This window comes from Pinus tabuliformis, chromosome 5_1, assembly GCF_031772625.1.
Source record: "Pinus tabuliformis cultivar Carrire ecotype Pingquan chromosome 5_1, CPIR1, whole genome shotgun sequence".
NCBI classification, from domain to species: Eukaryota; Viridiplantae; Streptophyta; class Pinopsida; order Pinales; family Pinaceae; genus Pinus; species Pinus tabuliformis.
This window is the reverse complement of record NC_142305.1, coordinates 565,861,526-566,005,704: the sequence shown is the minus strand read 5'-3', so window position 1 is coordinate 566,005,704 and position 144,179 is coordinate 565,861,526. Positions and strand designations below refer to the sequence as shown.

Below are 144,179 nucleotides of genomic sequence, written 5' to 3'. Positions count from 1 at the left end.
CCAGCAAAGGAATCCCTTCCTCTCCTCCAACAAAGCATAAATCACCCAATGTACTAATCTCAATCTCAAACCAACATCAATTCTCTGCAAAGTACAAAATTCCAGCCTCCTCAACCTCTAGGTGAGAGATCCATATATAGATGTAAGCAGAGAGGATGAGTCAGCTTATGTTTTGACTTGTGGCTTCTCTCTGTCAGTTCTTGCTTCCACTTGGAGGTTGAGAGCCTCTTACTCATCACTAGTCGAATTCATTAAGGCAAGTGTCATTGGAGAAGATTCTGGAAGCTTCCAGGGTCTTTCGACCTCGTTGAATGAGCTTGCCATTTGTCCCTTCCCGCTCAGCGCACCCTGGTAGTGCTTCCACCTGCGTTGCAGTGCACTTAGCCAGTGTAGACTCTGCATTTCAACGCAGGCAGCTAGAAGAGCTTCTGAATTGATCCTGAATTGACTGTTTTTGAGTGGTTTTTGGTGGAGAACTTCTGGGAGAAGCTGTCATTGGTTGACCTTGTTCCTTTAGGAGCTGTAACAACATCTTTAGGGACTTTGGATCCCTTGAATTATGGACATTTCATGCTTATAGCTGTAAGGCACGAAAATGTCTATAACAGTTGCCCCCTAAAGTGTGAGGCCGTTTATCGGGTGAAATGCTTTATTAGGAGGATCCGAAGTTCTTCCAATGCTGGGAGGAGACCTGTAATAAGATACAATACAATACATTATTTTTCATACTGTTTCCATGATCTAGCTGAGGTGGGCATTCCCATGCTCAGCTTTATAAATTCATTTTTCTGTACATCGAACAGACAATCGTCTGATGGTAGACTGATGATTTTGATGAAATCATCATTCTTTTGGTAGTATGATTATCTGCTGCAATGCTGTACATGTCAATGTATTTATTTTTCTTGAATATATATCGCAGCCCGGATGGATGAAACTAGATCCGGGGTCTTCAATCTCATTCGATATTCACTCTAAGTACAAGTTGATCCATGTGAGAAATGTTCTGAAGTCGAACATGGAAAGACATCGCTTGATTACCGGTCAATGATGTAAACCGTTAACAAGCACGAGAGGAATCACCGATAATGATAATGACCCTCAAGGTACTGCAGTACAATTCACGTGGTGTGAATAAAGGACTTGGCGTTGAAAACCACTCGAAATCTTTCGGTCGAAGGTCATTGATGTATACCTGTCGCCGGAAGTGAGAAACTTGCCATTGAGGCATGCAAGCTTCAAAGCACTGAGGAGGTTGTTCCTAGATCAACTTCTTGGATAATGAGCTGATGTCGACAAAAAGCGATCCGTCAAAGGAGGGCCTTGATGTATCCCACATCAATGACACGGAACGGAGCAAATGATTTTGATGGAGGTGAAAACGATCTGATGATATATGGTTCAGGGTGGCAGTCATGAAAGAATCAAGGATAATGTATGGTAGTGGATGGGACACGGTTGACTTCTCTGGATGACTTCTCTTGAACATATCGGTGACACTTATGTGATGGATTGGTAGCATTTACCCCAAAGATGGATGGTATGGTGAGACCATGGCAATGTGACTGGTGAATGAAACAACCCAACCCGACTCAGGCACAGAGTGGAAGTGTCATGTTCAAGAACGACTTGCTACCAATAAAGTTCTTTGAGTTTCTTCCCAATTTTTCCCCAGTCATTGCTGACCAGTACCTCTTTATTTTTGTCAAGCTTGAGGAGGATAACATATGCTTGTTCTATAATTTTCCCTTCGGGCAAACCCATCACTATGTTTTAACGAGCCTAGCGATAGTGAAACTCGTTCTCGTCTAAAGACAAGTTTGTCGCTATTTAATGTTTTTAACGAGTCTAACGACAAAGATAACTCGGTCCTTTTCATTTTTAGAGAGTCTGAAAAGGTACGTAAAGTTAACTCCGAAAGTCCTTTTTCGTCATCTAATCCCTTAAGTCCGAAAAAGTATAAAACAATACAGAAGGGATGAATTTTCAATAGTTTTTACGAGCCGAACAAAACAAGCGCTCGATCTTTTTGTGCAATAATCCCTCAGGTCCAAAAAGATTAAAATCTAGAGGAGGGATAGCACTTCCAGTCGCTTTAACGAGCTGGAAGGCCAAAACTCGGCAATCTTTTCATATTTTATGAGTCAGATGAAAAGAGCTTAAAGAAGACTCGTCTTTTGAGGAACGAGTGATAAAACGGGTTAGCAGCTGATTCCAGGTAAGGGTTGGAATTTTCCAATCACGGCAGTGTCACAAGGATGGCTAGTGAAATCACTCTTCGCAGCTGTTCCTCAAAATGGGTAAACAATCATATGGAGGTGAACGATCGGCCAATGGAAAAGTGGAGGTGACGGTGCAAACACGACCAAGGCTTTAATGGCTGATAATGTTACATTCACGGTGGTTATTTACCGGAGGGTAGTTCATTTTTTAACGAGCTTAAACGCGGAAAAACACTGCTCGGTCTTATGTTTATTTTTTAATGAGCATGAACTATGCACTAAAACTGCTCGATAAATCCAGTCATATGATAAGAATGTCTCATGTAAGATGCCATTTTTTATGGAGCTTGCGCCTTACCAAAGCTATGCCCCGCATCCTTTCTTTATGAAAGTTAGGAAATGACTAACCCAAAAAACAGATAAATAATCGCTCTTTGCTTGCACTCCAAAAGGTTTGCATGCCCCCAGGTATAAAGTACGATTTCAAGGTTACCTCTCAATTTGCAGATAAAACATTTGTTCTACCAGGAAAGGCCTACCTCTTTTAGGTTACCAAAGATTGTCTCATTTGCGCAGCAAACAAAACACTTCCTCGATGATGTCTACCGAGACAGACAAAGGTGAGTGACAACGAGCGCCAAACACGTAACTTTGACAAGAGAATCTTATTCTAGAATAACCCCTCTTCCAAGACGGACGAGGTACAGACTAGTCATATTCTCCCGCGGAAACCTACCCTATACCCAAAGTTTTCCTGCCGAAGCAGACCAAGACGCATGCCCCCTGGGTTCCAGTCATATCCTTCTAAATCACTCGCGCTCATTGGGAGGATGAACTGTGGGTTGAGACATTTCTTGCATGAAGAGACCATTTAGGGAAGGTATATGACTATTTGCGATGCGTGATCCGGGAAATGAAAGCTGGTCCACGAGCTTGAGCACTCTTCCTTCATGCGGAAAACACATTACTCTAAAGAGTGAGGAGACGATGGCTCCCATGCAATATATATAGTCTTGTCCAAGGAGTAGGTTATAATCCAAGGGTCCTTGAACGACCATCACGTTCATTTGAACGATCTTCCCTTTCAATGTTATGGGCACATTGGGGAGGATCCCTAAAGGTCGACTGGTTCCTTTATCAAAGCCTGTCAGATTTCTCATTTCAGGCAAAAGCGCTGGCGAACCAAGCGCTTTCCAAGCAATAGAGGAAAGGATACTCACAGATGCCCCCTCATCAATGATGGTGCTAGCCATGACCATTCTGTATATTTGGACGATAATTCTGAACGGTATGCTTGCTGGCAAACGGGGTCTGCCTAGTTGGTTCCAGTCGAAGGAGACAACTAGGTTGCTTGGTGGTGGGACCGAGTAGACGGCCGGGTATCGCTCTGACAAACTTCCTTCCTGCGATAAAGGAATGGGGGGATTGCCCCCGTGTTTGTCGGAGTCTGTGTTGATGAAGAGAATTTGGATGGTGTCATCTTTATCCTCTTCAGTGACTGTATCATTCGGAGATAAATCCTCTGAAGGCAAGACCGGGTCAATTTCCGCCTCGACCTTTTGACTTTCGTCGGGTATGGATTCAGCTGGTTCATCTTCAATGACCGGCGCTTCAGCTGACCGCTTGAGCAGGCCAGCTGGATTTTCAACTAACGAAGGACTCAGCAAGAGTTTTTTATATCCAGGAGGAAGTCGTAACGGTGAAACCGGACGATCATCCAAAACTATTTCCGCTTCGTCTAAGAAGGGACAATGGTGGATGGCGTGATCGCCTTCACACAGTCTACAGGGAGATCTAGCTCTCCCTTTTTGTCCAAGGACTTCACTTTCGCTAGTTGACGGTATGCATTCAACATGGCTATCAGAGGTTGATGCCACCGGATTGTGCAAACGGGGAGACCAGTCCCTTAGTATCTGAGGGATGCAGGGATAATCTCTGTGGAAGTGGTCTCCCTTGCATATGACACATGGCGATTTAGGCCTAGTCAGTGTTGTGTGTGGATTTTTGTCAGACGACACTTGTTTGCCCCTAGTCGCTTTTGGCTCCTTCTTCTTCTTCTCTTTCTTCTTCTTTTCCTTCTTCTCCTTAGGAACTTGGTTTTTTGTTTTACCAGTTCCGTCAAGCGAAGAGGAAGGAGGAGAGGAAGAATTAGAGGAAGTAGAAGGCTAGTGGGCAACTCTGGACTGGCCTAACTGTTGATTTGACTGTTCAGGAATAGTGGTGTTCTGAATGACATTGGTTGAGAAGAGCCAAATCGGCAAGCCAATTGTCAGTCCTGGAAGCAACAATGTGGCCATATGGGGCACACCAACATCTCCCCAAGAGGAGAAGGGACTAGGATTTCCACCAAGGGGAATTCCTTGGTTGGTGGGTTCCATTTTCTCAACCTAAAGATCAACGCAGGAAAAAGGGGTGATTGTTCCGTTTAAAATAAATTTTAACGATGCTTAGACACAACTTGCTTTTTCAATTTTAAAGAGTCGAGAAAAAGCTAAAGATGACTCTAGTCTCCTTCGATGTTTTAACGAGCTCGAAGTGACAAATGCTCGGATGGACTTTTTCCGTTATAGAGTCTGAAAAAGGCCAAAAGGAATTGCTCTGGAGTTCTAGGTAGAGGGTGTGCCAAACTTTTCGCAAAACCGCAGAATACTTTTTAAGGTACGGGCGGTCAATCTTCTCGAATGCTGTGTTCAGTGCATTGCGATCAGTAGGGCGGCCGACACGGCTTCCTAAGGATAAAGGTTTTATGCCTATAGGGGTCTCCCAATATATACACGACGGTACGTGGGAGCACAATCCATACTGGCGCTATCGTCCCTCAGGAGGAATCACCCAACCATCAGCAAGATCGACAGTCACCAGGTTTTACGACGCCGGAACACGTCTCTAGCCTAGACCTCTATGTTGTGCGTTAAGTTACAAAGCGTTGTTAAGTTCATTCAATTTATTTTAGGTTGATCTTTCTTAGAAGTTTGCCTTTTTGGATCACCACGATATGTATGATACAATTCCTAAATGCAGTCTAAAGATGATAAGCAAGCTTTTATATCTTTTCAACAATGAAAATCCTAGCTACAAGGGGAAAAGAAAGACACAATCTTTTCTCAAAGAGCATAGAGCACACTGTAATACACTTTTCCTAAATCAAATCATGCAAACTATCAATATGCAAATGCACAAATGCATGTATTTGTTTTCGCTTTCTTAATATTGATGCCTAAAAAGAAAGCTGTTGTACAAATTTGAATTCGATTTCAAGTGAAAACACAAACAAGTTCCTTTTTCGAAATCAAAAAGACAATTACGACACTTTATGATTTACTTGTTTCGACACTAGAAATGCACAAATTCAAACCAAATGACAAAAGTAAAAGCTCAATCAACTGTGAACAGCAAACAAACTCACTCCTAAGATCAAAACGACACTTATGACAGGTCTAGATCTAAGGGCGACAGTATGACTAGTTTACTTTTGTAATGGGAAACTGCAAATGATGTAACAAATACACAAAGAAAAAATACAGTTTCTTTATACAACCGAGGCGGAATTGAGGCAAAGAAAAGGGGTTTCAGATCGGTACACTGACTGATAACAGGCTGCAAAAAACAGAGATAAAACTGAGCAAAAGGAAGCAGGGAACCACAGCTGCACAAGGCAAGGGCTGATCAGCGCACCCTCAGCACAAAGAAATTGAACTTCAACGTAGGTATCCTTCACGGGACCTGCGTTGAAATGCAGAACCTCTTCACAGAGTTTGCGCTGAAGCAGAAACGAGAGTTGTTTCTGGGTTCTGGGTCACGGTTTGCAGTTAAATCTACAGTTTTTTGGTCGGATCAAAGCTATCAATTAGGTACAATTAGGAGGATGATTTAAAGGAGGACTAAGATCTATCACAAAGGGCTGTTAGAGAACTTGTGGATCAGTTTGTTCAGATCATAAAAACAGGCCCAGTGAGTGGACTAGAGTGGCAGATCTCTACTTTGCATTTGAAAATGGCAAATGCATTTCGATTCGGCACTCCTGATTTTATGAGAAGAACAACAATAGAAACACAAATAAACTAACAAGATACTCTCCCCAGTGGAGTCGCCAATTTGTTGTTGGGAAAAGTATCCAATTCGGAATGCCCCTATCCCACTCTAAGAGGTGATAGTGCCTTAGCAACAAACAAGACAAACTAATTGAGTATTCTTCTTTATGAAATGTAAATGAGGAGAAAGGATCTAACTAACCTGTGTCTTTCGCTAGTTTGTTGATCCAACTGCTCCTCTCTTCAGTAGCTCCCAGCTCCCAGCTCCCTCACCGGCCCAGCTTCACCGAATTCCTGCAAGATCACAAGAGAGAGAAACTACAAGAAGATACAGATATACATTCATAAAAAGCTCAAGATCAGATTAAGCTAAACATGTAAGCATAACAAAACATCATTGATACACAGCATGTAGGAGAAACTCAAATAGTTTATTGATAGAGTAATAAAGTCCAAGAGGAGATACAACCAAGTGAGGCCCGATCCAGCATCTACCTCCCAGCAAAGGAATCCCTTCCTCTCCTCCAACAAAGCATAAATCACCCAATGTACTAATCTCAATCTCAAACCAACAGCAATTCTCTGCAAAGTACAAAATTGCAGCCTCCTGAACCTCTGGGTGAGAGATCCATATATAGATGTAAGCAGAGAGGATGAGTCAGCTTATGTTTTGACTTGTGGCTTCTCTCTGTCAGTTCTTGCTTCCACTTGGAGGTTGAGAGCCTCTTACTCATCACTAGTCGAATTCATTGAGGCAAGTGTCATTGGAGAAGATTCTGGAAGCTTCCAGGGTCTTTCCACCTCGTTGAATGAGCTTTCCATTTGTCACTTCCCGCTCAGCGCACCCTGGTAGTGCTTCCACCTACGTTGCAGTGCACTTAGCCAGTGTAGACTCTGCATTTCAACGCAGGCAGCTAGAAGAGCTTCTGAATTGATCCTAAATTGACTGTTTTTGAGTGGTTTTTGGTGGAGAACTTCTGGGAGAAGCTGTCATTGGTTGACCTTGTTCCTTTAGGAGCTGTAACAACATCTTTAGGGACTTTGGATCCCTTGAATTATGGACATTTCATGCTTATAACTGTAAGGCACAAAAATGTCTATAACATTATGAAATGAGGAAAGGAGGTCCATCAGACAGGAGAGAAGCTACCTTCAAGGCTTCAGGCAAAGGAGAGTACTATGAGTAAGGACACATGTCAGAAGAAGAAGAAGAATCAAATTTTGTCAGAAATCTCCAACGGGGTACTGGTCGTTTCTGAGGTAAGTTACCTTTCAAATGCTTTGCTTGTGGAAGAGTCGGTCACTATGCTGCCAAATGTCCTCACAGGGATAAGACTGACAAAGGGAAGGAACCCGTTAGATGGAACAAGAAACAGAATGCAACTAAGAAAAGTTACTACACTCATGAAGAGAGTGATGGCCTATTAAATAGTGACGAAGATGAACGAGGTAATGATTATAAACTTTTAATGGCCTTTGAAGATGATGATTACATGGACGCTATAGATGTAGATGGTTGTTATGAAGAGATTTCTTGACACAAAATATGTTTAGAAGAAAAAGATATGATCATTGATACTTTACAATTCCAACTTGATGAAAAAGAAAAATCCCTTGAGAAGTTAGAATGTGAAATTGTTGGCCTTAGAAAAGAAATTGGGAAAACAAAGGCTCTTAATCTTAAATTTGTTAAAGGATCTGAAACTCTGGATGAGATTATCAATGTACAGCATTCTCCACTAATCAAGACAGGTCTGGGTTATAATGGAGAAACATATCAAGCATCCACCTCAAAGAGTTATCTTGATACAGCAAGGAGGAATGAGCAAAAGCCTAATGGAGATCACCAGGTAAGGCAGGGATGAATTAAATCAAGAACAAACAAAGACTACCAGGTAAACTAGGGGCAATCCATCTTAAGGGTGAACAAAAGCTACAGCTAGCCACAAGTAAAAGCTTCTCAATTTGCTTCAAGAATGGATGACAATAGAAATTACAATCATTTGGCTAGTAGATTTGATAATCGTAGAAGTTTCTTCAATGGCCAATGTTTCTCTTGACATAACTTTGGTCACAAAGCAGCTCAATGTGTTGCTTATAAGAGAATCATGACTAGAGAAGCTCAAAAACAAAGATGTATGATTGGGATTACGAAAAGGACCTATAACAACTATTCTGCCCTTGAAAATGAAATTGAATGTTCTATTTGTAATAACTTCGGTCATGAAGATTCTGAATGCAGGAGCAGGTTTCGGCAGACAAAGGAACAAGCCTCAAGCACTAGAACATGGAGAATAAAGGAACCACAAACAGAAAGATGTGGGATAGCATTTTATGCAGAAGGACAAGAAAATCTATGGTACATCGACAACGGATGTTTGAAGCATATGACAGGTGATAAAGAAAAACTTGAATCATATACTGCTTTGGAAAAGGGAAAGAAAGTTTCTTTTGGAAATGATACCCCTGCAGCCATAAAAGGAAAAGGCACTGCTCAGTTGAAAGAAAAGGTCAAAGCTAGAAATGTTTTGTATGTTGATGGCGTGAAGCATAATCTACTAAGTGTCAGTCAGATGGGCGATCAAGGAACAGAGGTAATATTTTGATTAAATGGATGTAGTGTTCATGATCTTGATACAGGAAAAACGGTGATCAAAGGCAGAAGAACTCCAAATAATCTATACATATTTGAAGAAGGACAACAACAATGGTATTTGAGAAAATATGATGAACATTGGTTATGGCACCGGAGGTTGGGGCATCTAAGCTTTTCACAAATAAGGAAAGCATGCAAATACCAAGCAGTTCGTGGTCTTCCAAATATCAAAATTCCAGACAACACCATATGCAAATCATGTCAGTTTGGTAAGAAAACCAGAACTAACTTCCCTGAGAAGGAAGGATCAACCAGCAGGCCTCTTGAACTAGTCCATACTGATGTATGTGGTCCATTTAGGGCAAGGTCACCTCGAGGAGAAGAATACTTTATATTATTCATTGACGACTTCTCCAGGATGGTTTGGTTGGGACTTATGAAACACAAGGACGAAGCATTCGAAAAATTCAAATCTTTCAAAGCCTTGGCTGAAAATGAATCAGATCAAAAAATTAAGTGCCTCAGGTCCGATAGAGGTGGGGAGTTTACCTCAAATGAATTTTTCGATTTCTGTGAAGAACATGGAATAAGAAGGGAATTCTCTATAGCTAGGACTCCTCAGCAAAATGGAGTGGTGGAAAGGATGAATAGAACGGTCCAACAAATGGCTTGTGCTATGCTTGATGAGTCTGGGACTCCCGCAACCTTCTGGGGTGAAGCTGCTTTTTCTGTGGTTGTTATTCTCAACAAAACAAATGTCCGAGTGAACAACACTCAAACTCCTCATGAGCTCTGGTATGGTGAGTCTCCTTTGGTAAAGAATTTCAAAATTTTTGGAAGCAAATGCTATATTAAGAATAATGATGAACAGCTTGGCAAACTTGAACCTAGAGCAGATGAAGGAATTCTCCTTGGTTATTCTCCCCACAGCAAAGCATATAAGTGTTACAATAAAAAACTTGGAAGAATTGTTGACAGCATTGATGTAGTGGTTGATGAAAAAGGATACATTCCTAGGCAAGTGAATTATGAAAATATCGAAGAGGATGAAGACTACTCTCCAAATTAGATTGATGATGAAGAAGAACCTCAAGAGGCACCAGAGGAACAGATAAGGATAGAAGAGAAGACTCCATCCAGGTACGTTCAAAAGAATCATCCAGAATCTCAGATTTTGGGGTAGAAAGAGGCAGGTGTACAAACAAGAGGAACAATTGCAGAAGCCTCAAGCTATTTGGCATTACTCTCCTCCACTGAACCGCAAAATGTAAGAGAGGCATGCAAAGATGAATGTTGGGTCAAGGCAATGGATGAAGAACTTGAGCAGATCGAAAAGAACAACACTTGGGAGTTGATTCCTAGACCAAAAGATAAGAATGTCATAGGGACAAAATGGATTTTCAAAAATAAGTTGAATGAAAATGGGGAAGTAATTAGAAACAAGGCCAGATTTGTTTGTAAAGGGTATGCTCAACAAGAAGGAATAGACTTTGAAGAAACTTTTGCTCCCATTACTAGACTTGAGGCCATCCGAATGTTCCTTGCTCTCTCAAGCTTTCAGAAGTTCAAAGTATTTCAAATGGACGTAAAATCAGCCTTTCTGAATGGAGACTTAGAAGAAGAAGTGTACACTGAGCAACCAGATGGGTTCATCCTTGGGAATGATCCAAATCTTGTATGCAGACTAAAAAAGGCTCTCTATGTCTTAAACAGGCTCTAAGGGCTTGGTACTACCGCTTGGACAAATATCTTCATCAATAAGGTTTTTCAAAGGGATCAGCAGATAGCAATCTTTATATAAAAATTGAAAATGACAAATTACTAATACTTGTTTTGTATGTAGATGATATTATCTTTGGTAGTAATGAAGAAGCTATGAGTCAAAGCTTTGCCTTGGTGATGCAGAAAGAATTCGAAATGTCATTGCTTGGAGAACTGACATATTTTCTTGGACTGCAAATCCAACAAAATGAAGGCGGGATCTTCTTGTCTCAAACCAAGTATCTCAAGCAGATTTTGAAGAAATATGGCATGGAAGATGCAAAACCAGTATGTACCCCCATGGTCACAGGATGTAGACTCAGTGCAAATGATGAATCAGTGGCAGTGCATCAACCAACCTACAGATCTATGATTGGAAGTCTTCTTTATTTGACAGGTACCCGACCAGACATCATGCATGCAGTGGGAATAGTTGGAAGATTTCAGGCAAATCCAAAGGAAACTCATCTTCAGGCAGTGAAGAGAATTTTCAAGTACTTTCAAGGAACTCAAAACTATGGTTTATGGTATCCTAGAGATACAGATCTCACACTTCATGCTTATACAGATGCAGATTGGGCCGGAAGCATGGATGACAGGAAGAGCACAAGTGGTGGTGCATTCTTTATGGGTTCTAGATTAGTATCTTGGTTCAGCAAGAAATAGAGTTCGATTGCTTTATCTACAGCTTAAGTGGAATATGTGGTTGCTGCATCTTGCTGCACTCAACTCCTTTGGATGGTGCAGACCTTGCAGGATTTTCAGATCACTTATACTCCACCTATCTCCATCTTATGTGATAATACAAGTGCAATCAACATTTCAAAGAACCCAGTCATGCATTCAAAGACCAAGCACATACCGATCAAGTATCACTTTCTCAGGGAACAAGTGCTTGAACAAAAGGTCAAGTTGGAGTATGTTATTTCTAAGGAACAAGTTGCTAATATACTCACCAAACCATTGCCCAGGGAGACCTTTGAATACCTCAAGAAAAAGCTGGGGGTTGTTGATGCATCATCTTGTTGTTGAATCTCATCTGTTTCAGAGATTGTTGGTTATACGCAAGTTTCATATGGGGTATACACGTACATTTGCTGGGTTGCGGATTGGTCGAAGATCGAATGGCACAGGTTCAGGGGGAGCATATAATGCATTGTTGGCATTATGGTAGAAGATCTTGCAGGAAGTACAGAAGGAGATCATGGATGTTGATCTAAATAGTGCTGCAATAAGTCTCTATCTCTTTCATGGTCATTTATGGTGTATGGTGGATTATGGTTCTTCTTGAAGAAATTTCTCTTTTGCAGATCTGATCTTTAGTCAGGGGGAACATGATCAGCAAATCAAAGGCCTAAGCATGTTCTTAGGGGGAGCATAACCCTTTGCCCTTGATGTCAAAGGGGGAGAATGACGTTGAGGATCTTGAGATTGCCATCAAGTCCAAAGGGGGAGATTGTTGGCATTATGATTCTGGTTTGGCTCTCTGGTACAGGTGTTGTACTTGATGGCAACTCACTCAAGTAGTAAAATTCTATTCAGGCTTTCATAATGATGGAAAATAAAAGGTTCGCAGGTGCATCGTTCAGAAGGTGTGGACCCGCAGGTTCGCCATCCAGGAAATGCAGACATACCCGCAAGTTATCCGTTCATAAGGTGCGGTCCCCCAATTCACTCACTCCAATGCAGAGAAGCATGCTCACGTGGGGTTTCTTATGTTTGGCCCTTGGTATTTAGCCCATCGTTCATGATCCTATGGTTTTCGCCCATGGTTTAGGATCTAAATTATTTGAACCCCTGTTTGGATCCCTTGTATTGGTTTTCGATGGTTTTGTCCCATGGTTTGAATAAGGAGTTGCCTATAAAAAGGAAAAGAGATCTCTTGGCTAGACACTTGTGAATTTTGAATATCTTAAGATCTGAAAGTTTGGGTGATTGGTTTTAAAATCTAGATCTAAGTCAAGGAGAAAATTTAAGGTGAATCTATTGATAAATTGTAATCTCTCGGGCGCATGATCAGATCTGTGGATCTGACTGAATGTGGCACATTGGAGGACTGTTAATTTGGCCCTAATCAGAGGTTCGCAGGCGATCCACGGCATGAGTGCGGGGGTACGCAGCGCAGGAGAAGGCGCAGTGCGGGGGTACGCAGTGCAGCAGAAGGCGCAGTGCGAGGTACACAGTGCAGGAGAAGGCGCAGTGCGGAGGTATGCAGGGAAACTGAAGAACAAGTCGCGGAGGTACGCTATCAGGCGGGTAGTGCAGATGCGGATCTGAGCAGAGGTACACAGGGCAGCTAAACGAGTGGTGCAGAGATACGTAGAGCAGTAGACCGACCAAGTGCGGATCTGTGCAGTTTAGATACAGAAGAGCTGCGGGTATTCGCAGGTCACTATTGGTGAAGTTGCAGACCTATCTTGAAACATTTGTTGGCTATATTTTATCTATTGCTACAGAGTTCTGGGTTTAGATTTCTGGTATTACTTTTCTGTTTACAGCATTCTGAGAAGTTGGGTGATTCATTGGTTGATTGTAAAAGGAGATTGGGTGATTTGCATGTACTTGATGATTATTTGATCTTCTTGGATCCAGTTTGAAAATTAATGAAATGTGGTCCTTAAAGAAGTAAAAGAGAAAAGGGGGTTGTAGCTCCCTTCCAGGAGAGACTGGAAAACGAGAGAGAGTTGTAGCTCTCTGCAGGTTGCTGCCTGCGTACTAGTAAAGGACTGCACCAGTACAAAATCCTTGTAAAAGAAGTTTCTAATTGAAAGAAGATAGAGACATATTGCAGCAGGTGGTTTTCACCCACATTGGGTTTCCACCTTATATCTGGTGTTCTTTGGTGTGCCTATCTATTTTTCTTGTTCTTCTTTATTATTATATGGCACTGACATACAAATTAATGATCAATATCTGAAGAATAAATTAAAGTATAAATCTGGAAGTTATATTGAAAAGAGTTTGATAATATTGATTCACCCACCCTCTTAGTATTATTTCCAACAATTGTTACATGCCCTAAAGAAGTCAACCATCAGAATGCCTAGCTTCGCAAGAAGTTCCATCACTGAAATCATCCAAAAACTACCTCTAAGAAGATCAGCGTAGGTGGGCCTTCATTAGAGAGCGCTACAGTGCAGCCAATACACTGTGAGTGTGCATTGCAGCACACTTGGTCGCTCTTTGGCCTACACTTGGTGAATTTGAGCGAATTTTGGTGAGGGTTTGAAAGATTCCTTATCCACTGGGTGCCTCTAGAAGTTTCTCAAGGCTATCCACTCCTTTGAGTTAATATTTGGATGAGGAAGAGAGTTAAGGAACATCAATCCCTTTATCCCTTCCTCCATGGAACTAAATTTTAAATTGCGGAGGGCATTCATTATCACCATTTATGGCATAACTTCCTTCACTCAACTATAAGAAGACCACTCGTCTAAGTGATTAGGGGCTGGAAATTATTGAATTATGGGGAGATGCTGTTAGTATGAGACTTTAGTTGATTTCAAGTATTGTAATGATGTCAAAGTCTCTTGCTTGTTATTAGGAGAGGATGGCATTGAACTGGAGGAGTGATGTTGAATTAGGCAAATTGGGTTGTAACTCTTCCTTTTACAAATAAAGTGTTCAAAGCTTTTTCCATATGCTTGTATTTTCCATTGTTTCTTTCATATGTTTATCATGTACTTGATTCCATGCTATGTTTAATCAATAGATCATTATCATATGCTTCGATGGGTTCTATCTTTTGTCTGTGTGTAGGTACTTCTTAAGTGGCTTAAGTATGGAAAGGAGTGATAGAATAGATTAAGGGAGATAAGGAGCAAGCAAAAGCTACAAGTATGTTTCGTTGTTCTCTTATTGATTATAGAAAAGGTAGAGAATACTTTGAATTGTTGTTCTAAACTTATCTACGAGTCTAGGGGTTTAAGTGTTTATCCGTAGACACTAAAACTTCCCAAAACAAATTGGCAATTCTTCTATGGAGCAATCATACATCTTAGTAGCTTATCAGCCTCTTAATACATTTCTACATACTGTACTTGTGGTCGTTGATTGAATTTCAGTCTTATTTCATTGAAATTTGAGCCAAAACTGTGTCAAATTTGCCTTTAGAATGGATTAATATCACCAGTGCACTCCAATGAAGGACACAGTGCACTGCAGTGCACTTCCCGCATCGATCCAATGCACTTCAACACACTGTCTCTCACTATTGCCTGCGCTAATCCCTTGAGGGTCAATTTCCAACCTAGGAACTGAAAGTTTTTGCCAATTTTCTCTTGGCTGAATGATTTGCTGAATGTCAATGATGTTTTGTCTCTGAAAATAGTTTTTCATCTCCCTAATTTGGCACTACTTAGAATAGTATTGATAAATGTTTCTTATGTATTTACTTTATCATTTTCAATCTGTAGTCAAAAGTAGCAAAAGAAAGTGTCATAAAATCATCTTTTCCTTCGAAAGTTGAATTGTCGTAAAATCTTCATTCATGGAAAATCTATTGATTGATATGTGCATATGATTAGTCTTTTCATTGAAAGTGTTGTAATTCATCATTTCTTTGAAAATGAAAACATCATAGAGTCTTCCTTTACTTGAAAAGAAATTATCGCAAAATCGTCATTTTTATGAAAAGAGTTTATTGATCGATTGTGCATTAGTTTTCCTTTTTGATCATTCACATTAAGGGAAATTGAAAATAAATACATTCTCATTGCATTGAAAAGATTTTGTGTGTGCTAAAAGGAATAGTGTAGAGAATTTTCATTTAGATTGTGCTCTTTTCTCTTTGATCAAAAGAAATTTGATTGCTCTATCCCTAAGTAGCTAGGATTTTCATTGTTAAAATGAATGGAAATAATGCTTATCATGATAGTTGCATTCCTAGAAATTTTAGAATACATCACGTGGTGAACTTTAAAGGAAAATTCCTAAGCAAGATAAACTTAAAATAAACATCAATTTACCTAATGGAGCATTGTCATTAACGAGAACATTTAGTGGTTCTAGGCTAGAGATGTGTTCCGACGTCGTTAAGCAAAGAAGTTGTCGCTAACTTGTCTACAATATATCCCGAGTGCAATACGTCATTCCACATACATGAGTATATCCTAGCTCATCCATGTACCTTCAGGTATATAGGGTGGTGTTAGAGTATGTAAAGTATATGGGAATTCTCTCACTGTGCGGTTTTTCATTAGACAACGCTTATGCAGACTAGGCCTTCATGTACCTTCGGGTATATATGGGAGGACAATTTTAGGTTGCTATCCATCCTTAAGTAACCGAGTTGGCTACCTTATAAATGTGATACACCAAACACAGCATTCGAGGAGATTTCTTGCTCGTACTTCTTAGTTTGCTAGGAGGTATTCTGCAGTTCACAGTTGCCTAGTAAACCTTTTGCCTAGTATACCTCTTTTTGTTTATTTCTTTTTTGATAATAAAATTAATCAGCAATCATGGAGGAACATCAACCCATACCCTGCTGTTCGCAGAGAACAACAAGCAAACCACCTTTGCCTCTCGAAGCAACACCAATTCAGACAAAGCAGTCTTTCTTAACTGAGTCTAGTACATCAAGAACTCCTAGTTCTTCATCTAAGTTACCTGAATAATCTATTTCGGTAAGTACAGAGACTCCAGTTACTCCAACTATTTCTGGTATCCGTTCTTGAAGAAGAAGTTTCACAATTACCTGAGGACATTAGTATTGATCCTAGTGAAACAGTAACCAAGGTTGTCCAACAACAAGTTGATCCTCAACTTGAAGCTGCTCAACAAGAAATTACTTCTGAACTTGAATCAGTTCAACCAGAAGTTAATCTAGAATCTATCCCATTTCAAATAGAAGTTACATCTGAACCTGAAGTTGTTCAGGAACCTCTCTCTAACATTGTTGTTCATTTAACTGAACATCTGGACTTTGAGTTTGAACATTCAGAAGTTGTTACTTTACTGGGAGACGATCAATCGATCACCCCTCACACATCAGTAACTACTGAAACTACACCTTCATCAACACCAGAAATCTTTTACAAACCTGACAATGAAGTTCTTCCACCAGGTCTGATTGCCATAGAGGATGAAGTTGTTAGGGAACCTCTCTCTAACACTATTGTTCATTTACCTGAACATATGGACTTCGAATTTGAACATTCAGAAGTTGTTACTTTGCTGGGAGACGATCAACCGGTCACCCCTCACACATCAGTAACTATTGAAACGACACCTTTATCAACATCAGAAATATTTTACGAACCTAACAATGAAGTTCTTCCACCAGGTCTAATTTCAATAGAGGAGGAATTAGTAGAAGATTCCACGCCGGGAACCCCATTTCACTTTGGAACTGGGCTTTCTCTTTATCCTAATACTCCTAATTCCTTTGCTTCATTTGATCTTGCTTCATTTCAAGTACTTGTCGAATCTTTAGGACAACTTTTGGGTCAATTAACTATGGCTGAACAACCGTTAACATCCCAGACTATATCATCTGATGCAGCTACATTAGAATCTTCTGTTGTGAGTTCTTCAATATTTTCTACCACACCTGAGTCGCACCTGTATGGTGAATCGTCTGTCCTGATTGGTTACCAATCATTGTCTGGAACCCACTCAAGGGTTGCTTCTACACCATGGTCATCACCCATGTCCTCAACCAGAATTTTACCTGGTTCTTCTCTAATGGGAACTCAACAGTTTGATCTTGCATATCAATATCAGGCTGGGAAATCTGGTCAACAAAGACCTATTTATCCGTTAAATACTAGATTGCCACCATATGGAGAGCAATTTTCTTATTCACCGTATCCTCCTTATTCCAGAGAACAACCATATGGTAATATCCCACAATATTCAAGTCAACATGGAATTAGAGTTTTTCAATGGCAACGAATAATGCCAGTTCAACCAAGGCTTGTGTATCCAACACAACCAATGCAAACTGTTTCAACTATTCCTACTACACCTGTTCTTACTACTGTACCACAGTCACAAGTTCAAATTGTTGTATCTCAAACGGTACAAACTAATCCTTCTACCTTGCAATCACAAGTTTCAAGTCAAGAAGTTCAAGTTTCTCAAGTTGTTGTACAGCAACCACATGTTTCTGGAGTTCGGCAACAACCTCAGGTTATTATACCTTTATTTGGACTAACCCGAGCTTACACTGGTATAGTTTATTCACAACCTGGTCAACCTTTCATTGTTGGGAAACAAACATTAAGTCCACAACAGTTGTACCAACAACAACAACAATAGTTGATTCAACAACCATGGCAGCCGCAATTTCAACAACCCGAATTCCAGCAGGTCCAACCCCAGTTTGGACTTGGTTCACAAGCTCAACCTGGTTTTGGTCAATCCCAAGCTTACCAAGGTTTTGGTCAACAAGGCTTTACAGGTTATGGACAACCACAAATTCAACCTGGTTATCAACAACCACCTTATACTGGTGTTTTTCAACAACCATACCAAGGTTACTAAATGTAGAAGCCCTATGTCGGTATGCAAAGACCTATCGCATTGGCAATTCTATCATATCCTAGGTATGCTCAACCTGACTTGAATCAACGGTTTCCATTTGTAGCAACTTTAGAATTACCAGATTTGAACCAGCACACTAATGATCCAATCTTATATGCACCTTGGTGGCCAGTAATTCCGCATAAGTTACCATCTGTCATTCCGAAATTTAACAAAAATCTTGGAGAAGACCCATCAAATCATGTTATGACCTTTCATTTATGGTGCTTATCAAACACTTTGAATGATGATTTGGTCAGACTTCGTCTTTTCCAAAGAACACTTATTGGTCTAGCTGCTAAATGGTACATTCAATTACCAAGAGCTTCTTTCGATAACTTCACCACTTTAGCCACTACCTTTTTGACCCACTTCCAGTTACCTATCAGATATGAGACTGGAATGGAACTCCTAACCAACTTTAAACAGATTACTGCTACCCATATATCAGATCATATTCATGAGTGGCCGCGTCGTTGTCAAATGGTTAAGACATATGTTCCCGATTAGCTTTTAGCTGAGTGGTTCATAAAATCCTTGTTTCATCAATCACTGAGGATGTGGCAAAAGGTGGGGTTGTCACAGAAGAGCAAGTAATTGCTTATGCCCAATACTTGGATTTTATCTACGCATAATCTGGCACGCTTTATGATAAAATTCCCAATGCACCTAGACCAGCTTTCACTCTTCCACCACCTCCACAATCGAGTAAGGACTCTCATGTTGATGATGGTGTGATTGGTTCTTCAACCAGACAAGAAGTAGAAACACCATCTGGTCAAACTCTTGATGTTTCCAATCAAACTACCAATGCATTAGAAAACACTCTTGCCTCTGAGATTAATGTTGTCTCATCTGACAAAGGCAAAAATCCAAAGCAACCAGGAAGTAAGAAAAAGGGGAAAAACAAAAAGCAACAAGAAAATTCCCCTCCAGAGAAATCATCTGATTCCTCTACCACAGCTAGGAAACTTCGTTATCCATGTCTTACATGTAATGATGAGCATTATACAGGATATTATCCACATCACTCTGAGGTCTCTAAACTTTTAAAGACTTCAAACACATCAGCATTGTTGACAGATCTGTTTCCAACCCTGGAGACACATTTGGTTGCAACAAACCATGCTTCCACATCCCAAGTACTCATGTTATCCATCACAAAGCAATAAAACAATGTTTTGTTGTCAACAAGAAACAAAGATTATGGAAATCCATCGTCGTCTAATAATCAGGCCACTGATCAACCTAATTCTTCAACCTCGAGTTCATCTAAGGTTATTCCATCATTTGTACCTAAATTGACAATAAAACCACTAAAGGAAGTTGTGCACAAATTGACATTCAACCCTCGGACTCAAGCAAGCTCAAAAATATAACATAGTGGAAGATCTTGCTCAATGAGCTTTCCTAATCCAAGTAAAATCTCTCAATAAGAATGTTCACCAAACTATTATTGATGAGGGTGCATCTACTTTCATTATGTCCATGAGCTGTAGGAAAACACTTGGTTCACCACCATTGTCACAATCACCAACTACGTTAAAATCCTTTGATGGAAGAACATATACTCCATGTGGGATTTTAAGTAACCTACAAATTGAACTAGGGGGAAAAACAGTTACTGTTGAAGTTGAGGTCGTTTACGAAACCCTTGATTACAACATTTTTCTTGGAAGGCCTTAGGTATATGCTATGGCTGTTGTGGTTTCCACATACTTTTGTGATATTACAATCCCTTTTAAGGGTGGAATCATAGTCATTGATCATCTAGCCTTCTTTTCCAATAGTTCACAGGATACAGGAATAATTCCATTGGTACACGGACCCCCACTATCACTTCAAAGTGTTGGAGTAGGTCTCTTTAAAGATCCTTCTCTAATGGCCACTTTTACTGTCCCATCACCATCTAATTTGGCAAAAGTGGCAAGAATACAGACTTGCAACATGATTTCCTCTACCTCATCTGATTTCACAAGGATTTCCAACCAATTTGATGTTGATGGTAATAGTTAGCGGTTGTCGTTAAGCCCCATTGAATCGTCATAGAAACTAATCTTTTGGGCTTGTGTGGAAAACCCAAATCCACACTCAACAATTGTATGGGTAGATAGATCGTTAGAATATGGTACCTCTTCGAATCCTTTTTCACGTATAGATTCTATGGATGAAGGAATCATCCAATCAATGATGATAGGAGAGGAACCATGGGAAGATTATCATCATCATTCCCACCTTCCAGATGGCATTGAAGATTATTCAAATGAAATAAACCACCCATCGATTGTTGATCTCTTGTTGAATTCTATTAGAGTAAATGTTGTAGATTCTGAACATAATTTGTCAAACATAGAAGAAACAATTCCTGTAAACATTTAGTCCAAGCCTAACATTATAGAGAACATTCATGTCGGCAAATATTGTTCTCCATTCGAACTTGATAATTACCATGCTTTGTTTCATGAATTTAGAGATATCTTTGCATGGTCTTATGAGGAGATGTCGAGAACTGACTCAAGAATTGTTGAACATGAGAATAAAATGTACCCTAATGTCAAACCAGTACGACAACGGCTTCAACCTGTTCATCCTAAAAAAGCCTTTGCCATTAAAGCAGAGGTTGAAAAAATTTTGCGTGCCGGCTTCATTTTCCCCGTACCTCTTACTGATTGGGTATCTAACATTGTTCCAGTGATGAAAAAACAAGGGACAATTTGAGTGTGCGTCACTTATAGGGATGTAAATCAAGCATGTCCAAAAGAAAATTATCCTACACCTTTTATCGACCAGATTATTGATGAATGTGTCGCTTGTGAAATATTCTCATGCATGGATGGATTTTCTGGCTAGAATCAAATCAATATCCGCCCACAAGACCAATAGAAAACCGATTTTATTTGTCCTTGGGGCATATTCGCCTATCAAAAGTTACCTTTTGGTTTGAAGAATGCAGGATCTACATTTCGGAGGGCAATGATGTTGGCATTATGATGCAGATTTGGCACTATGACACATGTATTGTCCTTGATGGAAACTCACTCAGATGGAAGATCACAGTTCAAATTCACAGAATGAAGAAAGAGAGGTATACGCAGGTTCCTCATTGACCAAGCCGCGTGTACATGCAGGTTCACAGACCAAAAGGCGCGTATGGTGTACACACATGCTTTCACAAAAGGAAAGGTGCGTACATGTTGGAAAACTTAGTTTTGGTCCCTGGTATTTGGTCCATGATATTTTGATCCATGGTATTGGTCCAAGGTATCTTGTCCGAAGTGTTAACAACAGGTATTTGGTCCAAGGTATTGGTTCTAAGTGGTTTTGGTCCATGGTATTCAGTAAGGCCTAAGACTATAAAAGGAGGACAAGATCATTAAGCAGAGGCACTTATGCATTGAATATCTAATGAAGAGCAAGATCTAAAATATAGGTTATTGGGTTATGGTGGACAACTGTATCTGAATCAAGGATGAACCTTAGCACATGATGGGTCAAGATCTTAAGGCTTAAAGTGAAGTATCTTTGTGTGTTTTGATCTTTTATCTGAATAATTGGCGCATGTTGTAAACTATAAATATGATGATCTGGGTATAACTGAATTTTGGAATTGTTGTAAAGATTAAATCATCATTTATAGATCTGTATGTAGGTTCACCTTACAAAAGGCGCATATTCTCGTTGGTTTTTCATATCAAAGTAGCATATACATCTTAAATTTGATTTGCAGATCTGTACGCAGGTTCACCTTAAGAAAAGTGCATATGCACGTAGGTTCAACACATTGAAGTAGCGTATACCTCATAAAATATGCTTTAGTTACTTCTAGTTGTTGTTACAGTGTTCTAGGTTCTAGTTATTGTTTCTGGTTACTATATTCTGGTTACAACATTATGAAAAGTGATTGATTGATTTAGTTGTGGTTGGTGCAAAGGAGATTGGTTGATGTAGATGTATTTGATGTTTGAATGATGTTATTGATGGATCCTACCTGAAAATTTATGAGACGTGGTCCCTGGAAGAAAAGAGAAGGTTGTAGCCTTCTATAGGCCAACACTACATACTAGTAAACATATGAGATAGTATAAGAGTTAGGGGGTTGTAGCTTCCTTCCAAGAGAAGTTGGAGAACGAGAGAAGGTTGTAGCCTTCTGCAGGTAGAGGCCTGCATACTAGTATAAGTTTGCACTAGTACAAAAATTGTAAAAAGAAGTTTCTTATTAAAAAGAAGATAGAGACGCTTGCAGCAGGTGGTTTTCACCCACATTGGGTTTCCACCTTATATCTTGTGTTCATGTGTGTGTAATTGTATGTTCTATTTTACTGCACCTGTTTACTGTTTATATTGTTCTTATGCACTGATTAAAGATCAACATATGAAAAATTAATTGAATCATAAGTTTTCAAGATATACACTAGTTGCTTTAAATACAGTTGTGTATACATGCAAGTTCCATTAACTGAAGTAGTGTATATGAATCTAAGTATGGAAATGAAACCCCCCCCTCTCAGTATTATTTCCAACATTTGGTATCAGAGCATGTCCTTCAGAAGAAGCTTGATCGCTTGAAGGAAGATCTATCATCATGAGTAACTATGAGAGAGAGGGATCCATTAGACCACCAATATTTGATGGGAACAACTTCGTTTATTGGAAGGTAAGAACTACAGCCTATCTTCAATCTCTTTGAACAGATGTCTGGGAAATCGTGGAAGGAGGATATACATTTCAATCAACAATTCCTATAGATACGACAAGTAAAAAGCAATATGAAACCAATGCCAAGGCTGTCAATAAATTATTGGAGAGTCCGTCACCTTCATAATTTGTAAAGTTATGTAGCTCAAAACCACCAATGAAATATGGGACAAGATCGTTCTAAGCTCTGAAGGTTACAATCAAGTAAAATGCGCAAAACTGCAATCTCTCAGAATTCAATATGAAACTCTCAAAATGCACAATGATGAAAGTATTGCTAGTTACTTCTTATGTATAGATGAGACTGTTAATTGTAGGAAGAACTTGGGTGAAGAGATAAAAGAAGTTACTTTAGTTGAAAAGGTTTTAAGATCCTTGTCTACTAAGCTTGAATCAAAAGTATCTGCAATAGAAGAAAAGCAGGATCTTCAGACTATTACTATGACACAGTTGCACGGAATCTTAACTGCTTTTGAAATGAGAAAAGGAGGTCCATCAGATATGAGAGAAGCCACATTCAAAGCTTCAGGAAGAGAAGAAATCAATGAATTAGGACATATGTCAGACGGAGAGGAAGAAGCAAAGTTTGTCAAGAACCTTCAACGGGGTTCCGAGAGATTCCGAGGTGAACTACCTTTCAAATGTTTTGGTTGTGGAAGAATCGGTCATTATGCTACCAAATGTCCTCATACAGATAAGCTTGATAAAGGTAAGGAATCAGCAGAATGGAATAGAAAACAAAGTGTAAGTAAGAATAGCTACTATACCCATGAAGATAGCGATGGTTTATCAAATAGTGATGAAGATGAAAATAGTAATGACTATAGACTTCTAATGGCTTTTGAAGATGATGATTTCTAGGATGCTTTAGATGAAGATGACCTTTATGAAGAAATCTCTAAACTCAAAATATGTTCAAAAAAAAATAATATGAATATAGATATTCTGACATTCCAACTTGCTGAAAGAGAAAAACACAATGAAAAACTAGAATGTGAAATTGTGGGTCTAAGAAAGGATATTGAGAAAACAAAAGCTCTCAATCTTAGATTTACTAAAGGATCAGAAACCTTAAATGAAATTATCAAATTGCAACATTCTCCTCTGATAAATATAGGTCTTGGATATACTGAAGAAGCATCCCAAGCATAGAAGCCGTCAACCTCCACTAAAAGCTACCTTGATGCAGCAAAGAGTAGTGAACAGTTTGACAATCAACAACAAAGGCATAAAGCATATCACCAGGTAACTCAGGCTCAATTTACTTCAAGGATGAGCAGAAGCTACAAATCTCAGGTAAATCATACTCAGTCTGCTTCAAGAATGAATATCAATAGCAACTACAATCACCAGGTCAGTAGATTTGATAATTGCAGGAACTTCTTTAATGGCCAATGTTTTTCATGTCATAATTTTGGAGAGAAAACTGCTCAATGTGTTTCTTATAAGACCAACATGACTAGAGAATCACGAAATCAAAGGAATGTGATGGGGATCATGAAACGAACCTACAATAACTTTTCTCTTCTTGAAAATGAAATAGAATGCCCTATCTGCAACAACTTTGGTCACGAAGAATTTGAATGTAGGAGTAACTTTTGGAAAACATTTCAAAAGGAGCAAACTTCATTAAATCCCAAAATATGGAGAAATAAAGAACCACAAACAGAAATATGTGGTATAGACCTGTATGCAAAAGGACAAGAAAATCAGTGGTACATCAACAGTGGATGCTTGAAACACATGACAGGTGATAAAGAAAAACTTCAGTCATATAATGCCTTATTAAAGGAAAAGAAGGTCTCATTTGGAAATGACACTCCTACTGTCATAAAAGGTAAAGGTTTTGTTCTTTTAAAAGAAAAAGTTAAATCTAGGATTGGTCTAAAGGATAACCTGTTGAGTGTCAGTCAAATGTGTGATCAAGGAAATGAGGTAGTATTTCGATCCAATGGATGTGTTGTTCGTGAGCTTGATATAGGAGAAACTGTGATCAAAGGTATAAGAACTCCAAACAACTTATATATACTCAAGGGAGGACAACAACAGTGCTATCTAAGCAAAAATGATGAACATTGTCTATGGCACAGTAGATTGGGGCATCTAAGCTTCTCTCAAATAATAAAAGCAATCAAAATTGAGGTTGTTCGTGATCTTCCTGATATTAGCATTCCAGAGAATACAATATGCAAATCATGTCAATTTGGTGAGCAAACCAGGTCGCAATTCCCTGAAAAGGAAGGATCAACTAGTAATCCTCTTGAACTTGTTCATACTGATTTATGTGGTCCATCAAGGAAAAAGTCACCTCGTGGAGAGGAATATTTTATATTTTTCATTGATGATTTTTCTAGAATTTGTTCAATAGGGCTTATAAAGCATAAAGATGAAGCATTTGAAAACTTCAAAGCCTTCAAAGCCCTGGTTGAAAATGAATCAGATTGCAAAATCAAATGTCTCAGATCAGATGAATTCTTTAACTTTTGTGAAGAACATGGAATAAAAAGGCAATTCTCCACTGCAAGGACTCATCAACAAAATGGAGTGGTAGAAACGATGAACAGAATTGTTCAACAAATGGCTCGTGTTATGCTAAATGGCTCTGGAAATCTTTCAACCTTCTAAGGTGAAGTTGCATTCGCTGCCATCACTATTCTCAACAAAGAAAATGTTCGGGTAAACAACACTCAAACTCCACATGAACTTTGGTATGGTAGGAATCCTACCATAAAATACTTCAAGGTTTTTGGAAGCAAATGATACATCAAAAGGGCTGATGAAAAACTTGGCAAGTTTGAACCCAAAGAAGATGAAGGCATTCTCCTTGGTTACTCTTCTCGAAGTAAAGGATATAAGTGTTATAATAAAATACTTGGGAAAATTATTGAAAGTATTGATGTTGTGGTTGATGAAGCATGCAAAAATCCAAAGTAGGTAAAAACCAAAGATTGTGGAGAAGATGAGGATTATCCTTCCACATCAAATCAGACTAATTCTCAAGAAGAAACCAATGAAGCACCAGAAGAATAGATAACAACAGAAGAAAAGACTCCATCCAAGTATGTTCAGAAAAATCATCCACAAACTCAAATTTTGGGAGAGAAAGAGGCAGGTGTTCAGACAAGAAGAACTATTACAGAAGCTTCAAGCTATCTAGCATTGCTTTCCTCCATTGAAGCTCAAAATGTAAATGACGCATGCAAAGATGAATGTCGGGTCAAGGTCATGAATGAAGAGCTTGAGCAGATTGAAAAGAATAATACTTGGGAATTAGTTCCTAGACCTCACGACAAGAATATCATAGGAACCAAATGGATATTCAAAAACAAGTTGAATGAAAATGGTGAAGTTATGAGAAACAAGGCCAGACTTGTTTGTAAAGGATATGCTCAACAAGAAGGTATAGATTTTAAAGAAACTTTTTCACCTATTGCTAGACTTGAAGCCATAAGAATGTTCCTTGCTCTTTCTAGTTTTCAGAAATTCAAAGTATACCAAATGGATGTAAAATCTACTTTTCTTAATGGGGAGCAACCAGACATATTCATCCTTGGAAATGATCCAAAACATGTATGTAGACTCAGAAAGGCTCTCTATGGTCTAAAACAAGCTTCAAGGGCCTGGTATTATCATCTTGACAAATATCTCCATCAATAAGGTTTTCCAAAAGGATCAGCTGATAGAAATCTATATACAAAGATTGACAATAATAAATTGCTAATACTTGTTGTGTATGTTGATGATATCATTTTTGGTAGCAATGAAGAATCCATGAGTCAAAACTTTTCTTTGGTAATGTAGCAAGAATTTGAAATGTCCCTGCTTAGTGAGCTCACATATTTTCTTGGTCTACAAGTTCAACAAAAGAAAAATGGTATTTTTCTGTCACAAACCAAGTATCTCAAGCAGATCTTGAAAAAATACAGCATGGAAGATTCTAAACCACTATGTACCCCTATGGTAACAGGATGCAGTCTCAACTCAAATGATGAATCAACAACAGCACATCAACCAACCTACAGATTCATGATTAGCAGTCTGCTTTATCTAACAAGTACCTGACTAGACATCATGCATGCAATGGGAATAGTTGGAAGATTCCAAGCCAATCCAAAGGAATCACACCTTCAAGCAGTCGAAAGGATTTTCAAATATCTTCAAGGAACACAGAATTTTGGTTTATGGTATCCTAGAGATACAGATCTTACACTTCATGCATATACAGATGCAGATTGGGTAGGAAGTGTTGATGACAGAAAAAGCACTAGTGGTGGTGCATTCCATATGGGTTCCAGATTAGTATCTTGGTTTAGCAAGAAGCAAAGTTCAATTGCATTATCTACAACTGAAGCAGAATATGTGGCTGCTGCATCATGTTGCACACAACTCCTTTGGATGATGCAAACATTCCAAGACATTCAGATCACATGTATTCCATCGATCTCCATTCTATGTGATAATACAAGTGCAATCAGTATTTCAAAGAATCCAGTCATGCGTTCCAAGACCAAGCACATACCCATCAAATATCATTTTCTACGTGAACAAGCGTTTAAACAAAAGGTCAAATTGGAGTATGTTCCCTCTAAAGAACAGGTGGCTGATATATTCACCAAACCACTACCCAAAGAGACATTTGAATATCTTAGACATATGCTGAGAGTAGTTGATGCATCATCTTGAGGTTAAACCTTATCTATTTCAGAGAAAAGTGGTTATGTGCGAGTTCCATGAAGCGTAACCATGTACATATGCCGGTATCTATGGATACAGTCGTGTATATGTTGGTTTGAAGGAGAAACAGTGGGCCAGACTCAAGATGGAAGGAGTCTGATATGGGTCTTACAGTGATCATCTGGCACAAGGGGAGCATATACTTCTAATAATGCATTGTTGGCATTATATTAGAAGATCTAGTTACAAATTCATAGTTGTCTTTTCAGGTGGAACATATTCAAGGGGAGATCATGGTTGCCAGTCTAGATGGTGATCGACAGATGCTACTGATGATAGTTGCTAATAGCTATCATGGTCTTGTTTAAGATATTTGGTCTCTATGTCATGTATATATTTTAATGTCAAGTTCATGAAATGACCTATTTTGTTTCCCCACTATGCATGGGATGGATGATGTAATGTTCTTGTTTTGACATGTATAAACATTTGGTATATCCCCACTTGGTTGGGAGATGGATGTATGTATGAGTCATTGGTGATAGGAAGGTCATTTATGTATGTATAGAGTCATGTTCTTCTTTTAGAACATCTTTTTGTAGACCTTGCTTATATTCAGGCGAAGCATGGACTCAAGCATGGAGATCAATTAGCACATTTTAGCATATCAGAGAATTTAGCATCTACTCAGGGGGAGCATAACCCTTTCCCCTTGATGAAAAAGGGGGAGAGTGACTTGGGGTTGACATCAAGTCCAAAGGGGGAGATTGTTGGCATTATGAGATAGATTTGGCACTATGACACAGGTGTTGTCCTTGATGGAAACTCACTCAAATGACAGATCATAGTTTAGACTCACAGAATGAAGAAAGAGAGGTATACACAAGTTCCTCATTGACCAAGCCGCGTGTACATGTGGGTTCACAGACCAAAAGGTGCATATGGCATACACACACACTTTCATGGAAGGAAAGGTGCGTACATGTTGGAAAACTTAGTTTTGGTTTGTGTTATTTGGTCCATGATATTTTGATCCATGGTATTAGTCCAAGTTATCTTATCTAAAGTGTTGATCCCAGGCATTTGGTCCATGGTATTGAGTAAGGCCTAAGACTATAAAAGGAGGAGAAGATGATTAGGCAAAGGCACTCATGCATTGAATATCTAATGAAAAGCAAGATCTAGAATACAGGTTATTGGGTTATGGTGCACAACTAGATCTGAATCAAGGATGAAACTTAGTGCATGATGGGTCAAGATCTTAAGGCTTGAAGTGAAGTATCTTTGGGTGTTTTAATATTTTATCTGAATAAATCGTGGATGTTGTAGACTATAAATATGATGATCTGGGTATAACTGAATTCTGGAATTGTTGTAAAGATTAAATCATCATTTATAGATATGTACACAGGTTCACCTTAGAAAATGCACGTATACATGTTGGTTCTGCATATCAAAGTAGCGTATACACCTTAAATTCGATTTGCAGATCTGTATGTAGGTTCGCCTTAAGAAAAGTGCATATGCATGCAAGTTCAACACATTGAAGTAACATGTACCTCATAAAATCTGCTTTAGCTACTTCTGGTTGCTGTTATAGTGTTCTGGGTTCTGGTTATTGTTTCTGGTTACTGTATTCTCGTTACAACATTCTAAAAAGTGATTGATTGATTCAGTTGTGGTTGGTGCAAAGGAGATTGATCGATGCAGATGTATTTGATGTTTGAATGATGTTATTGATGGATCCAGTCTAAAAATTTATGAAACGTTGTCCTTGGAAGAAAAGAGAAGGTTGTAGCCTTCTATAGGCCAGCACCTATGTACTAGTAAACATATCAGCTAGTACAAGAGCTAGGGGGTTGTAGCTCCCTTCCAGGAGAAGCTCGAGAATGAGAGAAGGTTGTAGCATTCTTTAGGTAGAAGCCTGCATACTGGTATAACACTGCACTAGTACAAAAATTGTAAAACGAAGTTTCTTATTAAAAACAAGATAAAGACGATTGCAGTAGGTGGTTTTCACCCACAGTGGGTTTCCACCTTATATCTTGTGTTCATGTGTGTGTAACGGTCTGTTCTATCTTACTACACCTGGTTATTGTTTATATGGTTCTGATGCACTGATTAAATATCAACATATGAAAAATTAACTAAATCATAATTTTGCAGGATATACGCTAGTTGCCTTAAATACAATTGTGTATACACGCAAGTTCCATTAATTGAAGTAGCGTATATGAATCTAAGTATCGAAATGAAATATTATTGACTTGTTAATACTGATTAACCCCCCCCTCTCAGTCTTATTTCCAACAAGTGAATTATGCCTTACATGACATCAAGAACATTGTTCAACCTTATCTTGGTGATTTTCTTGCTCATTCATAAAAGTATATTGATCACCCGCAACATTTGAGAGCAATATTTTTACGATGCCGACACTACAAGATAAGACTCAATCCACACAAGTGTGTGTTTTGTGTTGGCTCTAGTCGATTGCTTGGATTCGTGGTCTCAAAATATGGAATTCGACTTGATCCAATTAAGGTTCAAGCAATCCTTGACTTGCCTCCACCTTCAAACTTGTTATAGTTATAGAGACTTCAAGGGAAGGCAAACTTGCTGAGGAGGTCTATTCCAAAATATGCTGAGTTGGCTAAAGGTTTTATGCATCTATTGAAGAAAAGGGTACCCTTCCATTGGGACCAAGTTGCGCAAGCTTCTTTTTATGCTCTTAAAGATTCCTGATTATAGCATCATTAATGTATGCCCCAAACTATCAAAAATACTATTACCTGTATCTCGTTGCTACAGATATAACCATTGGTATGGTTTTAGTCCAAGAAGAAAATGGAATTGAACATCCTATTTATTACTTGAGTCGTAATCTCAATGATACAGAAAGTAAGTATTCATATGTTGAAAAGTTAGCTTTGGCAGTCATTCAAACTACCATTATATTGGATTGCAACCCCATGACATACATTTTATCACGTCAATTTGTTGGGGGAAAATATTCTAAATGGATAGTTATCTTGTAGGAGTTTTATTTGGAATTCATCAAGTCTAAATCAAAGAAATCTCTTGTCTTTGTTGAGTTACTTTGCGATCTTCTCTCATCCTCCAATGGTTTAACATCAGAAGCATTAATCTTGGATGAAGCTATGTTTCTTATCTTGTTAAGTGATCCATGGTATGGAGATATACTAATCTATCTCCAGACCCAAGCTTTTCTGCCTAATACCTCTAGCTCTGAATAATGACGTACTCGATAATAAGCCAAAGATTATCTGATAATTGGTGATACAATTTGTCGTCATGGTGTCGATATGATTTTACGTAGGTGCCTCACTCATGAGGAAGCTGAACAAGCTTTGAATGAATGTCATTCAGGTGCTTGTGGGGGGAATTTATCTAGTTATGCTACCTCACAGAGAATTCTCGATGCTGGTTACTTCTAGCCAACCATATTCAAAGATTGCATTTTTGTTGTCAGAAGTTGCCATGCTTGCCAGATATTTTACCGTAAAACCAGATTACCACATGCACCATTGCATCCAATCATTGTTGTTGGCCCATTCTCCAAATGGGGCATTTACTTTATGACATGGTACCCCACCTCAACTGGGGGGCATGGGTATATTATAGTCGTCATTGACTATTCTATGAAATGGGCCAAGGTGATGCCAACATTGAAAAACAATGGAAAAACAATTGCTTTATTTTTCTTCAACCATGTGGTTGCCAGGTTTGGTGTACCACAATCCATAGTTACAGATCATGGATCACATTTTTGCAATCACTTGATGGTTGAATTAACTGCCAAATTAGGACTGTCACATGATAGTTCTACTCCATACTACCCACAAGCTAATGGACAAGTTGAGGCTATCAACAAATTCCTTAAGCACATGATGCAAAGAATGATTTGAGTTCATAAAAGGTATTGGCATTTTATCTTGTACTCAGCTTTTTCGGCATATTGAACCTCAATGAGAAATGCGACTAGATTCACACCCTTCTAGTCGCTGTATGGTCTGGAAGCAATCTTACCAATCCAATGTGAAATCTCGTCTCTCAAACTCGCGATTGACCTGCTACCTTACACTTCTGAAGGAGAAGCACATTTCTTGGGGTTAATCCATCTCGATGAAACCCATCGTGATGCCGCATTGGCTAACGAAGCACATAAGAAATGTATTAAGGAACAATATGATAAAAATGTCAAGCCTCGTGTCTTCTTAGAAGGTGACTTGGTCTTGCTTTATGATCAGGAGTCTGGTAAACTTAGAGCAGGAAAATTTGAACCGCTATAGATGGGCCGTTATATTGTTAAGCGTGTTTTGACGAAAGGTGCCTACGAATTAGTGGACTATGATGGGATTCCATTGTCGCAGCCTCAAAACGGGATGTACCTTAAATGTTACTATGCTTAGTTAAGTGTAGTAAAACTCATTGTATATATGCTTTGATTGCATGTGTGTGTGTGTTTCTTTTAGATTTCTTCTTTGGTTAAGTAATCCATTTCGCATTTGTTGCAGATGTTGAACTTTTCGGAACCATTTGTTGGTTATGCCGATGGGGCTAGTTGTAGTACACAAAATCTATCTTCTACAGCATGGGCCACTTTCGCTCCAAGTGGTGAGTTAGTGAGTTTTAGAGGGATATGTATTGGACGATCGACAAACAATATCGTTGAGTATAGCATGTTGATTGAACTCCTCTATGATGCCATTTCACTTGGCATACGCCGAATCATCATTAGGCTAGATTCACAACCCATTGTACTACAACTTACTAGCATTTATACTGTTCAAAACCCAACAATTCATTACAGGTTCCTTAGAGTTTGTATTTTGGAAAGGTATTTTGAGTTTATTCAATATCAGCATATTTCCATAAATCTAAACACGTTAACTGATTCTCTAGCGAATTACGTTTTAAATAGACATTTGCGACATATTTAAAGTAAATATTTTCAATTCACATCATCAGTTGAATAGGATTGCATCACTTAACCATAGTAAAACTCTGAAAGTAAAGTAGATAGTTGTTCTAAAAGTTTTTACAAACAGTTTGTGTCCAAGACAAAAATTGGTCATTTGACCCAAAAAATAAAAATGTATGCAGAAAACATCTAAGTAGACTAGTGCTGCTCATGATAACAAATCATAGCATGTGCTATCATGCGTAGAAGTCTCATTTAACGACTCAGCACACTGATGGTGTGGCGCTGCAGTTGTATAGGCAACTCCTCGATCCAGACATCCAGAATACCTAGGGTTAAACCCTATATGTCATCATGTAGCTCAGCCAATGTCTCTGCTAAATCCAAGTCTCAGAGAACTGCTTTGCCAATAGGTCTCTATTCTAGCCCACTTGCCTCTTGTTGGTGTCCCACAGGTCGAACAGGTCCAACATCTACATGCATAAAAAAAATGTTTTGTTTAGTCTTGGAAATAATCAAAAAACACAAAAAAACGTTGAAACTTTAAAATAAAAAACACTTTGGTCAAACAATTTACCTATAGCACCCCAATGTGCTCCAACTGGCAACATCAACTCTAGATCTCTATGGAAATCCATTACTAAATATGGATACTTTGCGAAGGCCATATCTTGTCGATCAAAACACTCAAAGAATGCAGGGGTAAATGATCAATGACTGACCAGCATGCCTAGCCATAAGATCCACCCATCTCTGCATTCGTGCATCTCTAGGTCGAGATACACCCAGTGAAAATAGTTGTGGATACATAAGTGGAATTCTCTCCAAGGTGAAAGAATTCAAGATCGACCCATAGCCAAAGTTCTTTGTCTTTCCACTTTTCACCTTGGTCAGTTCTTCTTTCATTGATGAAAGAATTGCTTCACACCAGTTGAACACTTTTGGCTCTAAAAATTCTAAAGCATACTACATGTATGATCTGTTTGCCAAGTGTAGTGTCGCGCTACCAGCCAGTTTGGTGAGGGTAAAGAGGACTATCCTCAATGGTAAATCACTAACATCCCTGATGTTAATCTTTCTATCTTTGCTAGGTTGAGCACCTTCCTAGTAGAATTGTCGTATATAGTCTCTCACTGATTCACCTCCTTTGGCAAATCTAGATAGTGAGATGGGGACACCCCACCTCGACTGTCCAATTAGAAAGTAGATGTCATCAATGGTAAATGGGATTGTTCTACCCCTAATGTGAAAGTCCTGATCAGTAGGATCCCATGAAAAGCCAAGGAACTATAAAATCTCAATCTGCTTCTGCATGCTAGATAGTCCAAAATACTTGAGTAACTCGTAATTCTTTAGGGCCTCAACCATACCCTAATTATTTAGGTCAACCATATCTTGTTATTCATGCTCTTGTTCTCTCCATATAATCAGCATTTTGATCTGATGAATGTTTGCAATGCAACCATTAGACAAATGAGGATCCATTTTTTGCAAAAAGAAGTGGAAAATTTGGGTTAAAACTAAAAATAAATGGAATGAAATAAAAAAGAATAGAGATAGCTCCTACCTGGTCTGGACGACACGAGGAGCAGTCCATTGAATCCTCCACAATCAGCTAGTGAACTTCGAGGTAAAAACTGCTCCATAGCACAAAAGACAAAGGGTAAATGTGAAATGGTAAAAATGAATGGTAAAACTTGTTTTTATGTTTATTTCTTGCACATTAATCGAGTAAACATTAGGTTTTATTTATTTTATCCATGAAACAGGTATTTTTAATCCACTTTGATGGTGTTTTGATGAGGTTTAACAACTTAAAGGTAGAATTTGACGTGCTCAAATGTAAATTGAACATTTTTTACCACAAAATAAACTTTTATCTCTTTTTCGAGCTTTGTTAAAAATGAAAAAGTAACCCCCTTGGAGTTCTCTTTAAGCTCTTTTCAAACTCTCTAAATATGAAAAGATTGTCGAGCGCTTGTCTTTTCCAGCTCGTTAAAGGATTGGAAATGATATCTCTCCTATATTATTTTACGCTTTTTCGAACTTGAGAGATTAATTTACAAAAAATAACTTGTGGAGTTTCCTTTTCATCCCTTTTCAAACTCTCTAAACATGCAAAGGACTGAGTTATATTTGTCGTTAAAATTATCAAATAGCGACAAATTGTCCATCTATAGAAGGTCGATTTTCACCTTCGCTAGACTCGTTAAAACATAAAATAGTGATAGATTCACCCAAAGGGTGAAATTATACAACAAGCATATGTTATCCTTCTCAAGCTTGATTAAAAATAAAGAGATACTAGTCAGCAATGATTGGGGAAAATTGAGAAAAGGGGAAAACACTTTCTGGGTTGGGTCATTTAGCTTGATGGCTATCACACTGTTGTTCTATCTGTTGGCATTATGATGCATGTGTTGTACTTGATGGCAACCCTCTCATAGAAGAATATCTCACTTATGTATAACTGGGTGAATCTTCAGAAGAGATATCAGATGTGACTGATGGAGGACAGCTCAAAGGAATTAGATGATGAATCTTCAGAAGAGATATCAGATGTGACTGATGGAGGACAGCTCAAACGAATCAGATGATAGTTCTAAGTGTGACAAGTTAGCTTTGCCATCAAGTCCAAAGGGGGAGATTGTTGGCATTATGAGATAAGTATTGTCCTTGATGGCAAACCTCACTGATGACAAATCATAGTACAGAAGGTCAGCAGCAAGGAATTGATGATCAGACTATAAGAAGAAGAGAAAGTTCATACACGCAGGTTTGTTAAGCCCAAGTCGCGTGTACACGCAGGTTGGCTTCAGAAAAAGCGCGTGTATGTGGAAAAGTACCTTTGGTCCATGGCGGTTAGTCCTTGGAAGTTGTGCCTATGGTTTCGGACCATTGTGTCTCGACGGGCGTGTCGATCCCTAGTTTTGAAGTTGATGGTATTGGATTTCTATGGTTTTGGCTCTTGGTATTGAACAAGGCCTAAGACTATATAAGGAGAAGAAGATCATTAGGCAAAATCATCTTTCGACAAGGGCTTGAATATCTAAGAGTGAAAGAGATCTGATTTGCAGGTGCTGGGTTGCTTGATCTAAGCCAAGGAGAGATCACATTGGTTGATGGAAGACTAGATCTAAGGATAGATCGGGATCTAATGGTTTGAAATGCACTATCATGATATGGTTGATTATGCTTATTTCTAGATCTGCATATTGTCGCAATGCTATGTTCTGGGTCTAACTAATGTCTGGTACAGCTGCAAATTGAGAAAGTTTATTTTTAGATCTGTACGCAGGTTGGCTTCGGTAAAAGAGCGTGTATACGCGGGTTTGGCTCCTTGAAGTAGCGTATATCTTTTGAAGCTTGTTTTTGGGTTTACAGTGGGGTCTGACAGTTATTGCAGAGTTCTGTAGTCTGCTCTGTGTTCTGATAACTGGTGATTGACAGGGTTCAGTGGTTCAGTGATTCAGAGTTTGGTTGTTTTATGCTTCAATGATCTGTTGTGGAAATTGAATGAATTGTGGTCTTCAGATTGTAATGTTGTGCTTCAGGAATATTCAAGTCTGAAAATGTATGAAAGGTGATACCTGAAGAAAAGAAGATTGTAGGTCAGCACCTACGTACTAGTATCTTGGCTAGTACAAGAACAAAGGGGGTTGGAGCTCCCTTCCAAGGAAGTTTGGAGAACGAGAGAAGGTTGTAGCCTTCTGCAGGTTGTAGCCTGCGTACTGGTATAAGGCTGCACCAGTACAAAAGATTGTAAACTGAAGTTTCTTAAAGAAAGATAGAGATAACTTGCAGCAGGTGGTTTTCACCCACATTGGGTTTCCACCTTATATCTTGGTGTTCATGTGTGTGACTTTTGATCCGTTCTGTTATACTGCATCTGCTTACTGTTAATGTGCTGAATAATGTCCTGATGAACTTAACTGAAGAATAAGCTAACTAAGTTATGAGTTTTCTGCTTATACGCTGTTTTATTTAGTCACAGTAGCGTGTACACGCTGTTTTACTTAACTGAAGTAGCGTATATGTTTCTGAGCATTGAAAAGGTTTGATTGATCTGATAATACTGATTCACCCCCCCTCTCAGTATTATTTCCAACAATTGGTATCGGAGCAGGTCCTTCAGGGAAGCTTGATCGCTTGAAGGTAGATCATTCATCATGAGCAACTACGAGAAAGAAGCATCAATCAGGCCACCGGTTTTTGATGGAACAAATTTCAATTATTGGAAGGTAAGAGTTACTGCATATCTTCAATCTCTTGGTACAGAAGTTTGGAACATTGTAGAAACAGGCTATGCTTTTCCTTCAGTTACTCCTACAGATCCAGCTGAGAAAAAGACATATGAAACAAATGCAAAAGCAGTCAGTACTCTATTAGGAAGTATATCCCAAACAGAATTCATGAAGGTCATGCACTTCAAATCAGCAAAAGAGATATGGGACAAAATGATCACTAGCTATGAAGGAGATGAACAGGTAAAGGAAGCTAAACTTCAAACTCTCAGGATTCAATATGAGACTCTCAAGATGTATAATGATGAAAGTGTGGCAAATTATTTTCTTCGGGTAGACGAGATTGTTAATTGTATGAAAAATTTGGGTGAAGAAATAAAAGAGACTATAGTAGTTTCAAAGATTCTAAGATCATTATCCCCCAAGTTTGAATCTAAAGTATCTGCAATAGAAGAAAAGGAAAATCTCAAAGTTCTCACTATGTCTCAGTTACATGGAATTCTAACTGCTTATGAAATGAGAAAGGGAGGTCCATCAGACAGAAGGGAAGCTGCTTTTAAGGCATCAGGAAAAGAAGATTACTATGAAGCAAGCCATGTTCCAGAAGAAGAGGAAGAAGAATCAAATTTTGTTAGAAATCTTCAAAGGGGTGCTGGAAGGTTCAGAGGTAAGCTACCTTTCAAATGCTTTGCTTGTGGAAGAGTAGGTCATTATGCTGCAAAATGTCCTAATAAAGATAAAGGAAAAGAACCTGCTAGATGGAATAAGAAACAAAGTGCAAATAAGAAAAGCTACTACACCCATGAAGATAGTGATGGCTTATCAAACAGTGATGAAGATGAACAAGGTAATAAATATAAGCTATTAATGGCATTTGAAGATGATGATTATGAGGATGCTGTAGATGTGGATAATCTCTATAATGAAATTACTAGACTCAAGAGATGCATAGAAGAAAAGAGTGTGATCATTGATACTTTGCAATTTCAAATTGATGAAAAGGAAAAACATCTTGAAAAACTAGAAGGTGAAATTGTTGGTCTCAGAAAAGAAATTGAGAAAACAAAAGCTATTAATCTTAAGTTTGTCAAAGGATCTGAAACTTTGGATGAGATTATCAATGTGCAGCGGTCTCCTCTAAACAAGACAGGTTTGGGCTATAATGGAGAAACCTCTCAAGCATCCACCTCAAAAATTATCTTGATGCAGCAAGAAGAAATGAGCAGAAGAACAATGAAGATAATCAGGTAAAGCAGGGACGAATTACAAACAGAAACTATCAGGGACAATCCTTCTTAAGGGTGAACAAAAGCTACAACCAACCACAGGTAAAATCTTCTCAGTTTGGCACAAGAATAGATGAAAATAGAAATTACAATCAGTTGGCTGGTAGATTCAATAACCGCAGAAGCTTCTTCAATGGACAATGCTTTTCTTGCCATAACTTTGGTCACAAAGCAGCTCAATGTGTTGCATATAAAACAATCATGACTAGGGAAGCTCAAAAACAAAGAAGTATGACAGGGATTACAAAGAGGACCTATAACAACTTTTCGGTTCTTGAAAATGAAGTTGAATGTTCTATTTGCAATAATTTTGGTCATAAAGAATCTGAATGCAGGAGCAGGTTTCAGGAGAAAAAGGAACAAGCCACGAGCACCAAAAAATGGAGAATAAAAGAACCTCAGACAGAAAGATGTGGGATAGCGTTTTATGCAGAAGGACAGGAAAATCTATGGTACATTGACAGTGGATGTTCGAAACATATGACAGGTGATAAAGAAAAACTTGAATCTTATTCTACTTTAGAAAAGGGAAAGAAAGTTTCTTTTGGAAATGATACTCCTGCAACTATAAAAGGAAAAGGTATTGCTCCTTTGAAAGAAAAGGTCAAGGCTGGAAATGTTTTGTATGTTGATGGATTGAAGCATAATCTTCTAAGTGTCAGTCAGATGTGTGATCAAAAAACCGAGGTTATTTTCAGATCGAATGGATGTCTTGTTCGTGATCTTGATACAGGTAAAACAGTTCTCAAAGGCAAAAGAACTCCAAATAATCTGTACATATTTGAAGAAGGACAACAACAATGCTATCTTAGCAAGGATGAAGAGCACTGGCTATGGCATCGAAGGTTGGGACATCTAAGCTTCTCACAAATAAGAAAAGCATGCAAATATCAGGCAGTTCGCGATCTTCCAGATATCAAAATTCCAGACAACACTATATGCAAATCTTGTCAGTTTGGAAAGCAAACCAGAACTAACTTTCCAGAAAAGGAAGGATCAGCTAGCTTGCCTCTTGAGCTAGTCCATACAGATGTATGTGGTCCATTTAGGAAAAGGACACCTCGAGGAGAAGAATATCTGATATTATTCATTGATGATTTCTCAAGGTTTGTTTGGTTAGGGCTTATGAAGCACAAAGATGAAGCATTCGAAAAATTCAAATCCTTCAAAGCATTGGCTGAAAATGAATCAGGACACAAAATTAAGTGCCTCAGATCTGACAGAGGTGGGGAGTTCACATCAAATGAATTTTTCGATTTCTGCGATGAACATGGGATAAGAAGAGAATTCTCTACAGCTAGAACTCCTCAGCAAAATGGGGTTGTGGAAAGAATGAACAGAACTATCCAACAAATGGCTCGTGCTATGCTCGATGAATCAGGTACTCCTGCAACCTTCTGGGGTGAAGCTGCACATGCTGCTGTTATCATTCTTAACAAAACAAATGTCCGAGTAAACAGCACTCAAACACCTCATGAGCTTTGGAGTGGTAAAACTCCTTCCGTGAAGCATTTCAAAATCTTTGGGAGCAAATGTTATATTAAGAATACTGATGAGCAACTTGGCAAACTTGAACCTAGAGCAGATGAGGGCATTCTTCTTGGTTATTCTCCACATAGCAAAGCATACAAGTGCTACAATAAAAGACTTGGCAGAATTGTTGACAGTATTGATATAGTGGTTGATGAGAAGGGATATATTCCTAGGCAAGTTCATCATGAAGACATTGAAGAAGATGAAGGTTACTCTCAAAGGCGAAATGATGAAGAAGAAGAATCTCAAGAAGAACCAGAGGAGCAGACAAGAATAGAAGAGAAGACTCCATCCAGATATGTCCAAAAGAATCATCCAGAAACTCAGATTGTGGGGCAGAAAGAAGCAGGAGTACAAACAAGAAGGACACTTGCAGAAGCTTCAAGCTACTTGGCTCTACTCTCCTCCATTGAACCACAAAATGTGAAAGAAGCATGCAAAGATGAATGTTGGGTCAAAGCAATGGATGAAGAACTTGAGCAAATCGAAAGGAACAACACTTGGGAATTAGTTCCTAGACCAAAAGATAAGAATGTAATAGGAACAAAATGGGTCTTCAAGAATAAGTTAAATGAAAATGGAGAAGTAATTAGAAACAAGGCCAGACTTGTTTGTAAAGGGTATGCACAGCAAGAAGGAATAGATTTTGAAGAGACCTTTGCTCCTGTGGCAAGACTAGAGGCCATCCGAATGTTCCTTGCTCTCTCAAGCTTTCAAAACTTCAAGGTATTTCAAATGGACGTGAAATCAGCCTTCCTAAATGGAGACTTAGAAGAAGAAGTATATATTGAGCAGCCAGATGGGTTCATTCTTGGAAATGATCCAAACCTTGTATGCAGATTGAAAAAGGCACTCTATGGGCTCAAACAAGCTCCAAGGGCTTGGTACTATCGCTTGGACAAATATCTTCACCAACAAGGCTTTTCAAAAGGATCAGCAGATAGCAATCTCTATATAAAAGTTGAAAATAACAAATTGCTAATCCTTGTTGTTTATGTAGATGATATTATTTTTGGCAGCAATGAAGAGACCATGAGTCAAAACTTTGCCTTGGTTATGCAGAAAGAATTCGAAATGTCACTTCTTGGAGAATTGACATATTTTCTTGGATTGCAAATCCAACAAAATGAAGGAGGTATCTTCTTGTCTCAAACCAAATACCTCAAGCAGATCTTGAAGAAGTATGGCATGGAAGAGTCAAAACCAGTATGTACACCCATGGTTACAGGATGCAGCCTCAGTGCAAATGATGAATCAGCAGCAGTTCACCAACCCACTTATAGATCCATGATTGGGAGTTTGCTTTATTTGACAGGTACTCGACCAGATATTACACATGCAGTAGGAATGGTTGGAAGATTTCAAGCCAACCCAAAGGAAACTCATCTTCAGGCAGTCAAAAGAATCTTCAAATATCTTCAAGGGACCCAAAACTATGGCTTATGGTATCCTAGAAATACTGATCTCACTCTTCATGCTTACACAGATGCAGATTGGGCTGGAAGTGTGGATGATAGGAAAAGCACAAGTGGAGGTGCTTTCTTCATGGGTTCTAGATTAGTATCTTGGTTCAGCAAGAAACAAAGTTCGATTGCCTTATCTACAGCTGAAGCAGAATATGTGGCTGCAGCATCTTGTTGCACACAACTTCTTTGGATGATGCAGACCTTGCAGGACTTTCAAATCACTTGCACTCCACCTGTCTCTATCTTATGTGATAATACAAGTGCAATCAGCATTTCAAAGAATCCTGTCATGCACTCAAAGACCAAGCACATACCAATCAAGTACCATTTTCTTCGGGAACAAGTGCTTGAGCAGAAGGTCAAGTTGGAGTATGTTCCTTCTAAGGAGCAAGTTGCTGATATTCTCACAAAACCACTGCCCAGGGAAACTTTTGAATATCTCAGACAAAAGCTGGGAGTAGTTGATGCTTCATCCTGTTGTTGAAGATTGTTTGTTCTACAGAAAAGTTGGTATACGCAGGTTACGGAAGGGATATGAGCGTATACACGCGGATTTATGATGGGTAAGTCGCGTGTATGCTGGACGCTTGTTGCAGAAAGAATATCCGCGTACATACGCTGTTTTATACAGGATAAAACGCGTATATGAAGTTCTGAACAGCAAGGGAAAACTCTGAAGTTCTGAAAAGCAATAGGAATGTCAGAATTCTTCAGGCACAGTTTCAGGGAGTGCAACAGGCACAGGTTCAGGGGGAGCAGCTCAAAAGTCTCATAAAGCATTGTTGGCATTCAGATGTTTTGGTTGTTGGTTTCAGGAGAAGGAGCTCAGAAAGAAATTCTGGTTGCTGATCTAACAAGATGTTTATCAGATGTTGCTGGTGTCTTTCCTAAGTCTTGGTCTAGATCTGTTGTCTCTATGTCATGTATCTCTCTTGTGGTATCTCTTTCATGGTGTCAAGGTCATGTAACGGCCTATTTTGGTTTCCCCACTATGCCTGGGATGATTGATGCAATGTGTTTGGTTGTCAGATGTAAATTTTTGATGTATCCCCACTTGGTTGGGTGGATGAGTCATTTTCTTGTTTATCCTCACTTAGTTGAGAGATGGATGTATGTATGAGTCCTAAGTGATAGGAAGGTCTTTTATGATGTATAAAGTCATGTTCTTCTTGAAGAACATCTTTTGTAGACCTTGCTTACAGTCAGGGAGAGCATGATCAGCACACTTCAGCAAGAACAGAGATTCAGCATGTACTCAGAGGGAGCATGGACAGATTGGTACACCTTGGCATATACAAAGGGGGAGACTATTCAGAGATTTCAGCAGGTACTCAGGGGGAGTATGGACAGTGGAATGATTCAGCAAAGGAAGAGAATATCTTGGTCCACCCTTTGCCCTTGATGTCAAAGGGGGAGAGTGATTTGGTGTTGTTGCCATCAAGTCCAAAGGGGGAGATTGTTGGCATTATGATGCATGTGTTGTACTTGATGGCAACCCTCTCATAGAAGAATATCTCACTTATGTATAACTGGGTGAATCTTCAGAAGAGATATCAGATGTGACTGATGGAGGACAGCTCAAAGGAATTAGATGATGAATCTTCAGAAGAGATATCAGATGTGACTGATGGAGGACAGCTCAAACGAATCAGATGATAGTTCTAAGTGTGACAAGTTAGCTTTGCCATCAAGTCCAAAGGGGGAGATTGTTGGCATTATGAGATAAGTATTGTCCTTGATGGCAAACCTCACTGATGACAAATCATAGTACAGAAGGTCAGCAGCAAGGAATTGATGATCAGACTATAAGAAGAAGAGAAAGTTCATACACGCAGGTTTGTTAAGCCCAAGTCGCGTGTACACGCAGGTTGGCTTCAGAAAAAGCGCGTGTATGTGGAAAAGTACCTTTGGTCCATGGCGGTTAGTCCTTGGAAGTTGTGCCTATGGTTTCGGACCATTGTGTCTCGACGGGCGTGTCGATCCCTAGTTTTGAAGTTGATGGTATTGGATTTCTATGGTTTGGGCTCTTGGTATTGAACAAGGCCTAAGACTATATAAGGAGAAGAAGATCATTAGGCAAAATCATCTTTCGACAAGGGCTTGAATATCTAAGAGTGAAAGAGATCTGATTTGCAGGTGCTGGGTTGCTTGATCTAAGCCAAGGAGAGATCACATTGGTTGATGGAAGACTAGATCTAAGGATAGATCGGGATCTAATGGTTTGAAATGCACTATCATGATATGGTTGATTATGCTTATTTCTAGATCTGCATATTGTCGCAATGCTATGTTCTGGGTCTAACTAATGTCTGGTACAGCTGCAAATTGAGAAAGTTTATTTTTAGATCTGTACGCAGGTTGGCTTCGGTAAAAGAGCGTGTATACGCGGGTTTGGCTCCTTGAAGTAGCGTATATCTTTTGAAGCTTGTTTTTGGGTTTACAGTGGGGTCTGACAGTTATTGTAGAGTTCTGTAGTCTGCTCTGTGTTCTGATAACTGGTGATTGACAGGGTTCAGTGGTTCAGTGATTCAGAGTTTGGTTGTTTTATGCTTCAATGATCTGTTGTGGAAATTGAATGAATTGTGGTCTTCAGATTGTAATGTTGTGCTTCAGGAATATTCAAGTCTGAAAATGTATGAAAGGTGATACCTGAAGAAAAGAAGATTGTAGGTCAGCACCTACGTACTAGTATCTTGGCTAGTACAAGAACAAAGGGGGTTGGAGCTCCCTTCCAAGGAAGTTTGGAGAACGAGAGAAGGTTGTAGCCTTCTGCAGGTTGTAGCCTGCGTACTGGTATAAGGCTGCACCAGTACAAAAGATTGTAAACTGAAGTTTCTTAAAGAAAGATAGAGATAACTTGCAGCAGGTGGTTTTCACCCACATTGGGTTTCCACCTTATATCTTGGTGTTCATGTGTGTGACTTTTGATCCGTTCTGTTATACTGCATCTGCTTACTGTTAATGTGCTGAATAATGTCCTGATGAACTTAACTGAAGAATAAGCTAACTAAGTTATGAGTTTTCTGCTTATACGCTGTTTTATTTAGTCACAGTAGCGTGTACACGCTGTTTTACTTAACTGAAGTAGCGTATATGTTTCTGAGCATTGAAAAGGTTTGATTGATCTGATAATACTGATTCACCCCCCCTCTCAGTATTATTTCCAACACTATCATACCATCCATTACTTTGTTTTGGGTCAATGCTACCAATTCATCTTAGTGTCACCGACATGTTCAAGAGAAGTCATTTAGTCAAACTTCATCCTTTGCAATACCATAAACCTTCATTTTCATGACCACCATTCTTGAACCTTTTGTTGCCAGTCGATTCTCATCTCCAAAATCATTTACCTCATTTCGTGTCGTTGATGTGGGATACATCAGGGCCCTCCTGCAACGAACTACTTCTTGTTGACATTGGCACAGTATCCGAGAAGTTGACTTAGAAACACCCCTTTAGTACCTTGAGGCTTGCATACATCAATGGCAGGTTTCTCGCTTCCAACGATAGGTTAGCGTCATTGGCCTTCGACCGAAAGACTTTGTATGGTGTTCGACATCAAATAATTTATTCACACCATGCAAAATGTACTATAGTACCTTGAGGCTCATTATCATTATCAGTGATTCCTCTCACGTCTGTTAATGGTGTATGTCATTGGCTGGTAATCAGACGATGTCTTCCCATGTTCGACTTAAGATAATCTATTCACATGGTTAGACTTGTACTTGAGCAAAATATTGAATGAGATTGAAGACCCCAGATCTAGTTTCATCTATCTAGGTTGTGATATTTTCAAGAATACTAAATCAAATGTACAATGGCCTTACATTGATGGTCATTCATTCATGGTTCTATATCTGTAGACGACTATATTTGTACATGTAATGAAATTTTATAAGTTGAGCATGGGTATGCGTTCCCTTAGTAGGTTCATGAGAAAAATCAAACTATTATGATATATGTATTGTAATTGATGCAGGTCACCTTCTACCTTGAAACCTCCTCTCCACATGCTAAAGCATTTCACTCGACATATATATTTACGACTTCATGCTTTAGGGGGAAACTGTTGCAGATCCATTAGGGCACATCAACCCCAACTAACATATCAGTACTATTAGGGCCCATCAACCCCTAATACAGTTGTTACATGCCCCAAAGAAGTCAACCATCAAATGCCTAGCTTCCCAAGAAGTTCCATCACTGAAATCATCTAGAAATTGCCTATAAGAAGATCAATGAAAGTAGGTCTTCATTAGGGTACACTGCATTGTAGCCAATACACTGTCAGTGTGCATTGCAGTGCACTTCATCCCTCTTTGGCCTATGCTGGGAAAATTTGAGTGAATTTTCATAAGGGTTTGAAAGATTCCTTATCCATTAGGTGCCTCTAGAAGTTTCTCAAGGCTATCCACTCCTTTGAGTTCGTATTTGGATGAGGAAGGGAGTTAAGGAACATCAATCCCTTTATCCCTTCCTCCATGGAACTAAATTCTAAGTTTGGGAGGGAATTCATTATCACCATTTATGGCATAGCTTCCTTCATTCACCTATAAGAAGACCACTCATCTAATTGATCAAGGGATGGAAATTATTGAATTATAGGGAGATTCTGTTAGTATGAGACTTGAGTTGATTTCAAGTATTGTAATGATGTCAAAGTGTCTTGCTTGTTATGAGGAGAGGATGAGATTGAACTGGAGGAGTGATGCTGAATCAGACAAATTGGGTTGTAACTCTTCCCTTTACTAATAAAGTGTTCAAATATTTTTCCATATACTTGTATTGTCCATTGATGCTTTCATATGTTTATCATGTACTTGATTCCATGCTATGTTTAATCAATAGATCATTATCATATGCTTTGATGGGTTATTGTTTCTGTCTATGTGTAAGTACTTTTCAAGCAGCTTAAGTATGGAAAGGAGCGACGTAATCGGTCAAGGGAGATAAGGAACAAGCGAAAGCTACAAGTAGGTTTCTCTGTTCGCTTATTTAATCTATTTATTACAGAAATGGTAGAGAATACTTTGAACTCTTGTTCTAGACTTAGCTACTAGTCTAGGGGTTTAAGCGTTTATCCATAGACACTAAAACTTCCCAAAAAACCATGCACCAAAGTTGGTTTCATTTTACCTTCATGAAACCCTACTTAAGCCATGCCATGGAATGAACAATTTCGACACTTCGGTCAAAGTGGAAAACACCAAATGCTAGTGACTGCTCTTTGACCTACATCCGGATCTGTGTAACATAGGCACTATAGATGGAGATCATGTTGTGCTCATCCTTTCCATTCCTCTTGCTATTTAGGTAGAATTCCACAGAAGCTCTTGATGGAATTTAGAAAAGTCCAGGTGGGTGCAAGAAGCATGGAAATAATGCATTTCAGCATTGATGTGAGCAAAGATCTAGGTATTGTGGATGGAAGCAGTGTGAAGCAATTGCTTTTGGGTTCTCAACTTCTTCATGTTGGTGATACCAAACATACACTTCATGTTGGAATTGAATGAATGTATATTTAAAAAGAGTAATATCCTAAGTGGATTATATGATATGAGATATCAAATTGAAATTATTTAGTAACAACTCCTAAAATTTGGGCATGGTTGTTGCATTGTAGTTTAATAGTTTGGAATCTTGTGCAGGGTTAGGCTAGTGGAAGTTAGTGGAATTATTGCATCTACTTGGAAATCTGCAAGGATATTTGACACCACTGTAATTGAAAAAAATTGGTACCATTGGCTGTATGTGGAAATATGCAGGAGTTTTAGTTCCACTCTAATTGAAAAAGCTATTTGGCGGTTCTTTTAAACAAAAAGAAAGTACCATTAGTATAGGTTTATTATTGAAAAGCCAATGTTCCTGATATTTTTGATGTAATGCATCTTTATAAAGTAATTTGACAAAAAAATTGTGATGAAATATGTTTGTCTTGAATGTAAGGAAATATGTTTGGTTTTTTCCTTCGTCAATAAGTGAAAAAAATTGTCATGATGGGAAATCCCCTTTCTCTTATGCTTTTCAATTATTTTTGAAGTAATATTGGATGAAATCAGATTGTTTTACTCAGTAGTACCTTTATCGTTGGAGTTCTATAATATTCTATCAATCATTTTTCTATGATGTTTTTCAATCATTCTTCTAAGATAACAATGAATGAAATCCTTGATTAGTGTATTGTTTAACAATACCTTTAATGTTGAATTTTTATAATCTTGATTTGATGTATCTTTAATAAATGGGATTTTTTTTCTTATTATTATAAGGAAAGGACTGGAAGGCCTCAAAATATTCAAGATGAGGAGCAAGGTACATGCGATAGCTGAAGGGAATTGACAACATCCAGTGGGCAATACATTGCACATACTTTCTGAAAAGAATAAAAGATGAAGAGACAAAAATTTCACCCACTGTCCTCATCCCCTACATCCACATCATGGATTTCATTGTGACATGAATATGTACATGATTCAAGGTGCCAAAATAATGGTATGATTGTGATGTTACTGATGAGCCTCAGAAATGGGTAATTATATGGGCTCATTTAGCCTCCTAACTCAATTTAATCCACCATTCTCATTAGTTTATTGCATGTTTTTATTATATTTATGCTAATAGAGTGAATTGGGTTAGTCATTATGCCAAAAAGTCTAATGTGTGCTTTATGCAGATTTTTGGTCAATTTTGAGACAAAATCAAAGGTTTAATGAGCATTTGGCAGCCAAATTTGAGGAAGAGCAAGGGAGAGGTTTTGCAGAAGGGTGTCCCCTTCATTTATGAACCCTTACCTCAAATTCTCCATCAAAAACTCAGAGCACAAGAAACCACATTAGTGCATCCAAGGGGCAGTCGAACAAGTAAAGAAGGACTGTTGTTTATCTACAGTTTTGGGAAGCTTAGGTCCTTGATTTTAGGAGAGTTGTTGGAGGCTCCAGTGGTATAAATAGGAGGGCTTAGCTGCTTAGTTTTTGTTAGTTAGATTTTAGCCAGTTCTTAGTATATTTTCGCATTTTTTTGCAGCCTTGTACTCAACTCATTTTCGAGCTCTTTTTGAAGAGAGCTTATGTGATGTAACTGCTATTTTTTGATAAATGAAGGTGAAACAATTTTTGAGCCAGCACTGATCTTTTCCAGAGGGCTGAAGATCTTGGGTTAGGGCCCAGCCCAAGCTACCCAACACCTCCTTTGTGTATTTGTATGTTTTTTCTTTCATTCATGAGATAATTTTTGTTGTTTAGGTTCATCTTGCTTCGTTAAATTAGGTTGCTTTTGATGGTTAGAATGGTTGTTTTTGTTTCAAGTTGTTTAAGTAAGTTGCTGTAATGACAGAAAAAGATCCAAAAAGGTCAATAGTAGGTCTTGATCTCCTTTCTCCCTTCTTGGGACCATGCTTTGAGGTCAAGGCACTACTGCTGCCACCAAAAACACAGTTTTTTCTCTTCCAATGCAACTGCTAGTGTGATCCTTTGATTTGGAGAAGTTGATATTGGTCCAGATTTAATTTCTTGGATGATTCCATGTCCTTTTAACATATTTCTCTCACATGCTTTTATATTCATAAGGTACTATTCAACATTTTATGTTTGTAGGTCAGAAATTAGGTCAAGCTAGACAAAATTCTACTTTTAGTTCTTTCTCTGATCAATTTTGCTTAGTAAATGTGCAGATCTCTTGTAGGACATCTCAAATCACCATCCATCCATAAAATAGCTAGCACCAGCTCACTTCTCCTAGATTTTCCAACTCATTCGTAACATTTCTCCAATCTGCCCTAATTTCTGCATTTTCTCCATAAAGCAGTTTTCTTGCCATTTGAACAAATCCAACCATCTCAATCGTCCCTGGTCTTCCTCGACAAGTTCTAGACACCTCAACACCCTCATCTAGCCTTAAGTTCCCTTTTCCCATCATTTTTTCACTTTCAAAACTCCAAAAATAGCTCTCGGCCTCCTCTTGTAGATCCTCCTGTAGAACCTCCTGTAGATCCCCTACAGGCTCCTGTAGAATTTCTTGTGAGTGATTTTTCAAAGTCTCATCGTAATGGAAGTCTTAAGAAGGGTACTAAGGGCTTCTTAGGACCTCTCCACACCTTCCTCCACCTCTGCAACAACCAACTCCATCTTCCTTTGCCACCAAACCTCTACACTGTCATAACGAGATAAATCACAAGCATAATAATTTTACATAGAATCACTCAAAAGTATGAAAAGATTATTTATTCTCATTTCCTTCCAAAAGTAGATTGAATAAAAGAAATTTACCTTTTCAATAGTCAATGGCACTCATTTCATCATTTTCTATCTCTTTTCTTGCAAAAGTAGGGTTAGTAGGTAAATTAGGGTTAGCTAGGGTTTTCTAGGGTCTGCGTTACATTTCAATTTTCCTTTTCTTTCTTCAAGTAGAATAGCCTCTGTAGAGATAGCTTTCTTCCATCACAGTTAAAAGCTTCTTCTGAGAACTCATAGAAGTTGGCTTAAGCTCCTAGCAAACTTGCACCAGCTGATCAAGTGACAGCATGCAGTAAGAGCTAGTACTTGTGTATACAGCACCGTCGCTTCCAAGTTTGTTACAAACTACCGGGTTGATAAAAGTAAATTAGGGAGCCCCAGGATTTGCAGCATTATTGCTGCAATATTGGTGCTCACCATCCTTTTTGCGCCATTGTTGGGGAAGCGTCAGAGTATTTTGTGATTACTTCTCTTCTTCTATTTTCTACTGCAACATTTTGCTAAGTAGTTTATTTCAGCAAAAGTAGAGTAGTTGTTTCATTTCAATTCTGCAATTTCATTTCAGAAAAACAGATCAGTCATTTCCTACTTTCATTTAGATTCTGCAATTTCCATTCCAACAAAGTAAATTAGTCATTTCCTGCTTTCATTTCAATTCTACAATTTCCATTTCAGTAAAGTAGATTAGTCATTTCCTTGCTTTCATTTCAGTTTTGCAATTTCATTTCAGCAATTTCATTTTAGTTAATTGCAATTTCTTGTTCAATCCATTTCAGTTTTGCAGGTACAAGCAGAAAAAAACAAAAATCACCCAGAAAGATATTTCCTTTCATGCCTCGTAGGAGAAGAGATAATTTAGAAAAATGTTTGCCCAACACCCCCACTGCTTCACACAGTCAACTTTCTCTCTTCTTTCATGGCTGTAATCAAGAAACACCCTTAGGTAACATCTAGACATATTTGAAGAAACTATAGGAGAAGAAGAAGAAGAAACCCATTCCTCTCGAGCCAATGGCTGAAAATAGAAATGTTGGGAGCAGTACCTTGTCTTCCAACTCATCTCTTAGAAGTGAATTTGAGAATCGACTGGAAGATTTCAAGAGAGAGATGAGGAAAATTCTTGCCATGCATATCAAAATAAAACAAGAGGAAGCAGAGAGGTCTTTGGCCATTTTTTTTCCTAGGTGCATGAAGAGGCATCCTAGGAATGAATGCCCATGGAAATCCACAGAGGTTTGTTCAATCTGTGAAGAAAATCATTCTACAGACAAGTGCCCTTCCTTGCCCAAACTTAAAGTTGTATACCAAGGGGCCACAAAAGTCATTGAACAGACCTATTACATAGACCAAAGGAGGCTACATGGACCTAGACCATATTAGCAGGGGATGCAAGGGACATCTCAGGCATACTACAACCCCAACCAAGTCTCTTCTATACCTTCTTGGGGCCCCCCTGCTCATCCTTCTTGGTCCATGCCTCCTCCTTTGTCCTTCACATCTCCATTTCATGCCCAACCAGTTTCTCATCCATTTCATCCCTATGCTTAGCCACAACCTTAATGGAATGCACCTCATCAGGGGTGGAGGCCCCAGTACAACTCTCCTCCCACTCTTTTGCCTCCACCACCTGCTCAACCATAACCATTACCTCCTGCTCCTCCAATGCAACCCCAAATTCCTGCCCAGCCAAACCCAAACCTGAACAGCAGACAGGCCCAGCAAGTATATAGTGGGAAACCACCGTTTCCAAACCCGCAGATTGGAGTAGCTCAACCCAATTACAATGTTGAGGTACAACACTTCCAAACAACTCCTCTTGAGCTCAATGATCTTCACCATAGCTCAGGAAGAGTATTGCAAAAAAGAGATTATATTGATATCATTGAAGGACCGCCTCCAGTAGAAGAAGATGCCAAAGAGAAGATCAAAGAACCATGGGCTGCACTTGATGAAGAGAAGACATCAGAATCAGAGATTGAGAGAGCTCCCTCATGGTTACCATCAAATCCTCCATGTATTCAAGAGAAAAATCAGCAAAAAGAGGAAGATGTGAAGGTCATGATAGAAGAAGATATGAAGAATGATCCAGATCAGCAAAAGGGCCAAGGACATCAAAAGTATATTTAAATATGGTTCCAGACAGTCCTTAAGTTGTAGTAGTACTCTCTTCATCAACTATGCTTGATCCCTTCAAAGTCAAATCATTTGGTCTCTGAAATCCAGATACCTGTCAAAGCATGCATTTCAAGCCTCCACATCATTTTGTCTATCATCTCGATGTGCACATGGCTCCATTGGAAGTATTATTATACTTGAAAATGATTTTGTTTTTCATGTAGGATAGGGTAGAGAAAAAAAAATTTAAAATATGAGAAAAATATGAAAAAAAATAATAAAAATCTAAGGTGAAATCCTCCTCAGAGGTGCCTCAGGTTGGATCATTGATTAAAAACCTCTATGAGGTGGTCAATGGGTTGGAAAGAAGAGAAAATAAAAAGAGAATAATATCCCTGGGTGAAAAGCTCCTTTGGAGGTGCCCAGGGCAGGCAATTAGGGTGAAAACCTCCTTGAGGCACCCTAGCTATTTTCAAAAAACAAAAGCAAAAAAAGAAAAAGGAAAAGAAAAATGAATTTCCAATTGTATTACAGGTTTGCAGGAGAACTTCAGGAAGTAGCAGAAGGTGCCTAGAAAGCTCTGAAACCAATAACAACACCTATCCTACCTTCCCTCACATTCTCCATCATTTTTGACATTCTTTCCACCTCACTGTGCTTCTTTTCTGAAAACTGTGTTTTCTGCAGGAGACTCCTGTAGAAATTACAGAGAGCTAGAAATAGATTTTAAAAGAATTTTGGGGAACATGGAAGCTTCATAAAGGGTTTATAAATCCCCTTGCAATCTTCAAACCTCTCTTCCATCATTTCCAAGTTTTCATTACAGCCCAAGCTCATTTCTTTCTTACTGTCCAAAAAACTGCAGAATGCTCTGACACAAAAATAGAGAGAGTAGAAATTTGTTTTTTCCCTAACATGAAAACCGTGCATCCATTTAAAAAAATATTTCATGAGGAGTTTTATAGGGATGATGGAAACATTCCCAAGCAATTTCAGCCAATTCCAATGCATGGTTTCCAAGAAATCAGCCTCCATCACCTTCAGCCATTTTTGCATTTTCTCCATATCCATGCATCCATTTAAAAATTTGTTTCATGGGGAGATGCATGTGGGTGATAGTAACACGCCCAAGCAATTTCAACCAATTCCAGTGCACAGTTTCCAAGAAATTGACCTCCATCACCTTCAGCCATTTTTAGTTTTTCTCGAAATCCGTGCATCCATTGACCACAATTTTTCTATGGGATGTCCATAATGATGATGGAAACATGCTTAGAAAATTTTAGGTCAATCCAATCTACTGTTTGGGAGATATGGACAAAACAAGTCACTGTCCCATTAAAATCTAGCATCAGCAGCATGAGGGTGCAAATCTGAAGGTTGAAGTAGACTCTTGAAGATCAAATCCAGCTAGACGATGCCTGCACAAGATAAATACCCACACATCATACAAAAGAAAGCATATAGCAGAGGATGAAAACATGCAGCAACTGAATATGAGCATGCAGCAGCAAAAGAAAGGCCACAACACCTCACAACAAACGCATTCAACTTCCAGGGAAGTGCCTCAACCCGTTCCTCTATTGCATCTGTGTAATTTGAAGTTGCATAAATGAATGAAATGGTTTGGATTAAGCTAGAAAGATGGCTAGTTAACTGGCCACCCTTAACTACTTCAAACAGTGCTCAGTGGGTGCACTCGAGACGTGTGTTTAGTCAACTCGCAGAAATCTCAGAACTAGTAGTGGTGGCAGCGTATAATGAGAATGATGGAAGTGATGGCGGGTAGGTGACATGAAACACCATAATGGCACTGGAATAGGGACCAATGTCCAGATGGGGATAATGTACCCTTCCTGCCACCTCACCTCGTCACCATAGATCACACCATAAGCTTAAGTACGCTGCAGTAGAAGCCTCCACCACCTTTTGTTTTTATTTGCATCGACGCATTCTTAGCTGTAACAAATTACCTACCGCCTACAAAACCTTAAAATAGTTGCTCTCTGCCAGTTTTCAAAACCCTTCTGCTTATCGGGCTCTACTGGAGCATTATCGCACTCTACAGGAGTGGAAACATAGTCTACAGAAGCCTTTCTATAGGAAGGCCAAAGAGCAGCTCTACAGAGGAAAAATTCAAATTTTTTCCCAAATTCGAGCAAAAAAGGTAGGCTCAGCAAACCCACTCTGCATGTTATATATCTATAGAAGGTGGTGGGATTTGAAGCGAAGTACTGAGTTAAAAATAGAGGAAAAGTGAGAACAAGAAGTCTACATGTGTTTTGAAATATATCTATAGTCTCTCCATTTTTACTTTCTGCACTGAAATTCTGTCTCTTTCTCCTCCGTGGTATTCTCCTGTGTAAAGAAGTGATGCAACCATAGGAAATTAAGCTTGTAAAATAGTGAATTTGCATTGGGTGGTCTGCTCACTTTGTGAAAAAGGAAAAAAATATTGTCTTGTATACTCTCTGTTTTTAAAAAATGATATTGTTTCGCTCAAACAGACCGAGAAGTAAATTAAGTTTGAGAACAGAGTTTGAAGGGAAGAAAAATTACAAATTTCTTTTGTTAAAAAGGAAGAACACGAAAATTTCTCTCTCTGGTTCCAGAAAAAACCTTAGCAGTTCCTCTAATTTCGGGTTTGAAAATTTGTTGCCTTCCTCCTCACCTAAGAATTTCTTGTAGTCACTGAACATCATGACAGGGGGTTTTATGAGGAAGGAGCCTCTGAATTCAACTAAACTGCATGAACATCCAGAAGTGGTGGCCCTCTTTACCAGGGCAAATTTGATGCCTTTCTTTGAAAATTTCATGGGTATGATGAAGAAGTCATAGAGGAATTTTTCTTGTCTTTAAAACCTCACTCAAAAACTCATGCCACAGTCAGTTTCAGGGGTCTAACCATAGAACTTATGCCAGATTTTATTAGCAGGATTACAAGCCTCCCACTTGGACTCCCCTAGAGCAAAGAAGAAAAACCACTGGGTCAAGTGGCGAAGAATACATTTTTCCAGCCTCATGAACATCCTATGGAGGATAAGAATGGCATTAGGAGGACAAGTATACCTTACCCATGGGGTGAAGTTAGTTAGCAGATCATGAAATATATATCCTATGAAGGAAGATACGACATAGTCTATGGATATCATTTCAGACAGTTACATGAACTAAGATATGGCATGGACCTACCTGCATCTAGAAAACTCAGTCTTCCATATTTTCCCCCCCAATCCTTGATAAAGTCTAGCACCAAATTGAAGGAAGAGATTCCAAACCAATTGGGCTAGCATGGGCTAATTAAATTGCTGGTGAAGGATTCCCTCCACACTTACACAATCCCCATAGCTTGGGATATTTTTAGAAATATGACAGGGGAAGATGAGGAGGAAATAGAAAAAGAGGAAATGACCAAAATAGAGAAAGAAGAACTTGAAACAGAGGAGGAAATCAAAACAGAAGATGAGAAGGAAGAACTTGAAACGGAGAAGAAAAAGACTAGAGAAGAGAGGAGGAAACCCAGAACAAAAAAGGAAAAGACTAAAACAGAAAAGAAAAAGACTAAACCACAGAAGAAAAAGACTAAAGTAGAGAAGGAAAAAACTAAACAAGATGAGAAGGAAACCGAAACAGAGCTTGAGGAAGTAAAGCTCACAAAGGCAGAGAAGACAAAAGAAGAGGAAAAAGAGGAAGAAGAAAGACAATAGTGGGAGGAGGTGGATAGAAAGGTAGGATTCCATGATAAAGAGGAGGATATCACATCAGAAGCATGGGCTTTAGGGAATCCATCAGAGCCATCATGGATGAGGAGATAGACTAGTTGCTCAGAGGATGAGCAACCCATTCAGTAGGGGGGTGATGATGAGCCCCAGAAATGGGTAATTATATGGGCTCATTTAGCCTCCTAACTCATCTTTTTCCACTATTATCATTAGTTTATTGCATGTTTTTGATTATATTTATGCTAATAGAGTGAATTGGGTTAGTCATTATTCTAAAAAGTCTAATGTGTGCTTTATGCAGATTTTTGGTCAATTTTGAGACAAAATCAAAAGTTTAATGAGCATTTGGCAGCCAAATTCGAGGAAGAATAAGGGAGAGGATTTGTAGAGGGTGTCCCCTTCATTTATGAACCCTTACCTCAAATTATCCATCAGAAACTCAGAACACAAGCAACCACATTAGTGCATCCAGGGGGCAGCCAAGCAAGTAAAGAAGGACTGTTGTTTATCTGTAGTTTTGGGAAGTTGAGGTCCTTGATTTTAGGAGAGCTGTTGGAGGCTCGAGTGGTATAAATAGGAGGGCTTAGGTGCTTAGTTTTTGTTAGTTATTCTCTACCCAGTTCTTAGCATATTTTTGCACTTTTGTGCAGCCTTGTACTTAGCTGATTTTCGAGCTCTTTTTGAAGACAGTTTATGTGATGTAACTGCTATTTTTTGATAAATGAAGATGAAACAGTTTTTGAGCTAGCACTAATCTTTTCTAGAGGGTTGAATCTCTTGGTTTAGGGCCCAACCCAAGCTGCCCAACACATCCTTTGTGTATTTATATGTTTTTTCTTTCATTTATGAGATAATTTTTGTTGTTTAGGTTCATCTTACTTTGTTAAATTAGGTTACTTTTGATGATTAGAATAGTTGTTTTTGTTTCAAGTCATTTATGTAAGTTTCTATAGTGATAGAAAAAGATCCAAAAATGCGAAAAGTAGGTCTTCATCTCCTTTCTCCCTTCTTGGGACCATGGTTTGAGGTCAAGGCACTACTGCTACCACCAAAAACATAGTTTTTGCTCTTCCAATGCAACTGCTAGTGTGATCCTTTGATTTGGAGAAGTTGATATTGGTCCAGATTTCATTGCTTAGATCACTCCATGTCCTTTTACCATATTTCTCTCACATGCTTTTCTATTCATAAGGTATTTTTCAGCATTTTCTATTTGTAGGTCAGAAATTAGGTCAAGCTAGACAAAATTCTTCTTTTAGTTCTTTCTTTGGTCAGTTTTGCTAAGTAAATGTGCAGATCTCTTGTAGGACATCTCAGCCCACCATCCATCCATAAAACAACTAGCACTAGCTCACTTCTCCTAGATTTCCCAACTCATTCGCAACATTTCGCCAATCTGCCCTAATTTCTCCGTTTTCTCCATAAAGTTGTTTTCTTGCCATTTGAACAAATCCAACCATCTCATTCATCCCTGATCTTCCTCGACAAGTTCTAGACACCGCAACACCTTCATCCAACCTTCAGTTCCCTTTTCCCATCATTTTTCCACTTTCAAAGCTCCAAAAATAGCTCTCGGCCTCCTCCTGTAGATCCCCTGCAGCCTCCTGTAGAATTTCCTGTGAGTGATTTTTCGAAGTCTGATCACAATGGAAGTCTTTAGAAGGGTACTAGGGGCTTCTTAAGACCTCTCCACACCTTCCTCCACCTCTGCAACAACCAACTACATCTTCCTTTGCCACCAAACCTCTGCAAAGTCATAACTAGATAAATCACAAGCATAATATTTCACATAAAATCACTCAAAAGTACAAAAAGATTATTTATTCTCATTTATATTCAAATGTATCTTGAATAAATGCAATTTTCCTTTTTAGTAGTCAATGGCACTCATTTCATTAGTTTCATCTCTTTTCTTGCAAAAGTAGGGTTAGTAGGTAAATTAGGGTTAGCTAGGGTTTGCTAGGTTTGCGTTACATTTCAGTTTTCCTTCTCTTTCTACAAGTAGAATAGCCTTTGTAGAGTTAGATTTCTTCCATGATAGTTAAAAGCTTCTTCTGAGAACTCACAGAAGTTGGCTTAAGCTCCTAGCGAACTTGCGTCAGCTGAACAAGTGACAGCCTGCAGTAAGAGCTAGTACTTGTTCATATAGCACCGTCGCTTCCAAGTTTGTTACGAACTACTGGGTTGATAAAAGTAAATTAGGGAGCCCCAGGAATTGCAACATTATTGCTGCAATACTGGTGCTTACCAGTTACTCTGTGAAGCAAAACTGATTCAGTTTCTTCTCCTTCATTTCCTTCATGTTAGCAGCTGTTTGTAAGTATGTAGAAGAAAGGGTTGCAATATGTGATGTATTCTCTCACTCATATGTAGAAAATAAGGCACCAATTCCTATAAGGGATAGGCAATTCATGCTGGTTGGGTGAAAATTCAAGGATATAAGGTGCAATAGAACTTCAAATTTCACACATGGGATAGAAAAGGGACTCAAAATTGTAATATGGTAATCAGAACATGAACAAAAGCAATGAACACAATAACAATAACTAGGAAAATTGTTACAAATTGATTACCTTCTTTTCCAAGTCAGTATGTAAGAGTTTCAAACATGTACCCAACCTTGATGGGAATTTTGGTGAACTCTAGATTGAATGAGCTGTAGATGCAAATCTTACTAGGATAAATTGTATTTGCAAAGGAAAACCTATGAAATATTTTTGGTGTGTATCCTAATATCCTAAGATTCAACACCTATGGATGTAATTTTTAAAATCTAAAAACCAATGTTCATTTCCACAGACATGAATATGCCTTGTTACTGCAAGTAAATATTTATCTTAAATGTTGACGAAATCCCTCAAAACCATCCAAATGCACTTTAGAACAAGTTTGAGTCTTTTAACTTTCATAACCCTGAAAATCAAGTATATGTCTCTTGGTATTGAAGCTTGCTTTAATCAACCTCTTTACAAATATGTGAGTAAAATTTGGCTCTCCTTGTTGAAATGGAGTATTGTCCCACTGCCACAATTTATAAAACCTCATCTGAAAATTAATGATTTCTTTATCTTAATCCAATTACGCACCATCTGTGGATCCGCTTGGAGTACACAAATACTCAGCAGTTATCTCTCTCACACAGACAAGTTATAACTTAAAAAACAAATATATTGGCACATAGACACTAAAACTTGAATAATTTTACTATTTGGACAACATAATATCTAAATGTACATTCAAAATAAAGGTGCATTTCATAGAATTCTATGCCCTTCATTCCAATTTTTATAATTACAACACTATGGCCACCCATTCAATTCAACCATGTCCGTTGATATCTCCTAGCGAGAAATGTTTAGTTCAATCCCTATTGCACATTTGTACTCTTTCCAGACTTCCATCAGATACATAGGCCACAATGCTGGATATCGTTTATTTAAATATCATGCCTACATTTGCCACAATTTTGACTTCTTAAACTCTTCCACTACTACAATGCTAAACATTGCGAACCGTGAAAAAAATTATAGGTTTAACTCTCTATAACAAAAATTACTTGGATCAATTTTCAAGTCGAAGTATGAGATTTCAAAACACATTTACCATAAAGAAAAGGTCACTAATGTCAAATATGAAAAATACAAGAAAAATGGCAGAAGCAAGATGTGGCAAGACAATAATATGATTAAAAGTTTTCCTAATTAAGAAGACACTTACAAGCAGTGGCATATTTTCCTTGATTGACACCTACGAGTCGCAAAAGTGTGGAGTATTAAATAGTATATTTAACTGAAAAATAAACAATTCATAATTCCCTTGTATCAACATTATAAATTGCACACATAACTAGTCCCTAACTAAAGACAGATTACCAAAATTGGGCTCAACAAACTTGATTATGAAATGCGAACCCCAGGGACTTCAAACAATGAAGGGTAAGATGTAGTTGATCTTTGATCTAGAACTGAACTCATGTCACTCTTGTTATCTTGTAGAATAATATACCTCGTTGAAGTTAAAATGTTTGCTACACAACCAATGTTTTACAAAATAAATAACATGAGTAAATGCAATTGAGACACATTGATCAGCTACAACATCACATGGATTTGTCAATTAAGAAATTGTACCTAATGAAAAGCAGTTGAAATGCTAACAGTTATATTGTATAAAAGTTGCATATATGTAAAATATGGGATCATGAGAGAATGATTGATTTCAAGAAATCAAATTAGAGTAGCCACTTCAATAAAGTTTTTTGACATACCCTTTTCCATAAAAATAGATATCCCCGAATGTGTCTGCCTGCTTCCCTGGCCAGCCATTTGTGACCCCTTTCCAAGGAAGGGAAGTGACAAAGTGAATGATGTACTCAACAAAAAATCATTCCGAAAAGGCTTTGGAATTGTATTTTCAGAAGTGACGTTTCATACAACCCCCCATTCAAAGCAAGATTAAGTATATCTATTTTATGTATTTTCTCTTCTACCATCACTTTTCATGTTACAAGGAAATAAATCATCTCCACTTCATGCATTATATGAAACCATAAAAAATATTTGGCTCAAAAGTATTAGGTACCAGTCTTCATTCTTGAAACAAAGATAGATGATTGCTATACATATTCATGTTAAATATCAAAGATGTTTCTCTATATAACATTTCTAATTTGCTAGCTGCATTTCCAAGTGCAGTTTGTATTAAGTGTTTGGTACGTTTTGGGGTGGATGCATATGTTCATTTACTCCCATTCTCTTCTATTGTACAATTGGAAAATGCCACACATTAACCATAACCCTAGAGGTGTCATGCCATTGATCCTTTTAATAAGAGGTCTTGTAGAATTGTTGTAAAGCTTTCAAAATTATAAATTTGGAAGAAGGATTCAATTTTCAATAGTTAATTGAGTTAAAATTGGACTCTGTCTCCTATTTCCACTCAGATTTGAGTTCTTGATTGGTTAAATTTTATTCCATCCTACATTGTCTCTCTCATCGCCAACGAGCTCTACAACCCTTCCTCACTTTAGCTTAGGAATTTCATCACCATTTTCCAACCCTATCAGCCTTATACCTCTGTAATAGGTAATGAGTTTCTAATTTGATATTTTTGTGACAGGAAAATGAGAATATCAACTTTTGTTATATAATTTGTATATAAAAACATGTTTTTTGGCTTAAACAATATGAATAGCATTCTGTAACTATGACTTCAATGGCATAATTGTCCAGGTTTTCTTAGATGATTCATAGTTAATTTTTATCACGACAGAGATATATCAACTCACAGATGTTAAGTGTCACAATTATAATTTTTCTATTTTTAAGTATGAAGTATAGAATTTCTTTAAATTTTTAAATTTTGAAGCATCAATAAATTTAGAAATATTAAACTTTTCCCTTCAAAGTCAAATGAATCTATGTACATCTCTCAGAAGGGTACACTTTGAAGTGAGATTTCAATGAAACTTTTGAACACAATTTTATAAAAATATATGGACAATTCTTTTGGTATCCGGATACCCATATGAGTCATTAATACTAATCATAATTGTAGAAGTTGCTTAGTAGGGAAAGGGGGTTAGCATATATGTTGTGTGCGAAAGAGTTTACAATGATTAAGGCTTGGTCAATTTGAAAAACAAATATGCAACATCCTTTGCATTAGATGATCCATGCACTTCAACTTTGCTAAGTCCTTGGGAAAATTTTCCACAGAGGATATCCGCCAAAAAATTAATCAATACCACACCTTCATGAGAAATTGTCTGACCTTAACATCGCATAAAGTAAGATGGGGAAACAAGATTTTTTTTAATTGTCTCTCTTACTCCTTTCTGGGTAAAATATGATCTCCATCCGTCAATTTCAAAGAAGGGAAAAAATATCCACTTCTATCTCCGAGATAAATAATTTTTTTTTATCAACTGATTCCCCTTCCAAGGACCTTTGCATCATCTCATCTATTATTTCTCCCTACAAAATAGGACATTATCACCGTGAAATATTTATAAATCAATTATTTTCACCTAGAGAAGAAGAGTGATATGAATGATCCATCAACTCTTTGGGTGTTTGTGTGTATTATTTGGTTGCATTATCCATTGAGTACATACCATAGAAGCAGATCTCCATCTAATCCCTGATCCAAATTCTTTATCTTAGATTCATCCAAATAATCCTAAAGAATGAATATCATAACTTTGAATGCGAAAATGATACCTATACATCATAACTTATAGGTCCAAATATACATATCAAAGCCTGTGCTTTTATTCTAGAACACTAAGAATATAACACCCCAGTTTAGATGGGTGTTTGCTAATGTGTAATAATAGAGAAAAATGAATAAATTGCACATATTAGGAGGGCATAGGTTGCAACCATGAGGAGGGTCTTCAGTAAATGAATGAAAAGGTTGAATCTTGTATCTCCCCTTCTCGTCACAAAATGATAGATTTCCCTTAATCTCAGTGAAGTATTGGAATAGGTATTGAGCTTGAAGAATAGTCTTTATGAAGAACATACTAGCATCCCTCATGATTCAAAGATCACATCTACAATGTCACAACAACCAAAGAATGTTTGGTTAAAATAAATTAAGAATTCTTAAATGAAATCTCTTAAACTAAAAAGGAGGAGAGAGAGCCATGATATCACCACTCACCCCATGGAGAATCCTAACTTTGATTTCTCTTATCGTTTCTGGGTAAAGAGGAATAATCTTAAAACTTTGTTCAATGTCGCTTATCGTATTTCCTTGGTCATGCATCTCCCCCATCATTTTATCCTTCACCCACAAACCAACATATTAATTGCAGAAAAACTCAAGAATGCTTCTCTATGCTAATGGAGGGGACTTTTTGTAAGAATGACTACTTGAGGATTGTAATGAGTACCAGTTGGTATGAATCATACCAAATGCATAAACAAATTGGCCAAAAGTTGTAGTAATCCCTGAACCAATGAAAACTCAATCTTCCATTACATAAAGATAAACATACGAATAATAATTAGTTGTTATGAGAGTATTCCAAGGAAACGTGGTGAGCAGAGTGTGGAAGAGTGAGGTATGAATGAGGTGTATGCATAGAATTTGTTAGGTCCCTATATTACTAGTGTAACCCCTTATTATATTGTTGTGCCCATGTAGTCCCCATATTTTTATTATTGTGCGCCATAGAAGCCCATTATTGTTATTATTATGCCCTGACATTATTATTGTTATGTCGGCTCTGATTATATTATGACCCCTTAGATTCGTATATATAGAAAGGAGGTCTTGTCATTTGTATCATCTAAGAATTGTTCATTTGTGTAATGTAAAGGAGGTTTCGCCCTCGAAGAGGCTTATTTTAAAGGCATTTATCTATCTCTTCTATCTTTTTGTGAGCTACTTTCATAACATTTGGTATCAGAGCTTTGGATTCTCGGGTTTCACTACTCCAAACAGGACATCATGGCATTTTCACTATAATTTTTTTCTGTGATGTTTTAGAAGAGAAAAAAAACCTATGTGAGATGAAATCATGCTAAACCTGGGGTCTGAATTTCAAATTTTTTCTCGCTATATTTTTGGAGATATGATCTGAGGAAGTTAGAGTTTTTGCAAGCTCCATAATTTCATCTAAAACAAGTCGTAGTGGAATTTTCACTATAAAATTTTTGACACAAAGTTTCAGAAGCTAAAAACAAAACCCATTTGAGAAGAAATCAGTGTAAACCTCGGATCAAATTTTCAGATCTTGGATGACTATATTTTCTGAAATATAATTTGAGGAAGTTAGAGAGTCTGCAGGCTATAGAATAACATCCCAAACAGGTGACCTGGGGAAATTGTCATAACTATTTCTCTGAGAATTAGATTGAAATTTCGTAAAACATTACATAAGGAGGACGAACTTTAGTTTTCTATTTATATTTTTCAGATCCAAAGGTAAAAACAATTACACATGGAACTTCATACAAGTTTTCTCTTCTGAAAAGGTATATAATCATGTCATCATGGGAGATTGTGCATAAATCCTTCTTGGATAATCAAATTTCTATTAGACTGGTGGCATTGGAAAGAGGACACAGAGGGCTACTGCAGGTTACAATTTTAGAACTTGAAGATCCAAAATTATCGAGGTACATTCATTTCAATATTGAGCTCCTAAAATCAAGAAAAGGCGATATGAGGATGTTTTATGGAAAGGATCCAGTAAATTGCATACTACAGATGGAGATTATTTTGATATACATGAAGTACAACTATTACAAAAGGTACGTATTGCATCTTCATATTTAGAACCGGATCAATTTTTATGGTATAAAGGGCTTTGTTCTCGTAAACCACTTGTTACGTGGTCAGTTTTCACAAAGGAAATGATAATGCATTATGAGGATACAAAGAGAAACACCTTCTTTATCCAATTGATAAATCTTAAACAAAAGTGTTCACTGGAACAGCACATTGAGGACTTTTAGAAATTGAATATAAGGGAAAAATGATATTCTAGAGAAGCATAGGATTGATGCCTCCATAGGGACTTTAAATGATAGCATTCAACATGAGGTTCATCTTTGGGAACTTGATTCATTGGAGAAGGCATTCAGGTTGGCAAGAAAAGTTAAAAGCAAAATTATGGCAACTGGGAGGTCTACCACTCACAAATATAAAGATGGAAGTGTTGTTTCTCCTAGCCTTCCACAACATACAAGGTTGACACCACAACAATTGGAGGAAAAAATAGCAAAAGGGCTTTGTTACAATTGTGATAACAAATACACTAAAGGTCATAGGTGTGCTGAGAAGAAATTATTTTACATAGATTATGAAGAGGAGGAAGAAAAGAATAAAGAAACATCAAAAGAAGAGGATATACACTAGGAACCAACCCCAGAGAAAGAAGAAATGAATTCGACCATATCTTGTAAATAATTGGCAAGAATTACCACTACTCAAACTCTCAAGATAGAAGGACATATCAAGAAGAAAATGGTTCAAAAAGTGAAAGATCACATCATGAATGAAGAAATGAATCCGACCATCTCTTGTAATGCATTGCCCAAATTTACCACTCCTCAAACTACCAATATAGAAGGACGTGTCAAGAAGAAAAATGTTCAAGAAGTGAAAGATCACATCGAGCATCAAGAAATGATCCGACCATATCTTGTAATGCACTGGGAGAAATTACCACTCCTTAAACTCTCAAGATAGAAGGACATATCAAGAAGAAAAATGTTCAAGAAGTGAAAGATCACATCGAGCATCAACAACAAGTTCTCCAACTTTCAAAGGACAACGCCACTTTGGTGCAAAACCAAATGAAACAATAGGCAGATCAACATTGCAATGAAAGAAGTTTTGATGTAGGAGATTGGGTATTTTTACAGCTACATCTCAAGCAAGATATTTATGAGAAGGAAATGTTGGCAATACTACATGCACTTAAGAAATGGTGACCTTACCTAATGGGAAGACACTTCAAGTTAAAATGGATCATGATAGTCTTAAATACTTTTTAGAACAAAGATTATCTTTAGAAGAACATAAAAAATGGGTGACAAATATGTTGGGTTATGACTTTGAAATCATCTACAAAAAAGGGAATAAAATTGCTGTTGCAAATGCACTCTCAAGAAAGGATGAGGTTGTGGAAGCATTGTTTTGTGTTATTTCTATTATCCAACAAGATTGGACAAATGAAGCAATGGATGAATGGAAGAAGGATGAAGAAGTGTGGCCACTCATTCAAAAGTTGCAGAAGATCCTAGTTCAAATAATATTGCTAGAACTTGACGAGGAAGGAAAAATCATATTGTAATTTGGAGCAACCATAGAAACAAGAACCCAACAACTACGAAATTGATCAATTTTAGAGTATATCATCAATGGAAGAACTTACCCACTGAAGATTCCACATGTAAGGATAAGAATTTTGTACAGAAGCATCAAGAACTACTCAAGCATGGAGGACAACACTTTTTGAAGGAGAGGGGCATGTTAGGGCCCTATATTACTACTGTAACTCCTTATTGTTATTAGTACAACCCCCTTATTATATTTTTGTGCCCATGTAGTCCCCATATTTTTATTATTGTGCCCCATAGAAGCCCACTATTGTTATTATTGTGCCCTTACATTATTATTGTTATGTCAGATCTGATCATATTATGATGCCTTATACTCCTATATATAGAAAGGAGGTCTTGTCATTTGCATCATCTAAGAATTGTTCATTTGTGTAATGTAAAGTAGGTTTCCCCCTCGAAGAGGCTTATTTTGAAGTCGTTTATCTATGTCTTCTATCTTTCTATGAGCTGGTTTCATAACAGAATTCACCAAAAATAGCAGGCCTCCTCCAATATCTCCACCTATCGATACACATAGGACTTGTCATTTTTCTTTGGTAGATTCCCTGGTTAAATATGTTGTAACGATTTCATTCTAGTGGGAAAATAGAGCATATTTCTTGTCATTTTAGTCTAAAAACACACATCCACAGTTGCTTGCAACCCATGTTTCTTCTCTCAAAATGAATTACATCTTCTCTCAAGCTCTGTCATAAGGGAAGGAGTCCTCTTCTTTTAGATTTTGTGTTCATTAGGAAAATGTTAGAACTAAGGCTTGTGCAGGCGAGTATTGTGAAGAAAGTGTTGGAATCCATCAAGGACCTCATCACCGATGCTAACTTTGATTTCTCAACCACGAGCTTCTCCTTGCAGAGTATGGACTCGAGCCATGTTTCCCTCGTTTCTTTGTTTCTAAGGTTTGAGGGCTTCGAGCACTATTGTTGTGACTAGAACATGTCCATGGGGATGAACCTCAATAATATGGCCAATATGCTCAAGTGCACCAACAATGATGACATCATCACCACCAAGGCTGACGTCGGAGGCGACACCATTACCTTCATGTTTGAAAGCCCTAGTAAGTTGAAGCGACCTCCATATACCTAATGTTTCATTTTGATTTCAATCATTCAATATTTCATTTTCCTTTTAGGTTTTATAATTGATGGGTTTTGTCTTTCTATGGGTTCAAACTAGGAAAAGATTTCAGACTTCAAAACGAAGTTAATGGACATTAACAGCAAGCATCTGGGCATTCCAAAGTTAGAGTACCATGCCATTGTCAGGATTCCATCTCAAGAATTTTGTCGCATCTACAAGGATCTAAACTCCATTGAGAGCACCAGTGAGTAACAATCATGCTACTGAATTATTGAATGAAAAGATCATGTTTTGCTTGTTTTGGGATTTGAACCTAGGCTAGTTAATGTCAGTTGGAGTGAACCCATTACTTTTGCTAAGTCATTTCCCAACCAAGGTAGTGTCATGTCTTGAGAAAATGGGATGGGTCTGGCATATACATGATACTATGAAGATAAAATCCATGTAAAGTGGGATCAGGTGCATATTATAGTTTAGTAACATGAAGAAATCTAGGCCCAAGCCATATCCATATTAGCCTAGGGCCTATATCGGTCTGGAATATCAAATGAACCATTGCACTATTACACATGCACAATTTGGTTGATTCCAATCCTAACCTAAATAGAATAGAGGAGAGAGAGCCATGATATCACCACTCACCCCATGGAGAATCCTAACTTTGATTGCTCTTATCTTTTGTGGGTATAGAGGAATCATCTTCAAACTCTGTTCAATATCGCTTATGTCTTTCCCTGGTCATGCAACTCCCCCATCATTTTATCCTTCACCCACAAACAAACATATTAATTGTAGAAAAACACAAGAATGCTTCTCTATGCTAATGGAGGGAAATTTTTGTAAACGTAACTACTTGAGGATTATAATGAGTACCTAGTGCTATGAATCTAATCAACTGCATAACAAAATTGGCCACAAGTTGCAGTAACCCTTAAACCAATGAAAACTCAATATTACAATAAACAAAGATAAACATACAAATATTAATTAGTTACCATGAGAGAATTCCATGGAAAAGTGGTGAGTAGAGTCTGGAAGAGCGGTGTGGCTTTGATTTCTTCAACCACACATGGATCACTGTCACAGTCTATTGAAGAGTGGTGTGGCCTTCAGTTATTCAACTACCCATGGATCGTTGTAATAATCTATTGAGATCCATAATTGCATATGTCGACCATTTGTTTGAACTCGGAATATGCAATCACAACAACTAACATAATTCTAACTAACCAAACTCACCCTAACCAACCAAAATTCGCATTGAACTCCTGATAATGTTTCAATCATCTAACACAATATCGATGGTCTGAAATACTATAGAGTGGCAGTTGGGGGAGATTTTCTCAAAGGTAACACCTTACGACATAATTAATAGTGTAGATAACCATTACTCATCACTAATGCAAATTGGTTTTTTATTATTTATGAAAACTACACTATCACATACCCTCTAATAATCCATAACTAAATAACCTTTTACTCCTACTAAATATCTAAAAATATAACTTTTTATTTTTTAATAATAAAAAGTTTTTTTCATTTTACTACTATACGTAAGAGTATAGTGTTGAATTTGAAATGAATGATATATGTACATTTAAGCACTAATAAAACGCCTTTTGTTCCGTTGTTTTTTCTAACACGTTAGATAGGATATTTGATTAAAATCTTCATTTTGTTTAATTTAATATAAATATGAGTGTATAAAAAAAATTAACTTATGATAAATTAGGTTAGTTAAGATATTCTCAACAGTTGTAATTTAAAGTGAATGCCATTTTCTTCCATTAAAATCTATAGATTATTATATCAAACAAATGAGTTTTTTTTTCCAAAGAAAAAATCAAACTTCTTTTTAAGGCAATAAAAAGTTACATAGTATATGCATTTAAGCATTCAATGAACTGTATGTTTTTCATCAAAACATAGAGTTGTTCTGAGATGGTAAGCAAAAAACTCTTACTCTTCCATCTCAATGTGCAAATGAAATCACTGAGCCAGATCCCGAGCCTCCTCATAGAGGAAAACAACCAAATCGGGAGTCTGGTCAGCATTCTATCATCGACGTATTTCAGGAAGGAACCCAAAAATCATTGAAACTATCTCAAAGTGAAAAGAAGACTCTGCACCAATTCTTGAGCCTCCTCATAGAGGAGAAAAACCCAAACAAGAGTATGGTCAGCAGCCAGTCATAAAAAACATAAGAGCCCAATATCATTATCTGTTTTCAATTCTTTCTCTCTTTGGTCTCAAAAAGGAGGCTGATCCAACACATGGATCTCTTCAAACTCGGATTATTCTATCCTCCAATAGTCCATATCTTGTTGGACACCCGCTTTAGAATGATGGTCTGCTGCACTGTTCTGTTCCCTGTAAATATGACATATTTTGATATCATTAAAAAATTGTTTAAGATATTTAGCTTCTTCTAACAAAGGATATAGAATATAATTCTGACATCTGCTCTTGCGATTGAACCATTTGATAATATTCATAAAGCCCGAAAATTTGAACTAAAAGAATTCCCAAGTGGGTGAGCCAACAGAGTAGGAGTTTTAATGCTAGAAGTTTAGCATAATTATTGGATCCTTCACCCAGTCCTACTGAGGCTTTTAGGCTTCTATGAGCATTCATGTGTATCACCATGCCTACCCCACATCTATTATTTTGATCTGATGCCCCGTCAAAATAAGCCCAGGGGATGTTTTCTATGATCTGTTCCTCCCTTATTACCCTTGGAATTGCTTCCCAGGTTGGCTCAGGTATGCTTCCATAGATTACAACACATTCTGTAGCAATATGCCATGCTGAGGGAACCAAATCCTTGAATATACTTTTTCTTTGGGCCATCCATATACCCCAAGATATAGTAAGAGGGAGATTTCATAGGTTTCCTTCCGAAGAGTCCTTCCACCACTTTTGCCATACCTCTGTTAGGACTTCCCCTTCCCATTTCTTATTGTTCTGTAGCAACCTCCCATATTCCAACCAAACCACCCTAGTAAAAGGGAATTTTAGAAAGAGGTGTTGGATCGATTCTATATCATTTTTTGCACAAGGCACACCTACTTAGACGCGACTTAAATCTCCTTTGTAAAATATCCCATGTTGGAACTTTGTTTCTTAGGATGCACTATAAGAGGATTCTTGCTTTTGATGGGCATTTTAGCTTCCAAATGTGATTCACCCACCATTCCGGATTCCCCCATCCCTTTTTTGACATAAGGAATTTGTATCCATATTTTGGGGAATAAATACCCGAAGGGGCATGTGCCCACACTAGCCGGTCTAGTCAATTTCTAAGCCTAACATTTGATCTTGATAGTTCCTTGGTGTAGTGATGCCACTCCTCCATCCATTGTTGGTCAAGGTTAAGGTCTGTCCCAGATAACCATGCTTGGCCCCATATAGTGGAGTGGCCAACTTTTTCAATCTGGTTTATATGGTGTATGCCTCTTGATTCGAGATAATTAATAATACCTGGGATAGTGAGTAGCCTTTGATGCATCCCAAACGAATGAGTTATATTCACAACAACATTATATATGATTTATTAAATCAAACCAAGAGTTTATTCGCAACAACTTTATATATGATTTTTATTATTGTAATAATTGTATATTTTAATTATAATTTTTTTCTTAATTGTATATATATGATTGGCAAAGTTATTTAAAAAAAAAAAAAATCCAACAAAACCCAAAATTAAAGTATATTCATATTTCATTTTAATTCCTAACTTACATTTTTTTAGATGGAAAAACCTCAAAGAAACCCCCAATACTCTTCCATTGCTAAATGTTTGCGTGTAAAACAAATGTGTGTCATACATGTAGATAATTTTGACCAATTCTTATTGCTACATTACCACTAAAATGTTTCTCGAACCCCATCCTCTATCATATTATCCTTGCAATTTATAGGGATACGAAACACTCAAGAAAAATGTAGCTAACAATTCTTCATGTTACAAACTACCATCTTCACCATGACAAAATGACAAGGAAGGGATAAAAAGTGAATTGCAGAATACAAACCGAAAACCATGAACACATTGTACATAGGTGAAGTGACAACTCACTTAAAACCACGAAACTAATAAATTTTTATGTCATTTTTGGACGAGGCAACGGACCATCATTTTTGGCATTGTTATGCTAGCCGCGAGCAAATTCTGGCATTGTTCCTGCATCCTAATTCTGCCAAAAGTGCAATATGATCGTATGACCACTCATGAGAATGAATGCATATGTCTTTACGTAGGCTCTCCTCATCAAACATCTCTCGTAGACACTCCACCATAAGTGAATCCGCTTTATATAAAATATAATCTAGAGTTTCAAAAAAATATCTAGTACAGTTGGTGACTGAAGGTTCATTTTTGCAGGGTCAATTCTTCTTTGTTGATGGTCTAAACCTTATTCTACTCCTAACATTCTTGCAAAGGAAGAATAAGCACTAACCAGAGCTAGTTGGTAAAAGACTTTACTTGCGGGATGTAATATACCAAGGGGATTTGTTGTTAAGTCTAGATGTGAAGGTTCAACATTTCCCATCGAAAGGTGCACTTGCAGGAATTTACTTGAATTCGCCACAAACTAACATAGGTATGATTGCACTGGTAGTTATTTTTTGTAGTCCTTTAAGAAGAGTACGAACCTTCCAAAGTTTGACATCATTGAGATCCATATTGACATTTATGTGTGTATTCGCCACATAAATAAGTTGATGTTTTCCTGGTGCAAGCACATCGATCCTATGGAACTTAGTGTATTTTGCCTCCAAAACTACAATCAAAGAAACGTTGTCCTTGAGTAACCAACTAAGAGAAATCTTTTTATGAGTTGATCGAACCACAACTTCTGACATAGACTATGGAGCTCTATCGAATTCAACCTCATATTTTTTAACAAGTGAAAAATGATCACAAAGGAAAAATGTTGCACAACCATTAATCGCATAGGTTGTGCGAGTATAAACCTCTGTTGTTTTCTTCTTGTAAAAATTTGTGTACCCATTCTTTTCTAATTTAGGTGCAAAGGACTCCTCAAAATGATTGCTTTAAACCTCTTGAAGGCAAATAATATTTGATTGGTAACCAAAAAGTTCACTGACCTGTAGCCATGGCCTTTGGCCGTAGAAACACTCGGATTACAAGAAAAGATATCACTTTGAACCTCTTGAAGGCAAATAATATCTGCCTGAAAACCAATAATTTCACGGACCTGTAGCCATAACCTTTGGTCGTAGAAAATATGAACCTTAAGAACACGAAATTACAGGTAAGGACAAAGACAATAAGAACAAGAAATTACATGTGAGGACGAAGCTGGCGGGAACAGTGATAGAGATGACGACGAAACAACGATAGTAACTTTTACACTTGCCCATTTCTTTACTCAAAAGAATGACGAAAATGAAGAGCTGGGATTGGTTGGGTTGAATATTGTTTTCCCAGGACAAGCCCACAATGAAAACACCTTTGGTGTAATGATATATAGGAAAGGATTAAAACTAGAATTGTATTTCAAATAGTTATGTATATTTCATGGTATCTTCCAATTTATATGTAGCCTTATGTATATTTCATGGTATCTAAAGGATTAAAACTAGAATTGTATTTCAAATAGTTATGTATATTTCATGGTATCTTCCAATTTATATGTAGCCTTATGTATATTTCATGGTATCTTCCAATTTATATGTAGCGACATCCTTATCATGATAGAAACAATTTTATTGATTATTTTGGAAATATTTTAATTCTAAAGTATTATCACTTTATTTTAAGGATTTCAATAGAATTTTCTTTAGAAATATTTCTTGTTTTATCAATTTTTAGGATTAAGAACATATTTTTAAGTAAATAAAGGTAGAAAACATAATGTGCTTTAATGTTAACATTAAAAAATTATTTTTTTTTTGTCATCTATATCAATCCTTTTATAGTGGAAAAGAAGAAAGAATCAACTCACATGATTATTTTTACCATTAGGACCACTTTTGGGAAATGGGGGTTTTAAAACTTCTAGGAGAAGTATCATGAATTAATGGAATTTATCGGGGCTAAAACTTTGTTTCTTTAGCAAGAACTTTTCTTTCCTATTTTTCACATAGGATACTTTCTAACAATACAAGAATCACCTCAATTGGAATCCCTATGCAAAAGCTATGCCACTCAGAAGCTGACCTTCCTATTTTGACCATCATAATTCGAGAGGATGCCATGTCAACTCCCATTATATATGAAAAATAGGTTATCCATGTGATCATGATCAAGAAGACTCTAGAAAAGTCAATATTGTAACTCTAGTTAAGAAATTTAGTCAAACCTAAACACTAATAGGCTATTAGGTTGTGTTATAACCAAACTGTTAGTGTTAGAAATTGCTATTTGGGACTACTATACAATATTTCACATTAATTTTCAATCTAGGGCTCATCTTCCATTTCAATGTTATGTGCAAATTATATGCATGCAACAAATCCCTTTCTAATGCTTCTAGTTCTTAATGATCATGCAACTAAAATCTCACACTTGTAGATGATAACTTACTCAAACAGTAAAAGATAGCAACTCCATACAATTCAATCAAATCTAGAAATATTAGCTTTAGCTTCACCCAATCACAAACTTATAATGAAAGAAGAATGCATTCATTGTAAATTAAAAGGAATGAATTTTAATCTAAAAGTAATTCCCAACGATTAAAACATATGAAACAAAACCCTATCTTAATTGTAATTGAGATCTCTGCAAGCATCAGTGATTACACCACTCTACAAATAATCAATAATTAATCCACTTTGCAAGCAACAACAATTAGATCATTCTAAAAATGATCAACAATTAACTCACTCTACACGTAACAACAATTAGATCAACATACCAAAAGGGTCACTTGATAGTGTCCATTCCTTGAGCTTATATCATTTGTATACAACCAATCAATTGCACTCTTCCAAACCATCACATGATTAACCCAAACTAAGTAGAAAATACTCAACATTCCTATATTATCACTTAAATAATATAATTCATAAACAAGGCTATCCCTTAGGTCAAGATATAGGTCACAAGAAAAATTTCATCAAAGAAAGGATAACATATGAAAGTTAATTGGCCTCATAATAAGGTAATGGATGGAATAAAAGGGGCATTTTATTGCCCAAAATCTCCCACCAAGTAGCTCTATAACATCTCCCTATGCATCCAACTTCATATGAAGTTTTCACTTTCCCATGAGTAAGTTTCCTGGAATATGCTGAGCTGGTAGGACTCTTGTGTCTCTTATCCTAGAGCCCTGAATCTTGCTGACGCCCTGACTTCTACTCCCAAAAACCATTCTATTTATGTCAACTCATACACTGGTTTGTACTTCTCTAGGGTTAGCCAAATCAGATGGAAGTGGAATTTTAGCACAATCCACTAAGGACCCCTTTTCTCTATACATTGTAATAATTGTCCAGGCTTCCTATTACTCTTAGGATATTTGGGTACCCAAAGGGCTCTCTAGTTTTGATAGCCAATGAAGATAACTCTTACCTCCTACTGGAACATTATAAGGCTTCAGTGGCTATATGATCAACAAATTTCACAAACTGCTCAATTAATTGTGTTTGGAAATTAAAAATCATTCTTGAGAGGTCAATGATTTGTTAATAAAGCCTTGGTCCCTAATACAATCACTTGTATTAAAGGTCTCTACTCTGACCGTGATTTCACATGTGGTCAGAGTTCCTTCCACATTCTCCTGAGCTATTTTCTACTTAACTCGATGCAAGAGGCGAGACACAAAATCCTAGAACTCAAGATCACCAACGTAATTTGTGGGATTGAATTTACTTTCATATGGAAGAATAATATCATTAAGGTAAAATTCACATAAAGAGTTTTTTGTAGTTGTATCAGCTTCATAGAAGGCTTTCCAGAAAGATTTAGCATGTGTAAACTGATAAGGAGCTTTACCTTCAATGATAAATGTGTGTTGAAAGAAAAAAAATTGTTCCTGTAAAAATAAAGCATATATTGGGGATGGTGACTGACAATTTGGTAACTCTTGAACAAGTGACCTTATCTATTATTTTTATTCCTTTTGTTTCTCTACCTATGCATGTGCAACCTTTAAATTTTCCAAATCCTCCTTTCATTTTTCTTTCTCTATCCTATATTTTTTTAATTCATCTGATTTTCTTCTCTTCATGCTTCTGATAGTTTGATGATGCACATCCAAAGGAACGATGCCTATCTCATAAGATAATTCCAACATTTTCTATTTATTGAGTTTTACATGCAAGAACATAGAAGAAAGAAAAGTATAAGTGGAGGCTCAAAATTCCTTTGTCTCTGTTTTAGTATGTCTATAAACCTCCTAAAATTTTATGTCTCGAAGCTCATTTTTAATGGAATGGGTTTCTTTCCTTAGTTCTTCAACTACTTTCTCTTACTTGACGAGGATCAACTTTGTCACCCTAGGTGATTTTCTCAATTGTTTCTTCAATGTTTTAATTAATGGTTTCAACATTCAATTTTCTCCCTTTAGTTTTCAACTCATTTAACCAAAACAAAGGATTTATTCTCACTTCATGTGGAATCCATCATACTAGATTCTCCTTATTCTTTCTTTATACTCACAACATTCCCAGTGTTGAATGGATTCTCTGTAGCTAGTTCTTGTGTAGCAACTATAGTGTTAGTTTCTGCATTTGTATCAGGTTCTTTTCTAACCATCGCATCAATTCCTACTATAGTTTGTTCTTGTGTAATAACTACAGTATTCAATTTTGTCTTCATGACAAGTTTTTGTGTGATCAACACGTCACTACCTAATGTAGCTAGTTCTTATGTAGTAGCTGATGAGCACCAGTATTGTAGCAAGGATGTTGCAAATCCTTGGTCTACCAAGTTTACTTCATCAACCAGAGGTTTGTACAAACTTGGAGGTGACAGTGTTGTAAACGCAAATAGATGTAACTAGTCTACTCTTTGTCACTGTTGAGCTGGGGTGATAGACCACTAGGGTTTCTCAAAACAACCTTCTATTGACTAGAGGAATTCTGACTACCAAATGGAGAGGGGAAATCTACCCTAATTGGGGGAAAATAAATGCTGCCTATTGCAAGAATGAATGACTTACAGAATGCTTGAAACATAATATGAAATCCTCTATCTACTTTCTAACATACCTTGCTTCCAAAAGAACCCTACTTTAACACTTGTGAGGTTTTAACTAATCTAAGCACGAAATCTAATCTTGAGAGTACTAACTGCTGTGTGCATAAATAAATAAAAAAGAACTCCTTTTCTTATCATTTTGCTTGAAAAATGTAATTGCTAATCCTTCCTTGTTCTTTGGCAGGGGAGACAGGTGTGGAGGAAGAGGAGTACAATGGTTCTGATGGCTTGGAGGGAATGTATGGGCCTAATAATGGCTTTAGTGATGATGTTTCTCAATTCGGGCTCAAAATAGGCTACTACAGGTTTTCCTGTAGGATGTCTACATGATGTACTGGTTCTCCTACAAGATCCCATGTTTTACTACAGAAACAGAATGAAAGCTTAGGGAGTGGTCTAGAAGGTGGAATAGAGCTTGGAAAAGGTGGATAAGGAGGGAATAAGGCATGGAAGTGGTAGGCACTACTCAGAACTCAAGAAAAAGATTTAGGATGGTTAGATTTAATTAATGGAAATGGTAAGATTTCCTCATGAAACAAGAATTCGAATTGAGACCTTAGTGAATTTTGGAAATCATGGGTGGATATGGTTTGGTTGAGGTTGATGAGATGAAGTCTCCCTATAATGTAGAAAATCCTTCAACAACACACATCATTGTTGGCATTTATACATAAATCTATCTAAAAATAAGAAGGGTTTACTTAAATAGAAGAAAGCAGAGTTGTCACCATCTATTTGCTAAGTTAATGCATGGAAGTGCTTGAAACCAATACAAAAGCGATATGAAATCAATGAAAAACATAAGAGATTAGAAGTGCCAATTGCATCTTATCCTATGAAACTGAAATATAATGACCTAATTAGTAGGAAACCCTTGATTACACAAAAAGCAATAATTCTGTTTTTTGGGTTGTATGGGAAGTGTTCCTCAAGCCATGATCCGTGAAAGGGAGAAATGAGGTGAAAACAACTTAATGTCAGGCTTTTTGGAATATCTTCTTGTCACTATCATGCTACTGTTATAACTATCTATAAGTGGAAGCAAACAAATTAATCCTACCAACATTTGCAAATTAACAACACCAAAATCAACTGAGAAACTAACCATGAGCATAATCTAAACATACATATACAACAAGAGAAACCTCTATTGCTAGGGTTGGTCCCTAACCCAAGAGCTTCAGCCCTCTGAGTCAACTCAGTTCTGGCTCAACTGAATGCTTCTCGTTTTCATTAAAATATCAAAAACACACAAGAGTGCTTGGTTACAATGCTTCAACTCGAAAATTATGCCTATCTATCTTGAACAAAAAAATCTGAATCCTAATGAGGCTTTAGGCCTCTTGATTTATACAACTGAAGTTACCAACAACTTCCTTAAATTTAGGGAGGCTTAGCTCCCAATCTCGAGATCAACTAGTCTTCAACTGTCACTAGCTTGGCTACCAATGAACCTCATGACTCGGCTGCTTGCAACTTTGAGCTGATGAGATTTGATTGAGGAATCTTCGAGTGAGTGAGGAGTTAAGGAGGGAGATGCTATCTCCTAGAATCCCTCTTGCTTTTATTCATTGGAGTTCCTACACTTTAATTAGCCAAAATTTGTTCCAAAACCTACAATCAATGCACATTAGACCACTAGACATAACATCTCATCTTTACTCTCATCATTAAGCAAAATATAATTAAAACATGTAAAGAATTATGAGAAAAGTGGATTTTAGTAAGTTGGGTGTGCATTAAGGTCCATATAATTTACCCGTTGATGAGCCTCATCATCAACCCCCTACTGAAAATGTTTCTCATCCTCTGAGAAACTCAATCTATGTCAATGTCCTTCATTGCATTGGTGGCCTCAATCTCATGGATAAAACCCTACATTCCTCTGTATCTCCTCCCACTGCTTTCTTTCTTCTTCTTATTTCCTCACCTATAACATACCTAAAAGCAATGTTGGGATGAGTTTCAATCCAATCCAGTTCACTTTGAGTCTCTGTAATGTTTTCTTATACATTGGGAATCTTTCTAGTGCATCCCTCATTCTATCACGAGTAGTATATTCTTTGATCTTTAAGCTATAGGGTAGGGTGTTCCATCTCCTTTGGCAGGCTTGTTATCTTTCATCTCCTAAAAATCTTATCATGTCTCCAAAATGAGTGATTACATCTTCTTTTACAGCAAGGTATCATGATGCAATCTTGGGATCATTTGCAATGAGCTTGGGAGTGCTAGTGACATCCATGGACTTAGGATGTTCTGCTCTCATGAAAAGGGGTTCTGCTTCTTCTCTTGCAAATACCCTTTTCATTTTTGTAGCTCTGGCTTCCTCATTACTCATCCAAGTTACCAAGGCCATTAGTTTTAACTCCCCTAGCTTTGGATTGGGTCCCACACATTCAAATATGTCAGAGCTAAATTTTGTAGGTAGAATTCAAATATATTTTCTCTATCCTCCAAGGTGCTTTGGTCATAGAGGTCAATGAATTGCATAGTTCCTCTTTGTGCGAGGGTTTTTATCGGAAACTGCAGCCATTACTCTTTGAGGCATAAATCATATGATTTTGCTGGCATCGTGCATTGAATTGCCTCCATGGATACAATTTCCATAGTTTCCAATTGGACTTCCTTTTCTTCTAGCTGATTCCTTAGCCATGTGTTCTTAGCCTCTAATTGAGAATTCATCAATTTTTCCCTATCTCTTATGCTACTTAATTTTCTTCCCATTTCTTGTAGTTTCTCTTCCATGTGTCCTACATCCTCCACCCCTTTTGATTTACCAATTTTCATCCATCGATGTTTTCTTGCTCTCCCTTTTTCAAGTTCAAAGAATAGAGGAATGAAAAATTTTCTTGGTATCATCCTACCTCCTTCAATGAATTTGTAGTAGGAGTTGAGGTTTGGCTTTGGGCTAGGCTCCTTCAGCTCATGGGCCCCTTCCTCTATTTTTTCTTGAGTAATTTCTACCTCTTTTCCTCCCATTTTCCCTTCCAACCTTTCCTAATCTTTTTTTTGTGTTTCCTATAGCTTTGATAAGGTTTCCTATAGGATCATTTTTGCTTCTTGTAGTCCTGTTTGTGTTTCCTATAGGAGACCTTTCCCTTTTTGTGAAGGGGTCAAAGGTTGTTTAACTTGTTTTGTTGAGGGCGGGCTTGTTATAGACATTTTTGGGCACTGCAACCCCAATCATAAATGTCCATAAACCAAGGGCTCCTAAGTCCCTAAAGGTGTTGTTCCAACCCCTAAAAGAACAAGGTCAACTGATTACAGCATCTCCCAGAAGTTCTCCATGAAAAACTACTCAGAACTGGTCAAAACTGGACCATTTCAACTGCTCCATGGTCAAAGTGCGTTGCATCCCACCTACCTACACACAGTAGGTGCGATGCATGTTGAAAATCCCTTCTATGGGGTGCGATGGGCAAGAGTGGACAAATGGCAGGGTCAATCCGCAAGGTGGAGGATCATGGAATCTTCCAGAAACTTCTCCTGTGACACTTGCCTCTCTGCATTTGCCCAGGGATGAGTAAGAGATCATCAATCTCCAAGTGGAATCAAGAACTATTAGAGAGAGGACACTAATCAAATCTCAAAAGCTGACTCACCCCCCTTGCAAACATCTATATATGGATCCCTCATCCCAGCGATGCAGAGGCTGGAATTTTGTATCTTGTAAGGAAGTGTTGTTGGTTTCTTGGTGCAATATCATAATGTTGGGTGATCTAAGCTTTTCATGAGGTGAAGAAGGGCTTTCTTGCTGAGAGGATGATGTTGCGTCAGAACAATTGGTTGTAATCCTCTTTGCTCTTTCTTGATTATCAATAAATCTTTTCAAGTTTTCCTCCACATTCTTGTATGATTGATGTTATATGCATTTGTGTGGTCAATATATATCTGGTCCTATATTGTTTATGATAATAGATCTATGTTCTTGGATAGTGTTATGCTGCTTTGATTCTACAGGTGCTCTTTGACGCTCGGTAAATGAGGAAGCGAGTGGCAAAGACCTATCAGAAGGGAGAGGAATCGAGCAAGGAACCAAGTGCAAGACAGAGGTTGGTCTCCTTATTCCCCTCTTATCTATTTCTCATAAAGGAAAATGAAATTAGTTTTAGTTTGTTTGTTTCTAAGGTAGCTACCAGCCTTAGTGGGACTAGCAGCTCTGCATAGACACTAGTTTTCCCGATAACAAAATGGTGACTCCGCTGGGGATCGAATAGGTTGTTTGTTTATCTACATTTGTTTACTTTATAAACTTACAGATGGAGCCTGAAGTCAAGCCAGCTAGCCTTCGAACTGCATTTGCTATGCAAGTGCAAAGTAGATCAACGCTACTTTAATCTATCTCCGGGTTATGTTTATGAATTAACAATTGATTTACAAGCTCTCTAATTGCCCTTGTGGTGGCTCTAGTAATCTCCTTAGATCTACCCCTATGATTCATTTACTGATTACCACTTGCTCGGCCTAAATCCCTGAACTGAGCTGCAAACTGTGACCCGGAACCCAGTTAAAGTCTCGTCCCTGGTCCATCGCACTATCTCTTCTTTGAAACCTGAATGCATCACACTTCCCGAGTGTGGTAGGTGCGTTGCATTTCAGTTTCCCTGTGCTACAGGTGCGCTGATCAGACCTCTTCTGCTCTTAGATTTTGGTTTCTGTGTTCACACTTTTCAGTTCTCTTCAAGAGTTTTGCTCCCTGTAGTCAATACACCTCTGTTGGAAACCCCCTTCCTTGCCATTATTCCGCCTCCATTGTGTAAAGAACTGTAAATGTTTTTATGTATTTTGAGCAATTTTCAGTTCTCTTTTACAAAGAAGTAGCGTAATTGTACCGTCGTTTCTTGATTTGAAAGTGTTGCAAGTGTCATTTTCAGTCATAGAAGAGAATCTGATTGTTCTTGATAGTCGATTACATTGTTACTCTTGTATTTGATTTGAATTAGTAGTTTTTCAAGTGTCGAAAGCAAGTTTTCATTTTGAAGTTGCAAGTGTCATCATTGTCATCATTTGGTCTTGAAAAGAAACTTGTTAGTAGCGTCACTTAGAAAAATAATTCAGATTTGCGCTTAGCTTTCTTTTTATCATTCACACATTAAGAAGGCTGAAAACAAAACATGCACGTGCATTTTCATTTAGACTATTTGTTGGTTTGATTTAGGACAGTGCATATAGTGTGTGCTCTTTGCTCTATGTTGAAAGAAAGCCATCTCTCTTTCCTTAGTAGCTAGGATTTTCATTGCAAAAAGAAGATTAAATGACTGTTTATCATCTTAGATTGCATTTTAGAAATTGTACATCTACATCACGTGGTGAACCTGAAAGACAAATTTCTTAAGCAAGATCAACTATAAAATAACTTTAATGAATCTAAAAGCTCTTTGGAACCTAACGCACAACATCTAGAAGTCTAGGCTAGAGACGTATTCCAGAGTCGTAAAGCCTGGTAACTGTTTTTTTCACTGTTGGTTGGGTGATTCCTCCACTTTGAGACGACAAGTGTCAGTACGGACTTGTGCTCCCACGTACCGTCGAGTATATTTTGGGAGACCACAATAGGCTATATCCTTTATCCATAGGAAGCCGTGTCTTCCACCCTATCGATCACAATCCACTGAACACAGCATTCGAGAAGATTGACTGCCGTACCGTAAAAAATATTCTGCAGTTTTGCAATTGGTTTGGTAATCCCTCTGTCTAGATTTCCAAAGCAGTCTCTTTCGTTCCTTTTCAGACTCCTTAAAGGAAAATGTCCATCTGAGCACTTGTCACTTCAATCTCATTAAAAATTGAAGGCGACTAGAGTCATCTTTTGTTTTTTCTTGACTCTTAAAAATTGAAAAAAAAAATTGTGTCAAAGCGTCTAAAATTCATCTAATTCGGAAACATACTTCCCCTTGATTTTTAGTTGATCGAGTAATCCGCAATCATGGAAGAAAGTCAATTGAAACCCCGTCATTCGTGGAGGCTTACGAGTCAACCGTCTTTGTCCCCAGAATCGAAACTGTTACGGACAAAGCGAACTTGTTTAATCGGTTCCAAATCCCCTGGCAAAGTTAGAACAAGTGTTCCAACACCATCAGAGACTCCGGTTACTCCAAACATTTCTGGTATCCCTGCCTTTACAGAAGAAGTTCAGCAGCCACCAAAGGACAGTAGAACTGATCCTAGTGTGAAGGTAAACACTTGTATTACTAAACCAACTCCATCTATAGCTAATTCTGATGGTGTTAATCCCTAAACATCTGTCGCTATAGATTCTATACCTTCTTCGACACCAGAAATATTCTACGGACCTGACGGTCTGCCTCTTCCACCTGGTCTGATTGCTATAGAAGAGATTGTGGAGGATCCTCCATCTAGTACTCCATCAAAGTTTGGAGTCGGGATCACCCTATATCCTTCTTCATCAGAAATTAGTCTACCGTTATCGGAAGCTCCTGTAGAATTCCTAGGCAATCTTTTGGATAGACTAGATATGTCTGAACAACCGTCGACATCTAGGACTGTGTCATCCGACACAGCGACAACAAAACTTCCTGTTGTCACTCCAACAATGTTCGGCGGCATACCATCTGTCCCAACTAGCTCTCAATCACTAGAAGGGGCCCACTTAGAGGCTATTTTGACAGTATGGTCCGCTCTTATTTGTTCATCTGGAATAGTATCCAGGAACTCTTATGTTGAGTCTCAACAAATTGATCCTCTAGGGTGTCAATTTGGGCAGTACGATTCTCAAGGAAAAATAATTCCTTTGAGTACTAGATTACTGCCGTATGGGGGGGAGTATACCCTTTCATTGTCACCTCTGGGAGGAAAACCATACGTGAGTTCACAACAAAATTCAGGTTATGATGGAATTACATCTAGCTGTTGGGTGCCAATACTGCCTCAACAACCAAGAGTTGTATATTCAATGCAACAATGTTTACCTATGTCAAATATACCAACTACGCCGACTATTGTGACGGTGTCGCAAGTACAAGTGTTGCCTGTTGTATGCCAACCTCATGTTTCTCAGATTGTAATGCAACAGCCTCTTGTCCCTACGACTCAACCACAATCTCCAACTAGTGGAATGACACAGGCCCAAACGGGTACAATTACCCCTCATCTTGGTCAAGCGGTCAGTGTTGGACAACAGCACATGGCTTCGCAACCATGGCTGGTGCAATACTAACAACCGCAATTCCAACAAGTATACCAAGGATCTGAGCAACAAATCTGTGCAAATAGTGGGAAATCGTATATTAAAAACGGTCAAAATCAACCATTCTACAATGGTTATGCCCATCAACCTTACCAAAGTTACCAACATCAAATGCATTATGCTGGTATACAAAGACCAACTACTCAGGCAATCCCATCTTATCCTGGGTATGCTTCACCAAACCTAAATCAACAGTTACCCTTCGTGGCAACTTTGGAGTTACCAGATCTAAATAGGTTAACGAACGATCCAATTGCTTACACCCCTTGGTGGCTAGCAATTCCGCATAAACTTCCATCAGATATTCCTAAATTTAATGGAAATCCGGGTGAAGACCCGTCGAATCATGTGATGACATTTCATCTGTGGTGTTCATCAAACATCCTAAATGATGATTCGATTAGGCTTCGCCTTTTTCAGAGGACGTTAACTGGTCCGACAACAAAATGGTATATCGAATTACCCAGAGCTTCGTTTGACAACTTCAATACCCTGGCCACAACCTTTTTAACCCATTTTCAGTTACCAATAAGGTACGAAAAGGGAACAGAGCTTCTTACCAATTTCAAACAAACAACAGCCACTCACATATTCGATCATATTCATGAGTGGCGACGTCGTCGTAGAATGGTAAAAACGTATGTTCCTGATCAGCTTTTAGCTGAATGGTTTATTAAGTCATTATTACCTTCCATTACAGAAGATGTGGCAAAAGGAGGAGTCGTCACTGAAGAGTAAGTTATTGCTCGTGCGTAATATTTAGACTTGATTTATACCCAGTCTGGCATGCTCTACTATAAAATCCCTGACGCTCCCAGACCAGAATTTTCCGTCCCTCCTCCTCCTAAATCAAACAATGACTCTCATGCCAGCGATGGCGTGATTGGTACGATAGAAAGGCTACATCTAAAAAGGCCCGTAAGGTTTCTAGTAAAAATGCAAAATAAGAACTCCTCGCCTCGGAAGTAAATGACGTCTCGACTGATAAAGGAAAAGAAACCAAGCAACTAGGAGGCAAGAAAAAAAAACAAAGGGAAGAAGAAGAAACAGGAGGAATCATCACCTGAAAATTCTTCTGCAAATCCTCCTGGAGATAGGAAACCAAAAAATCCATGCTTAATATGTGATGAGGATCATTGGACAAGAGATTGTCCACATAAAGCTGAGCTTAAAATATTCTTCAAGAATTCAAAAACCTCGGCGGTATTGACTAATCCATTTCCAAATCCAGGAACAAATCTGGTTGCTAGTGAAAATGCTTCCCCGTCCCAAGTACTGATGTTGTTGGTTTCGAAACAACAAAATGATGCTTTGATATCGACAAGGAATAAAGATTATGGGAATCCACAGCGGTCGAACAATAAGGATAAAGATCAACCTAGTAGTTCGACAACAACTTCAACAGAAGTTGCGCCACCCATCATTCTAGAGCTAACAATAAAACCGCCAAAGGGAGTAGTACACAAGTCTACATTTAATCCTCATGCCAGAGTAGCATAGCATTATAGTATAGTGGAAGATCTGGCCCAATCGCCATCCGCTATGTCGACACTTGAGGTACTGCAGAATTTCCCATCCAAAAAGCAGGCTTTATTATCAACTATAGGTGGGATAGACCCAAAGGATTCTAATCTTGTGTCCTTTAATCACAAAGGATACGATCCTCAGTTACCAGCTCAACTCGCTTTCCTCATTCAAGTGAAAGCCCTCAACAAAACTGTTCATCGAACAATTATTGATGAGGGGGCATCTACATGTATTATGTCGATGAGTTGCTGGAAAACTTTAGGATCTCCAACCTTGTCACGATCTTTGACAACATTAAAAGAATTTGACGGATGAACGTATACCCATATGGTATTCTGAGTAACTTGCAAGTTGAACTAGGAGGGAAAACAGTAGAAATAGATGTCGCTGTAATCGACAGGAACCTCAATTACAACATCCTACTAGGAAGACCATGGATATATGCTATGGCTGCGGTTGTGTCGACCTACTTTAGGAAGATTGCATTTCCTTTTTAATGAGGAATTATAATCGTCGACCAACAAACATTTCTCCCCAATAGTTCCCAAGTTACGGGAAGCATTCCGATGATCCATGGAAGCCCCCATATGCTTCAAAATATCGGAGTAGGCCTACTAAAAGACCCTATATTAATGGGGACTTTTGCCCTCCCGCCTCCAATCAATCTGGCGGAAGTGGTGACGGTAGGATCCTGCAATATGATATCTTCGATTCAAAAGATCTCAGAAAATGATATTAACATGGATCATCCGTAGGTATTGCCTCCAAGCCCAATAGAAATATTGTAGCAATCAATGTTTTCGGCATGGGAGGTAGACCCGAATCAAGGCTCATCAGGCGTTTGGATAGATAGGTCTAAGGAATATGGCACCCCTTCAGATCCTTGGTCGCAAGTGCATTACACCGACGAGGGAATTGTTCAATCAATGGTAATTAAAGGGGCGCCATGGGAATATTACCACCATCGTTCCCATCTTCCGTATTGTCAAGAAGATACTCTTGATGACCTTCATCATCCTTCAATTTTTGATTTCCTATCAAATACTGTAAACACGGTGGATTCCGAGCGAAACTTGTCCAATATTGAAGAGACTATCGCCATAGATATCTCAACCAAAACGGATGTTGTAGAGAATATCTATGTTGGCAAATGTTGTTCTCCTTCGGAAATGGAAATATATAATGCTCTTTTTCGCGAATTCAGAGATGTCTTTGCTTGGTCATATGATGAAATGCCAGGCATTGACTCGAGTATAGTTGAACACGAAATCAAGATGTATCTAGATTTCAAACCAGTACGACAATGGCTACGGCAGGTGCACCCCAAGAAAGCCGTTGCCATCAAGGCAGAAGTTGAAAAGCTTCTCCATGTTGGTTTCATTTACTCGGTTCCTCTAACCGATTGGGTATCGAACATTGTTCCTGTGATGAAAAAACAAGGAACGATTAGAGTGTGCGTCGATTATAGGGATGTAAATCAAGCTTGTCCAAAAGACAACTACCCTACACCCTTTATTGACCAGATAATTGATGAATGCGTCGGATGTGAAATATTTTCATTTATCGATGGATTCTCCGGGTATAATCAAATAAATATCTACCCACAGGACCAGTCAAAGACTGCATTTATTTTTCCGTGGGGCACATTTTCTTATCGCAAATTACCCTTTGATTTAAAGAACGCAGGGGAAACGTTTCAGAGGGCAATGAATTATGCCTTCCATGACATCAAAAACATCGTTCAACCATATCTCGATGACCTTCCGGCTCATTCTCGAAAGCAGACCGATCATCCGCAGCATTTGAGAGTGATATTTCTACGTTGCCAACACTACAAGTTACGACTCAATCCACACAAATGTGTGTTCTGTGTTAGTTCTGGTCGTTTACTTGGCTTTGTAGTCTCAAAGGATGGGATTCGTCTTGACCCATGTAAGGTTCAGGCAATCATAAATTTTCCTCCACCTTCGAATTTGCTTCAGATTCAGAAACTCCAAGGGAAAGCAAACTTTCTAAGGAGGTTCATTCCAAATTACGCCGAACTTGCTAAAGGTTGTACGTGTCTATTGAAAAATGAAGTGCCCTTCATCTGGGATCAGGTCGCGTAAGCTTCCTTTAATGCTTTAAAAGAATCCCTAATGAAAGCATCATTAATGTATGCTCCTGATTATCAAAAAGACTTTAACCTGTATCTGGCTGCAGCAGATACAACCATCACAATGGTTTTAGTTCAAGAAGACAACAAAATTGAACATCCTATATATTATTTAAGTAGGAACTTAAATGATACAGAAAGCAAGTATTCCTATGTTGAAAAGCTAGCACGTACAGCTGTTCAAGCAATACAGAGATTTCGACACTATATACTCTTTCGAAAAACTACCGTTCTGTCAGATTGCAACCCCATGAATTATATATTGTCGCGACAGTTGCTAGGGGGGAAATATTCAAAATGGATAGCAATTCTTCAAGAGTTTGATCTGGAATTTGTGAAATCCAAGTCAAAGAAATCCCTGGTTTTCACGGAATTACTATGCGATCTTCCATCATCATCCAACGATGAAACATCAGAAGAAACACTCGTGGATGAATCTTTGTTTCTGATATCTTCAAGCAATCTGTGGTATGGAGATATAATCATCTATCTCCAAACCCAAAAATATAGGCCTAATACCTCCCGCTCAGAACAAAAACATATTCGATACCAATCAAAAGATTACATGATCATCGGTGATACGCTTTACCATCGTGGTGTCGATACAGTTCTGAGGAGGTGCCTCACCCATGAGGAGGCCGAAAAAGTCCTGAATGATTGCCATTCAGGCGCGTGTGGGGGGGCATCAATCTAGTTACACTACGGTGCAAAAATTTTTACGAGCAGAATACTTCTGGCCAACAATGTTCAAAGATTGCATAACCGCAGTCAGAAGTTGCCATGCATGTCGAATTTTCGATAGAAAAACCAGAAGACCACCCGCACCTCTGTAGCTAATAGTTGTTGTTGGGCCATTCGCCAAATGGGGTATTGATTTCATGACATGTAACCCCACCTCGACTGGGGGGCATGGGTATATCATAGTCGCAGTAGACTATTTTACCAAATGGACCGAGGCGGTGCCTACATTAGATAACACTGGTGAAACAGCTACCCTTTTCTTTTTCAATCATGTAGTCGCCAGATTCGGCGTTCCACAGGCTATAGTCACAGATCATGGATTGCATTTTCACAATCACATGATGGTTGAATTGGCTGCCAAATTAGGGTTGTCCCACGACAGCTCTACTCCATATTACTCGCAGGCCAATGCACAAGTTGAAGCAATCAACAAGGTCCTGAAGTGGATGCTGCAAAGGATGATTGGAGTCCACAAAAGGAGTTGGCACCTGATCCTATACTCGTCCTTGTGGGAATACCGAATATTAGTAAGGAATGCAACCGGGTTTACACCCTTCCAACTGGTGTATGGCCTAGAAGCAATCTTACGAGTTCAGTGTGAAATCTCGTCCCTCAAACTCGCAGTCGACCTTCTCCCCGGAACTTCAGAAGAGGAGGCTCGTTTCTTGGAACTAATCCAATTGGATGAAATCTATCGTGATGTCACTTTGGCTAACGAAGCCCATAAGAAATGAGTCAAGGCGCAGTTCGACAAGAATGTCAAACCCCGTGTCTTCTCACAAGGTGACTTGGTCTTACTTTACGACCAAGAATTCGATAAATTGGGAGCAGGTTAATTCAAGTCTTTATGGATGGGCCCCTATATTGTTAAACGTGTATTAGAAAAAGGAGCCTACGAGTTAATGGATTATGATGGGATTCCACTGGCGCAACCCCGTAACGGGTTGTACCTTAAGCGTTACTACGCATGATGCAGTGTAGTAACCCATATGCTTTTGTTACATTTTGTTTTCACTAAGGGTAATCATTTTGGTCAAGTAATCCACTTTTTACATTTGTTGCAGATGTCAAACCTATTGGAATCTTTTGTTGGATATGCCGATGGAGCGAGTCGTAATTCGCGGAACCTATCTTCTGCGGCCTAGGCCATTTTTGATCCAAGTGGCGAGCTAGTAAGTTTCAGAGGGGTATGTATTGGTCGGTCAACAAATAACATCGCTGAATATAGCGCATTGATAGAACTTCTCTCTGATGCCATCACCCATGGCATATGCCGACTTGTCGTCAGGCTAGACTCATAGCTCGTCATACTACAACTCACTGGTATCTACTTCGTCCAAAATCCAACTATCTATCACATGTTCCTAAGGGTCAAGATTTTGGAAAGGCAATTTGCTTTTATTCAATATCAGCATATTTCCAGAAACTTAAACACATTAACAGACTCATTGGAAAATTATGTGTTAGATAGACATTTGCAACATCTATAAAAAGAAGCATTTCATCAACATTTGCATCAGGATCATGTAACTTAACCAAAATAAAACTCCGAAAATCAAAAATATATATATAACTATTTATGATTTACACATAATTTTCTGTAACCAAGACAAAATTGGTCAAATGACCCAAAACTCAAAACGCTAGGGGGCACCCTAGTCTAATTATGTTGATGATAACAAGTCACCGCCTATGCAATCATGCGTAGGAGCCTAGTCCATCGACTGGGCACGCCAGTAGTATGTCGCTGCAACCTCAAAGGCAGCTCGTTAGTCCTCACATCTGGAATACCAAGAGTGAGGCCCTCGACCTGATCCTGTAATGCTGAAAGAGTCTCGGCCACATTAAGGTCGCGAAGGATAGTCCTTCCCATAGCCTCTCCTGCTGGAGCGGCAGCTGGCACTCTCAGGTGTACTACTGGTCGAACTGGTCTGACATCTACACGAGCACATGAGTTTTGATTAGTCCTGATAGAGAAAAGCACAAGGACATTATAAATAGAAATGATAAACAGAAATATGATCAAAAATTTACCAATGATGCCCCACTGCTCGCCAGCCGGCAGTACCAAATCCGGGTCACCCCGGAAATCGAAACCGGCGTATGGATACTCGTAAAAAAACATCTCCTAACGATCGAACCACCCAAAGAAGGTATCATAGAAGGAAACCTGAGACTGACCAACGTGTCTGGACATATGGTCGACCCATCTCTGCATCCGTGGCTCAGTCGGTGGAGGTAAACCAAGTGAAATATACTGCGGCTGCATCAACGGGATCTCTTCCAAGGAAAAAGCGATCAAAATAGAACCATATCCAAGTTCTTCAATCTTCCATTTTTCACCTTGGTCAATTGTTCTTTCATCACAAAGAGTACTGCATCACACCAGTTGAACACCTTTGGTTCAAGGCATTCTAAGGCATACTGCATGTAAGACCGGTTGGCCAAATGAAGAGCCGCACTACCAGCCATTCTAGCAAAAGTGAATAGAATGGTCCTCAAGGACCTGTCAGTGACATCTCGGATATTTATCTTGTCATCCTTACTCGGCTGAGATCCCTCTATGCAATACTTGCGAATGTAATCTCTCACAGATTCACCCCCACGGGCCGAACTTGATAATGAGATAGGGGCACCCTGCCTCGATAAGCCGGTCAAAAAATAGATGTCCATGACAGTCAAGGGGATAGATTTTCCCCTAATCTCGAACACCTGGCTGGTAGGATCCCAGGCATCGAACAAATATTGAAACAAGTTGATTTGTTGCCTCATGGTAGAGATGCGGAAAAACTTGAACAGACAATAGTTTCGCAGTGCATTTACTGTAACCGGATCATGTAAAGCAAGCATGTCCTCTTCTTCATGCTCACGTTCTCGCCATGTAACAGGCATTTTGCTTCGATGAATCTCTGAAAACAAATAAGAGAAGAGTAAGATCCTGATTTGGTAAAAAACAAGCAAAAAATTTCCATGAAAAACTGTGCACAAATTTCCCTCCTTGCGCCCATTGCACCCCCAGTAGTGTTCTGGGTGCGTTGCATACTAACTGGCCAATGGTCAAGCCAACATGCAACGCACCTTTCGATATAGAAAGGGTTCGATGGAGCCAGGGCACGTTTTTCAATCCCGAGAGGCTCAGAAAAATCAGAAAACATGCTCAGAATTCAAAAAGGAAAGAATGAAACTGAAGAGCTCAGGTTTAGCTCCTACCTAGTCCAGACGGCACCAAGAATCGTCGACAGAATCTCCCAGAATCAGCTAGTGAAAAACAAGGGGGACAACACCTCCAAAGCTCCAACAAACCAAAGTTCAAATGAAATGGTAAAATGAGAGGTAAAAAACCACTTTTAAATTACTTTTCACGTAATTCAAGTAAAATATTAGTGTTTTGACTCATTTTTCAAACATATATTGTTCATTTCTGACTAGTTTGATGAAGCAATTGAGCAGGCAGTACAACCTTTGAAGGAACAAAGTTATTAATGGTAAAATCAAGAAAATCAATGACCACTATATCGAGCAATTTTAACGCGGAATTCAAGCTCGTTAAAAAATAAACATAAGCAATGAGCAAATGTTCCTCCAAAGTTTAAGCTCATTAAAAAATGAACCAATTTCCAGTAAATAACCATTGTGAATGTATTACCATCAGCCTTTGAAGCCTTGGTCGTGTTTTCATCATCACCTCCACTCTGTATTGGCCGATCATTCACCCCCATTTGATTGTTTACCCTTTTTGAGGAACAGATGCGAAGAGTGATCCTGTTAGCCATCCTTGAGACACTGTCGTGGTTGGAAAATTCCAAACCTTACCTGGAACCAGCTGCTACCCGAATCTATCACTCATTCCTCAAAAAATGAGTCTCCTTTAAGCTCTTTTCAACTAACTCGTAAAATATGAAAAGATTGTCGAGCCATTGGCCTCTCCAGCTCGTTAAAGTGACCGAAAGTGCTATCCCTCCTTTAGATTTTAATCTTTTTTGGACTTGAGGGATTATTACACAAAAATATCGAGTGCTTGTTTTGTTCGGCTCGTTAAAAGTACTGAAAATTCATCCCTTTTGTATTGTTTTATACTTTTTCAGACTCAAGGGATCATGTGACGAAAAAGGATTTTTGGAGTTTTCTTTACGTCCCTTTTCAGACTCTCTAAAATTGAAAAGGACCGAGTTATCTTTGTCGTTAAACTCGTTAAAACCGAATAGCGACAAACTTGTCCATAATAGACAAGAACAAGTTTCACTATCGCTAGGCTCGTTAAAACATAGCGATGGGTTTGCTCGAAGGGCAAATTATAGAACAAGCATATGTTATCCTCCTCAAGCTTGACAAAAATAAAGAGGTACTGGTCAGCAATGACTGGGGAAAAATTGGGAAGAAAACTTGAAGAAAACTTTATTTGTAGCAAGTCGCTCTTGAACATGACACTTTCACTCTGCATCCGAGTCGGGTTGGGTTGTTCCATTCACTGGTCACATCACCATGGTTCCGTCACACCATCCATATTTGGGGTTAATGCTACTGATCCATCATGTCAGTGTCGCCGATATGTTCAAGAGAAGTCGCTCAGAGAATTCACCTGTGTCTCACCCACTGCAATACATTTATGCTCCATTCTTTCATGACCGCCACACTGAACCTTATATCACCAAATCATTTTCACCTCCATTAAAATCATTTGCTCCATTCCGTGTCATTGATGTGGGATTCACTAAGGCCTTCCTATGACGGATCGCTTCTTGTTGACATCAGCTCATTATCCAAGAAGTCGATCTAGGAACAACCCTTTGAGTACTTTGAAGCTTGCATGCCTCAATGGCAAGTTTCTCACTTCCAGCGACAGGTTTACATCAATAGCCTTCGACCGAAAGATTTTGCGTTGTGTTCGACGCCAAGTCCCTTATTCACACCACGTGAATTGTACTGTAGTACCTTGAGGGTCATCATCATTATCGGTGATTCCTCTCGTGCCTGTTAATAGCTTACATCACTGGCTGGTAATCAGGCGATGTCTTTCCATGTTCAACTCCAAAACATCTCTCACATGGATCGACTTGTACTTTGAGTGAAGATCGAATGAAATTGAAGACCCCGGATCTAGTTTCATCCATCCGGGCTGTGATATATATTCAGGAAAATAAAGACATCAAACGTACATCATTGCTGCACAGGTAATCATCCAATCTAAGGGATGATGGCTCTACCAGAATCATCAGTCTACACATAGACGATTGTCTGTCTCATGTACATGAAAATGAATTTATAAAGCTGAGCATGGGAATGCCTGCCTCAGCTAGATCATGAAAATATTATGAAGATAATGTATTGTATTGTATCTTATTACAGGTCGCCTTCCAGCTCGAAAAAACTTTAGATCCTCATGATAAAGCATTTCACCCGACATCAAAAGATTAACGACCTCATGATTTAGGGGGCAACTATTATAGACATTTTTGGGCACTACAACCCCAATAATAAATGTCCATAATCCAAGGGCTCTTAAGTCCCTAAAGGTGTTGTTCCAAACCCTAAAAGAACAAGGTCAACTAAATACAGCATCTCCCAGAAGTTCTCCATGAAAAATTACTCAGAACTGGTCAAAATTGTACCATTTCAACTACTCCATGGTCAAAGTGCATTGCATCCCACCTGCCTACACACAGTAGGTATGATGCATGTTGAAAATCCCTTCTATGGGGTGCGATGGGCAAGAGTGGACAAATGGCAGGGTCAATCCACAAGGTGGAGGATCATGGAATCTTCCAAAAACTTCTCCTGTGACACTTGCCTCTCTGCATTCGCCCAGGGATGAGTAAGAGATCATCAATCTCCGAATGGAATCAAGAACTATCAGAGAGAGGACACTAATCAAATCTCAAAAGCTGACTCACCCCCCTTGCAAAATTCTATATATGGATCCCTCATCCCAGAGATCCAGAGGTTGGAATTTTATATCTCGTAAGGAAGTGCTATTGGTTTCTTGGTGCAATATCATAGTGTTGGGTGATCTAAGATTTCCATGAGGTGAAGAAGGGCTTTCTTTCTCAGAGGATGATGCTGGGTCAGAACAATTGGTTGTAATCCTCTTTGCTCTTTCTTGATTATCAATAAAGCTATTCAAGTTTTCCTCCACATTCTTGTATGATTGATGTTATATGTATTTGTGTCGTCAATATATATCTGGTCCTATATTATTTATGATAATAGATCTATGTTCTTGGATAGTGTTATGCTACTTTGATTCTACAGGTGCTATTTGAAGCTGGGTAGACGAGGAAGTCAGTGGCGAAGACCTATTAGAAGGGAGAGGAATCGAGCAAGGAACCAAGTGCAAGACAGAGGTTGCTCTCCTTATTCCCCTCTTATCTATTTCTCATAAAGGAAAATGAAATTAGTTTTAGTTTGTTTGTTTCTAAGGTAGCTACTAGCCTTAGTGGGACTAGCAGTTCTGCATAGACATGATTGGATCGACTTGTACTTTCAGTGAAGATTGAACGAGATTGAAGACCCCAGATCTAGTTTCATCCATCCGAGCTGCGATATATATTTAGGAAAATAAAGACATCAAATGTAAATCATTGCTGCATAGATAATCATCCAATCTAACGGATGATGGCTCTACCAGAATCATCAGTCTACACTCAGACGATTGTCTGTCTCATGTACATGAAAATGAATTTATAAAGCTGAGCATGGGAATGCCCACCTCAGCTAGATCATGAAAATATTATGAAGATAATGCATTGTATTGTATCTTATTATAGGTCACCTTCCAGCTCGAAAAAACTTCGGATCCTCATGATAAAGCATTTCACCCGACATCAAAAGATTAACGACCTCATGCTTTAGGGGGCAACTGTTATAGACATTTTTGGGCACAACAACCCCAATCATAAATGTCCATAAATCAAGGGCTCCTAAGTCCCTAAAGGTGTTGTTCCAACCCCTAAAAGAACAAGGTCAACTGATTACAGCATCTCCCAGAAGTTCTCCATGAAAAACTACTCAGAACCTGTCAAAACTGGACCATTTCAACTGCTCCATGGTCAAAGTGCGTTGCATCCCACCTGCCTACACACAGTAGGTGTGATGCATGTTGAAAATCCCTTCTATGTGGTCCGATGGGCGAGAGTGGACAAATGCCAGGGTCAATCCGCAAGGTGGAGGATCATGGAATCTTCCAGAAACTTCTCCTGTGACACTTGCCTCTCTGCATTCGCCCAGTGTTATAGGCATTTTTGTGCCTTACAGCTCCAAGCATGAAATGTCCATAAACCAAGGGATCCTAAGTCCCTAAAAGTGTTGTTGCGATCCCTAAAGGAACAACGTCAACAAATTACAGCTTCTCCCAGAAGTTCTCCACCAGAAACTGCTCAGAATTAGTCAAATCAGGATCATTTCAGTTGCTCCACTGGCTAGTTGCATTGCATAGCACCCAAATACACTAGCTAGGTGTGTTGCAATGCACCTAAATGCACTACCAGGGTGCGTTGAGCGGGAAATGACAAATGGCAGTGCCATTCCGTGAGGTGGAAAGACAATGGAAGCTTCTAGAATCTTCTCCAATGACACTTGCCTCACTGAGTTCGACCAAGGATGAGTAAGAGGCTCTCAGTCTCCAAGTGGAAGAAAGAACTGACAAAGAGAAGCCACTAGTCAAATCATAAGCTGACTCATCCTCCTTGCATACATCTATATATGGATCCCTCATCCCAGAGATCCAGAGGCTGGAATTTTGTGCATTGCAAAGAATTGTTGTTGGTTTTGAGATAGATATCAGAGTATTGGGTGATTTATGCTTTGTTGGAGGTGAAGAGGGGCTTCTTTGCTGGGAGGTTGATGCTGAATTAGGAATCATCGGTTGTAACTCCTCCTGGATCTTCTTGTTATATCAATAAAACTATTTGAGTTTCTCCTACATGCTTGTGTATCATTGATGTTTGTTACATTTGTATGTTTAGCTTAAATCTGATCCTAAGCTGTTTATGAATATAAACCCATGTCTTTGTATAGTTTCCTTCTTCTGTGATCTTGCAGGTACTTGGTGAAGCTGGGCAAGTAAGGGAGCAGGTAGCTGGAAGCTGTCAAAGAGGAGAGAGATTGGATCAAAGGACTAGCGCAAGACACAGGTTGGTTCATCCTATTCCTCTTTGTTTATAGTTCATAAAGAAGAATACAAAAGTAGTTTTCTCTGTTTGTTTCTAAGGTCACTGTCACACCTTAGTGGGATAGGGTCGTTCTGAATAGACACTTTTCCCGTTAACGAAATGGCGACTCCGCTGGGGAAACAGCTGGTACTCTCAGGCGAACTACCAGACGAACAGGACCAACATCTGCATGTACACATGAGTTTGATTAAAGTATTGATAGAATAAAGCACAGGAACATTACAAGAAAAAAATGATAAACAACAATATGGTCAAGAGTTTTACCAATAGCACCCCACTGCTCGCCATCCGGCAGTACTAAATCTGGATCACCCTGAAAGTCCATGCCAGCATATGGATACTCGGAATAAACCATCTCCTGACGATCAAACCACCTGAAGAAGGTATCAGAAAATGAAATCTGAGATTGGCCAGCATGCCTAGACATATGGTCAACCCATCTTTGCATACGTGGTTCAGTAGGAGAAGGTAAATCGAGTGCAATGTACTGCGGCTGCATCAGTGGTATCTTCTCCAAGGCAAAGGCAGTCAAAATAGAACCATACCCAAAGTTCTTCAACCTCCCGTTCTTTATCTTGGTCAACTGTTCTTTCATCACAAGAAGTACCGCGTCGCACCAGTTGAACACCTTCGGTTGGAGGCATTCTAAGGCATGCTGCATATAGGATCTGTTGGCTACATGAAGAGACGCACTACCGGCCATCCTACCAAAAGTAAATAGGATAGCCCTAAGGGACCTATCAGTGACATCACGGATGATGATCTTGCCGTCTTTACTCGGCTGAGATCCTTCTCTGCAATATCAGCGGACATAATCTCTCACAGAATCACCTCCTCGGGCCGAACCTGACAAAGAGATGGGGGCACCCCGCCTCGACAAGCCAGTCAAGAAATAGATGTCTACTGCAGTCAAGGGGATAGATTTGCCCCTAATCTGGAAAGCTTGATTGATAGGGTCCCAAGCATCAAGCAAATACTGCAGTAAGTTGATCTGCTGTCTCATGCTAGAAATGCGGAAGAACTTCAGCAAGCCACAATTCCGCAGCACGTTCACTGTAACTGGATCATGTAGGGCAATCATGTCCTCCTCTTCATGCTCATGTTCTCGCCATGTAAGGGTCATCTTGCTCCCAAATCTCTGAAAAAACAAACAAGAGAGGAGTTAGATCCTGATTTTGGTGAGAAACAGGCAAAAATTCCATCAAAAATTGTGCAACAAATTCCCTTTCTGCGCCCAACGCACCTGCAGCAGTGTTCTAGGTGCGTTGAATGTCAAACTGCCTTCATACAAGCCAGCATTCAACACAGGTTTCGATACACTGGGGGTGCGTTGATGGCAGAACGAATCCCTCAAACCCTAGGGGCTCAGAAAAGTAGGGAATCAGGGTCAAAAAGCAAAATGGAAACCATGAAATGAAAGAGCTCAGGTTTAGCTCCTACCTGGTCCAGACGGCGCCGAGAATCGTCCACAGGATCTCCTGAAATCAACTGATGAAAATCGAGGGGGAAAAGCACCTCCAAAGCTCCAACAAACCAAGTTCAAATGAAATGGTAAAATGAGAGGTAAAAACACTTTTTGATTACTTTTACGTAGTTCAAAGTAAAATATTAGCGTTTTAATCTCGTTTTCAAGCAAATATTGTTCATTTCTGACTAGTTTGATGAAGCAGTTGAAAATATAGTACGATCTTTGGAAGGACAAAGCTATTTATGGTAAAAAAATCAAAACAAGACCATCTGATCGAGTAGTTTTAGCACATAGTTCAAGCTCGTTAAAAAATAAACATAAGACATGAGCAAATGTTTCCACCCGCGTTTAAGCTCGTTAAAAAATGAACTATTCCCTGGTAAATAACCACCGTGAATGTAGCATTTCAACCATTAAAGCCTTGGTCGTGTTTGCACCGTCACCTCCACTTTTCCATTGGCCGATCATTCACCTCCATTTGATTGTTTACCCATTCTGAGGAACAGCTGCGAAGAGTGATTTCACTAGCCATCCTTGTGACACTGCCGTGATTGGAAAATTCCAAACCTTGCCTGGAATCAGCTGCTACCCATTTTATCACTCGTTCCTCAAAAGACGAGTCTTCTTTAAGCTCTTTTCAACTGACTCGTAAAATATGAAAAGATTTCCGAGTTTTGGCTTTCCAGCTCGTTAAAGCGACCGGATGTGCTATCCCTCCTCTAGATTTTAATCTTTTTGGACCTGAGGGATTATTGCACAAAAAGATCGAGTGCTTTTTTTGTTCGACTCGTTAAAACTATCGAAAATTCATCCCTTCTGTATTGTTTTATACCTTTTCGGACTTAAGGGATTAGATGACGAAAAAGGAATTTTGGAGTTACCTTTACGTACCTTTTCAGACTCTCTAAAAATGAAAAGGACCAAGTTATCTTTGTCGTTAAACTCGTTAAAAAGATTAATAGCGACAAACTTGTCTTTAGACGAGAACGAGTTTCACTATCGCTAGGCTAGTTAAAACATAGTGTTGGGTTTGCCTGAAGGGCAAATTATAGAACAAGCATATGTTATCCTCCTCAAGCTTGACAAAAATAAAGAGGTACTAGTCAGCAATGACTGGGGAAAAATTGGGAAGAAAACTCAAAGAATCTTTATTGGTAGCAAGTCACTCTTGAACATGACACTTCCACTCCGTGTCCGAGTCGGGTTGGGTTGTTTCATTCACCGGTCACATCACCATGGTCATGCCATACCATCCAAATTTGGGGTAAATGCTACCAATCCATCACATAAGTGTCGCTGACATGTTCAAGAGAAGTCATCCAGAGAAGTCACCTATGTCCCATCCACTACCATACATTATACTTCATTCTTTCATGACCGCCATCCTGAACCGTATATCATCAGATTATTTTCACCTCCATCAAAATCATTTGCTTTGTTCCGTGTCACTGATGTGGGATTCATTAAGGCCCTCCTTTGACGGATCGATTCTTGTCGACATCAGCTCATTATCCAAGAAGTTGATCTAGGAACACCCCATTCAGTACTTTGAAGCTTGCATGCCTCAATGGCAAGTTTCTCACTTCCGACGACAGGTATACATCAATGACCTTTGACCGAAAGATTTTGCGTGGTGTTCGACGCCAAATCCTTTATTCACACCACGTGAATTGTACTGCAGTACCTTGAGGGTCATCATCATTATCGGTGATTCCTCTCGCACTTGTTAACAGTTTACATCATGGACTGGTAATCAAGCGATGTCTTTCCATGTTCGACTTCAAAACATTTCTCACATGGGTCGACTTGTACTTCAAGTGAAGATCGGACGAGATTGAAGACCCCGGATCTAGTTTCATCCATCCGGGCTACGATATATATTCAGGAAAATAAAGACATTGAAATGTACAGCATTGCAGCACAGATAATCACCCTACCAAAAGGATGATGGCTCTATCAGAATCATCAATCTACCATCAGACGATTATCTGTCCTATGTACATGAAAATGAATTTATAAAGCTGAGCATGGGAATGCCCGCCTCAGCTAGATCATGAAAACAGTATGAAGATAATGTATTGTATTGTATCTTATTACAGATCTCCTCCCAGCATTGAAAGAACTTCGGATCCTCCTAATAAAGCATTTCACCCGATAAACGGCCTCATACTTTAGGGGGCAACTGTTATAGACATTTTTGTGCCTTATAGCTCTAAGCATGAAATGTCCATAAACCAAGGGATCCTAAGTCCCTAAAAGTGTTGTTCCGACCCCTAAAGGAACAAGGTCAACAAATTACAGCTTCTCCCAGAAGTTCTCCACCAGAAACTGCTCAGAATCATTTCAGCTGCTCCACTGGCTAGCTGCGTTGCATAGCACCCAAATACACTAGCTAGGTGCGTTGCAACGCACCTAAATGCACTACTAGGGTGCATTGAGCGGGAAATGACAAATGGCAGTGCCATTCCGCGAGGTGGAAAGACAATGGAAGCTTCCAGAATCTTCTCCAATGACACTTGCCTCACTGAGTTCGACCAAGGATGAGTAAGAGGCTCTCAGTCTCCAAGTGGAAGCAAGAACTGACAGAGAGAAGCCACTAGTCAAATCATAAGCTGACTCATCCTCCTTGCATACATCTATATATGGATCCCTCATCCCAGAGATCCAGAGGCTGGAATTTTGTGCATTGCAAAGAATTGTTGTTGGTTTTGAGATAGATACCAGAGTATTGGGTGATTTATGTTTTGTTGGAGGTGAAGAGGGGCTTCTTTGCTGGGAGGTTGATGCTGGATCAGGAATCATCGGTTGTAACTCCTCCTGGATCTTCTTGTTATATCAATAAAACTATTTGAGTTTCTCCTAGTATCATTGATGTTTGTTACATTTGTGTGTTTAGCTTAAATCTGATCCTAAGCTGTTTATGAATATAAACCCATGTCTTTGTATAGTTTCCTTCTTCTATGATCTTGCAGGTACTTGGTGAAGCTGGGCAAGTAAGGGAGCAGGTAGCTGGAAGCTGTCAAAGAGGAGAGAGATTGGATCAAAGGACTAGCGCAAGACACAGGTTGGTTCATCCTATTCCTCTTTGTTTATAGTTCATAAAGAAGAATACAAAAGTAGTTTTCTCTATTTATTTCTAAGGTCACTGTCACACCTTAGTGGGATAGGGTCGTTCTGAATAGACACTTTTCCCGTTAACACCCAGGCATGAGTAAGAGATCATCAATCTCCAAGTGGAATCAAGAACTATCAAAGAGAGGACACTAATCAAATCTCAAAAGCTGACTCACCCCCCTTGCAAACATCTATATATGGATCCCTCATCCCAGAGATCCAGAGGCTAGAATTTTGTATCTTGTAAGGAAGTGTTGTTGGTTTCTTGGTGCAATATCATAGTGTTGGGTGATCTAAGCTTTTCATGAGGTGAAGAAGGGCTTTCTTGCTGAGAGGATGATGTTGGGTCAGAACAATTGGTTGTAATCCTCTTTGCTCTTTCTTGATTATCAATAAAGCTATTCAAGTTTTCCTCCACATTCTTGTATGATTGATGTTATATGCATTTGTGTGGTCAATATATATCTGGTCCTATATTGTTTATGATAATAGATCTATGTTCTTGTATAGTGTTATGTTGCTTTGATTCTACAGGTGCTCTTTGAAGCTGGGTAGACGAAGAAGCGAGTGGCAAAGACCTATCAGAAGGGAGAGGAATCGAGCAAGGAACCAAGCGCAAGATAGAGGTTGGTCTCTTTATTCCCCTCTTATCTATTTCTCATAAAGGAAAACGAAAGTAGTTTTAGTTTGTTTGTTTCTAAGGTAGCTACCAGCCTTAGTGGGACTAGCAGCTCTGCATAGACACTAGTTTTCCCGATAACAGGGCTGGTGACAAGTCTTCGAACATAGGTGATTGGTGACTTAGGAGAAGCTTGTTTTGATGTTTCTTCTTCTTCCTTCTTTTCTAGAGGGACTATTTTCTCTTGTTCTTTTGGTGAGTCCTCTATGATAATTGGAATCTTGGTAGGGGGTTGAGTTCTCCCTTGTTTAATCTGGGTGCTCTTCCTTGTTTTGAAGTGAAGGGGAGTTTTCTCTATCTTTTCCCATTTGATTTTACATGTATAATTAGGGCAGTTAGAGTAGTTGTTGCCTCCTTCATTGTAGGCTCCGGAGACACCCTTGGTGATTCTTCTTATTCCCTGCTTTGTTTTTTATAATTTTCTTCATCCTTTTGTAATTCACCCTCTCTTTGATCCTTTCTTTCTTCTTATTTTTCATCCTCTTTTTGTTCTTATTTTTCATCATCTATTTCTTCTTCTTTTTCATCCTCTCTTTCTTCTTCTCCCTCACTAGGGGTAGGGCTTCTGTCATACTCAATGGCTCGAATTGCACCTTCTTCCTGTAGGTCTGCATATGTTGACCATGCAATAGGGATTCTTAAATTGTTTAGAGCATCTTCTAGAATGATATTGATCAACCCTTGATGTGCTAGATGCTGATGTTTCCCTTCTTGTACCTTGATGCTCATGTCTATTATCGATTATAACATAAAATAAGGTACACTAAGTCTATTATGAGGAGGTGTCTCCCCTCCAAATCTAAGCTCATGGAGGAGTCTAAAGTGGTACCCATACACTACACTGTATCTACCTTCATAGGAAATATTCTTGATGATGTGGTAACTTACTTCATTCCAAGGATATGGAATGATTTCCCTTCTAGCCCCATTTTTATCTTCAATTGATTCTTCTCCTTCCATGAAAAATCCCTTCTTTGCAACAGTGTTGTTAGTCTTGTACTCTTTTCTCCACTACAACCCTAGGGGGAGTGTAGTTATCATGCTAATACTCTCAGGGGTAATTTCTACTCACAAACCCTTCACTACAGTAGTGTCACTGGCTCTAGTGACAGGTATGAGTGACATTACAAATTCTCTAGCCACATCATCATCATATCCCCTCATTAGCTCAAAGAACCCCATCTATTGATGCCTTGTAAATATGTCTACCACAAGAGGATGTTGGTGTATTTTGGATGTGTTGGTGGGCTCTCTTTTGTTTAAACCTCTTGTCATATTTTTCTAGAAATTTTTGTCTGAATGAGGTTTGGGTGGCTATAGTTTAAGTACTTTTGTAGGTGATGAGGTTTCAGAGTTTATCCTTCATTGACCTTCATATAAATCTATCTACCTTTATTTGTACTGCAAATACCTAAGAGGTATGAGGATTTATTCCTTTTGTTTTCTCTACAAATGAGAAATACAAAAGGTATGGCACCTAACTCCATTTTCTATGCTATGGTGATGAGAACTCTCGAATGGATGGCCATCGATGTCCATTTATAACTATTTTTTATAACTATCCCTGAATCCTATATATTTCCTGTAGTTTCCTATAGGTGCTCTTATTTTCTGTAGGTGCTGACTGCAGGGAGGATGAGAGTAACTTCTTCCTTTGTTGACTCCTCGAGGTTACCTCCACGTTCAGATTTTAGAAATAACCAATACTTCACATGGGAGTCAGTAATTATTTCTATTTATGGATGATTTAGTTGGGTAATGTGCTAGATGACCGAGTACAAATATCTCCTTTTGGACCGTTGGCCCCACTAGAAGTTCATCATACCACCTTACCTCATAATCATCTCCCAATTTTATTCTCCATAACTTAACCACTTTTCAATTCATCCCCCTTTTTTTGATGTGACCTTTCCATGTGTGCAGTTGACTAACCCTTTTTCTTCTTCTTATCTAAGTGAGGGTGGCCAAGTTAACTAGCCACCTTTGCTTATAAAATCAACTTCCTGCATATTCCTACAGTTTAATCATCTTCATACCTATGAGGGAGTATTGGTGAGATGGCATACTTGTTGGTCCTTTGCCTTGCTAATGCATGCTAGAGAGTGGTGTCAATTTGTTGTTCTTGATCTAGCTGCATATTCTCAATTGTGTTTTTTCTTCTTTTGTTGATGGTTTTCTCCTTTGATGATGTATAGATTCTGGCTTTCATTGATACTAGGCTTCTTGTTGTTGCTAAAATCTGGAGGAGCTTCCTTATTACTGTAGTCCTTGTGCTAAATGTGGGTTGGAGTTGTTGTGGCCTTTTTTTGTGGAATGGGATGCTACAGGATTTCCTACAGGATGTCTTGTAGCTGCATTTTTCTTCAATTTCTGCATCTTTTCTTTGCTCTAACATTGAATGGGTATTGGAATGAGTGGCAAATGTGGTTATGGAGTGGAATTTTAGGTAGGATATTATTGGCATGCCCATTTTTGATGTTCTTTTTCTTCTCCCTTTTTTTTGTTTTGTTATATTTTCTAACTTGATTTTTTTTCTAATGGACACAGGGGTGACATGGTTATGAACAATGTTGGATGAGGTGTGGTGAGGTCAATGCATATTTTAGTATTCCAAACTAGGCTTGTGTCATAATTTTTCCACTGGACTCCCCTTCCTGTACTTTTTCAAGACCTCCTGTAATACCTACATGAAACTATTGTAGTATTACAGGGAATCTTGTAGGAAACACAAAATTGCTTGCAATTGGAATCTGGAGTTGAGTATGGATGGAAGAACATGTGGATTGTGGAGGAGATGAGATGGATGAAGGAAAACATAGTTTGTTGTAGGGCCTTCTATCATCTATGTCCTATGATCATCATCTTCTTGCAAACCTACAAAAACAAAATTGTTATTTTTGTATGTTTTTTCCCCATTTTTTTTGAAAGACAACTATGCTGCCTTGAAGGAGGTTTTCATCCTTGTTTCCTACCCTGGGTGCCTCATAATATGTCTTCACTATAGGTTTTAACCCCGTATATAAATTACCCACATACGAATTCTAAAACATAGAAAATAAACAATGCTAGAGCATAAGAGATAAAACACATATACACAGAGATTTTCCCCTGGATCCCAAAATAGAGACTACTAGCTTGATTTTTCATTATATTCCTTTCAATGTTACAATACATATTTATACATGCGAAAGCATCCAATATAATGGACCGAAAACCATCATGTCCAAAACCATAGGTACGTCCACCCAACCTAACATAGGGTCCAAAACAAAATTTCTCGGGGCGCTGCCCCGAACCTCATACAGGGGAGCTACCCAACCCCATAAAACTCCCCGGACAGGGGGGGCTGCCGCCCCCCTCTGACCCCTCCACTGGAAATCGACACAACGGAGGGGGGGCTACGCCCCCCTTCTAACCCTCGATTAACTATGTAGGCTAGTCGTGGAAAGAATATAACACAACCCAACATTCTCCCACTTGTTATTTTCTTTCCAGAGGGGGCCACAAGAGAGCTTAGTCATTTATCCAACCCTGCAATGCCCATTGTTTCTCTACACCAAGAGAACTTTTTAGACTTCATAGATTTTGTCAATGCATCTGTAGTATTCTTCAAAGTGTCCACCTTTACCAGCAACACCTTTTTTCCTTCTATCATATCCCTCACAAAGTGATATTGAACATCGATGTGCTTTGTCTTTGAATGGTAAGCAAGGTTATTTACCAAGAAATTTGCACTTTGGTTGTCACACTCTATCCTTATAGCTCCCTGTACTAACCCCATACTTGAACACAATCTTTGCAACCAAACTGCTTCCTTACTTGCATGAGTGGCTGCCATGTATTTTGTCTCTATAGTTGATAGTGCCACTATAGATTGTTTCTTAATCATCCAATTGACTGCACCTCCAAATAGGTTAAACACATACCGACTTGTAGATCTTCTCTGATCCAAATCTCCAGCCCATTCTGCATCAACAAAGCCATGAATATCCAACACTGTCTAATCCTGGTCTTCCTTGGTAGCACAGACCATAATCACTAGTGCCATGCAAATGCCTGAAAACCCACTTCACTGCTATCCAGTGCTCCTTCCCTGGTTTTGACATAAACCTTATCAATACTCCCACTGCATGTGCAATGTATGGTCTAGTACAAACCATTTCATACATCAGACTACTGATTGCACTTGCATATGGAACATGGGACATGTCCTCTTCCTCTTCTTCTGTCTTGGGACACTGTTTGATAGATAACTTTACACTTACAAGAATAGGAACCTTCACTGCTTTACTATCCTGCATATTAAACCTCAGCAATATTGTCTCAACATACCTCCTCTGGTTTAACCAGAGCTTCCTCTTTGTGCAATCTCTTTTAATTTCCATGCCCAAAATACAGTTTGTAGCACCAAGATCGTTCAAGTCGAATTTGGAGGACAATTGGGTCTTCAAATCCTAGATAATTTCTTTGTCATTTCCAACCAGAAAAATATCATCAACATACAAGACCAGATAAATACCACAGTCACCAATTAACTTAAAATACACACAGTGATCTGCTTTACTTCTGGTGAAGCCAAGTCCTTGTATAAATGAATCAAATTTCTGATACCACATCCTTGGTGACTATTTTAACCCATAGAGAGACTTCTTTAACTTGCATACCAGTTCTTTCTTACCCTTCACCGCAAGGCCTTCAGGTTGCTTCATGTAGATCTTCTCTTCCAGATCCCTGTGAAGAAATGTTGTCTTCACATCGATCTATTCTACCTCAAAATCAAAAGCAGCAACAACAGATAAAAGTAATCTAATAGAAGCTACCTTGGAAACACGAGAAGAAATATCACCAAAATCAATTCCCGACACCTGGTGTTAGCACCTAAATCCGCCTCAGGCTGAAAGAAGGCGAAAATCAGGGTAACCACAAACCACGCTCAGTCTCGTAGCTAGCCCTACGAGAGCAGGAGAGGGCTCTCTTCGAGTCACACTCAGTGAATTGATGAACGAAAAGGACTGAGATGAATTTCTAACGAACAATTTATCTTAGGCTAGTAAGCAAAAATGAACATAAAGAGGGATTTTTATGAATGACTGTGTTTCTGGGATGATATGGGACCACTGGACCTCATTGAACAGAGAACTTAACATAAAGGAGCAGATTATTTCGTGAGGCAAGGTAGGCAGAAAGCATAGCAATTTAGTTTAAAATATGGCGGAATGGAGAGATTGATTAAGAAGGTGAAAAGGGCATAAGAGATGAATCCTTTTCAACAGAAGAATGAACACTAACATGAAATTTTCCTCTAGGTAGAGCAATAAAATTGAATTCTACCTAATCTCATTCGAAAAACTTCACCAGAAATGAATATGAAATGAAATATGGAACATAACAAGGTACATATGAAACATAAGAGACACACTTACTACACTCACAACCACAGGAATCTCATGAAACAGAGCCGCTGCCTTTCATTAATTCTCTGTAAAAATATACAATGCAGAAACGAAGTTTCTTTCCCACAGTCTCCCAGAAGTTACAAGCCAGCCAACCCTTTGCAAATAAAATGTATACAATATATAGAATGTGTGGAGAAGAGATGGAATTCCCAGGGGTTGGGAAGTTACTCAAATCATTTTGAAATGGAGATGGAGAGCTAACCATCAGCTACAGGTGCAGTGCTCTCAAGCATGACATTTGGCGTGTGGTGACCCTTTGCATTCTTCGCCACTTGGATAGATGCCCACCTGGAGAGAAAACTCTTTAAAAGCTGCCTTTGGTGCCAAAAAACCGAATAGTGAATGACCGGGCCCACTTGGAGAAGTCGCGACCCGAAATTTCGCAAAATTTCCTCTGTGCACCGCGCGCTTTTCTCTGTGCATCGTGCTACTTTGGGGCCTGTTTTGGGGCACTTGCACGTGTCCAAAATATGCCCAAGTGGGCTTGTTGGAAAGCTTTGCCTGTCTACATTCTAACTCCACTGGAATTTCTGATTTTGAAGCTAATTTTCCCCTTCAAAACTTCATTCTCCCAAGACTGCTTTCTGTGTGTTCAAAAAGTGGCAGAGAGGCCATTTTTGGGTGTTTTTTGACCTTTAGGAGACCCAAAACTTATAAAAATCTCTTGCCCGGGCACCAGTAGATGTATTTTTTGATGCTGAATCCAAATATGTAAGCCGTTCCTCGATCTGAGGTCTAGAATTTTAGCGCCGCGTGCACAGGGAGAAAATCCCTGTTTTTTGCCCAAAAAATTTCCTTGTGACCAAAATTTGCCCAAATTTTTTGAGATTTGGGCTGGAAGTTCTCTATGGGGTGCTTTGCTGAACCAAGGAAGTCTTAGCCAAGATTCTAAGCCTATCTTGCTCTTTTTCCCTTTTTGCCCTTTTTGTGGCTTTCCTCGGTTTTACTTTCAAACTCCTTATTTGGGCTCTCAAACTCAAGTTCTGTGCCCTGTAATGACGAGCCATGTGTCTCAGCAGTGTGTTGTCTTCATCGGCCTTGTTCAGCATGTTGTCCAGGTGCATGTTGACTCTCTCTAGAATGGACTCATGATCCTCCATAACCTGTTGTTCCAATGAAGTGAATTCAATCCCCCTCTGTTGGGCTGTTAGGCGATCCTCACGGATGTTCTGCAGCTCCATGATCACATGCTGGTCTTCCAATTGTTTGTTCCTTTGCTCTAAATACCTGATGTTCCATTTGGCCATCTCCAACTTGACGGTCAAGGAGTGAATCTCTGCCTCTTGCTCCTGGAAGATCTCTTTCAGCTGTGCGTTTTGTGGACGTGTATCTGTATCATCATCATCACGACTGAGAATGGATCCGGTCTCCTGTTTACCTGATGGCACACCTGAAGGCCCCTCATCATGCTTGGGTTTCTTGCCCTTGTCCTATACCTATACTACTGATGTAGGAAGTGAGGCCCCTTCCACCCTGGGTGGAGATAACGCTCACTTTGCTACTGCAAACAAAGGCCTGGTGCCTTTCGGATAGCCTCTCTGATATGTGATGGAAAATGGCACCACAGTGGTCTCATGGCGCTCATGCTGATGAGAAGGACCACCTATCTCATGTTTTTCCTCTGATACTCCCTGTGGGGCGCTGAAGAAATCACGGGAGATGAAGTCCTCCCAAGCAATGCCCTGCAATCCCAACTGATGGTCCACCAAAATCTGGATAAGAGCGAAGTGATATACACTTGAGCTGCTGCCGAGTGGTCTTGTGATGCATGAATTTTCTCATTCTCTCTATGTTCCCGCAGATGAAAAATGGGAGTTTCATCATACGTACCCTGGTAAAGTGCATGAGCAACCTGATGTGATATGCATAAAGGCGAGAAAACCTCCCCTCACAACTGAAGTATTTCATGATCAATCTCATAAGCGAATGTTATAGACAATTTTGTGCCTTGCAGCATCAGGCATGAATTGTCAATAATCCAAGGGATCCAAAGTCCCTAAACATGATGTTCCTACCCCTAGAGGAACAAGGTCAGCAAACCAACAGCTCTCAGATCAGTTCTCCACCTGAAAACACTCAAAAACAAGCAATCCTGAAATCAAAGCAGGTGCTCCACTAGGCTTCTGCGCTGAAACTCAACTCCTCCATGGTGTACCTGCGTTGCAAAGCAGGTAGAACAAAGGCCACCTGCGCTGAGCGAGATGGGACAAGTGGCACACTGAGTCATTGCTCTAGAATCTTCCAAAAATGACACTTGGATCAGGGATTTCGCCTTGTGATGAGTCAGAGGCTCTGTTTCTCCAAGTGGAAGCAAGGTTCTCCAAGTGGACTCAAGAACTGAAGATCAACTGAAGAGAGAGAGGACACAAGGCAGCTACACATCAGTTGCAAGCTGACTCATCCTTTCTCAATTCATCTATATATTGAGCTCCCTCCTATGAGCTTAGGAGGCTGGAATTTTGTGCAAAGTAATGATATGCTGTTGGTTTCACTATAGAACTATTGGGTGATTGCTTGAAGGAGGTGAAGAGGAGAGATTCTTTCTACTGGGAGGTGTTGCTGGATTGGGGCCTTCAATGGTTGTAACACTCTCAGAACTTTACTTCTTCCATTAATAAAAGCTATTGAGGTTCTTCTATATGCACTTGTTTCAATGATGTATTGTGATAATTGTATATTTGATTTATGCTAATCCTTGAATCAGTTATGATTGCATGCTTCTTGTAGTTTCCTTCTTTGTTATTTTGCAGGATCTCATTGTAGCTGGGCCAGCAAAAGAGCAAGGAGCTGGGAGCAAGCAGCAAAGAGAAGAGTTTGGATTCGACATTAAGCGCAAGGCAACGGTTAGTGCATTCCTTCATTCTCTTTTGCTTTCATGAAGAAGTAAACCTTAAGTAGTTTTCTTTACAGTTGTTGCTGAGGTACTATCACCCTTAGAGTGGGATAGGGTCATCCGAATCGGATACTTTTCCCTACAACAAACTGGCGACTCCACTGGGGATCGTATCTGTTTGATTGTTTGTAGTATTTTGCTATTCATTTCCTGAACAAAAGAGTACCAAATCGAAAAGCTTTTGACTATATCAAAAGCGAAGTAGAGGGCAGCTACTCTAGCTCATTTCTGAGCATGTTCATGATTTGAAGAGCTGATCTACAAGGATCCTTGTAAGCTCTTAGTGATAGCTTTTCATCTTCCTTGTCATCCCTTAGTGTGTGCTTGACTGATAGCTTCTGATTTGAGCAAAAAACTGTGAATTTTTGAGAAAATTGTGACCCGGAAACTGAGAAAACGCAACTTTCGTTTTCCAAAGCAGGTAGTACACAGGCTACCTGCTTTGCAACGCAGGTCCCGAAGGGGCTACCTGCGCTGAGAGCCAGACTGGCTGTGCAGCACCTGCGTTGGCCCAATTTTGCCTTGTGCATTTGGGGTTTCCTCCCTTTTTCTTGCCTGTTTTCACTATAGATTTTGCAGCCAGTTACCAGTCTTGTACCCGTTCTGAAACCAACCTTACTTGCCATCATTCCGCCTCTGTTATATAACGAAATTGTACTTGTTCTTTTGTATTTCTTACATCATTTACAATTTCCCATAACGAAAGTGAACTAGTCTTGCTTTGGCCTCTTAGATCTGAACCTGTGTTAGGCATTTTGCTGGTCTAAAGAGTTGGCTTGTTTACTGTCCATAGCTGATTAGTCTTTTTACTTTCGTCATTATGGTTTGATTTCATGTATTTCCAGTGATTAAACAAGTAAATCTTAAGGTGTCTTTTGATTTTGGACAAGCTTGTTTGTTTTCGCTTTAAATCGAAATCAAAGTTAAATAACAACTTTCTTTTTGTAATACATCAACATTAAGAAAGGGAAAAGAAAATACATGCATTGTGCATTTTGCATTTGACTGTTTGCATGCTGATTTAGGAAATTTTGCATTAGTGTGTGCTCTATGATCTGTGTGAAAAGATTTGCCTTTCTTCTCCTCAGTAGTTAAGATTTTTCAAAGTTGAAAGATTGAAAAGTTTGCTTCTCATCTTAGACTGCATTCAGGAATTTGTTACATACATCTCGTGGTGATCCTTAAAGGCAAACTGCTAAACAAGATCAACATTAAAATAAATTCAATTTACATAACAACGCTTTGTAACATAATGCAAACACATAGAGGTCTAGGTAGAGACGTGTTCCGGCGTCGTTAAACATAGTGACTGTCGATCTCTACGAAGGTGGGTGATTCCTCCTGAGAGTCGGTGGCACTAATACGGACTTGTGCTCCCACGTACCGTCGCGTATATATTGGGAGACCCCTATAGGAACAAAGCTTTTATCCATAGGAAGCCGTGTCGGCCGCCCTACTGATCGCGATGCAGTGAACACAGCATTCACAAAGATCGGCCACCCGTACCGTAAAACGTATTCTGTGGTTTCGCGAAAAGTTTGGCACACCCTCTGCCTAGAACTCCAGAGTAGTTTCTTTTGGCCTTTTTCAAACTCTATAACTGAAAAAGTCCATCCAAGCATTTGTCACTTCGGGCTCGTTAAAACATCGAAGGAGACTAGAGTCATCTTTAGCTTTTTCTCGACTCTTAAAACATGAAAAAGCAAAGTTGTGTCTAAAGCGTCGTTAATAAAATTTATTTTAATCGGAACATAATCACCTGTTATTCCCACGTTGATCTTTCAGTTGAAAAGTATGGAGCCCACCAACCAAGGAAGTCACCTTAGTGGAAGTCCCAATCCCTTCTCCTCTTGGGGAGATGTTGGTGCGCCTCATATGGCCACATTGTCACCTCCAGGATTGACAATTGGCCTACCTGTATGGCTCTTTTCAACTAATGTAGTTCAGATCACCACTAATCCTGAGCAGTCGAATCAACAGTCAGACCAGTCTAGAGCTACCCTCCAGCCTTCCACTTCTTACAATTCTTCCTCTGATCCTTCATCTTCGCAAGGTAGAGCCGGCAAAAGTCAGCCTCCCATGGAGAAGAAGGAGAAGAAGAAGAAAGAAAAGAAGCAGAAGGAGCCTAAGGCGAAGGCGACTGGGGGCAAGCAAAAGACATCTGACAAAAATCCACACACTGCACTGACCGGGCCTAAATCGCCATGTGTCATTTGCAAAGGGACCCACTTCCACCGTGACTGTCCTTGTATTCCCCGGATACTAAGGGACTGGTCCCCCAGGTTGCACAATCCGGTAGCATCAACCTCTGATAGACATGTTGATTGCATTCCGTCAACTAGCGAGAGTGAAGGACAAAGAGGGAGACCAAGATCACCCTGCAGACTGTGTGAAGGCGATCACGCCATCCACCGTTGTCCATTCTTAGATGAGGCGAAGAGAGTTTTGGAAGATCGTCTGGTTTCACTGTTACGACTTCCTCCTGGATACCAAAAACTCGTGCCAAGTCCCTCGATAGTTGAAAATCCAGCTGGCCCGATCAAGTGGTCAGCTGAAGTGTCGGTCATTGAGAATGAACCTACTGAATCCAGACCAGACGAAAGTCTAAAGGTCGAAACGGCAGTTGACCCGGTTCTTCCTTCAGAGGTTTCATCCTCAAATGACACCGTCGTTGAAGATTCATCTTCAAATGACACCCTCACTGAAGAGAACAAGGATGACACCATCCAGATTCTTTTCATCAACACAGACTCTGATGAGCATCAGGGCAACACGCCCATTCCTTTATCGCAGGAAGGAACATCGTCAGGGTCGTATCCGGCCGTGTATTCGGTCCCACCACCAAGCAACCTGGTTGTGTCCTTTGATTGGAATCAACTAGGCAGACCCTGGTTACCAGCCAGTATCCCATTCAGAATCATCGTCCAAATCTACAGAATGGTGATGGCTGGAACTATCATTGATGAAGGGGCATCTGTGAGTATCCTTTCCTCTATTGCTTGGGAAGCACTGGGTTCCCCGGCGCTTTTACCTGAGATGAGAAATCTATCAGGTTTTGATAAAGGAACCAGTCGCCCGTTAGGGATTCTCCCCAATGTTCCCGTTACATTGAAGGGGAAGACAGTTCATATGAACGTCATGGTCGTCCAGGGACCCTTGGTGTATAACTTACTCCTTGGACGAGACTATATATATTGCATGGAGGCGATAGTGTCCTCACTCTTCAGAGTTATGTGTTTTCCGCACGAAGGAAGAATGGTCAAGCTCGTAGACCAACTTTCATTTCCAGGATCACGCATCGCAAATAGTCAAATACCATCCCTTAACGGTTTATTCACTCAAGGAATGCCTCCACCCCCGGTTCTAATTCCTGATGAATGCGAGTGATTCGGGAGAAAGAACTGGGACCCAGGGGGCATGCACCCTGGCCTGCCTTGGGCAGAGAAAACCTTGGGTATAAAGTTAATTTCCGCAGAAGAATATGACTAGTCCGTACCCCATCCGGCATGGAAGAGAGGGTTGTTCTAGGATAAAGTTCTTTTGTCAAAGTTATGTAAGTGAGATAATCAGCTTCTTGCTCCCCTTGTCTAGGTAAGTAGGATGCCGAGGGAGGAGATCCATTTGTGGCGGCAAGTAGCCACCATCTTTGAAGGCAAACCTCACCCATTAAAACATATGTTTTGAAGGATAAGTAGGGGCAGCCTCCAAAGAAAGAGATGAAATTGCTGCAACAAGTGGTCACCATCTTTAGTAACCTACTAATAGACATCGCCGGAAAAAAGAGTTTAGTTTGCGGCAGCGAACAAAACCATTTTTCGGATAATAAGTAAGAGGCAAACCTCCCTCCGTAACGCCAATGTTTTATCTGTTGCGATCTTGCAAAAATCAAAAAGTGAACTGATGGGAAGACAAGTACTGTCGGCACCGAAAAATAACGAGAAGACAAGTATTGTTAAAAATATAGCAAGACGACAAGTAGAAAAACAGAGGTGGGACAGAGGAGGGGTAGCCTTGAAATTATACTTTATACCTGGGGGCATGCGAACCTTTTGGAGTGTAAGCACGGGACGACTATTTATTTTTTAAATTTTTAGGTCCTCCCTTTAAACCTGTAGGTCTAACCCGTTAAACTCGTAGGATTAGCCGTTTCCAGCTTGCATAAAGAAAGGATGTGGGGCAAAAGTTAAAACTTGCCAAATTGGAGTAACTAGTGAGGTATAGCTCCTTAAATATGACTACCTCACCTGAGGCGTTCCTTGTATTAAGACTGATATAATCGAGCAGTTTTAGCACACAGTTCATGCTCGTTAAAAAATAAACGCAAGATCCGAGCAGTTTTAGCACATAGTTCATGCTCGTTTAAAAATAAACATAAGTTGTGAGCAATCTTCCCCTAGAGTTCAAGCTCACCCAGAAAAAATGAACCGGTAAATAACCTTGGTAAATGTAACCTTTGACAGCCATATTAAAGCCCTTGGTCGTGTTCTTGTAGTCTCACCTCCATCCGTTCATTTGGCCAATCGTTCATCTCCATATGTTTGTTTACCCATTTTGAGGAACAGTTGCGAAGAGTGATTTCACTTAGCCATCCTTGTGACACTGCCGTGATTGGAAAATTCCAACCTGCACCTGGAATCTGCTGCTATCCCTGTTTATCACTCGTTCCTCAAAAGACGAGTCTTCTTTGAGCTCTTTTCTCCTGACTCGTAAAATATGAAAAGTTTGCCGAGTTTTGGCCTTCCAGCTCGCTAAACGACCGGAAGAGCTATCCCTCCTCTAGATTTTAATCTTTTTGGACCTGAGGGATTATTGCACAAAAAGATCGAGCGCTTGTTTTGTTCGGCTCGTTAAAGCAATCGAAAATTCATCCCTTCTGTATTGTTTTATACTTTTTTGGACTTAAGGGATTAGATGACGAAAAAGGAATTCTGGAGTTGACTTTATGTACCTTTTCAGACTCTCTAAAAATGAAAAGGACCGAGTTATCCTTGTCGTTAGACTCGTTAAATTCATTAAATAGCGACAAACTTGTCTTTAGACGAGAACGAGTTTCCCTATCGCTAGGCTCGTTAAAACATAGCAATGGGCTTGCCCGAAGGGCAGGTTATAGAACAAGCATATGTTATCCTCCTCAAGCTTGACAAAAATAAAGAGGTACTGGTCAGCAATGACTGGGGAAAATTTGGGAGAACCTCACAGCTTTAATGGTAGCAAGTCGCTCTTGAACATGACACTTTGTCCTCCGTATCACATCGGGTTGGGTTGTTTCATTCACCGGTCTCATCACCATGGTCCTCGCCACACCATCCACATTTGGGGTAATGCTACTGATCCATCACATCAGTGTCGTTATATGTTCAAGAGATGTTGTTCTGCAAAGAGTCAACCGTGTCCCATCCACTGCCATACATTGTCCTTCATCCATTTCATGACCGCCACCCTGAATCATACATCATAGTTTGTTTTCACCTCATCACAATCACTAGCTCCGTTCCGTGTCACTGATGTGGGATTCATTAAGGCCCTCCTTTGACGGATCGCTCCTTGTCGACATCAGCTCATTATCCAAGGAGTTGATCTAGGAACAACCCCTTCAGTACTTTGAAGCTTGCATGCCTCAATGGCAAGTTTCTCACTTCCGGCGACAGGTATACATCAATGACCTTCGACCAGAAGATTTTGCATGGTGGTCGACACCAAGTCCTTTATTCCCACCATGTGAATTGTACTGCTGTACCTTGAGGGTCATCATCCTTATCGGTGATTCCTCTCGCGCTTGTTAACGGTTTACATCATTGACCGGTAATCAAGCGATGTCTTTCCATGTTCGACTTCAAGAAACTCTCACATGGATCGACTTATACATCGAGTGAAGATCGGAAGAGATGGAAGACCCCGGATCTAGTTTCATCCATCCGGGCTGCGATATATATTCAGGATATAAAGACATTTGATATGTACATCATTGCAGCAGATGATCATCCTTCTCAAAGGATGATAATTTCAGCAGAGAATTATCAGTCTACCGTCAGACGATCGTCTATTCTATGTACCAAAATGAATTTATAAAGCTGAGCATGGGAATACCCGCCTCAGCTAGATCATGAAAAAGTATGAAAAGTAATGTATTGTATTGTATCTTATTACAGGACACTTCTCAACAGATTGAATGAACTTCGGATCCTCCTAATAAAGCATTTCACCCGATAAACGACCTCATACTTTAGGGGGCATCTGTTATAGACAATTTTTTGCCTTGCAGCATCAGGCATGAATTGTCAATAATCCAAGGGATCCAAAGTCCCTAAACATAATGTTCCTACCCCTAGAGGAACAAGGTCAGCAAACCAACAGCTCTCAGATCAGTTCTCCACCTGAAAACACTCAAAAACAAGCAATCCTGAAATCAAAGCAGGTGCTCCACTAGGCTTCTGCGCTGAAACTCAACTCCTCCATGGTGTACCTGCGTTGCAAAGCAGGTAGAACAAAGGCCACCTGCGCTAAGCGAGATGGGACAAGTGGCACACTGAGTCATTGCTCTGGAATCTTCCAAAAATGACACTTGGATCAGGGATTTCGCCTTGTGATGAGTCAGAGGCTCTGTTTCTCCAAGTGGAAGCAAGGTTCTCCAAGTGGACTCAAGAACTGAAGATCAACTAAAGAGAGAGAGGACACAAGGCAGCTACACATCAGTTGCAAGCTGACTCATCCTTTCTCAATTCATCTATATATTGAGCTCTCTCCTATGAGCTCAGGAGGCTGGAATTTTGTGCAAAGTAATGATATGTTGTTGGTTTCACTATAGAACTATTGGGTGATTGCTTGAAGGAGGTGAAGAGGAGAAATTCTTTCTGCTGGGAGGTGTTGCTGGATTGGGGCCTTCAATGGTTGTAACACTCTCAGAAGTTTACTTCTTCCATTAATAAAAGCTATTGAGGTTCTTCTATATGCACTTGTTTCAATGATGTATTGTGATAATTGTATATTTGATTTATGCTAATCCTTGAATCAGTTATGATTGCATGCTTCTTGTAGTTTCCTTCTTTGTTATTTTGCAGGATCTCATTGTAGCTGGGCCAGCAAAAGAGCAAGGAGCTGGGAGCAAGTAGCAAAGAGAAGAGTTTGGATTCGACATTAAGCGCAAGGCAACGGTTAGTGCATTCCTTCATTCTCTTTTTCTTTCATGAAGAAGTAAACCTTAAGTAGTTTTCTTTACAGTTGTTGCTGAGGTACTATCACCCTTAGAGTGGGATAGGGTCATCCGAATCGGATACTTTTCCCTACAACAGCGAAGCATAATCATCTCTCAGAAATCTGAATGGGAAAACTCTAGTGAGCTGACTCAAACAACTGGCCTTGATGTAAGGCTCATAAAGTTCCCTCTCCACCTTCATCTTCTTGTGCCACTTTTCTCCAACATTTGGTATGCCTATTGCCACTGATATGGTTTCGGGTGTCAATGTGAAAGTGACCCCTGCCAAGATAGACTGTCCCCCATGTAGGTGAAGTGCAAAAAGATGGGCCAACTCATGATGAATTTTGACATTTTCCACCCTCTAACAAAATTCAAAACATGCCAAGTGCTGGAAACAAGACATAGCGAGAGGGCATGCCTGCAACTCAGTGAGGGTGTTTGGTTCATCCCTGACATGTCTGCCACTCCTAGGTCTCCGGGGAGCCTGTTCTCCAGAAGCTGTGTCACTGTGAGTTTCCCCCTCATAGTCTGATGAAGTTCCCGATGCCATTACTGCTATTTGTACCCTGAATTTTGTGTTGTCCTCTGAATCCAATAGTCCTGGTAGATGCTCTGCAAATCTGTCACCAAGGGGACAATAAAATAGGGAATATTAGGAGGGGAATGATGAAATAGGGATAGGGGTTTAAAGGGGAAATTTGTCAGGGATTTGGGGGTGTTTGGGGTGTGGTTTTTATGGGGTAGGGTTAAGGGACCTTTGAGCTATATGAGTAAAGGAGACAAAGGGATATGTTCACAATGTAGCTAGGGTAACCATTATGGGTAAAAGCTCTGGGGGAATTAGCTGATAGAGGTAGGATAGCAACATATTTTCAATCATGTCATTGTAGCAGAACCCTAGCTTTTCATTTCTTTGTGTCTTCCTTTGTTTATTTTAAAAAAGTTTTTGCATTCGGTTCATAGCCTCAAAATCATGGTATTCTTCCAACATTAATGCCAAGAGTGAAGGTGGTTTGGTCTACCTCTCAAGCATGATAGGCATTCATAAAAATTTAGGCAAACTGGTGCATTTTAAGTCTTATAAGTCTGTGCGCCGTGCGCACTGCCCAGTGCGCCACGCGCTCTAAGTGCGCCACGCCAGTGGAAAATTTAGACTGTGAACCGGCCCCAGTGTGCCGCACAAGATGAGTGCGCCATGCCAGTATGTGTGTGCGCCGCACACTGTTAAAATCACCCAAATTTGTTTGAAAAATAGGGGAGAGGGTTTAGGGCGGTTTTAGGGCGTTTTCCTTAGGAATCATGATGGGAATGGAGGCGGGAACGAGGAGGAGTGAGGAGACAAGGGGAGGGGAGCAGACCTTGGTGGCATCATTGCAAATTTGCAACCCCAACTATCGTTGTTTTTTATGATTCTTTTCATGGTCGACCTTGTGCTTTTGGGGTACCATTTAAACGTCTTATGCATACCATATAAACGACAAAACTGATGGAGAAGAGTTGACAACGGGCCTACCTCTTGTTTTGTTAGCCTTCACAAAGATTCCTAATGTTTTGGCACTGTTTTGGGCCGTTGGACTATGTGCACCATGCGTTCTTCCCCGTGTGCCGCACGCTTGCGAATTTAACAATGCGGGTTGGTTGCCAGTGCGCCGCGCGACCTGGTGTATGTGCCGCGCTTACCAAATCGTCTCCCACTTGCTCAAACACTCACCAATCTCACTCTTCCACATTCTGCAATGTCTTTCCAAGTCTTCAATGGCACAATGGCTTTGCTTTGGGCTATCATATGTATTTATAGGCTTTAAAGAAACTGGTTTGATTTTTCCTTCTATGAAAACCCACTTTATAATGTTTTTGTTTTGCACTTTTCTTCATTGACTTTAAAAACTTTGTCTTTCATTTTTCCTCAAGACTTTGGCTCTCTTGATGAAATTTTCGGCATTTCTTTACGGGGACTATATGACAGAGCATCTGGCTTTGCAATCTCTGACTGCATCTGAAAATGTCAACTGTCGATTTTTTGGAAAATTTATCATAGTTGACCTTGTTTGACTGTTCTTCAAAACAAAGTTTGGAAGAAAAGTCGATGTCTCTTGCGGTGATGATGAAGTTTTCTGCACTGTAGGTGTATAAGATCTCCCTCTGGGCTGCATGACTTTGTTCTGGGCATGTTTTCCGAGACCAAACTGATGAATTTCTAGACCCAAACCATAAAAATGAATCTGTCCTATAATAGGACCAAACCTTGACTATCATGACTTTGATAAATTTTTGGACCAAGACCTGAACCAGCAGAGGCCAGACATGAGGGGAAATGAGTATCATGACTTTCTCTGTCAGATCATGACATGTCCCTAGTGAAATGCAACTGAGTGAATGAAACGGGACACCTAAAATTGAAATGCACAAAGAGCTTTGATCTCTGACGGAGGGCTGACCAGACCGACTCTAACATTGGCTCCAACGGGGGATGGTAGCTCCTTGGAGGTGCCAAGAACAACAGATCTCTGGAGGAGCTAGACAGTGCCTCTTGGTCCATTGGGCTATGGAGTCATCATTTGATAAACAACACAAGACTCTGACTTATTTACAAAACTGAAGTAACCAAGAAACTGACTCAAACTTGACAATTGGAATAACTCAAAAATTGACTGTACATACTGAAACCAAACTGAAATGAAAATGGTATTTACAATGATAATGGAAGCAGCGTTGATAGATCAACAATGATATCGCTTGAGCAACCGACCATTTATCGGCCCTCCAGGACAGTCTTCCCCATTCATTTCCTTCAGAAGAAAGGCATTTTGACCGCTATATGCTGCAATTTTGAGAGGACCCTTCCACAGATTTTCGAACTTTCCGTGCTTGCCTTTCTCTTCATTCCTTGCATCCCACTTCAGCACCACATCATCCAACTGAAATTTGTCTGCTTTAGCCTTTCTATCATAGATTTTCTTTATCTTCTCCTGCAACTTGGATGTGTTTTGGAAAACTTCTTCGCTTGTTTGCTGCAAGTGGATCATTTGATTCAACCTGCTCTGCATGGGATCTTCCTCACTGCCTGCCTCCTAAAGAAGCCTGACCACCGGGGCAGCAAGGGTGGCTAGGAATATTGTGTCTACTCCATAAACAAGCTCAAACGGTGACATACCAATAGACCTTTTCTGACTGATTCGATCTGCCCAAAGTGCATGAACCAGCCTCTTGTTCCAGCTCTTCTTATTAATTTCCAGCAGTTTTTTGATGATTTTGACTAAAGATTTATTCGAAGATTTAGCCAATCCATTTCCTTGTGGATGATAGGCAGTTGAATGACCCAAAATTATATGATATCTATGACAAAATTCCACCATCCTTTTTGATTTGAAAGCTGCTGCATTATCAATGATTATTTTGTTTGGAAAACCAAAGCGAGACAAGATGTTATTTTCGAGAAATGAGATGATTACCGTGTCCGGCGCTTGTCTGGTAGGTGCTGCCTCAATCCATTTTGTGAAGTAGTTCGTGGCTGTAAGGATCCATCTATGTTTTCTGGAAGATGCGGGATGAATTTCCCCAATGAAATCCAACCCCCACTGCTAAAAAGGAGCGCTCACCTCCATAGGCTTGAGTGGCAAAGGCTGTAATTTCTGTTTTCCTTCAAAAATTTGACACTTATGACAGAGCTTTACCATCTTATGCACATCAGCAAATAAAGTAGGCCACTAGTACCCTGCTCTTAAAATTTTGTTAGCCGTTGATTTCCAAAAAAGATGACCACCACACTCTCCTCTGTGGAAATCTTCCATGGATTTCTTTGCCTCCTCTTCCACCAGAAATTTTAACAAAATGCCACCAGGATCTTTCTAATACAATGCAGAATTCAGAATACAAAACTTGGCAGCTTTCAATTTAAGTGTTCCCGCTTTGTTTCTAGTCATGCCAGGTGGTGGTGATAGATTTTTCAGCACATATATTATGTCAAAATACCATGGGGACAAAGCAAACATTTCTGATACCTGAACTGAAGTTCCTTCCTCATCCTCATCGGACATGGCAGCGATCAGATTTATGTCCAATGCATGCAAATTTGATTCAGCCATTAGTTTTGCCAACCCCTGTCCTTTGACCAGCTTTGTAGGCTTTATCTCCACATCGTATTCTAGCAAGGCTGCGATCCATTTGCCTCTTCTCCCTTCCGGATCAGTCTGCACCAAAACATCTTTTACAGCAGCGTTAGGAACATAGGCCAGAATGTGAGAGTGTAGAATGTATACCCGGAAATCCTTCAGTGCCTTCACCAATGCTAGAGCTTGCTTCTCAATGATGTTGTATTTTAACGCTGCATCTCTTATAGCTCTGCTGAAAAAGGCAATGGGTCTTTCATGATCATCCCTTTTCTGCAATAATACTACTGCCATAGTGTGCTCAGAAGCAAATGAAAACAAGATGAAATCTTGAGTGTAATCTAGGCTAATTAAAATTGGAGCTGAAGAAAGGGCCAATTTGACGATGTTGAAAGATTTTACAGCCTCATCTATCCATTTCACCTGGTTTTCCTTCTTAAGCATGTTGGTCATTTCTTTCAAGTGTTCCGCAAGATTAGGTACAAAGCGATGCAGAAAATTCATCTTACCATTGAATGACTGTATCTCCTTTTTGCTCCTAGGTAGATCAATTTGCTGAATCACTTGGACACGTGCTAGGTCTATGCGGATGCTGTCTTTTGAAATAATGTGCCCAAGTAATTTGCCTTCCTCCATGGCAAACAAGCTCTTCTTTGGATTCAACGATAGACCATGTTTTTTGCACCTTTGAAAGACAATTTTTAGATGATGCATGTGCTCTTCATCTGATTTTTAAAACACCGTTAAGTCATCCAAGTACACCACCAAAAACACATCTTCTCATTTGCAAATGCCAAGTCCATTGCACGCTGAAATGTGGCACCTGCATTCTTCAAACCAAATGGCATTTTGGCATAGTGAAAAGTTCCCCATGGAGTGGTGAACGCTGTTTTGTCTCTGTCATCTTCATGGACAGCAACTTGATTGTATCCGGAATAACCATCTAGCAGCGACATACAAGATTCCCCCACTACTCACTGAAGTACATGGTCCATCTTGGGTAGCGGGTAGTTGTCGTTCAATGAGACCTTGTTTAAATTTCTGAAATCGATGCATAGGTGGATCTCACTGGTCTTCTTTCTTATGGGTACCAAATTAGAAATCCAATCTGAAAATCTCATGGGCACAATGATACCTGATTTGAACAACCTATTTACCTCTTTTTCAATGGATGGCAGCAACTTCGGGTTGATCCTTCTTAGCTATTGTCTAAATGGCTTTTGATTTGGCTTGATAGGTGTGGCATGCTGAATGATGTTTGTATCATATGTCTTCAAATCTAAATAATCCCAAGCAAATACATCTGCAAATGAAGCCATCAAACTGATATATTTGTCCTTGGTTTTTGGAGATAATGCTTTGGACAATTTCACCAATTTTGGATTTGTAGCTGTACCAGTGTTGACTTCTTCCACTCCTTTCTCTGTGGGCTGCAAAGTTGGCTTGCGGGCAACATCATCCTGATCGAAAAGTTCTTCAAGGGGTATCAAGCCTTTAAGAATGATGTTGTTCTTTAGCTGTAATACGTCCATTTGATTGATTTGAACCTCGTATGTACCATTCCCTTTGTTCTCATGGTTTTCCACATCGATTAAGGTTTCTTTGAACTTGCCTTTGTTGAGCAAAAAATCCTTAATCACTTCATCATCTTGGAACACTTGCCAATGTCGCTGATTGTCAGGAATGGTTGGACGGTGCTTGACATGAATTTCAAATTTGTTGCTGGAGTTCATGGGGATCTTCAGGCTGCTCGCTACCTTGGCAAGAGCATCAGCAATACTATTTTGGATTCTTGGCACACATGTCAAGGTGTATTCAGAAAATAGCTTCAATATGTCCAAAACTGCATTTCGATAAACCCGCATCCTAGGATGTTTTGCTTGATACTCACCTCTGACCTGTTTTATTACTAACTCGAAGTCGCCATATATTGAAATCCTCTTTGCATTCAACTTTATAAGAATTTTCAGGCCAACAATCAGAGCTTCATATTCTGCCTCATTATTGGAACATTCAAAGGCTAGCTTGTAGGAGCAAACTCTTATGCTGCTAGGTACTTTGTTTGGGGCGGAGAAAGGACTACGTACCAAAATGCCAATACCAGCTCCATCATTCCCGATGGCTCCATCGAAATCCATGGTCCATAAGCCTTCTTCTTCTTCTTGCAAGTGCTGAAAATCCTTTTGCTACCCATTTTTTATTTGTTGTCCATTGTCCTCCACTGATTGCCCATTCTTTTGTTTCTTTTCTTGTCTTTCCTTTTTCAAAATCTCTCTAAAATGCTCTGTTATCTCTGGAATGTCATCTGCTTCTACTATCTGACTATCTATTTCATTTAAACTATCTGATAACAAAACAAAAGACTCTAAATTTGTATGTACATAGTTTACAGGATGATTGATCGGTTTCTCCTTGCTTGTGATCATATACTTCATCTTTTGTTCCCGATATAGCTTCCTCATCTATCCAAACACTGGGATTGTTGCATAGGAGAAGTCCAACTGTAGTGTCCCCTTCAATTTCGCCACCCAAGACCTGGAAAGAAGCATGCCAAACCTTGGAGGAATGTCTGCTACTACTACGTCCATCAGCACATTTTTCATAGGACGCTGATCCAAACTCACCACTAAGTCTTTGATAAGCCCTATGCACCTTACTTTGCTGGAGTCGAATGAATAGAGATCATGATATTTCCGGGTGATGTCTAGACCAAGCTTATCCATGATAGACTCGGGCATGAGATTGTGAGATGCTCCCGAATCGAACATGGCTTTGTGTAGCTCAAAGTCATGTAATCGTAAACTGATGTAGAAGGGTGGCACCTCGCTCTCGGGAGACTCACCATTCGTTGCTAGCCCAAAAATCATTTCAGGCTGATCATCCTCCACATTTACCATATCGGACGTTGGGTCCAAGTTTAACATTTTGGAAATCTGTCCTCTATAGCTGCTGTTTTTCATAATTTCAGTCAAAGGGATGGATATTTTTAACTTAGAAATCTCATTCTCTAAGCTAAAAGTGGGAGTCTTTTCTACCTCTTTGACTGGAGCCTCTTTCTTTTCCTTTTCTTTTGATGTAGCTTGCTGCTGTGATTGTTCCGCTGACTTTGATTTGCTGCTCTCCGGATCAGCTGTCTCCTTCCCTTTCCTTGGTGCAACTGCTGAATCATTCTTTGATGTTTCACCATCCTTCTTTTTCTGAATTGTTTTGACCAGTACCTCTCTGTTCCTCAGTGAATATCACTGCTGTTGGGCGGATAGAGCATTCATATAGCCTCTTTGGTACTCATCTGATTCTTCCTCCAAAATAGTGTCACTAGCTAGAATAAAATCAGTGTCTTGGTGTGCAGCGGAATTCACTGCACATTCTTCTTCTTCAGTGATGTATGTAGGCAGCTCATCTGGAGTAAAAAGATGGTTCTCTTCACCTATTATGTTCCCTTCCTCATCTGATTCTTGTCCATGCACAAAATTCTGCTGCAAAGGCATCTCTATGGGCTATTGTGCTGCCTGCTCTTGGTTTCGCTGATCTCTTTGTCTTATCCTATATTGCGGCTGCTGCTGCTTGTTGGAAATAATACTGAGAGGGGGGGTGAATCAGTATTATCAGATCAATAAAACTTTTCAAATACTCTGAAACATATACGCGACTTCAGTTAAGTGAACCAGCGTGTACACGCTACTGTGTCTAAGGAAACCAGCGTATAACCAGAAAACTTATGATTTAGTTAGTTTATCTTCAGTAAATGCATCAGGACATTATTAACCATATTAAAAGTAAACAGATGCAGTATAACAGATCATCACACAAAAGCCACACACATGAACACCATGATATAAGGTGGAAACCCAATGTGGGTGAAAACCACCTGCTGCAAGTTGTCTCTATCTTTCTTTAATAAGAGCTTCAGTTTACAATCTTTTGTACTGGTGCAGCCTTATACGAGTACGCAGGCTACAACCTGCAGAGGGCTACAACCCTCTCTCGTTCTCCAAACTTCCTTGGAAGGGAGCTCCAACCCCCTTTGCTCTTGTGCTAGCTAAGATACTAGTACGTAGGTGCAGGCCTACAATCTTCTTTCCTTCAGGTACCACTTTTCATACATTTTCAGACTGGATATTCCTGAAGCACAACATTACAATCTGAAGACCACAATTCATTCAACTTTCATAGCAGATTACAAAACAACCAATACTTGCATCAACAACCTCTGAATCACTGAACCACTGATACCCTGTCAAACCCAGTCACCAGAACACAGAGCAGACTACAGAACACTGCAATAACAGTCAGACCCAACTGCAAACCCAAAAATCAAGCTTCAAAAGATATACGCTACTTCAATGAGAGAAACCTGCGTATACACGCTCTTTTAATGAAGACAACTTGCGTACAGATCTAAAAATAAATTCTCTCAACTTGCAGCTGTACCAGACATTAGTTAGATCCAGAACATAACATTGCGTCAGTATGCAGATCTAGAGATACGAATAATCACCCATATCATAATAGAGCATTTCAAACCATTAGATCCCGATCTGTCCTTAGATCTAGTCTTCCATCAACCGATGTGATCTCTCCTTAGCTTAGATCAAGCAACCCAGAACCTGCATACGAGATCTCTTTCTTTATCAGATATTCAAGACTTTTTCAGTGTCTTTGCCTAATGATCTTCTTCTCCTTATATAGCCTTAGGCCTTGCTCAATACCAAGGGCCAAACCATAGAAATCCAATACCATCAGCTTCAAAACTAGAGATCAACACGTCTGTCGAGATACTTTGGTCCAAAGACATAGGCTTAAGTACCGAGGACTAACTACCACGGACCAAAGGGAAGCTTCTCGACATGCACGCCCTTTTCTGTTCATGAATCTGCGTGTATACGCGACTTTATATATATCGAACCTGCGTATCCGCGACTTAGTCTATAGAGTACCTGCGTGTATACGCAACTTTTGCTTAATGAACCTGCGTATATGAAAATTCTCTTCATACTTGTAGTCTGGACTGAGATCTGTCATCAAAGAGAGTTGCCATCAAGGACAACACCTGGATCGTAGTGCCACACCTGTGCCAAAATGCCAACAATCTCCCCCTTTGGACTTGATGGCAACCCCAAGATCGTAGAATCATTCTCCCCCTTTGTCATCAAGGGCAAAGGGCTGTGCTCCCCCTGAGTACATGCTGATATTTCTGCTTGGCTGTGCTGAAACATGCTCCCCCTGACTGTAGGCAATATCTGCAAAAGATGATCTTCAAAAGAACCAAGACTTATACACCATAAGGGACCTTCCTATCACCAAAAGACTCAATGCATACATCCATACTCCCAACTAAGAGGGGATACATCAGAACCAACCAATTATATTACATCATTCATCCCAGGCATAGTGGGGAAACCAACAAAGGTCGTTACATGACCTTGACACCATAAAAGAGATATCACAGAAGAGATACATGACATAGAGACAACAAATCTAGACCAAGACTCATGAAAGTCACAAGCAACATCTGATATACATCTTTTAGATCAGCAACCAAGATTTCCTTCTGAGGTCCTTCTCCTAAAACCAACAACAGTTGTGTATTAGAACCAAAAGCATCTAAATGCCAACAATGCTTTATGAGACTTTAAGCTGCTCCCCCTAAACCTGTGCCTGCTGCACCCTCTGAAACTGTGCCTGAAGAATTCTGTCATACCCATCTTCTCCAACCGGAGTCTGCCCTTGCTGTTCAGACCTCCATATACGCGATTTCTCCTGCATAAAACGGCGTATGCACACGGATATGCTTTCGACAGAACGCGTATACCATACACGCTACTTTCCCAGCATAAATCGGCGTATATACGCAGATATTCTTTACGTAACTTGCGTATACCAACTTTTCTGTAGAACAGACAAGCTTCAACAGCAGGATGAAGCATCAACTACTCCTAGCTTTTGTCTGAGATATTCAAAAGTTTCCCTGGGCAGTGGTTTTGTGAGAATATCAGCAACTTGTTCCTTAGAAGGAACATACTCCAGCTTGACCTTCTGCTCAAGCACTTGTTCCCGAAGAAAATGGTACTTGATTGGTATGTGCTTGGTCTTTGAGTGCATGACTGGATTCTTTGAAATGCTGATTGCACTTGTATTATCACATAAGATAGAGACTGGTGGAGTGCACATGATTTGAAAATCCTGCAAGGTCTGCATCATCCAAAGAAGTTGTGTGCAACAAGATGCCGCAGCCACATATTCTGCTTCAGCTGTAGATAAGGCAATCGAACTCTGTTTCTTGCTGAACCAAGATACTAATCTGGAACCCATGAAGAAAGCACCACCACTTGTGCTTTTCCTATCATCCACACTTCCGGCCCAATCTGCATCTGTGTAAGCATGAAGAGTGAGATCTGTATCTCTAGGATACCATAAGCCATAGTTTTGGGTCCCTTGAAGATACTTGAAGATTCTTTTGACTGCCTGAAGATGAGTTTCCTTTGGGTTGGCTTGAAATCTTCCAACAATTCCTACTGCATGCATAATATCTGGTCGGGTACCTGTCAAATAAAGCAAACTCCCAATCATGGATCTATAAGTTGGTTGGTGAACTGCTGCTGATTCATCATTTGCACTGAGGCTGCATCCTGTAACCATGGGGGTACAAACTGGCTTTGAATCTTCCATGCCATACTTCTTCAAGATCTGCTTGAGGTACTTGGTTTGAGACAAGAAAATACCTCCTTCATTTTGTTGGATTTGCAATCCAAGAAAGTATGTCAATTCTCCAAGTAATGACATTTCAAATTCTTTCTGCATAACAGAGGCAAAGTTTTGACTCATAGCCTCTTCATTGCTACCAAAGATAATATCATCTACATACACAACAAGTATTAGCAATTTGTTATTTTCAACTTTCATATAGAGATTGCTATCTGCTGATCCTTTTGAAAAACCTTGTTGGTGAAGATATTTGTCCAACCGATAGTACCAAGCCCTTGGAGCTTGTTTGAGACCATAGAGAGCCTTTTTCAATCTGCATACAAGGTTTGGATCATTCCCAAGAATGAAACCATCTCGCTGCTCAATATATACTTCTTCTTCTAAGTCTCCATTCAGAAAGGCTGATTTCACGTCCATTTGAAAAACCTTGAAGTTTTGAAAGCTTGAGAGAGCAAGGAACATTCGGATGGCCTCAAGTCTTACAACGGGAGCAAAGGTCTCTTCAAAATCTATTCCTTCTTGCTGCGCATATCCTTTACAAACAAGTCTGGCCTTGTTTCTAATTACTTCTCCATTTTCATTCAATTTATTTTTGAAGACCCATTTAGTCCTTATGACATTTTTATCTTTTGGTCTAGGAACCAATTCCCAAGTATTGTTCTTTTCGATCTGCTCAAGTTCTTCATCCATTGCTTTGACCCAACATTCATCTTTGCATGCCTCTTTCACATTTTGTGGTTCAGTGGAAGAGAGTAATGCCAAATAGCTTGAAGCTTCTGCAATTCTTCTTCTTGTTTGTATTCCTGCTTCTTTCTGCCCCACAATCTGAGATTCTGGATGATTCTTTTGAACATATCTGGATGGAGTCTTCTCTTCTATTCTTGTCTGCTCCTCTGGTTCTTCTTGATGCTCTTCTTCTTCTTGAGGTTCTTCTTGGGGTTCTTCTTCTTCATCATTCTACCTTTGAGGGTAGCCTTCATCTTCTTCAATGTCTTCATGATGAACTTGCCTAGGAATATATCCCTTCTCATCGACCACTACATCAATGCTGTCAACAATTCTGCCAAGTCTTTTGTTGTAGCACTTGTATGCTTTGCTATGTGGAGAATAACCAAGAAGAATGCCTTCATCTGCTCTTGGTTCAATTTTTCCAAGTTGCTCATCAGTATTCTTAATATAACATTTGCTCCCAAAGATTTTGAAATGCTTCACCGAAGGAGTCTCACCACTCCAGAGCTCATGAGGTTTTTGAGTGCTGTTTACTCGGACATTTGTTTTGTTAAGAATAATAACCGCAGCATGTGTAGCCTCACCCCAGAAAGTTGCGGGAGTACCTGATTCATCAAGCATAGCACGAGCCATTTGTTGAATTGTTCTGTTCATTCTTTCCAAAACCCCATTTTGCTGAGGAGTTCTAGCTGTAGAGAATTCTCTTCTTATCCCATGTTCTTCACAGAAATAGAAGAATTCATTTGAGGTAAACTCCCCACCTCTGTCAGATCTGAGGCACTTAATTTTGTGTCCTGATTCATTTTCAACCAAAGCTTTGAAGGATTTGAATTTTTCGAATGCTTCATCTTTGTGCTTCATAAGCCCTAACCAGACAAACCTGGAGAAATCGTCAATGAATAATATCAAGTATTCTTCTCCTCGAGGTGTTCTTTTTCTGAATGGACCACATGTATCTGTATGTACTAACTCAAGAGGCATGCTAGCTGATCCTTCCTCCTCTGGAAAATTGGTTCTGGTTTGCTTTCCAAACTGACAAGATTTGCATATAGTATTGTCTGGAATTTTGATATCTGGAAGACCACGAACTGCCTGATATTTGCATGCTTTCCTTATTTGTGAAAAGCTTAGATGCCCCAACCTCCGATGCCATAGCCAGTGTTCATCATCCTTGCTCAAATAGCATTGTTGTGGTCCTTCTTCAAATATGTATAGATTATTTGGAGTCCTTCTTCCTTTGATCACTGTTTTACCTGTATCAAGGTCACGGACACAACATCCATTTGATCTAAATATTACCTCTGTTCCTTGATCACACATCTGACTGACACTCAGAAGATTATGCTTCAATCCATCAACATACAAAACATTTCCAGCTTTGACCTTCTCTTTTAATGGAGCAACACCTTTTCCTTTTATGGCTGCAGAGATGTCGTTTCCAAAAGAAACTTTCTTCCCCTTTTCTAATGCGGTATATGACTCAAGTTTTTCTTTGTCCCCTGTCATATGCTTCAAACATCCGCTGTCAATGTACCATAGACTTTCTTGACCTTCTGCATAAAAGGCTATCCCACATCTTTCTGGTTGCGGTTCCTTTATTCTCCATGTTCTGACATTTGAGGTTTGTTCCTTCTGAGTTGTCTTCCGGAACCTGCTCCTGCATTCAGAGTCTTCATGACCAAAGTTATTACAAATAGAGCATTCAACTTCATTTTCAAGAACTGAAAAGTTGTTATAAGTCCTTTTCATGATTCCATTCATTCTCCCTTACTTTTGAGCTTCTCTAGTCATGATTGTCTTGTAGGCAACACATTGAGCTGCTTTGTGACCGAAGTTATGGCAAGAAAAGCATTGGCCATTGAAGAAACTTCTGTGATAATCAGATCTATCATCCAACCGATTGTAGCTTCTATTCACATTCATTCTTGGAGCAAATTGGGAAGATTTTACCTGAGGCTGATTGTAGCTTTTGTTTGTTCTTAAGGCAGTTTGTCCCCGAGTTTCTTGATGGTCTTTATTTGTGGTAAACTGTCCTTGATTCACCTGATGACTTTTATTTGGCCTTTGCTCGCTTCTCCTTGCTGCATCAAGATAGCTTTTAGAGGTAGATGCTTGAGATGTTTCTCCATTATATCCAAGACCTGTCTTGATCAGAGGAGATCACTGCACATTGATAATCTCATCCAAGGTTTCAGATCCTTTAACAAATTTAAGATTAATCGCTTTTGTTTTCTCAATCTCCTTTCTAAGACAAACAATCTCACATTCCAATTTTTCAAGATGTTTTTCCTTTTCATCAATTTGAAATTGTAGAGTATCAATAATCATATTCTTTTCTTCTATACATCTCTTGAGTCCAGTAATTTCATCATAAAGGTCATCCACATTTACAGCATCCATATAATCATCATCTTCAAATGCCATTAACAACTTATATTCATTACCTCGTTCATCTTCATCACTGTTTGATAGACCATCACTATCTTCATGAGTGTAGTAGCTTTTCTTATTTGCACTCTGTTTCTTGTTCCATCTAGCAGGTTCCTTTCCCTTGTCATTCTTATCTTTGTGAGGACATTTGGCAACATAATGACCTACTCTTCCACAAGCAAAACATTTAAAGGGTAACTTACCTCTGAACCTTCCAGAACCCCTTTGAAGATTTCTGACGAAATTTGATTCTTCTTCTTCATCTTCTGGCATGTGACTTGTCTCATAATAATCTTCTTTGCCTGAAGCCTTGAAAGCAGCCTCTCTTCTGTCTGATGGACCTCCTTTTCTCATTTCATAAGCAGTTAGAATTCCGTGAAGCTGGGACATAGTAAGAATTCGTAGATTTTCCTTTTCTTCTATTGCAGACACTTTAGATTCAAATTTGGGGGACAATGATCTTAGAACCTTTTCAACCACAATCGCCTCTCTTATTTCTTCACCCAAATTTTTCATGCAATTAACAATCTCATCTACCCTAAGGAAATAGTTAGCCACACTTTCATCATTATACATTCTGAGAGTCTCATACTTAATCCTGAGAGTTTGAAGTTTAGCACGCTTTACCTGTTCGTCTCCTTCATAGCTCGTGATAATTTTGTCCCATATTTCTTTTGCGGATTTATAGTGCATTACCTTCATGAATTCTGATTGGGATATACATCCTAATAGAGTACTGACTTCTTTCGCATTTGTTTCATACTTCTTTTTCTCGGCTGGATCTGTAGAAGTAGCTGAAGGAAAAGTGTAGCCTGTCTCTACGATGTCCCAAACTTCTGTACCAAGAGATTGAAGATAGGCAGTAACTCTTACCTTCCAATAATTGAAGTCTGTCCCATCAAAAACCGGTGGCCTGATTGATGCTTCTTTCTCGTAGTTGCTCATGATGAATGATCTTCCCTCAAGCGATCAAGCTTCTCTGAAGGACCTGCTCTGATACCAATTGTTGGAAATAATACTGAGAGGGGGGGTGAATCAGTATTATCAGATCAATAAAACTTTTCAAATACTCTGAAACATATACGCGACTTCAGTTAAGTGAACCAGCGTGTACACGCTACTGTGTCTAAGGAAACCAGCGTATAACCAAAAAACTTATGATTCAGTTAGTTTATCTTCAGTAAATGCATCAGGACATTATTAACCATATTAAAAGTAAACAGATGCAGTATAACAGATCATCACACAAAAGCCACACACATGAACACCATGATATAAGGTGGAAACCCAATGTGGGTGAAAACCACCTGCTGCAAGTTGTCTCTATCTTTCTTTAATAAGAGCTTCAGTTTACAATCTTTTGTATTGGTGCAGCCTTATACCAGCATGCAGGCTACAACCCGCAGAGGGCTACAACCCTCTCTCGTTCTCCAAACTTCCTTGGAAGGGAGCTCCAACCCCCTTTGCTCTTGTATTAGCTAAGATACTAGTACGTAGGTGCAGGCCTACAATCTTCTTTCCTTCAGGTACCACTTTTCATACATTTTCAGACTGGATATTCCTGAAGCACAACATTACAATCTGAAGACCACAATTCATTCAACTTTCATAGCAGATTACAAAACAACCAATACTTGCATCAACAACCTCTGAATCACTGAACCACTGATACCCTGTCAAACCCAGTCACCAGAACACAGAGCAGACTACAAAACACTGCAATAACAGTCAGACCCAACTGCAAACCCAAAAATCAAGCTTCAAAAGATATACGCTACTTCAATGAGAGAAACCTGCATATACACGCTCTTTTAACGAAGACAACCTGCGTACAGATCTAAAAATAAATTCTCTCAACTTGCAGCTGTACCAGACATTAGTTAGATCTAGAACATAACATTGTGTCAGTATGTAGATCTAGAGATACGAATAATCACCCATATCATAATAGAGCATTTCAAACCATTAGATCGCGATCTGTCCTTAGATCTAGTCTTCCATCAACCGATGTGATCTCTCCTTAGCTTTGATCAAGCAAACCAGAACCTGCATACGAGATCTCTTTCTTTATCAGATATTCAAGACTTTTTCTGTGTCTTTGCCTAATGATCTTCTTCTCCTTATATAGCCTTAGGCCTTGCTCAATACCAAGGGCCAAACCATAGAAATCCAATACCATCAGCTTCAAAACTAGAGATCAACACGTCTGTCGAGATACTTTGGTCCAAAGACATAGGCTTAAGTACCGAGGACTAACTACCACGGACCAAAGGGAAGCTTCTCGACATGCACACCCTTTTCTGTTCATGAATCTGCGTGTATACGCGACTTTATATATATCGAACCTGCATATCTGCGACTTAGTCTATAGAGTACCTGCGTGTATACGCAACTTTTGCTTAATGAACCTACGTATATGAAAATTCTCTTCATACTTGTAGTCTGGACTGAGATCTGTCATCAAAGAGAGTTGCCATCAAGGACAACACCTGGATCGTAGCGCCACACCTGTGCCAAAATGCCAACACTGCTGGCCATCAAAGTTAGGATTCCTAACTTGTGGCTTAGGCTTGTCAATTTTCACTCTTTCAAGCATCTGCTCCACCTTTTTGAGCAGCTGCTCCATTGAAGAATATTCTTATTTCATCGTGGTTTTCTTCTCTGCTTTCGCCCTTGCTCTTTTGGACAGTAGGTTAGCTTCAACGCTGACTGCAATTTTCTGCATATCTTCCATTGTAGTCGGTTCTCTCTCTCTCAATTGGTACGCCATGTTAGCATCGAAACCATCTGGAAACTTCATCATTGTTGGTCCCACAGATGGCTTTAGATGGTCTGGGATGTCGTTGTAGACTGCATTAAATCTGACACAATAATCTTGGACCAACTCACCTGCATTCCTTTTGATTTGCTCATACTCGGCCAAAATTTTAAGGGGATTCTTTTTTGCTTCCCACCTATTCAAAAATTGCCTTTGTAGTTCAGCCATGGTAGGGATGCTTGCATCTATGAAACCTCTGAACCATTTTCTCGCATCATCTGTTAATGTTTGTACGAAGAACCTCATTTCCAAGTTCTCCGCATCGATCTCATGAAGTTCATAGAAGTTTGTCATTCTGTCAACATGTTGTTGAGCTGTAACACCGTTGGGAGTGCCATCAAAAAATGGAATTTTACTTTGATAATCATTTGGCATGTCATCTAGGACTTGAGGCAGAACAAGAGGAGCAAAACGGGCAGCCATTATTCTTGGTGGATTTGGCTTTGGAGGCGTTGGAGGATTATGCACAGTTTGTAAGGGGCTTGCACTTGGAGTTTGGGGCTGTGTGGCAATACAGCTATCGATCAATCTATTAGCTCTTTCTGTCTCAAGGTCTACAAGAAATTGTGGATCGGGGACGGTGTAATCAACAGCCTTTTCGGATTTAGATTCAAACAGTGATAACTCAAATCGTTCATCAAACTCAAGCTCCTCAAGATACTCAAAAATGTCGGGACATGAAGCGGATTTGAATATGGGAGTGAAGGGGCTTTCTTGACGAAGGAGTTTTTGGATCAAATTGGGATTTTCATAAATGGGAGGAGGATCCGGATCCGGATTCGCTCTGGTATATCGCCTTGAAGCTAGCGTACTATTGAAAAGAATTACGGGACGCAACCAACTTACTCAGCCTTTCCAATCCTAAGCCCATCATCTGGGAGCCTAGAATTCTTATGAAACAAGGGAATTTGATTTTCAACTAGCTTCCCCAGTGGAGTCGCCACTATGTTAGCACCTAAATCCACCTCAGGCTGAAAGAAGGTGAAAATCAAGGTAACCACAAACCACGCTCAGTCTCGTAGCTAGCCATACGAGAGCAGGAGAGGGCTCTCTCCAAGTCACACTCAGTGAATTGATAAACGAAAAGGACTGAGATGACTTTCTAACAAACAATTTATCTTAGGCTAGTAAGTGAAAATGAACATAAAGAGGGATTTTTATGAATGACTGTGTTTCTGGGATGATATGGGACCACTGGACCTCATTGAACAGAGAACTTAACATAAAGGAGTAGATTATTTCGTGAGGCAAGGTAGGCAGAAAGCATAGCAATTTAGTTTAAAATATGGCAGAATGGAGAGATTGATTAAGAATTTGAAAAGGGCATAAGAGATGAATCCTTTTCAATAGAAGAATGAACACTAACATGAAATTTTCCTCTAGGTAGAGCAATAAAATTTAATTCTACCTAATCTCATTCGAAAAACTTCACCAGAAATGAATATGAAATGAAATATGGAACATAACAAGGTACACATGAAACATAAGAGACACACTTACTACACTCACAACCATAGGAATTTCATGAAACAAAGCCGCTGCCTTTCATTAATTCTCTGTAAAAATATACAATGAAGAAACGAAGTTTCTTTCCCACAGTCTCCCAGAAGTTACAAGCCAGCCAACCCTTTGCAAATAAAATGTATGCAATATATAGAATGTGTGGAGAAGAGATGGAACGCCCAGGGGTTGGGAAGTTACTCAAATCATTTCGAAATGGAGATGGAGAGCCAACCATCAGCTACAGGTGCAGCGCTCTCAAGCATGACATTTGGCATGTGGTGACCCTTTGCATTCTTTGCCACTTGGATAGATGCACACCTGGAGAGAACACTCTTTAAAAGCTGCCTTTGGTGCCAAAAAACCGAATAGTGAATGACCGGGCCCACTTGGAGAAGTCGAGACCCGAAATTTCATGAAACGGGAGCAAACTGGGCAAAATTTCCTCTGTGCGTCGCGCTACTTTGGGGCCTATTTTGGGGCACTTGAAGGTGTCCAAAATGTGCGCAAGTGGGCTTGTTGGAAATCTTGGCCTGTCTACTTTCTAACCCCACTAGAATTTCTAAATTTGAAGCTCATTTTCCCCTTCAAAACTTCACTCTCCCAAGACTGCTTTCTGTGTGTTCAAAAAGTGGCAGAGAGGCCATTTTTGGGTGTTTTTTTACTTTTAGGAGACCCAAAACTTATCAAAATCTCTTGCCCAGACACCGGTAGATGTATTTTTTGATGCTGAATCCAAATATGTAAGCCGTTCCTCGATCTGAGGTCTAGAATTTTAGCGCCGCGCACACAAGGAGAAAATCCCTGCTTTTCGCCCAAAAAATTTCCTTGTGACCAAAATTTGCCCAAATTTTTTGAGATTTGGGCTGATAGTTCTCTATGGGGTACCTTGGTAAACCAAGGAAGCCTTAGCCAAGATTCTGAGCCTATCTTGCTCTTTTGCCCTTTTTGCCCTTTTTGTGGCTTTCCTCAGTTTTGCTTTCAAACTCCTTATTCGGGCTCTTAAACTCAAGTTCCATGCCCTGTAATGATGAGCCATGTGTCTCAGCAGTGTGTTGTCTTCATCAGCCTTGTTCAGCATGTTGTCTAGGTGCATGTTGACTCTCTCGAGAACAGACTCACGATCCTCCATAACCTGTTGTTCGAATGAAGTGAATTCAATCCCCCTCTGTTGGGCTGTTAGGCAATCCTCACGGATGTTTTGCAGCCCCATGATCACATGCTGGTCTTCCAGCTGTTTGTTCCTCTACTCTAAATACCTGATGTTCCATTTGGCCATCTCCAACTTGAGGTTCAAGGAGTGAATCTCTGCGTCTTGCTCTTGGAAGATCTCTTTCAGCTGTGCGTTTTGTTGACGTGTATCTGTATCATCATCATCACGACTGAGAATGGATACGGTCTCCTATTTACCTAGTGGCACACCTGAAGGTCCCTCATCATGCTTGGGTTTCTTGCCCTTGTCTTGTACCTGTACTGCCGATGTAGGAAGCAAGGCCCCTTCCACCCCGAGTGGAGATAACACTCGCTTTGTTGTTGCAAACAAAGGCCTGGTGCCTTTCGGATAGCCTCTCTGATATGTGATGGAAAATGGCACCACAGTGGTCTCATGGCGCTCATGCTGATGAGAAGGACCACCTATCTCATGTTTTGCCTCTGATACTCCCTGTGGGGCGCTGAAGAAATCATGGGAGATGAAGTCCTCCCAAGAAATGCCCTGCAATCCCAACCGATGGTCCACCAAAATCTGGATAAGAGCGAAGTGATATACACTGTTGAGCTGTTGCCGAGGGGTCTTGTGTTGCATGAATTTTCTCATTCTCTCTATGTTCCCGCAGATGAAAAATGGGAGGTTCATCATACGTACCCTGGTAAAGTGCATGAGCAACCTGATGTGATATGCATAAAGGCGAGAAAACCTCCCCTCACAACTGAAGTATTTCATGATCAATCTCATGAGCAGAGCATAATCATCTCTCAGAAATCTGAATGGGAAAACTCTAGTGAGCTGACTCAAACAACTGGCCTTGATGTAAGGCTCATAAAGTTCCCTCTCCACCTTCATCTTCTTGTGCCACTTTTCTCCAACATTTGGTATGCATATTGCCACTGATATGGTTTCGGGTGTCAATGTGGAAGTGACCCCTACCAAGATAGACTATCCCCCATGTAGGTGAAGTGCAAAATGACGGGCCAACTCATGATGATTTCTGACATTTGCCACCCTCTGACAAAATTCGAAACATGCCAAGTGCTGGAAACAAGACATAGTGAGATGGCATGCCTGCAACTCAGTGAGGGTGTTTGGTTCATCCCTGACATGTCTGCCACTCCTAGGTCTCCTAGGAGCCTGTTCTGCAGAAGCTGTGTCACTGTGAGTTTCCCCCTCATAGTCTAATGAAGTTCCCGATGCCATTACTGCTGTTTGTAACCTGAATTTTGTGCTGTCCTCTGAATCCAATAGTCCTGGTAGATGCTTTGCAAATCTATCACCAAGGGGACAATAAATAGGGAATATTAGGAGGGAAATGATGAAATAGGGATAGGGGTTTAAAGGGGAAATTTGTCATGGATTTGGGGGTGTTTGGGGTGTGGTTATTATGGGGTAGGGTTAAGGGACCTTTGAGCTATATGAGTAAAGGAGACAAAGGGATATGTTCACAATGTAGCTAGGGTAACCATTATGGGTAAAAGCTCCGGGGGAATTAGCTGATAGAGGTAGGATAGCAACATATTTTGCAATCATGTCACTGTAGCAGAACCCTAGCTTTTGATTTCTTTGTGTCTTCCTTTGTTTATTTTCAAAAAGTTTTTGCATTCGGTTAATAGCCTCAAAAACATGGTATTCTTCCAACATTAATGCCAAGAGTGAAGGTAGTTTGGTCTACCTCTCAAGCATGATAGGCATTCATAAAAATTTAGGCAAACTGGTGCATTTTCAAGCTGATAAGTTTGTGCGCCGCGTGCACTGTCCAGTGCACCGCGGGCTCTGAGTGTGCCGCGCCAGTGGAAAATTTAGACTGTGAACCGACCCGAGTGCGCCGCGCAAGATGAATGCGCCGCGCCAGTATGTGTGTGCATCGTGCACTGTTAAAATTGCCCAAATTTGTTTGAAAAACAGGGGAGAGGGTTTAGGGCGGTTTTAGGGCATTTTCCTTAGAAATCATGATGGGAATCGAAGCAAGAATGAGGAGGAGTGAGGAGACAAGGGGAGGGGAGCAGACCTTGGTGGCATCATTGCAAATTTGCAACCCCAACTATCGTTGTTTTTTATGATTATTTTCATGGTCGACCTTGTGCTTTTGGGGTACCATTTAAACGTCTTATGCATGCCATATAAATGACAAAACTAATGGAGAAGAGTTGACAACGGGCCTACCTCTTGTTTTGTTAGCCTTCACAAAGATTCGCAATATTTTGGCACTGTTTTGGGCCGCTAGACTGTGTGCGCCGCGCGTTCTTCCCCGCTGCTTGCCAGTGCGTCGTGCGACCTGATGTATGCGCCGTGCTTACCAAATCGCCTCCCACTCACTCAAACACTCACCAATCTCACTCTTCCACCTTCTGCAATGTCTTTCCAAGTCTTTAATGGCACAATGGCTTTGCTTTGGGCTATCATATGTATTTATAGGCTTTAAGGAAACTAGTTTGATTTTTCCTTCTATGAAAACCCACTTTATAATGTTTTTGTTTTGCACTTTTCTTCATTGACTTTAAAAACTATGTCTTTCATTTTTCCTCAAGACTTTGGCTCTCTTGATCAAATTTTCGGCATTTCTTTGCGGGGACTATATGACGAAGCATCTGGATTTGCAATCTCTGGCTGCATCTGAAAATGTCAACTGTCGATTTTTTGGAAAATTCGTCATAGTTGACCTTGTTTGACTGTTCTTCAAAACAGAGTTTTGAAGAAAAGTCAATGTCTCTTGCAGTGATGGTGAAGCTTTCTGCACTGTAGGTGTATAAGATCTCCCTCTGGCCTGCATGACTTTGTTCTGGGCATGTTTTCCAAGACCAAACTGATGAATTTCTAGGCCCAAACCATAAAAATGAATCTGCCCTGTAACAGGACCAGACCTTGACAATCATGACTTTGATTAATTTTTGGACCAAGACCTGAACCAGCAGAGGCCGGACATGAGGGGAAATGAGTATCGTGACTTTCTCCGTCAGATCATGACATGTCCCTAGTGAAATGAAATTGAGTGAATGAAACAGGACACCTAAAATTGAAATGCACAAAGAGCTTGGATCTCTGACGGAGGGCTGACCAGACCGACTCTAACATTGGCTCCAACGGGGATGGTAGCTCCTTGGAGGTGCCAAGAATAGCAGATCTCTGGAGGAGCTAGACAGTGCCTCTTGGTCCATTGGGCTATGGAGTCATCATTTGATAAACAACACAAGACTCTAACTTATTTACAAAACTGAAGTAACCAAGAAACTGACTCAAACTTGACAATTGGAATAACTCAAAAACTGACTGTACATACTGAAACCAAACTGAAATGAAAATGGTATTTACAATGACAGTGGAAGCAGCGTTGATAGATCAACAATGATACCGCTTGAGCAGCCGACCATTGATCGGCCCTCCAGGACAGTCTTCCCCGTTCATTTCCTTCAGAAGAAAGGCATTTTGACCGCTATATGCTGCAATTTTGAGAGGACCCTTCCACAGATTTTCGAACTTTCCGTGCTTGCCTTTCTCTTCATTCCTTGCATCCCACTTCAGCATCACATCGTCCAATTGAAATTTTTCCGCTTTAGCCTTTCTGTCATAGATTTTCTTTATCTTCTCCTGCAACTTGGATGTGTTTTGGAAAACTTCTTCTCTTGTTTGTTGCAAGTGGATCATTTGATTCAGCCTTCTCTGCATGGGATCTTCCTCACTGCCTGCCTCCTGAAGAAGCCTGACCACCGGGGTAGCAAGGGTGGTTGGGAATACTGTGTCTACTCCATAGACAAGCTCAAATGGTGACATACCAATAGACCTTTTCTGACTGATTCGATCTGCCCAAAGTGCATGAACCAACCTCTTGTTCCAGCTCTTCTTATTAATTTCCAGCAGTTTTTTGATGATTTTGACTAAAGATTTATTCAAAGATTCAGCCAATCCATTTCCTTGTGGATGATAGGTAGTTGAATGACCCAAAATTATATGATATCTATGACAAAATTCCACCATCCTTTTTGATTTGAAAGTTGCTGCATTATCAGTGATTATTTTGTTTGGACAACTAAAGCGAGACAAGATGTTATTTTCGAGAAATGAGATGATTACCGTGTTCGTCGCTTGTCTGGTAGGTGCTGCCTCAATCCATTTTGTGAAGTAGTCTGTGGCTGTAAGGATCCATCTATGTTGTCCGGAAGATGCGGGATGAATTTCCCCAATGAAATCCAACCCCCACTGCTGAAAAGGAGCGCTCACTTCAATAGGCTTGAGTGGCAAAGGCTGTAATTTCTGTTTTCCTTCGAAAATTTGACACTTATGACAGCGCTTTACCATCTTATGCACATCAGTAAATAAAGTAGGCCAGTAGTACCCTGCTCTTAAAATTTTGTTAGCCGTTGATTTCCAAAAAAGATGACCACCACACTCTCCTCCGTGGAAATCTTCCATGGCTTTCTTTGCCTCCTCTTCCACCAGACATTTTAACAAAATGCCACTGGGATCTTTCCAATACAATGCAAAATTCAAAATACAAAACTTGGAAGCTTTCAATTTAAGTGTTCTCACTTTTCTTCTAGTCATGCTGGGCGGTGGTGATAGATTTTTCAGCACATATATTATGTCAGAATACCATGGGGACGAAGCAAACATTTCTGATACCTGAACTGAAGTTCCTTCCTAATCCTCATCGGACATGGCAGTGATCAAATTTATGTCCAATGCATGCAAATTTGATTTAGCCATTAGTTTTTCCAACCGCTGTCCTTTGACCAGCTTTGTAGGCTTTATCTCCACATCGTATTCTAGCAAGGCTGAGATCCATTTGCCTCTTCTCCCTTCTGGATCAGTCTGCACCAAAACATCTTTTACAACAGTGTTAGGAACATAGGCCAGAATGTGAGAGTGTAGAATGTATACCCGGAAATCCTTCAGTGCCTTCACCAATGCTAGAGCTTGCTTCTCAATGATGTTGTATTTTAACGATGCATCTCTTGTAGCTCTGCTGAAAAGGAAATGGGTCTTTCATGATCGTCCCTTTTCTGGAATAATACTGCAGCCATAGTGTGCTCAGAAGCAAATGAAAACAAGATGAAAGTTTGAGTTTAATCTGGGCTGATTAAAACTGGAGCTGAAGAAAGGGCCAATTTGACCATGTTGAAAGATTTTACAGCCTCATCCATCCATTTCACCTAGCTGTCCTTCTTAAGCATGTTGGTCATTTCTTTCAAGTGTTCCGCAAGATTAGGTACAAAGCGACGCAGAAAATCCATCTTACCATCGAATGACTATATCTCCTTTTTGCTCCTAGGTAGATCGATTTGCTGAATCGCTTGGACACGTGCTGGGTCTATGCAGATTTCGTCTTTTGAAATGATGTGCCCAAGTAATTTTCCTTCCTCCATGGCAAACAAGCTCTTCTTTGGATTTAGCGATAGACCATATTTTCTACACCTTTGAAAGACAATTTTTAGATGATGCATGTGCTCTTCATCTGATTTTGAAAACACCGTTAAGTCATCAAAGTACACCACCAAAAACACATATTTCGCATTTGCAAATGCCAAGTCCATTGCACGCTGAAATGTGGCACCTACATTCTTCAAACCGAATGGCATTTTGGCATAGTGAAACGTTCCCCATGGAGTGGTGAACGCTGTTTTGTCTCTGTCATCTTCATGGATAGCAACTTGATTGTATCCGGAATAACCATATAGCAGCAACATACAAGATGCCCCCACTACTCACTAAAGTACATGGTCCATCTTGGGCAGCGGGTAGTTGTCCTTTAATGAGACCTTGTCTAAATTTCTAAAATTGATGCATAGGCGGATCTCACTGGTCTTCTTTCTTACGGGTACCAAATTAGAAATCCAATCTGAAAATCTGATGGGCACAATGATACTTGATTTGAACAACCTATTTACCTCTTTTTCAATGGATGGCAGCAAATTCGGGTTGATCCTTCTTAGCTTTTGTCTAAATTGCTTTTGATTTGGCTTGATAGGTATGGTGTGCTGAATGATGTTTGTATCATAGGTCTTCAAATCTGAATAATCCCAAGAAAATACATCTGCAAATGAAGCCATCAAACTGATATATTTGTCCTTGGTTTTTGGAGATAATGCTTTGGACAATTTCACCAATTTTGGATTTGCAGCTGTACCAATGTTGACTTCTTCCACTCCTTTCTCTGTGGGCTGCAAAGTTGGCTTGCGGGCAACATCATCCTGATCGAAAAGTTCTTCAAGGGGTATCAAGCCTTTAGGAATGATGTTTTTCTTTACCTGTAATACATCCATTTGATTGATTTGAACCTCTTTTGTACCATTCCCTTTGTTCTCATCATTTTCCACATCAATTAAGGTTTCTTTGAACTTGCCTTTGTTGAGCAGAAAATCCTTAATCTCTTCATCATCTTGGAACACTTGCCAATGTCGCTGATTGTCAGGAATGGTTGGTCGGTGCTTGACATGAATTTCAAATTTGTTGCTGGAGTTCATAGGGATCTTCAGGCTGCTCGCTGCCTTGGCAAGAGCATCAGTAATACTATTTTGGATTCTTGGCACACATGTCAAGGTGTATTCAGAAAATAGCTTCAATATGTCCAAAACTGCATTTCGTTAAGCCCGCATCCTAGGATGTTTTGCTTGATACTCACCTCTGACCTGTTTTATTACTAACTCGGAGTCGCCATATATTGAAATCCTCTTTACATTCAACTTTCTAAGAATTTTCAGGCCAGCTATTACAGCTTCATATTCTGCCTCATTATTGGAACATTCGAAGGCTAGCTTGTAGGACCAAACGCTTACGCTGCTAGGTACTTTGTTTGGGGCGGAGAAAGGACTGCGTACCCAAATGCCAATACCAGCTCCATCATTCCTGACGGCTCCATCGAAATCCATGGTCCATAAGCCTTCTTCTTCTTCTTGCAAGTGCTGAAAATCCTTTTGCTGCCCATTTTTTGTTTGTTGTCCATTGTCCTCAACTGATTGCCCATTCTTTTGTTGCTTTTCTTGTCTTTCTTTTTTCAAAATATCTCTAAAATTTTCTGTTATCTCTAGAATGTCATCTGCTTCTACTATCTGACTATCTATTTCATTTAAACTATCTGAAAACAAAATAAAAGACTCTAAATCTGTATGTACATAGTTTACAGGATGATTGATCGGTTTCTCCTTGCTTGTGATCATATACTTCATCTTTTGTTCCCGATATAGCTTCCTCATTTGTCCAAACACCAGGATTGTTGCATAGGAGAAATCCAACTGTAGTGTCCCCTTCAATTTCGCCACCCAAGGCCTGGAAACAAACATGCCAAACCTTGGAGGAATGTCTGCTACTACAACGTCCATCAGCACATTTTTCATAGGAAGCTGATCCAAACTCACCACTAAGCCTTTGATAAACCCTATGCACCTTACTCTGCTGGAGTCGAATGAATAGAGATCATGATATTGTCAGGTGATGTCTAGACGAAGCTTATCCATGATAGACTTCGGCATGAGATTGTGAGATGCTCCCGAATCAAACATGGCGTTGTGTAGCACAAAGTCATGTAATCGTAAACTGATGTAGAAGGGTGGAACCTCGCTCTCGAGAGACTCACCATTCGTTGCTAGCCCAAAAATCATTTCAGGCTGATATCCTCCACATTTACCATATCGGACGTTGGGTCCAAGTTCAACATTTTGGAAATCTGTCCTCTATAGCTGTTGTTTTTCATAATTTCAGTCAAAGGGATGGATATTTTTAACTTAGAAATCTCATTCTCTAAGCTAAAAGTGGGAGTCTTTTCTACCTCTTTGACTCGAGCCTCTTTCTTTTCCTTTTATTTTGATGTAACCTGCTGCTGTGATTGTTCCACTGACTTTGATTTGCTGCTCTCCGAATCAGCTGTCTCCTTCCCTTTCCTTGGTGCAACTACTGAATCATTCTTTGATGTTTCACCATCCTTCTTTTTCTGAATTGTTTTGACCGTTACCTCTATGTTTCTCAGTGAATATCGCTGCTGTTGGGTGGATAGAGCATTCATATAGCCTCTTTGGTACTCATCTGATTCTTCCTCCAAAATAGTGTCACTAGCTAGAATAAAATCAGTGTCTTGGTTTGCAGCGAAATTCACTACACATTCTTCTTCTTCCGTGGTGTATGTAGGCAGCTCATCTGGAGTAAAGAGATGGTTCTCTTCACCTATTATGTTCCCTTCCTCATCTGATTCCTGTCGATGCACAAAATTCTGCTGCAAAGGCATCTCTATGGGCTGTTGTGCTGCCTGCTTTTGGTTTCACTGATCTCTTTGTCTTATCCTATATTGCGGCTGCTGCTACTGGCCACGAAAGTTAGGATTCCTAACTTGTGGCTCAGGCTTGTCAAGTTTCACTCTTTCAATTATCTGCTCCACCTTTTTCAGCAGTTGCTCCATTGAAGAAGATTCTTCTTTCACCGTGGTTTTCTTCTCTGCTTTCGCCCTTGCTCTTTTGGACAGTAGGTTAGCTTCAACGCTGACTACAATTTTCTGCATATCTTCCATTGTAGCCGGTTCTCTCTCTCTCAATTGGTATGCCATGTTAGCATCGAAACCATCTGGAAAATTCATCATTGCTAGTCCCACAGGTGGCTTTAGATGGTCTGGGATGTCATTGTAGACTGCATTAAATCTGAAACAATAATCTTGGATCGACTCACCTGCATTCCTTTTGATTTGCTCATACTCGGCCAAAATTTTAAGGGGATTCTTTTTTGCTTCCCACCTGTTAAAAATTTTTCTTTATAGTTTGATGGAAATAATACTGAGAGGGGGGGGTGAATCAGTATTATCAGAACTATAAAACTTTTTCAATGCTCAGAATCATATACGCTACTTTCGTTAAGTGAACCAGCGTGTACACGCAACTATGTCTAAAGAAAACAGCGTATAACCAGAAATCTTATAATTCAGTTAG

At 39.5% G+C, this 144,179-nt stretch overlaps 3 pseudogenes; 1 reads left to right on the top strand and 2 right to left on the bottom strand.

The window, feature by feature from the left end:
* Window positions 1-60,880: 60,880 nt before the first annotated feature.
* Window positions 60,881-68,947, bottom strand: LOC149166081 (inorganic pyrophosphatase 1-like; annotated as a pseudogene).
* On the top strand, window positions 65,653-66,246 carry LOC149166082 (DNA sliding clamp PCNA-like; annotated as a pseudogene).
* A 1,199-nt stretch (window positions 68,948-70,146) lies between the features above and the next one.
* LOC149166080 (carbon catabolite repressor protein 4 homolog 1 pseudogene) lies at window positions 70,147-143,269 on the bottom strand (annotated as a pseudogene).
* Between the last annotated feature and the right edge of the window lie 910 nt (window positions 143,270-144,179).